We start from the raw sequence: 140849 nt of genomic DNA on the forward strand, positions 1-140849 counted from the left end.
CCCCCGCCCTGCAACTCATCCCATGGAAAGGAGGGGATTTCAACCCACCTAAGGGCTCGTTCACAAATGGCCGATGGGAGCTGGGAGCAGTTTTGGAAGATATTTGGGTTGGGTTCACAGATTTTAAACATTTAGGGGGAGTTCTCCTACTCGCCTGGGAGCAGGAAGTTGCACTGTGGAAACCCAGATGACCAGAGTGACTGTTCCTTATTCAGACTCTCTCTTCCCCAGCACTAGATCACCCCGAAATGGCACAATTTACATAGTCAATAAGGGCACCATCGACATCTCGCCCCTCGGGCCAAGTTCTGCTCTCACACTAAAGGACGGGGATCTAATGCTAAAGTCAATGGTGGAACTCTGACAGATTTGAACGGGAGCAGCACAGGGCGCCAAGTCTGGAGTAACCCCACTGGCCGCCGTGACATCGCTCCGCATTTCCACAGGTCAAACCAAGTAGAAACAGGCCCGAGCCAGATGCTGCGCCAGGTCTGCCTCATTTGCTGCTGTCCAGCCCCACTGAAGACAATAGGGTGGGAGCCGTGTAACAGGGCCTGGTGCCTGTCCCGCCAGCTGCTTTTCTAGAGCAGGGTTCTCACAACCCTCAGAGTGCAGCCACCAACCCTCGCTGGCGGCCGCTCTCACAATTTTCCCTAAAATACTTAATTAACTTTTGGAAAAACAAATCAATATGCACAGACACGCATCCAGATCATTGTCGTTTATTTATGTAGGGTTTTTTCAGACTCAATATTAAAAATGCTTTGAGCAGGGGATTGGACTAGATACCTCCTGAGGTCCCTTCCAACCCTGATATTCTATGAGTCTATGATTCTAATAATGCACAGCTGTCTCTATTCTTTACTGGGCCTAAACAGAACAGAAACACAAGGAGCTCTGCATGTTCTTGTCTTTTTTCTTGTTGTTTCTTTTGCTTTTTTGGTTGTTTTTTAGACTTGCTACAGAGTGAGTCTGTTGTGAGAAGTGCTAACAAACAACATACAAACATCACTTTTCCCAGCAGACTTACTCAGTCCCGGCAAGCCTGGGGACAAATTAAGCCCTGGATGGGGGAGTGGGCATGGAGACAGCGGGGGCCGGTGATGATGGGACACGGGAGGAAGCAGCGGGGGCCAGGGTGATGGGGGGTGAGCTCGGGACCAGCGCCGGCCACCCCATGGCCAGGGAACGAAGCCTGAAGCGCCATGGCTGGAGCCCGCCACTTAAGGGCTGATGCCAGACCCCACTCCCCGCAGGAAGGTGAGGAACTCACGGGCTGCCGGCTCCTCCAGCTTGTGTGTCTCCACATGGGGGCAAGGCCCAACCACTGCGCCCGCCCCCACATCCTATCATAGAATCATAGAATCTCAGGGTTGGAATCTCCAGGGCCTGGGCCACAAGAACGTACAGGGGAGTCGCATCTTACGTGGGGGTTAGGTTCTGAAGTCAGCGCGTGAGGCGAAAATCGCGTCTAGTCAAACGCTCATTGAGTGGAATGGCGGGCGGAATCACCCGCACTACAGGTACAGTATTTAAATTGCTATTTCTCTCTTTTGTTTTGTTTTGCCGAGTGCGTATAGTTAAAATCGCGTTAGTTAAATGTGCCTGTGATGCGACTCCACTGTAACTTACGCTTGCTTGAGATGTCGGGGGCGGGGATCAGACCCTGGTGTAAGTGCTGTTGAAACCAATGGGATCTCAGTCCTGGAGATGCTGCCAGACAACACGTCGGCTGGGATGGCTTGAACTAGCACCCTCTGCTAGCCCCTTGCCCTGCTCTCCCCTCACTTAGCACATCCGCTGACACTGGCTCCTGATTCGCACTGGCAGGAAGGGGAGCAGAACGTGGGTCACGGCCCAAGTGACGTGGTTCCATCACCCACCCCGATTTCCGGACCGGCTCACAGCAGCACCCCCATGATGGTTCATTCCTGGCCGGGCTGGGCCCGGCTGGCCGCTGGGAGCCGCTGCCCCAGGTGGGTCCGTTGGTGGGCAAGGAGGTTGGACACGTTGCTGAAGCTCTTGCCGCACTGGGCACAGGGGTAGGGGCGCTCGCCCGTGTGCACCCGCTGGTGCTTGGTGAGGTCCTGCTTCTGGCTGAAGCTCTTGTCGCAGTCCGTGCAGGGGTAGGGGCGCTCGCCCGTGTGCACCCGCTGGTGCTTGGTGAGGTCGTGCTTCAGGCTGAAGCTCTTGCCGCAGTAGGTGCAGGGGTAGGGGCGCTCGCCCGTGTGGGTGCGCCAGTGCGTGTACAGATTGGAGACCTGGCTGAAGGCCCGGCCGCAGTCGCTGCAGAGGTAGGGCTTCTCCCCCGTGTGGATGCGCCGGTGCGTCTTGAGCCGCTGGCTCTGCCCGAAGCTCTTGCCGGTCGGCACAGACGTAGGGCCGCTCGCCCGTGTGGATGCGCTGGTGGATGGTCAGCTTCTGCTTGTCCTTGAAGCTCTTGTCGCAGTCGGTGCAGGCGAAGGGCCGCTCGCCCGTGTGGATGCGCTGGTGCCGGACCAGCACCTGCTTCAGGGTGAAGCTGCGCCCGCAGAGGTTGCAGGCGAAGGGCCGCTCCCCGGTGTGGATGCGCTGGTGCTTGATGAGGTTGGAGACGTGGCTGAAGCTCTTGCTGCAGTCCGGGCAGGGGTAGGGGCGCTCCCCCGAGTGGGTTCTCTGGTGCTTGGTCAGGTCCCACTTCCTCCGGAAGCCTTTCCCGCACTCCGGGCACTTGTGGGGTTTCTCCTTCTTGGGAACGCTGCTCTCCTGCGCACCGGGAGGGGCCGTGCCATTGGCTCTCGGGGCACACACCGGGCACGGGCTCGGCCCCGCTCCCGTCTCAGGCCCTGAGCGCATATTTGGGGAGTTGCTAGAGCACCGGTCACACCCCCGCGTGGCCCCCAGCTCACTCTCCGGTCTCTGAGACCCACACGAGCTCCGGGAGGTCCCTTGCAGCTCAGGGCTCAGGACAGCGCCCTCTTCTGATCCCCAGAGTAACACCCTGTAGGGCTGCAGGGTCTCAGCCCCGTCGTCCGGATGCTGCTCCTCAGAACTGCTCCTGGCCCTGCCATCTGCTGGGTGGAAAAGAGAGTCCAGAGATTATCCCTCAGGGAGGAGGGAGCACTAATATCTGGGACCAAGCACCCCCCTTCTCCCAGGAGGCACTGCAGCTCCTGCAGGAAGTGGAGATGGGCCTGCGGATTTCAGCACGGAATAGACAATGGGCCAAAGTCATGCTGGGGTAACTCCATTAACTCCAATGCAGTTACCCCAGCGAGGCGCTGGCTCAGTGTGTTCTCGGGAAAGCGAATTGTCTCTTGTGATTGCCCCAGAGCTCCCAGTGCTGAACTGCCAGCCCCAGGCAATGGGCGTCTCCAGGGCGCAGGCCTCACCCGACAGGCGATTTGTGCCGCGTCTCCCAGCATCCGGTCAGCGCAGCAGCCACCGGGAGAAAGTCACCAACACTGCAAAGCACTGAGGGTCAGAGAGCAGGGAAGAGCCCAGCATGGGCAGACTCAGTGTGGGGGTGACCAGAGGGAGTTTCCCGGGGGCTCTCCGAACAGGCCCACCGGCTCCCAGTCAGGGGATTCAGGGAGAGCGAATCCAGCAAGTTTCCCCTAATCTTAACCACCTGAATATTAAAAACAGCCTCCCCTGAGACCCGGCGCGGGGGTGTCTGACCCTGGACAGCAGCGCTGTGACGTTCCGTAAGGGACTGAAGGCGTCAGGGCTGTAGGGAGGAAACTGGGTGTGTAAGGGGAGGAGATGCAAACACCCACTGACTGGAGGGGCCGGGTTCTGCCCTGGGCGTGCGCCGAGTGGGAACGCCCAGTAGCTGCAGTGAGTGCAATGGAGAGAGTCTGGGTGAACAGCGTGGCAGCAGGGCACTATCCGCTCAGCAGCTGCATGCCCAGATCTCACCGCAATATCCCAGAGAGAGCAGAAACCGGGTGGGCAAAGGGCTTGGCCTGGGGGGGGACAGAAGGCCGACGGGCACCTCCTGAGACACAACAAATCCTTCGGAGGAAGCTCGGGCGGCAGCTGGGACAGAGTCACTGCTCCCCGCTGTGGAGTCAGCGCGGCTCCCAGGATCACTGCTGCTCACCTCGGCCGATGCTCTCGGGTCTCTCCCCTGCCACGGCGCACTGGAGGATGCTGGCCCATAACCGGCGCTGCTGCTCCCCGGGCCCACTCAGGACATCGCCGCCTGACAGGTGGAAAAGAGAATCCAGAAACTGTCTCACAAGCTGCAGCCAAGAGGAAACGGCTCCTGACCACCAGCAGCGGGATGGGGCTAGGACATCCCCCCAGCTGGCACGCACAGAACCCCCAGCTCCTCGGAGCACAGAGGGGTGGTGGCGTCATTTGGGGAGGGTTGGATTGCAGCAGGGAGGAAGCAGAAACAAGGGGCCAAATCTCCTCTGCTGCACGCAGGTCCCACTGCATTCAAGGCTCCCCCGGGGCTGATGGTACCCCAGGAAGTCTGGTTCCTTGGCCAACCCCTTGCGAGTCCCTAATGGGGACCAGATATGCCGGGAAGGTGGCATCGCCCAGTCACACCCACCTGGGAGGACCCAGCCTACATCTTCCCCCCACAGCAGCCTGCGGCAGCATTCCCATGGAGGGGCCGAGAACAGGACACCGTCGCTGCCCATACAGAGACTCTGCTGAGGATGAAGGCCCAGGAGCACCTACCCTCTCCCCAGCAGGAGGCGGGGCCCAGCGAGCAGGCAGGGGAGAGTCCATGCTGGATGACTGGGATGTAAGATAACCAGACACAGGTCTGCACGGGTCCCCCACCCAGTCAGTGATCTTAAGGTAACGGAGCCCAGGGTCCTTCCCTAACCTCAGCCCCACGTGAACGAGGAACAGAGCCCTCAGCAGCCTGGGACGGGGTCTCTGCCCAGCTCTTCTCTCCAGAGTCCAGGCAGCACCGAGGGAGCTGGGCTGGGTGCTACTCACCTCGGCAGGGACTCTCCGGAGGCTCCCACACCAGGGACTCCTGCTGGGGGCTGACCCACGGCTCACAGCACTGCTCCTCCTCCTCTGCTGGAGGGAACATAACCCAGATGCTACTTCCTAGGCCTGGGAAACACTCAGACCCCCCTGCAGTGGGGCTGACAGAGGCAGCCCCACATCCTTCCCCCAGCATCTGCGTCTGTACGTCGCCCTGTCAGCACAGCGCTGCCTGGCTGCGGCCGTGCGGGAGGATGATCCCGCTTGGGAGGAGCAAACACTGGAAGTGTCCAGTAGGGCGGAAGGGGTGCGGGGGTGAAAGAGCCAGCACCCCACTAACAGCCCCCTCCCCAGGAGCTACCGAAACAGGAGAGCGTGCCAGGTCAGCGGACAATTCTCACTGAAATAACCATGGTCCACAGGGAGCCTGAAAACTGAGGAGCAAGGGGCTTGTGCTGGGGAGGGGAGGCAGGTGGGACAGGCCCAGACATGACACCTGGGCCGGAGGAAGCCGGGGAGAAAGGGAAGCCGGGGCAGCAGCCTGCGACGAGGTCACTGGACTCTGACCCTTACAGCCCCGTCTAACCATATGGTTCTACGATTCCGTGACTCCAGCGCCTCACTGCAGAGCAGGAGCCGCGCTGAGGGAGCTGGGATTGCTGAGACTCACCCGGAGAGGGGCTCTCCCACGCCACGGGGCCCTGCGGGGTGTGGACCCACGGCTCTTCCCCACGCTCCAGCCGATACAAGAGGTCAGGCTTGGGGCCCGGGTAACCTGCGAGTGGGAAGAGACCGGGGCGGTCAGGGCTTGGAATATATGAACAGTTTTGCCTTGATTTCAGTGCACAGTTTGCCATCACCTGAACAATTGGTGTAAAACCCCTCAGGAGCGTCCCAGTTCTGAAATGGACAAGGACTAAGAGGGTGGATAGGAACAGACTGAAAGCTGTGGAAACGCCACAGAAGACCAATACGTTTATCACCTTGAAGTGTTCCTTTTAACTGACACCCCGCCAGTGAGAAGAAAGGGCTGCGTCACACCTCTCTGTGCCCCTACGTGCGGCAGGAGGGTGCGCAGATCCTGCATCTATCGACACCAAACGCCATTTGCTGCAGCGCTGCCCATTCACCTGGCTTGTTTAGAGCTCTCTGAGCAAGCGTCCGCCCAGGGACACTTGGGGAAGTGACAAAGGGCTTGTCTACACTTGAAATGCACCATTGCTGTGCATCAGCGTAGATGCCACCTGCGCCAGCAGGTAACCCACTTAGCCGTAATCCATTGGCACAGGTAATCCACCTAGCCGAGACGCAGGCAGCTAGGTCAACGGAAGGATTGTTCCATCAACCTAGTGCTGTCTACACGGGGTTAGATTGGCTTAAGTACATCACTCAAGGGTGTGAATTTTTCACACCCCTGAACAACGTAGCTGGGGTCAACCTAACTTTTCAGTGTAGACCAAGCCTTAGTTTGCTGGAATTTACTCCTCCTCCGGATTAAATTACAATGAACTAAAGCCCCTGTACTCCTGAGTGAGACCATCCATATGGGAGTTTAACGTGATTTCATTTATGCCCATTGACTTCACACCTTTGGTGGATCTGTGACGCTGGCAGACTGGGTGCCAGCTCTTCCGAGGCCCCTGTGCCTCAGTGAACACTGACTAATGCATCCCTGGAAACCAGTCTGACTCACCAGTGTGTTGGTCTTGTTAAAACAGATATTAGAGTGATAAGAATGTGTTTAGACTTTATGAAATGCGCCTAGGATACTGCATGTATAAATCTCACTTAAAACATTTGTATCCTATGTTATAAGGTAATATTTAAATATTTGCTCTAATGTAGCTATAAAAGTGTTTGCTATGAAGTTGGAAACCCTCCCAGTCAGGAGGGAAGCATTGCCGAGTACGAAATGCTAGTTTACCACAAGAGGTGTCTCTCCAGCCCAACAAAAGAAGCTCTGTGGACATCAGGCAAACCCATGTGTAACATCAGTGGACAGAAGACTGTTGATTGCTCCCCCATACCCACGGAGAGGAGACATGCACGTACGCTCGACCCATGAGTGGGAATTCTAGGGAAAGGTAACAAAAATGGCAGACCAGAAAGAACTTTATCTTTATGCTGCTTGGACTCAGAGAGGCAAAGATCCCCAGCTGCTCGGGTTGCGTTAGCCCTAAAGGAGATATCGAGCTTGCTTCTTATAGAAGCTTCTATTTCCTTTTGAACTTCAGACGGTAACTCATTTCTGTGTGTGTCTGTTTACCTGCCTTAACCTTGTAAATAACTATTTATTTCCCCTAGTTAATAAACCTTGAGGTAGTTTATTACAGGAGTGGCTTCAAGTGTTGTCTTTGGACAACTTGACCTTCAGGACTGGGAGTAACCTGAATATTGGTGTGAGTTTTGGTGCAGGGGACGCTCTATCACCAAGCAGCACAGAGTCCTGTGGCACCTTATAGACTAACAGACGTTTTGGAGCAGGAGCTTTCGTGGGTGAATACCCACTTTGTTGGATGCATGACGTGCATCTGACGAAGTGGGTGTTCAACCACGAAAGCTCCTGCTCCAAAACGTCTGTTAGTCTATAAGGTGCCACAGGACTCTGTGCTGCTTTTACAGATCCAGACTAACACGGCGACCCCTCTGATACTCTATCACAAAGGCAGGCTTGTCTGGATGGCCAGACAGACAGCGTGACCAAGGGGACTGTCGGTGACTCCAGGCCTGAGGCGTTCACACTTGTCACTTGAGGGGTGAAATCTAAGTATTGAACACAAGCAATTGGGGGTTTATGCCACCCACGTTCATGAGCCATTCCAGACAGCCTGACAGGATCCACCTTAGCTGTTCTGACTGTCCCTATGCAGACATGGCCCGCAGGTCCTCACAGCCCTCTCTGGTCTTCAGTAATGTACCTCTGTGCCATCTGCGCACCTTCCTTTCTGGAGCAGTGAACACCACAGGACCTGCTAGAGAACCTCCCGGCTCCAGCTGTTACCTTCTGTCATGATGGAAATGGACCACAGAATCCCACTCCTGGATTTCCAGCTCCTTGCCGGTTGCTGAGCCATGCCAATACTTTGTCCCCCAGGCTCTGGGAGCTGGCAAGAGCCACTGGGGGTCTGTTGTAAGTCTGGCTCAGGAAGGGCTGGCCCATAATAAGTAGCGTTATTGGTGTGTCTCACAGAACCGGAGTCACTCCTTGGTCTGCGTGCACACTGACGAGCCTTCGCTGCGTTACAGGTGGGAGAAGCCTTACAGTATGTGACAAAAGGGACAGGGAGCTGCCATGTGAGGATGGTGGAGAAATTCTTGGGGTTAGGACATAAGGAATATGAAGTGGGGGGCATTTTCTACAGGTCACCACGACGGCACGACGAGAGAAAGAGAAAAAATTCCTGCACCAAGCCCCAGTCCACACACCTCTGTAGCTGTGGGGGATCTGAATTACCCAGATATCTGCTGTATAATAAATACAGCCAAGCAATCATCCTCAAACAGGTCTTCTGAATAAGGCAGCTTATGATCCTGGCTGTAGAGTTTCCAATCAAACAGGAGAGGCCATCCTGGGTCTGCTTCCTAATTCTAAGGAGGAACTGACTGAATGTAACAGGAAGGCTTGAAACATACCACCATAAAATGCCTGAATTTATCCTAGTCGAACAGATTCACACGGGGCCTTATCCAAAGCCCACTGAAACCAACGAGCATCTTTCCGTTGACTTCAAGGAGCTCTGGGGCAAATCCAGAATGCGGCACTCTTTTGCAGGACGATTCACAGGGGTAGAGATGACTCGTGAGAAAGGACTACAGGATTAGAGGGGCAGTGGGAGGAAGTAGGGACATGAGCCAATGCGGAAGACAAGATAATTAAGGCACAACAGAGCACAGCTCCTCTGAAAAGAATAATGTAAGAAAGAAAAAGCGGGCAAAGCTTCCTTCAGGAGGGACTGTTCCCGATGCAAGGGTCTGTGCTAGAAACAGAGCGAGGAGGCGACTGAACAGAAAATGCACGGTGCAGAGAAAATAAGAGCAGTAAAGAGGCCAAATGAATTAATGCAGACGAAGGGCAATGGTGAAGAGAACGGCTTTTACAAGTGTGTCATGGAAAAAAGCACAAGGGGGAACCATCAGTAAAGAAAACCAAAATGGCCACGGTACTCACTCCTTTTGGAAATCGTTCTTCAAGAAGAAAAATCAAGACATCTGAACAACCTGTAAGGACGGGAGACCCAGTAAAAATAACCCTGGATCTAGAACCGGTGAGAAAACACTTGGAAAAGATACACCTATCCAGATCAGCCTGGATGGGTGGGAAGGCACCCTAGGGTACTACGGGAATTAGCTAGCCAATTTACTGGCCATTGCTTGTGAAGAGTCGTGAGCAGATGGACAGGTAATGAGATGGCAGAAAAGCCAGTTTGGTGCCGATTTTCAAAATGTACAGAGACGACACTGAAAATATGGAGGTTATTAATAGCGTAATAGACATCCATGCACAGGCCAGAATCCTTGACATAACTCAGGCTTCAGCTGCTTTTGTGTTTCACACACAGACGTAGGCTGGGTAACTGCAATGGCTACCTAGCTAGGCCTAACCACAAACCTCGCACAGTTGTGAAGTGACTGGCCGGTGAGCGTGCCCTGTTTGTCTTGCCCCTGACAAGCAGCCTATTATCCGGTTTTTTGAAACCTCACCTAGGGAGATGACTGTGACATCTGGAGAGAGAAAACAGCAGCAGCTGTCATAACACCTTGAGTGAGTCACCCGCACGACCTCCGCAGCTTGAGCAGCTGGTCATCCCTGCAAGCGTGAAGCAGAGCTGGGGAACCCACCCTCGTGCCAGAGTGTTCATTACACAGACTTTCAATGGTTTTAAATCAGCCGCTTGCTTTGCTGGGGGCGGCTGGGATTCTGAACGCAGATCAAACGTGCTAACGGAAGCCCCAAAACAGAGCCCCCACACGTCTCAGCAAAAGAACGAAAAGAGCTCTTTACCCAAAGAAAGCAGCATTTCATAGTTCTCCGTCATCACCTCCCGGTACAGCTCCTTCTGCCACTCCGCAAACATGTCCCACTCCTCCCGGGAGAAATAGACCGCGACGTCATCAAATACCACTGGCACCTGCAATCACAAGCATTCCACGCTAGCGCTGCCTGCAGCCCCGAGTCCCAGCAAAACGGTTTCTAGGGGGGAAATTCACCTCTGTGCAGAAGGCCAGCACAGGACCCAAGCCTCATGTCAGCCCCAGCTCTGTGAAAAATTCACAGAAATAACCCACAGAAAATCTCTCTCAAGGGGGTTATCCATCCCCGTGTAACTCAGCCAGACTGGGGGATCACAGTGGGCCCTTCTGGACTTGGAGTCTATGAAAAAAACATGCAACATCAGCACCAAATGCAGCCTGGAGCAAGTAGGTTCAACCCACAGTGGTGATGTACATGGTAGCATGGGAGGCTAATAGAATGGGTGTCCTGGTCTAGCCCGGGCTAGCTGCCAGTCAGGTGTGCAGGATGAGGGTAATGCACCTGCCAAACTGGCCGAAGAGGAATTATTCTTGTTCAGCCTTTGTCCATAGCTATCCGTGTGCACGGCAGCACCCACCCCTATGGAAACCTGGGCTGGGGCACGGCAGCTGCAGTAAATTCGAGCAGCCCGACTCTGTGCTTTACCGGCTCCTATATCACTTTTGTACAGGTGTAAATACTGAGAAACTGCACTGAAGCCAATGACGTTACACAGGTGTAACCTATATCACAAGCTGGCCGATGAGCAGTTCCTGGTCCCACTGAAATCGGTGGCAAAATCGCCAAGTGGTTGCAGGAATTGGCCGGAAGTCCCCAGAGCGTTTACCAGAGCCAGGGTGCAAAAGGAAAACGTCACTAACGTGAGTGATAAATGAAGTACACACAGGGCGGGGGGAGGGAGGATGCTGAATGGATGCTCTGCACCACTACAGCCCAGGGTCCCTGCAGTCAGCCCGAAACAATGGGTGAAATTCGGATTCTACTGAAGAAAAGGGAGGTTTTGCACTGACTTCAGTGGGGCCAGGCTTTCACAAGGCAGCTCTAAGATAGGCGTGAGTGTGGTCATCAGGAAGCCGGTCTGGGGACTATTTAAATATCCACATTGTTCACATGAAACCGGCTCAACAGCCCACCCTTATCAGGTAACTGCCTGGCTTACGCTGTTCACCCAGACAGAGAAACATGGGCTTGTGCTTGTCTCTGCTTTTATAATGAAGCATAACACAGACCTGTTCACACTGAGGTTGTATTTGGGGCTTGTCTGCCCTGGGTCTCCTGGAATGCTCTGTGGCTGACTGGAGAGCTAGGGGGCTACTTATTGAAAGTGCTAAAGAACGTGCCCATTGCATGCTCTGGGCACATGAACAAAAGCAATAAAAACAGCATCACAATTTACAAGTAGGACCCAATGGCCCAATAGCAAAGACCCTGCTAAGCCCCACAACCTCTCACAGCGCCCCTCATCCACCATGCAACATTCCCTCCTCCCTGGAGACCTGGCACATGGCCCCGGCTACTGAGTGCACGGAGCGCCACGCACCGCAGAGCCATGTTCCCAGGCCATACTGTCTGCACATGGCCCCGGCTGCGGAGTGCACAGAGCACCACACACCGCAGAGCCCTGTTCCCAGGCCATACTGTCTGCACATGGCCCCGGCTGCTGAGTGCACGGAGCGCCACACACCGCAGAGCCCTGTTCCCAGGCCATACTGTCTGCACATGGCCCCGGCTGCTGAGTGCACGGAGCGCCACACACCGCAGAGCCATGTTCCCAGGCCATACTGTCTGCACATGGTCCCGGCTGCTGAGTGCACGGAGCGCCACACACCGCAGAGCCATGTTCCCAGGCCATACTGTCTGCACATGGCCCCGGCTGCGGAGTGCACGGAGCACCACACACCGCAGAGTCCTGTTCCCAGGCCATACTGTCTGCACATGGCCCCAGCTGCTGAGTGCACAGAGCGCCACACACCGCAGAGTCCTGTTCCCAGGCCACGCTGTCTGCACATGGCCCTGGCTGCGGAGTGTGTGGGGCAGCCCACACATCCCCGAGCCATTGTCTCGGGCTGTATTGCCTGTACATGGCCCTGGGCTGGGGTCCACAAGGGCTGTAGCTTCCTTTACTTTTGCCACGAAGCTTGAACTCTGCAGAAGCAGCTGGGAAGGCGGCTGGCCTTGCTTAGCTCCTGCGGAGGGGACTAAGGCCCGGTCTACACTAGAAATGTACATGGGTAGCGCTAGGGAGCCTCAGGACAGGTCTACGCTTAAAATGCTGCGACACTGCAGCTGCGCGGCTGTAGCGAAGCCGCGCTGTGCCAGTGGGAGAGCGCTCCCGGTGTCGTTAATCCACCGCCGAGAGAGGCGGCAGCTGTGTAGGAGAGAGAAGCTCTCCCGCCGACATAGCGCTGTCTACACCAGGGTTACAGTCGGTACAATTACATCATGCAGGGGTATGGATTTTTCACACCTCTGAGCTGGGAGGGCAGTGACTGGGGGTCACGGGGAGGACCCACTGGGTGGGGGAAGGCAGTAGCTGGGGAGGGTTACCGGGGTCCTGCTGGATAGGGGGCAGTGGCTGGGAGGTCACACGGGGAGTGCTGCTGGGGGCAGCAGTGGCTGGGGGTTCCACTGGGTTGGGGACCAGTGGCTGGGGAGTCACACGGGGTCCCACTGGGTGGGAGCAGTGGCTGAGGGGGTCACATGGGGGTCCCGCTGGGTGGGGAGCAGTGGCTGGGGGTCACACGGGGGTCCTGCTGGGTGGGGAGCAGTGGCTGGGGGTCACATGGGGGTCCTGCTGGGTGGGGAGCAGTGGCTGGGGGGTCACACGGGGTCCCGCTGGGTGGGGAGCAGTGGCTGGGGGTCACACATGGGGTCCTGCTGGGTGGGGAGCAGTGGCTGGGGGTCCCACTGGGTGGGGGCAGTGGCTGTGGGGTCACACAGGGGTCCTGCTGGGTGGGGAGCAGTGGCTGGGGGTCACACAGGAGGGTCCCGCTGGGTGGGGAGCAGTGGCTGGGGGTCACACGGGGTCCTGCTGGGTAGGGGGAGCAGTGGCTGGGGGGTCCTGCTGGGTGGGGAGTCACACGGGGTCCTGCTGGGGGGCAGGGCTGGGGGTCACACGGGGTCCTGCTGGGTGGGGAGCAGTGGCTGGGGAGTCACACTGGGTAGGGGCAGTGCTGGGGGTCCTGCTGGGTGGGGAGCAGTGGCTGGGGTCACACGGGGGGTCCTGCTGGGTGGGGAGCAGTGGCTGGGGGTCACACGGGGTCCTGCTGGGGAGCAGTGGCTGGGGGTCACACGGGGGTCCTGCTGGGTGGGGAGCAGTGGCTGGGGGTCACACTGGGTAGGGTGTGTGGGGGTCCTGCTGGGTGGGAGCAGTGACTGGGGGTCACACGGGGGTCCTGCTGGGTGGGGAGCAGTGGCTGGGGGTCACACGGGGTCCTGCTGGGTGGGGAGCAGTGGCTGGGGGTCATGACGGGGGTCCTGCTGGGGAGCAGTTCCTGGGGGTCACACGGGAGGTCCTGCTGGGAAGGGGGCAGTGGCTGGGGGTCAGACGGGGGTCCTGCTGGGTGGGGAGCAGTGGCTGGGGGGTCACACGGGGGTCCCGCTGGGTGGGAGCAGTGGCTGGGGGTCACACGGGGTCCTGCTGGGTGGGGAGCAGTGGCTGGGGGTCACACGGGGGTCCCGCTGGGTGGGGAGCAGTGGCTGGGGGTCCCGCTGGGGGAGCAGCGGCTGGGGTCACACGGGGTCCCGCTGGGGAGCAGTGGCTGGGGTCACACGACGGGGTCCTGCTGGGGGAGCAGTGGCTGGGGGTCCCGCTGGGGGTCACACGGGGCCCGGGGCGGGCTCCTACCTGGGCAGGCGGGGCGGGCCCGTGTCTCCCGGCCATGCCCGGCGGGCGGCTCCCCGCGCAGCAGGAGGCTCCGGGCCGCGGCCCTGGGCTCGGCCGCCCCGGCCCGGCTGCTGCCCGGCGGCCCCGGGGCCCGGAGACCGCCCCGGCGGAGAGACCGGCCCGGCCCGGCCCCGCTCGGCTCGGCTCGGCGGCCACCCGGGCAGGGCATGCTGGGAGCTGGGGGCTGGGCCGGGAGCAGCGCCCACCCACACACCGACACACACCCACAGTGACACGCACTGACAGTGACCACGGAGCGCTGACTGCACCCACACACACACACACACTGACAGTGACACTGACACACACACTGACAGTGACACACGGAGCGCTGACTGCACACACACACACACACACACACACACACACACACACACACACACTGACAGTGACACACGGAGCGCTGACTGCACCTCCCCCACACACACACACTGACAGTGACACTGACACACACACTGACAGTGACACACGGAGCGCTGACTGCACCCCCCCCACACACACACACTGACACCCACACACACACACACTGACAGTGACACTGACACACACACTGACAGTGACACACGGAGCGCTGACTGCACCCACACACACACACACACACTGACACACACACACTGACACACACACTGACAGTGACACACGGAGCGCTGACTGCACCCACACACACACACACTGACACCCCCACACACACACACACTGACACCCCCCACACCCACACACACACACACTGACAGTGACACACAGAGCGCTGACTGCACCCCCCACACACCGCCTGACACACACCCCCACACACAAACTGACAGTGACACACGGAGCGCTGACTGCACACACTCACACTGACACTGACCTGACACTGACACACATAGAGCACTGACTCTGCACCCATCCACACACACACTCACACACACAGAGCACTGACTCTGCACCCATCCACACACAGTTCACAGCCACACTGACACAGCCACACTGACACACACAGAGCACTGACTCTGCACCCATCCACACACACACTGACAGTGACACACGGAGCACTGACTGCACCCATACACACACACACTGACACCCCCCCCACACACACACACACTGACACACACAGAACACTGACTCTGCACCCATCCCCACACACACACACTGACACACACACTGACACTGACACACATGGAACACTGACTCTGCACCCATCCACACACACACAGAGCTCACAGTCACACCGGCACAGCCACACTGACACACACAGAGCACTGACTCTGCACCCATCCACACACAGAGCTCTCACACACACCCACACACTGACGCTCTCACACACACACTGACACAGCAACACTGACACACACAGAACACAGACTCTGCACCCATCCACACACAGCACTGACACACACACAGAGCACTGAGTCAGCACACACACACACACACACACACACACACACACACACAGAGCACTGCCTCAGACTGAGCTCACACACAGAGCTCACACACACACTGACACATCCACACTGACATACCCATCCACACACAGCACTGACTCAGCACACACACACACAGCACTGCCAAAGACTGAGCTCACACACACAGTACTGAGCTGACACGACACCCGCTGACACAGACTCACACACACAACTGAGTAGGCACTCACACTGACACAAACACCGCACTGAGCTGACACAACACATACTGACAGAGCTCAGCTGACAGCACACACAGCACTAACACACAGCGCTGACTAGGCACACACACACAGCACACACTGATACAGACTCATACACACAGCATTGACACACACAGAGCACTGATTCTGCCTGCATGTGCACACAAATAAGCACATAAGAACGGCCAGACTGAGTCAGACCAAAGGTCCATCTAGCCCAGTATCCTGTCTCCCAACAGTGGCCAGTGCCAGGTGCCCCAGAGGGAATGAACAGAACAGGGAATCATCAAGTGATCCATCCCCTGTCGCCCATTCCCAGCTTCTGGCAAACAGAGGCCAGGGACACCTTCCCTGCCCAGCCTGGCTAATAGCCATTGATGGACCTGTCCTCCATGAATTTGCCTAGTTCTTTTTTTGAACCCTGTGATAGTCTTGGCCACAACAGCCTCTGGCAAGGAGTTCCACAGGTTGACTGTGTGTTGTGTGAACAAATATTTCCTTTTGTTTGTTTTAAACCTGCTGCCTATTAATTTTATTGGTGACCCCTAATTCTTGTGTTATGAGAAGTGGTAAATAACACTTCCTTATTCACTTTCTCCATACCGGTCAAGTTTTTATGTCTATCATATCACCTCTTAGTCATCTCTTTTCCAAGCTGAAAAGTCCCAGTCTTTTTAATCTCCCCTCATATGGGAGCTGTTCCATAATGTTAATCATTTTCATTGCCCTTCTCTGTACTTTTCCCTTTCTAATATATCTTTTTTGAGATGAAGTGACCAGGACTGCACACAGTATTCATGGTATGGGTGTATCATGGATTTATATAGAGGCAATATGATATTTTCTGTCTTATTATCTATCCCTTTCCCAATGATTCCCAACATTCTCTTCACTTTTTTGACTGCCGCTGCACATTGAGCAATATTGTCAGAGAGCTAGCCACAATGATGCCAAGGTCTCTTTCTTGAGTGGTAACAACTAATTTAGACCCCATCATTTGATATGTATAGTTGGGAGTCTGTTTTCCAGTGTGATTACTTTGCATTAGGGCTGTCAAGCAATTAAAAAAATTAATCATGATTAATTGCACTGTTAATAATTAGAATACCATTTATTTAAATATTTTTGGATGTTTTCTACATTTTTCAAATATATTGATTTCAATTACAACACAGAATACAGTGTACAGTGCTCACTTTATATTTATTTTTATTACAAGTATTTGCACTGTAAAAAAACAAAATAAATAGTATTTTTCAATTCACCTAATACATGTATTGTAGTGCAATCTCTTTATTATGAAAGTTAAACTTGCAAATGTAGAATTAAGTACCAAAAAAACTGTATTCAAAAATAAAACAATGTAAAATTTTAGATCCTGCAAGTCCACTCAGTCCTACTTCTTGTTCAGCCAGTCACTCGGACAAACAAGTTTGTTTACATTTGCAGGAGATAATGGTGCCCGCATCCAGTTTTGTGAGGTCCTTCCACAGTCTGCTTTGGACTGAACTATCTTGAGTAATTTTGTATGGTCTGCAAATTTTGCCACCTCTCTGTTATCCCCTTGTTCCAGATCATTTATGAATATGTTGAACAGCCCTGGTCCCAGTACCAACCCCTGGCGGACATCACTATTGACCGCTCTCCATTCTGAAATATGACCTTTTGTTTCCTGTGTTTTAACCAGTTACTCATCCAGGAGAAGACCTTCCCTCTTATCCCATGACAGCTTACTTTGCTTGAGAGCTTTTGGTATGGGACCTTGTCAACGGCTTTCTGAAAGTCCAAGTGAACTATATTCACCCGATTACCCTTTTCCACATATGTTGACCCCCTCAAAAATTCTAATAGATTAATAAATCATGATTTCCATTTACAAAAGCCATGTTGATTCTTCCCCAACAAGTCATGTTCATCTGTGTGTCTGATAATTCTGTTCCTTCCTGTAGTTTCAACTAATTTGCCTGGCACTGAAATTAGGCTTACCAGCCTGTAATTGCCAGGATTGCCTATGGAGCCTTTTTTTTAAATTGATGTTGTGACGTTGCACTCCATAATGTTTGATGGAAATGCAGTATAAGCTTTATACAGAGTAAAACGGATTTATTTGGGGTTTGGGTCCCATTGGGAACTGGGTGTCTGGGTGCTGGAGATAGGTGACCTGCTGAGCAGTTTTTGGTTAAAGTCTGCAGCTTTGAGGGCATGGACCAGACCTAGGTCTGTGTTTGCAGCTGGCTAGCATGTCTGGCTCAACAGGGCAGGGTTCTGAATTCCCAGCTAGAAGGGAAAATGAGCTCAGAGGCAAATTCAGCACATTAGTTGACAGTCCCAGTGCTTCCCTCCTCCCCCACCCCTCCTGGGCTACCTTAGCGGTTATCCCCCCATTTGCTGTGATGAAGTACTAAAGAATGCAGGAATCTGAAACAACACCAACTTTATTGCCTCTGCAAGCGGAGATCAAAGGAGGGAGAGGAGGGAGGTTTTTAAGGCCCGGCTTGACAAAGCCCTGGCTGGGATGATTTAGTTGGGGATTGGTCCTGCTTTGAGCAGGGGTGGGACTAGATACCTCCTGAGGTCCCTTCCAACCCTGAGATTCTATGATTCTATGGCTTACAGGGAAGCCCTTCTGCACTTGCTCAGCCTATAGCTGAACTGCTCCTTACTACTGTCCAGGCTCCATGAGCCATGGGAGCAAGGGGCAGGCTGGGGTGGGTGCGCCCGCGCGGTGCTGCCAGCTGGGAGAGCAGCCTGAGGCAGAAGCCTGTGCTGATGAGCTCTTCATGGTCACCTTGCTGATCAGCTCGCCACGCTGGCCAAACAGGAAATGAAATTCAAACATTCGTGGGGCTTTATCTGTCTACCTGGCCAGTGTATCTGAGTTCAGATTGCGGTCCAGAGCGATCACAATGGTGCACTGTGGGATAGCGCCCGGAGGCCAATACCATCGAATTGCATCCACACTAACCCTAATTCGAACCGGCAATGTTGATTTCAGCGCTAATCCCCTCGTCGGGGAGGAGTACAGAAATCGATTTTAAGAGCCCTTTATGTTGACAAAAATGGCTTCATTGTGTGGACGAGTGCAGGGTTAATTCGATTTTACGCTGCTAAATTCGACCTAAACTCGTAGTGTAGACCAGGCCTGAGAGTCTATGGTCTGGTGTGTTCACAGCAGTTTGGGTGACCTTGGTGATACCGATGCCTTGGTGACCCATGTGTAATGATTGTGTGGGGTGTGATTATCCCTTCCTGGGGGTATATGGTCATGCACAATATTTTATCACCCTTTTTATGTCTTAGGTGTGATTTTATGGGCTAAAAGTGTTTTTCACGCTCTGCCTCCTTCCTTCTGGCTCACCCTGTGGTGCCCACAGAGGTGTCCACGCTGGGCTAAGCTATCCCCTGGGGAGGATGTGCACACTGACACCCCTCAGCTGCTGCAGCCCGTGGGTCTTTCTGGACCGACTGCTGCTGCTTGATTCCTTATAATGTGTATTGACAGGCCCAGCAGAGCCACTCGCATCAGTGCCTGGGGAAAGGAAGGAATCAATACGTCTGCGTGAGGGGTGGCATGTCCCTGCCAGGCTGGAGGCGTGTGAGACAGCTCCCAGATGGAGGTTTTTCGCCTTCCTCTGCAGCATGGGGCACGGGTCACTTGCTGGAGGATTCTCTGCACTTGAGGTCTTTAAACCACGATTTGAGGACTTCAATAACTCAGACATAGGTTAGGGGTTTGTTCCAGGAGTGGGTGGGTGAGATTCTGTGGCCTGCGTTGTGCAGGAGGTCAGACTAGATGATCATAATGGTCCCTTCTGACCTTAAAGTCTATGAGTCTATGAGTCAAGGGGCAGAAAATGTACTGATCCCAAAACCAGAAGGGACCAGCCTGATCATCTAGACCAGGGATTCTCAAACTGGGGGTTGGGAGCCCTCAGGGGGTCACGAGGTTATTACATGGGGGGTTGCGAGCTGTCAGCCTCCACCCCAAACCCTGCTTTGCTTCCAGCATTTATAATGGCGTTAAATATATACACAAGTGTTTTTAGTTTATAAGGGGGGAGTCACCCTCAGAGGCTTGCTGTGTGAAAGGGTCACCAGTACAGAAGTTTGAGACCTGCTGATCTAATCCAACCTCCTGCATAACAGGCTGGAGAGCTGCCCCCCAATCATCCCTGGGGCAGATCCTAGCCCCCCACACACACCCTCTTGGCCCAGAGAGTGGCAGCAAGTGGCCACCGGCTGCCGCACAGGAGACCCGGATCCCTGCGCCCCACGCCGCGGGAGCTGGAGCCAGGCACCCCCGGGGGATCCGAGCCCAGGGCAGCGCGTTGATCTGTTTCCTTTCCAAGGCGGCCCCGCTCCGGGCGCGCTGCCTGGCCCGGCGCTGCTGGCTCGGCTGCAGGGCGCGCACGGGGCCGCCGCGGGGTCCAGCCCCCGGGACTCCCCCGGCCCAGGGCTGCGCGCTCCGCCCCGCGCGGGGAGGCTGCTGGGAGCTGTAGTCCCCCCGGGAAGGGGGCAGGCCCGTTCCCAGCGATGCTTTGCTCCCGCGCAGGGAGGGCGGCGATGACAAGCGGCTGCTCTGCCCACGGAGCGTCCCCCGTTCCTGCGTGGGCGCCCCACGCCCCTGCGCCGCCGGGCTGCGCCCAGCCCCCGGGAGCGGCCGAGACCGCCCCGCGCGAGCGGAGAGCGGCTGCAGCCCCGGCCCGGGCTCCGGGAGAAGCGGGGGGCGAGATGTCTGCGGGGGTCGCCGCTGCCCAGGTGAGGAGCGAGGCGCGGGTGGGGGAGGCGCTGCTCGGCCCCCTTGGCCGGGGGAGCTCGGCTGGCCGGGGCTGGGCTGGGCCGGGCGGGCAGGAATCAGGCACCCGCCTGGCCCTGGGGCTCCTGGGTCAGAACTTGGGGCGCGGATCCGTGGAGTAATTGTCCGGTGAGCTGCCTTGTTCCCGATCAGGCTGGGCACCCAGATGCAGAGTGGGGGACAGAGGGGGGTTGAAGGGGCAGGAAACCCGGACACTTCCCGGTGCAATGGGGGGGGGGGGGGGTAAAAAGAGGAGATTGTGCGTCCCAGGGCTGGGAACGGTGCTGGGTGGCACCGGGACACCTTACAGGGGTTTCCAAAGAACAGACCCTGCAGATTCCCTGCCCCGCTCGGCTGGGTTCCAGAACATGCCCAGCTGGTGACACCAATCAGTCACTTAGCACTTGCCAGCGGTGGGGTCTCACTGGAAACCCCCCTGGGACGGGTATGGGGCTGCCTGACACCGCCCAGAGTTAGCTTCTCCTTGGGCTGCCCTCGCTGAGCCATGTGCATGCTGGAAAGTGCTGGGTGAAATAACCCAGGGTCACTCCATGCTTGGGACACAGATATCCCGGGAGCTTGTCTGGCACTGAAATGTTGCTATTTTCACCAGCCTGCAATCAGCAGGCACAGATTTGTGCAGGGAAATTCTGCCTGTTAGGCACATGGCTGGTTAGCCTGACTTGTCACCGGGCAGAACGCCTGCCCCTTCTCCCAGCGAAACCCCCTCTCACGGTGCAGCCTGCCCCACGGCTGCCATTTGGGGAGTGCTTTGCCTGCCACAAAGATCCCCAAAGTTCCTGCTTTTCCATGAGCCCTCAAACCAGCCAGCGCCGCTTTGTTCTGTTCGGGCAGGAGTGTGACTCTCTGTATGGAGCTTTGTGCTGTGCCTGGTGCTTGGCTAGAGACCGTCCACAGCTCCTGGGAACGGGCAGTAGAAAGGGAGGAAACATGCCGAGGTTCCTTGCTCTTTCTTTCAGTAGCCAAAGCAAAACCCTGCTGTGCCATGGGGCTCGTTACGGGCGGCCGTCTAGTGCGTAGGGCACTGGCTGCTGTTCAAAAGACCTGGGTTCTGTTCTACTCTATTGCTGACCTGCTGCTTGATTGACCTTGGGCAAATCTCTTCATCCCTGTTTCTCCTCCCACCCTTTGACTGTCTTGTCTGTTTAGATCAGGGGTCGGCAACCTTTCAGAAGTGCTGTGCCGAGTCTTTCACTCTGATTTAAGGTTTTGCGTGCCAGTAATACATTGTAACCTTTTTAGAAGGTCTCTTTCTGTAAGTCTGTAAGATAGAACTAAACTATTGTTGTATGTAAAGTAAATAAGGTTTTTTAAATGTTTCAGAAGCTTCATTTAAAATTAAATTAAAATTCAGAGCCCCCAGACTGGTGGCCAGGCAGGGTGAGTGCCACTGAAAATCAGCTCGCGTGCCGCCTTCGGTTGCCTGCCCCTGGTTTAGATCATAAGATCTTCAGGGCAGGGTGGGGCCTGGCTTTCACTATGTGTTTGTACGGCACCTACTGCAATGGGGCTCTGATCTCAGTTGGAGTCTCTCGCCAACACCGTAATACAAACAAGTATTATAATAATCCTGACTGTCATTGCTGGTAAGGTTTGAAGTTGGGACCTTTGGCGCCAAAGCAGTTTTGCCTCTTGAACTAAAGGCGCAGTAGCTTCAATAGTTGGTAGCAGTAGTAAGCTGTTATCCGCAATATAGTCTAGCCACTAGAGGGAGAAATGAAACACATTTTACAACCATGTTACACAATATTAATTTCCTGGGGACAACTTTGTCTTAGTTCTCTTTCAAGCCTTGTATTGCTGGATGACTAAATACAACACAGCTAAAAACAGCAGCAAACAGCAGGTCAGGAGCCAAATGACGTGGGACCATTTTTTTTTTAAATGGGGTTCTGGGAATGATCCTATTCAGGGGCAACAGTGAATGCAACTGCAAACAAAGCTAGTGTGTTCAGAGGCTTTTTAGACTGGAGGAGGGGCTCAGTCATGGGGGATTGTCTGGGGGGGACGGGGCACACGTCCAGCACCTGATGAAATGCCACAGCCACCGTTCCATCCCCTGCCCAGCTGAGGTGCAGTGAGGGACGTGCTAGACCGCAGGTGGTGTCGGTCAGGGCACGGAACCCATCGGGGAGAGGCCCTGGAGCAGATCTCACCAGAGCAGATATTACAGGAGGAGCCCATATTTATTCATGAGCGGGCTGGTTGGCGTCACCCGGGTGTGTGAATTGAGTGCTGGTGGAGGTGACAGCCCATGGAGAGAGAAGCCCTCAGTTTATCCCTGTGGGGGATACAATATGGGCAGGTTTCAGAGTAGCAGCCGTGTTAGTCTGTATCCGCAAAAAAAACAGGAGTACTTGTGGCACCTTAAAGACTAACAAATTTATTTTAGCATGAGCTTTCGTGAGCTGCAGCTCACTTCTTCGGATGCATAGAATGGAACACACAGACAGGGGATATTTATACATACAGAGAACATGAAAAGGTGGAAGTATGCATACCAACAGGCAGAGTCTAATCAATTGAGATGAGCTATCGTTAGCAGGAGGAAAAAAACTTTTTGAAGTGATAATTAAGATGGCCCATAGAAGGTGTGAGGAGAACTTAACATAGGGAAATAGATTCAATTGGTGTAATGACCCAACCATTCCCAGTCTTTGTTTAGGCCACAGTTAATAGTATCTAGTTTGCATATTAATTCAAGTTCAGCAGTTTCTCTTTGGAGTCTGTTTTTGAAGTTTTTTTGTTGCAAAATTGCCACCTTCAAGTCTGTCACTGAGTGGTTAGAGAGGTTGAAGTGTCTCCCACTGGTTTTTGAATGTTATGATTCCTGATGTCAGATTTGTGTCCATTTATTCTTTTGCATAGAGACTGTCCGGTTTGGCCAATGTACATGGCAGAGGGGCATTGCTGGCACATGATGGCATATATCACGTTGGTAGACAGTGGCAGGACAGTCGTCCCTACACACGCCCAGCCCAGAGCGGAGCGGAGCGGTGACTTCGGCCTCCGTGACCAGGCACCCCTGGCCTCTCTCAGCACAGAGCTCAGCTGGCAGCTGCTGCACTGGTGCTGTGGGACTCAGGAGGGAGCGTGAGCTCCACCTGACCCTGGTGAAATCAGGCACCGTTCGACCTGGCGAGGGTCTCCGAATCTGGTCCTCGCTGACCAGCGGCACAACGGGCACTCAGCCCAGCAGAGGGCACCCTGAGGCGGGTCAGTGCAGTTGCCCTGGTCGGTGCTGTGAAGTCAAATGGTCTTTGGGAAGAGCAGCCCTGCTGTCAAACCCGAGCCTTCTGCCCGGCAGCTTGTTGTCTGTGTCACGCCAGCAAGGCTGTGGCATCAAAGCACCATAATAGGGCCCAGCTGCTTGTGTTTCACCAGACGCTGCGGGGTGAAGTGTTCCGTCGGAGGCTCCCTCGGGGCAGATCCTGAGGGGTTACTGCAGTGGGCACAAGGGGAAGGTCAGAGGGGAATCCAGCATTGCATTAAAACTTGTCACGGCTCACCTGTGACTCTCCCTGAAGCAGAGTGTGACACCCCCCACAGCCCAGACACGCACACGCAGGGAAGTGTGTGCCGAGCAGGGACTTTGCACGTTGATGTAAACACACGTGGACCTGATTATTCCCTCCCCCCACCCCTGCTGCCTTGTGTATTCATTTGCCCCTGTGCAAAATAGCTACAGGCCCCAGCATAGGGAGGTGTGGGGGGTGGGCAGGGCACTCCCAGGCAGTGCTCTCCGCTGTGGGATTGGGGGCTGAGGTGCAGCCCATGGGGGTAGCACCAGGGAGGCTGCTGTAAGTTAGGGGCTCATCTTCACGAGAGTTTTTTGCCTGGAGCTAGCTGACGGCCTGTTAACGCGAGGTGATTAAACACCCTCCGTACAGGAGCTGGGACACTCCCGTCATATTTGTTCCAGGACACAAGTGTTTGTTCTTCCCCCAAGACTCTGCACTAAGAGTTTATCTTGGCCAGCTAACACCTATTAAAATGATCCCTTGCCTTGCCTACACTAGGATTTTAATGTGTGCTAGTTAACACATGTTCAAAAGGCACCTCTCTGCCTAGTGTGGACATGGCCTGAAGTCCTGCTTGGGTCGTGTTTGGAGAGTCTAAGGGGTGCACAGGCCTTTGTGTGGGCCCCAGCACTGGGTGTCTTTCACCCTGTGGTGATGGTTTATAATGAGACTTGCCTCTTTCCTGGGGGTGGAGGGTTGTGAAGTGTAATTGATCCATCCTAGTACCCAGGGCCGGCTCCTGGCGTCAGCCCAGCAAGCAGGTGCTTGGGGCAGCCAACGGAGAGGGGCGGCACATCCGGCTCTTCTGCGGCAATTCGGCGGCGGGTCCCTCACTTCCTCTCGGAGCGATGGACCAGCCGCCGAATTGCCGCCGAAGACTGAAGCGGCGGTGGTGGAGCCAAAGTCCTGCAGATCGTGATCGTAGCTTTTTTTTTTTTTTTGCTTTTTGCTGCTTGGGGCGGCAAAAACCCTGGAGCCGGCCCTGCTTGTACCATGCTTTGAGGTCCTTAGATGAAAGGGCCAGGTGGTTTTCTCTTCCTGTGCCCTAAAATGCAAATGTCCTTGGCTAATCTTTGCATGATTGATGTAACCCAACCAGCCAGGGTGTTAAAGAGCCATGAACGATTATCACACATTCGACAGGAAGCCGAGCCAAGGAGCACATAGAATTAAAGGTTTGACAAAGTTACTTCTTTGAAAATATCACGGTGTCGGACTTAATTATGTCACGTCAGCGTCATGTCATCCCTGAAGGAGTCTTAACCAAACACTGAAATGTCAACAGGCAGCGGGGGGAGAACAGCACTAGGGATACCTTACATCCTGCATCTGACGGTGCACGTACACACAAGCACACCTGGATCAGAAACCATTCGCAACAGAGGCGACGGATCATTATTACTGCTGCACCTGGGCTAGGAAGGGACGACACAGCTGCTGAGGAGAATGTGGAGTCGCTCCCTGCCGCTCTAGGTGGACGCTCATAACCCTGTTGGTAACCGTAGGGACCGTGGCCTTTTAGAAGGTATCAGTTAGGTCGGATGCCCAAGTTTCTCAGTGCCCAGGCTGAGAAATCTTAAAGGGCCCTAATTTTCCAAGGGCAGGTGCTCAGCACTTTGTGAAAATCAGGCTCCTTTTAAGACCTCTCAGGTTGGGCACCCAAAATCACTAGTCGCTTCTGGGAACATTGGCCTTGTCAGGGTCTGCTGGGGGGAAACTTACATTGGTCCATGCATAGCAATGGGAGTGCCCATCACCTGACACGGGAGACACATGCCTTACACGCTGCATGTCTTTCTGTCTGCAAAACCAAATCGCCCTGTTGGCCGAATGCTGGGAGACTCCAGCTCTGGATCAGAACTTGGTGGGTTGGACCCATCTCGAGCAGTAAAACATTTTGTTTGAAATGTGCTGCGGAGTTTGACTGTGGTGGCAGATTCCTTGTGGAAGGGATTGTTCCTCTACCTGACCGTACCCTGGGTAGTGGGGCTTGGGACCAGTTTGGATCAGTACCCAAAAGTCTGGATGGTTTTCCTACACGTCACCTCTCCCAAGTAGCATGAGAAGAAGCTTTCTCACGAGACTGGCCGTGTTTCCTCCTTTGCGTCGGGATGGAAATATCAGCAGAACAGCCTGTGTACCCCAGCATGTACGTCCAGGTCCCCAGTGGTGCCTGAAAGAGCAGCTGCACCAGTGGGAAGAGCTGGCAGCAAACCCTTCTGGGATATTTGCTCAAACCGTTCGGTTCCAGCACCGGGCAGATGCTTCAGGGCTGAGCCTGGGGTAGAAGCATCTAATCTGGGGGGGGTTGAGAACCCCCAGTTATTTAAAACACTCACATTCCCTGACCCCCTCTCATCCTCTCCCCACACACCCCCTCTCCCCACACCTACCTTCACCCCTCACACCTCTCTCCCCACATCTTGTTCTGTTTACAGGGCATGGACACCTGTCACGTTCGCTTGTACCATTTTGTCCTCATCTTGACATGGGGTTTCCAGAGGTCAAACCCTGCTGCCCTGTAGAGGGGCTCCTACCCAGGGATGTCTGAGTAGCCTGAGCATCGTCTGCAAGCTTTATAAGTGCACTCTCTATGCCATTATCTAAATCACTGATGAAGATATTGAACAGAACCGGACGCAGTACTGGTCCCTGTGGGACCCCACTCGTTATGCCCTTCCGGCTTGACTGTGAGCTACTGATAACTGTTCTCTGGGAACGTTTTCCAACCAGTTTTGCACCCACCTTATCGTAGCTCCATCTAGGTTGTATTTCCCTAATTTGCGTATGAGAAGGTCATGTGAGACAGTATCAAAACATAAGAACGGCCATCTAGCCCAGTGTCCTGTCTGCCGACAGTGGCCAGTGCCGGGTGCCCCAGAGGGAATGAACAGAACAGGGAATCATCAAGTGATCCATCCCCTGTTGCCCATTCCCAGCTTCTGGCAAACAGAGGCCAGGGACACCTTCCCTGCCCATCCTGGCTAATAGCCATTGATGGACCCATCCTCCATGAATTTGTCGAGTTCTTTTTTGAAACCTGTTATAGTCTTGGCCTTCACAACATCCCCTGGCAAGGAGTTCCACAGGTTGACTGTGCGTTGTGTGAAAAAATATTTCCTTTTGTTTGTTTTAAACCTGCTGCCTATTAATTTCATTTGGTGACCCTTAGTTCTTGTGTTATTAGAAGGAGTAAATAACACTTCCTTATTTACTTTCTTCACACCAGTCAGGATTTTATAGACGTCTGTCATATCTCCCCTTAGTTTGTCAATTTTCCAAGCTGAAAAGTCCCAGTCTTATTAATCTCTCCTCATACAGAAGCCGTTCCATGCCCTTAATCATTTTTGTTGCCCTTTTCTGAACATTTTCCAATTTCAATATATCTTTTTTGAGATGTGGCAACCACATCTGCACGCAGTATTCAAGATGTGGGTGTGCCATGGATTTATATAGAGGCAATATGATATTTTCTGTCTTATTATCTATCCCTTTCTTAATGGTGCCCAACATTTTGTTTGCTTTTTTGACTGTCGCTGCACATTGAGTGGATGTTTTCAGAGAACTATCACAATGACTCCAAAATCTCTTGAGTGGTAGCAGCTAATTTAGACCCCATCATTGTATATGTATAGTTGGGATTATGTTTTCCAATGTGCATTACTTGGCAGATGAAATTCAATGTTGATAAATGCATTTTGTTGCCCAGTCACCCAGTTTTGTGAGATCCTTTTGTAGCTCTTCACGGTCTGCCTGGGACTTAACTAACTTGAGTAGTTTTGAATCATCTGCAAATTTTGCCACCTCACTGTTTACCCCTTTTTCCAGATCATTTATGAATATGTTGAATAGGACTGGGCCCAGTACAGACCCCTGGGGGACACCTCTATTTACCTCTCTCCACTTTGAAAACTGACCATTTATTCATAAGAACATAAGAACGGCCGTACCGGGTCAGACCAAAGGTCCATCTAGCCCAGTATCTGTCTACCGACAATGGCCAATGCCAGGTGCCCCAGAGGGAGTGAACCTAACAGGCAATGATCAAGTGATCTCTCTCCTGCCATCCATCTCCACCCTCTGACAAACAGAGGCCAGGGACACCATTCCTTACCCAGCCTGGCTAATAACCATTTATGGACTTAACCACCATGAATTTATCCAGTTCTCTTTGTTTCCTATCTTTTAACCAGTTAGCAGGACCTTGCCTCTTATCCCATGACAGCTTACTTTGCTTAAGAGCCTTTGGTGAGGGACCTTGTCAAAGCTTTCTGAAAATCTAAATACACCATATCCACTGGATCCCCCTTGTCCACATGCTTGTTGACCCCCTCAAAGAATTCTAGTAGATTGGTGAGGCATGATTTCCCTTTACAAAAACCATGTTGACTCTTCCCCAACAAATTATGTTCATCTATTTGTCTGACAATTTTGTTCTTTACTATAGTTTCAACCAGTTTGCCTGGTCCTGAAGTCAGGCTTACCGGCCTGTAATTGCCAGGATCACCTCTGGAGCCCTTTTTAAAAATTGGTGTCACACATTAGCTATCCTCCAGTCATTTGGTACAGAAGCTGATTTTAAAATGATAGGTTACAGACTGCAGTTAGTAGTTTCGCAATTTCACATTTGAGTTCCTTCAGTACTCTTGGGTGATACCATCTGGTCCCGGTGACTTATTACTGCTTAGTTTATCAGTTTGTTCCAAAAGCTCCTCTAAGGACACCTCAATCTGGGACACTTCCTCAGATTTGTCACTTAAAAAGAATGGCTCTGGTTTGGGAATCTCCCTCACATCCTCAACTGTGAAGACTAATGCAAAGAATTCATTTAGTTTCTCTGCAATGGCCTTATCGTCCTTGAGTGCTTCCTTTAGCATCTCGATCGTCCAGTGGCCCCACTGGTTGTTTAGCAGGCTTTCTGCTTCTGATGTACTTTAAAAAAAATTGCCATTACTTTCTGAGTCTTTGGATAACAGTTCTTCAAATTCTTTTTTGGCTTTCCTAATTATATTGTTATAATTTGCCAGAGTTTATGCTCCTTTCTATTTTCCTCACTAGGATTTAACTTTCAGTTTTTAAAGGAGGCCTTTTTGTATCTCACTGCTTCTCTTACTTTGTTCTTTAGCCATGGCGACTCTTTTTTAGTTCTCTGACTGTTTTTTAATTTGGGGGATACATTTAAATTGAGCCTCTATTATGGTGTCTTTAAAAAGTTTCCACGCAGTTTGCAGGGATTTCACTTTTGGCGCTGTACCTATTAATTTCTGTTTAACTAACCTCATTTTTGTGTAGTTCCCCTTTCTGAAATTAAATGCTGCAGTGTTGTGCCGCTGTGGAATTTTCCCTGCCACCGGGATGGTAAATTTAATTATATTATGGTCACTATTACCAAGCAGTCCAGCTATATTCACCTCTTGGACCTGATCCTGTGCTCCACTTAGGACTAAATCAAGAATTGCCTCTCCTCTGGGGGGTTCCAGGACCAGCTGCTCCAAGAAGCAGTCATTTAAGGTGTCAAGAAACTTTATCTCTGCATCCCGCCCTGAGGTGACATGGACCCAGTCACTATGGGGATAGTTGAAATCCCCCCATTATTATTGATTTTTTTATTTTAATAGCCTCTCTAATCTCCCTGAGCATTTCACAGTCACTATCACCATCCTGGTCAGGTGGTTGGTAATATATCCCTACCGCTGTATTCTTATTCGAGCATGGAATTACTATCCATAGAGATTCTATGGTACAGTTTGGTTCATTTACGATTTTTACTTCATTTGATCCTACGCTTTCTTTCACATATAGTGCCACCCCCATATCAGCACGACCTGTTCTTTCCTTCTGATATATTTTGTACCCTGGTATTACTGTCCCATTGATTATCCTCATTCTACCAAGTTTCTGTGATGCCTATTATATCAATATCCTCATTTAATACGAGGCACTCTAGTTCACCCATTTTATTATTTAGACTTCTAGCCTTTGTATATAAGCACTTTAAAAACTTAGAAACATAGAATCATAGAATCTCAGGGTTGGAAGCTACCTCAGGAGGTCATCTAGTCCAACCCCCTAGTCCAACTTCTCACTATTTAGCTGTCTGCCATTACATGATGTAATTGAATGACACTCTTTTCCATTTGACTGTTTCTCATCCGATCCAACTTGTATTTTATCATCTTCCATCCTCTCCTCCTTACTGGGACATAGAGAATCTCCATTAGTAGATCCTCCCTAGGGGATGTCTCTGTCCGAACCACGTGCTCCTCCGCACCTGTCGGCTTTCCCCCAGCTCTTAGTTTAAAAACTGTTCAATGACCTTTTTAATTGTAAGTGCCATTTAAAAGCCTTACTAAAGTCAAAATATACCACATCTACTGCTTCCCCTCATCCGAAGGCTTATCTGTCAAAGAAAGCTATTAGGTTGTTTGACATGATTTGTCATTTTGTCCTGTTGGTTTAACTGGGTGTTTATCCTTTTAAAAAATGTGTTCCTCCCCGACACCCGCCCCATCTTTTCATTGCTGTCTCTGTCTGAGCAGACACGGGAAATGTTAATCTACTGACGAATGTCGTTTCAGGGGGTGTGACGCTGAATGGAATCTGGGGGACACTAGGTTGTTATGAATATCAGCATTGTAAAACTGCAATGAGTTATGCCATGTAAAATATCTGCAAAAATATTATGATTTGCCAGATATGATAATCTTGTTTATATGTTTGTATCACCTTTTGTAGTATGTGTTATAGATATGTCTGTGTTTCAAACTTGTGCTATGCTTCTGGGTGTCACCCCCAGACAATTTGGCATCAGCACTCCCTAGCCTGCTGGATGGCTTGTTAAGGACCATCCGCTAAACAATTGACCCATTGAGAGAAGACAGATACATCTTATGACTCAGCAAGGCAAGGACATGCCTATGGACAGAACTCTAAGGTTTTCAAGTAGGGTGACCAGAGAGCAAATGTGAAAAATCGGGATGGGGTGGGGAGTAATAGGAGCCAATATAAGAAAAAGACCCCAAAATCGGGACTGTCTCTGTAAAATCAGGACATCTGGTCACCCTACTTTCAAGCCATGTGCTGGGCAGCTTGTGTTAGAAACAAAGGAAGCAGATGCTGCATGGCAAAAGACTATAAAAGGCAGCTGCATCCTCTCCATTTTGTCTTCATTCCTGCCTCTTACCTCTGGAGGAACTTTGCTACAAACTGAAGCTCTGAACAAAGGACTGAATGGCCCATCCCAGCGGGGGATGTTCCAGGGGGACTTTCAAGCCAGCAAACTCACCAGTACTGCTAAGAACCTGATCTATGGACTCTGAAGTCTTTGTATGTATGTGACTGTTTTACCTTTAACAACTCTCTTCTTGTTCTTTCTTTTTTCTTTATAATAAACCTTTAGCTTTAGACACTAGAGAATTGGCTGCAGCGTGGTATTTTGGGTAAGAGCCAACCTCATACTGACCTGGCAACATGGCCGGCCCTTTGGGGCCAGAAGAACATTTTGTAAATGTGAGCAGAGTTTAAAATAACTTCTCGCTGTACTGGCCCTAGGGGCAGATTGGGAGCCAGACTGGAATGCAATAAAGGGGCTGGGTGATTTATTTTTTTTTGCTTCTTGTAACCAGTGTGGGAATCAGAAGCGCAATTTGTGACTGGTTGGGAGGTTTAACTTCAGTGTTACTCCCAAGCCAGGTGGGTATCTGCTCTCCCCCTTGCAGCCTGCCCTGCCCTTGGCATGTCCAGTGAGGGCTGCCCTGGGCACCCCCGGTCCCAGGGGGTTCCCCTGTACTGAAGTGAATTGGCGAATGTCCGTGACGGGTTCTGAACACGAGCAGGACTGTATAAGAAGAGCTAAGAATTGTTGATGCTCGGACGCGTTCTTCAGCGTGTTTCAGCTCCCTGGATCCCATTGGCCATTCTGGCTCGTCACTGCTCTCCCTTCCTTGCTGCTCAGCCGGATATTCAGGCTGGGTGCCTGGCAGCGGGTAGTTCTTTCAAGTGCCTTCCCCTTTAAATGGGTCTCTCCCTGTTCCATCCTGCCCCGCTCCTGGGGCTGTGTCCGCATGCTGCAGCAGGCAGGACGTGGCACTGCCTGCCGGGAGCACGTCTCCTTGGGGCGTCTCCTGCTCTCGGGGCAGAGGGGCTGGTGGCTCAGAGTGGGCCTGCTACTGAAGTGGCTTGGGGAGCGTTGGGAGGGGGTGTTATCGCAGGTGCTGGAACTAGGGGTGCTGGGGGAGCTGCCGCACCCCCTGCCTGGAAGTGGTTTCCAGCATATCCAGGGTTTGCACCTTGGTTCAATGGCTCTCAGCACCCCCACTATGCAAATTGTTCCAGCACCCTAGGGTGTTATGACAGGGAGAGTTTGTTTCCATCCTGCCTCAGTCTCATCCATACTCTCCTCCTAGGCTTTAGGCAAACACTTGGTGTGAGGCTGGGAGGGGTGAGGCCGGAAGAGGAGGGGTAGAGATGAGCGACCATATGAAACCACTTGCGCCTGCTTGCCGTAGTTAGTGTTCTAGGTGTAATGGGCGTGTTAATGACGGTCTGAGAGAGCTGTAGCAGGGAGTGCCTTTCCCCATTAAAATCACAGAGGAGCAAAGTTAATAAGGCTCAGAGGCATGGGCCAGAAATGGTGAGCTTATGTATAGGACTCCCGTACTCTGCCCCAGGCCCGGAATCGACTCAGCCGTTTGTTTGTCTTCAGGTGCCAGTGACATTTGAAGATGTTGCTGTCCGGTTCTCCGCAGAGGAGTGGCAGATCCTGGAGGGATGGCAGAAGGAGCTTCATAAGGAAGTGATGGAGGAGAATTACCAGTTGCTGATCTCGCTAGGTAAGGAGCAGCACGTGTCATGTCTGCACGGAGGGCTGTGGGCCATTCCCTGGCGTTGCAGTTACAAACATGTGTCTTTCCGGCTCTGCCTACGTTAAAGTGCAGGAACTTTATTGAAACCTCTCTCCAGCCTCGCTGGGTTCAGTGCCTGTGTAGGGAGGGCCAAACTGCCCCTGTCTACACTCAGAGATTCCAAGCCCAGAAGGGAGCATTGGTATGTCTTGTATAACACAGGACTTCCCCCAAAATAAGCCCTGCAGCAGATCTCTTAGAAAAACATCCCATCTTGATTTAAAAATTGCCAGCGATGGAGAATCCACCCCTTCTCTTGGTAAATTGTGCCAGTGGTTAATTACTCTCACTGTCAAAAATTTACGCCTTATTTCCGGTCTGAATTTGCCCAGTCTTCAGCTTCCAGCCATTGCATTGCATTAGACCGTTCTCTGCTAGACTGAAGAGCCCATTATTGAATGTTGGTTCCCCATGTTGGTACCTATAGGTTGTAATCAAGTCACCCCTTAACCTTCTCTTTGGTAAGTGAAATAGATTCAGCTCATTGAGTCTGTCACTCCAAGACTGTTTTCTCATCCTTTAGTCATTCTCATGGCTCTTCTCTGACCCCTCTCCAATTTATCGACATTCTTCTTGAACGGTGGACACCAGAACTGGACACAGGATTCCAGCAGCGTTGCACCAGTGCCAGATAGAGATGGTAAAATAACCTCTCAGCTCCTACCTGAGATTCCTTTCTTTCTGCATCACAGATCTCATTACCTCTTTTAGCCACAGCGTCACATTAGAAGCTCATGTTCAGCTGATTATCCACCACGACCCCCAAATCTTTTCCAGACTCACTGCTTCCCAGGACTTAAGTATGGCCTACATTCTCTACGTGCTCTGATGCTAGAGGAATGCATTTACAGCTAGCCATATTAAACAGCACATTGTTGGCATGTGCCCAGTTTACCAGGCAATTCAGTTTTCTCTGAATCAATGACCTGTCCTCTTCATTATTTACCACTCCCCCACTGTGTGTGCCATCTGCAAACCTTATCAGTGATGATTTTACGTTTTCTTCCAGGTCTTTGATAAAAATGTTAAATAGTGTAGGGCCTACAACTGATCCCTTCGGGACGCCACTGGAAACAGACCTGCTCAATGATGATTCCCCATTTACAGTTACATTTTGATGCCTTTCAGTTAGCCAGTTTTTAATTCATTTACTGTGTGCCATGTTCATTTTATATCATTCTAGGTTTTTAATAAAAATGTTGTGCGCTACCATGTCAAACACCTTACAGAAATCTAAGTATATTACATTAATACTATTACCTTCATCAGCCAAACAGACTTGCTTTAATTACATTACCCTCTTTTAGTTTGTTTTTAATCAAGTCCCGTATCAGCTGCTCCGTTATCTTGCCAGGGATCGATGACAGGCTGACAGGCCTATAATTACCCAGGTCATTCTGTTTACCATTTTTAAAAACTGGCACAATATTAGCTTTCTTCTGGAACTTCCCCAGTGCTCCACCTCTTGTTGAAAATCACCGTTAGCAGTCCATTGAGTGCCTCAGCCAGCTCTTTTAAAACTCTTGGATGCAAGTTCTCTGGACCTGCTGATTTTAAAATATCTAACTTTGGTAGCTTCTGATTAACATTCTCCACAGATTCTAGTGGAATGGAAAGAGTGTTATCATCACCATATGATGAGACAGCATCATCTGTTTTTCCCCAAATACAGAACAGAAATATTTACTGAACACTTCTGCCTTTTTGGCATTATTGTTGATAATTCTACCATTTCCATCTAGTAATGGATTCTTTTAATTTCTAATATATTTAATAAACTTCTTATGTCCTTAATTATACTTTCAATAGATTTCTCCTTGTGTTCTTTTGCTTCCCTTATCAATTTTCTAAAGTGCTTAATTTCTGTTTTATATTCATGACTATCAACTTCCCATTTCTTCTATTTGTTACATGTTATTTTTTTATTTTTATAGCTGCCTTCGCTTCCCCTCTAAATTAGGTTTGGTTTTTAACCAGTACAACTTTCTTCCTCAGTTTTGGGATTGAGGCTTTTGGGGCAGGAAGGTGGTCTTAAATGATTCCCAAGTATCATGCAGTGCAACACTAGCCGTGTTTAACCACCTTAGTTACAGCAGTGTTTGTTCTTGCTTGTGTGGAACATACAGGTTCTATCTATGATACAAGAATGCCCCCCATCACTGCAGTATATGAGCACCTCATTATTTAACGCGTTAACTTTCACAGCACCCCTGTATTATTATTCCCATTGTACAGATGAGGCTCAAGGCTACACAGCAGCTCAGGGCTTGCGTCCCAGCTCGAAGGGACAGACGCCGCTGGCTCCGCTTGAACTAGCAGAGTGGCCATGGCAGCAGCTCCGACGAGCCACACGAGTATGTGCCCAGGGTGGCTAGCCAAAGCCACCACCCATGCCACTGCAGCCATGGTGCTATTTTTAGCATCCTAACTCAAGCACAGCTGGTGTGTGTACGTCAACCTGAGTGGGGCATTACGCCTGCCAGCTGCTGTGTAGACGTGCCCAGAGCAACTAAGTTGGGGAGGGATAGCTCAGTGGTTTGAGCATTGGCCTGCTAAACCCAGGGTTGTGAGTTCAATCCTTGAGGAGGCCATTTGGGGATTGGTCCTGCTTTGAGCAGGGGGTTGGACTAGATGACCTCCTGAGGTCCCTTCCAACCCTAATAATCTATGATTCTATGACTGTCTGGGTCACACGTTAACCCTTGTGGCTGCCCCTGGTTCTTAGCGCATTCCTCCCCCGTTTCTTTTCTGCCCGTTCCCAGGCAGGAGTGAACTCTGTTATAACATTCTTTGGCCATAGCTGGGCTGGGTTTGGGGTTTGTAGTGTAGATCAGTGGCTCTCAACCTTTCCAGACGATGGGGCCCCTTTCAGGAGTCTGATCTGTCTTGCGTACCCCAAATTTCACCTCACTTAAAAACCACTTGCTCACAAAATCAGACATACAAATACAAAATTGTCACAGCGCATTATCACTGAAACATTGTTGACTGTCTCATTTTTACCATATAACTCTAAAATAAATCAATTAGAGTATAAATATTGTACTTGCATTTCAGTGTATAGCATATAGAGCAGTACAAACAAGTCATTGTCTGTATGAAATTTTAGTTTGTACTGACTTTGCTGGTGCTTTTTCTGTAGCCTGTTGTAAAACTAGGCAAATCTCTGGATGAGCTGATGTACCCCGGGAAGATCTCTGTGTCCCCCCAGGGGTACATGCACCCCTGGCTGAGAACCACTGATACAGATGGAACATTGAACACTTCTCTTTAGAAGTCTGATTCCAACACGGTTTTGCCTCGTTCACACTGGCTGAGTGAAGTGCGCAGAGCTGGAACTATATTTTAACTGCGGTTGGTCTGAGACCTGATCGGTGTCTCGCGCTCTCTCTCATACATGCACACACACCACTAGCATTCGTCTCCAAACCCTCCCCTTGCACTAGCATCCCTTGGTTTCCCCGGCTGTAGCAGCAAGGGGGTACTACTGCTGCTTTGGCCGCTGTGTTATCTGACCCTGCTCTGAGCCCGTCTAGGCAGCACTGTGATGAATACTCTGGCAGCTGGTCTGGTGGAGCTGCACAGGTGGTACCAGTGGTGGGGAATGGGAAGAAAAATGCCAGTGTCCACAAGGCCTCTGAGCAGCATTTGTTAGCCACGCAAACTACAGGCAGCGTCCATTGGCAGTGGCTCATGGGAAGGTTGGGGACCCTCGGAAGCCGGAATGAGAGGAGAATCCGGTTCCTTCATTTCCTCTCTGATCCATGTGGAGGTTCCTCCTCAGTCCTGAGCTGGGCTGGCGTTTCAAAGCAAAGCAGAGCTCAGCCCAAACCTATTGCGATACAAACCCACAAGTTGCCCCGGGTTTGCTGAGGATACTAACGAACATGGCACCAAACCAAGCCTGTACTGTGACCCCGAACCAGGTGGCTGTGGTGCACTCACGGGTTTCACGGGGAGCCCCTCTGGCTCTGACTTCCATTGGGAGGGTTTAATTTCAGCTAAGGCAAATGAGCAATTGAGCAAATCCAAAGTCTCTGACTGCGGCAAAGAGCCATCTCCCACCCCCTCTCCCTGCCACCCACTGCACAGAACCATCTCCAGCTCCGGGAGGGCTGTCTCTTCCCTGGCCAGGGGGATTCTGACATTTACAGCTGCAGGATGTCGACCATAGATAAGTCAGAGTGAAACTGGAAAGGATCCAGAGGCAAGCAACAAAGATGATCAAAGGGATGGAACACAAGCCAGATGAGCAAAGGCTGAGAGAACTGGGGATGTTTAGTTTGGAAAAGAGGAGATTAAGGGGGTGGGGGATGGTCTGATCGTGGACTTCAGGTACTTGAAAGGCAGCCATAAAAAAGATGGAGAGAAGCTGTTCTGTCTTGCCACAGAGGGCAGGACAAGAGGCAGTGGGTTCAAACTACAGCAGAGCAGATTTAGATGAAATTTTGGGAAAACTTCCTAACTGTAAGAAGAGTAGGGAAGGAACAGACACCTGGGAAGGCTGTGGAAGCTCCTTCACTGGAGGTTTTCAATAGGAGGCTGGGTAGTCATCTGTCTTGGGTGGTTTAGATACAACAAATCCTGCATCTTGGCAGGGGTTAGACTGGATGAGCCTCACGGTCCCTTTGAAGACTGTGGTTCTGTGAGTCTAGGAAACGTCCCCACCCCAGGCAGCAACACACACCGAGGTTTGCACCATCTCCTGCCCCTGCTTTGCACCGTCCTGCCTGAAGTGCAGGGTCGCCCTGTTTGTCAGCTCCCACCCAGACTGGGCCTCGAACCAGGACCCGGTCGTGTGTTAAGGGCCCTGTCTGGGGCGCAGCTGAGCTGTAGCCAGGTTCCCGGACATGCGCACAGACAGGGCTGGATTCTGGCCCGAGCTGAATGACTCTGCTGGCCGTGGTGGACAGAAGAGAACTGGGCAGACCAGGTGGGAGTTGCTCTGAGCTCCATGGATGGCCGGCGAGGTGCAAAGAAGCTTTGGCTCCGTCCTGCTCAGCAGCTTCATCTTTTCTCTGCCCCCAGGACAGCCCCGGTCCCCAGCTGGGGTGGCTTTGAGCTTCTGGGTGGTTGCTGGCCCTGCTCGGACAGGCTGCTGGTCACCCAGCCTCTGAATGGCCTGGGGTAGCTCGCCAGAGCGGGACTCATTGTTCTGGGTCTTGTTTTCGCTGACCAGGTCAGCCGGTTCCCACGCTGGCTCTTCTGGCCCTGGTTGCGGAGCGGGAGGCTGCTGGCGGCCAGATCTGCGGCATCTCCGGAGAGCGAGAGCGAGAACTCGCCAGCGACAGCGGCAGCTCGGAGGGTGAGTGAGCCCTTCAGTAACCAACGCCAAGCCACTGCCCCCGATGCCAGCCTGGCTGGCGGGTGTGTAAGGGATCTGCTGCACACCCGTCGCTGGGCTGGCTGAGACCTGGCAGCGGGTCCAGCCCCCAGAAGGTATAAGCTAGACCCAGAGTGTCTCTCTTCTCCCCTCCCCCACCATCCTGGGGCCCCTTTCCGCTGTCCGCAGAGGGAGCCCCATTGGGGCCAAGCAAGCTCCTAGGTTATTAGGAACTGACTCTGCCCCCACCCCCCCCCCCCGGCCCCACACACCTCTGGCGGTGCCGAGGGGCTGGTGATGCAGCCCCAGGGGTCAGGGGAGAATTTCCCCCGTGCAGGCACCCTGGCCCCTTGCAAGCCCCAGCATAGATGGCAGATTGGAGGAGGGAGGAGCTCATGGTGTTAGGGGGAATCTGATCCATGCCACAGCCCAGGACAGCTGCTCTGACTTGCACTGGGAGCTGTCAGCCCAGGATCTGCAAGCACAGCCCCTCCTCCGGGGGGTACCACACAGAATGGGACCCCTATGGTCAGCTTTCACCTACCACCACTGAGTAAAGTTGGTCTCCTGGTGCGAATCCCACACCGGCAGCCAACACACCTCCCAGCGGTGAAGTGATAGGAGGCCGCTGGTTCTGCAGCCTGAGGCATTTCATAAGGGTAATAGGAACCATGTGGACGGAGACCCTCCCCCCCAATGATAAAATGGTGCCCATGGTGACATCCACTATTCCATGCACCCACGTCTTTCTAGGTGTAGAACTGGCCTTTCCAGAGGATGACCCAGATGTGGGTGGATTCTGGGACTCAGGGCAAACAGAAGAGGACGGGTGCCCCACAGGGGATGAGGAAGGTAAGAGATTCTCTGCCCGAGGTGGAAAAAAGGAAAGAAAGAACTGCTCTTTCCTCAGGTCAGGTGCCGATCGCACTGAGCTCCTGGTAAGTTTTTCTCCGTGTCTCAAGCAGGAGCGCGTCAGGGCAGCCTGCACCTTAGCGCGCTGATGAAGCTGGTGAAGGAAATCCCAGAATTTCTTTTGGGGAATTCAAAGGCCACTGTGGAGCCAGCTGAGGCTGCTGATAGTGACGCTGAGATGGGCTCTGAGAGGGCGTTTGCTGATGGTAAGCGGGTACCATACACAACCGCAGGGAGAAAGTCCGTGGTTCTATTTTGTTTATGAACCCTGAGCTTGGCTTTAAGGTGCAGTTTGAAAGCAGAGAACATAGTGGCTTTGTGGATACCTACCTGAGATCCTTTTGGGCACCAGGGATGGCGGGGGGGAAGCAGGAAATTGCAGGGGGAAAACTGGACTAAAGGATGGTAAATCTGGCCTCTCTGGCAGAGCAGAGGAGGGGTCAGTGGGTCAGTAACGTAGAGGAGTTGATAGGTACAGATCTCCTGAGGCCAAGGCCAGAGCCTTTTGCCCACAAGACCATCCATCCTCGCCAGTAGTGGTTCACGGATGCCCACCCAATAACGGTGGAGAGGTGTCTCTTTAACACTAGGTCTAAATATCCACTCTCAAAGATCCAGGTGGTTTTATAGGGTTAAAATGAACCCACTCCTCAGCAACAGGCCCTGAGCTGATGCTGGCGTTGTCTGTCTAGTTAAACCAGAAGTAACTCCAGAGACTCCACCTCCCCTTGGCCTGGAGAACTGTTTAGGGGAAGTATCTGTCAATAGACCCAGTCATCCCGACACACCGAGCAGCTGCGTGTCCACCAGCAGCACAGAAGGGGCTTCGCTTAGGAGACTGTATGCAGGTGAGTCACAGAGGAGTCAGACTATGCTAGGTACCAAAACTGCCTTGGCAGGCCGACACGTCCCCGAATAGTGCTGTAGGGGTGTGACACACCGCTGTCCCGTGTGGGTGAGGTGCATCGGGGCGGGGCGGGCTTAGAATGATAGGAATTGGGCTGGACACAATCTGTTGGGTCCCATCTGGCTCATCCTGGGGCTCCAGATCTGAATGCCTCCTTCCACAGGCAGTTTTGTATAGACGACCTGCTCCGGGACGTGCTGGGTCTGTATGTGCAGCCCAGTCTTGCTGGCAGGAGCGTGAAGAGAGAAAAGAGAAGGGTTGGGGGGTTAGTGTAAATTCCTGTAGATTTGACGGGGCTCAGAGACTGGCTGCCATGGCTACACGTCTCCTGCTGATCTGTTTCTTTTCTTACTATTAACACAGAAGTGGCTCCAGAGAACAGCCCCCTCCAAGGTCTGCTGAACTGCCTGAAGGAAATTCCCATCCACAGACCCCGTTACCCCAACATGCAGAGCCCCGGCGCACCAGGAGACGTGGAACACAAGAGAGTGAGGGGGGAGGTGAAAAGCTTATGTGCTGCAGGTGAGTTAAAATGTGTTTATACCTCAATGGACGAAGAGACAGTATCTCGCTAGGCAGAGCAGAGAGATCGAACACTCTGCTGCTGCCTGCGTGTGGTATAATCAGAATGAGCTGGGGCTGGCTGACTGACACTGGTTTTACACTGATGTAATTTCAGTGGAGCGACTCCTGATTTACACAGAATAAGTTAATAGCATCAGGCCCCCAGGGTACAAAACTACACAGCCCGAATTTGGGGCCCAGTTAAGCCCAGATTATTTGGGTGCCAGCTGGATAGGAGCCATTCGTTATTCGAGTGTCTGGGTCCACCCGACAGGGATGTCACTGCATTGATCAGTATTCTTGCCATGCAGAGGAGGTACATGCATGTACCCAAATCCGTGTTGCCATGTTAACCTCGATATGGCCATGCTCCGTCCTTCCTACACTGCATCCCCTTCTGCACACTGGTCACTGGAGAGACGGGGGAGAAGCGCTGAGCCCATGTGATTTCTGGGATTGTGGATCTCCCTTGGTTTCAGGCATTCTAAAATCAAAATGAACCTGGTTTCTGGTTGGACGCTTGGCAGTTGAAAGAAGTGTGTGTCCTGTCTATGGTCTAGCCCAGGGGTCGGCACCTTTCAGAAGTGCTGTGCCGAGGCTTCATTTATTCACTCGGATTTAAGGTTTCGCGTGCCAGTCATACATTTTAACGTTTTTAGAAGGTCTCTTTCTGTAAGTCTATAATATATAACTAAACTATTGTTGTATGTAAAGTAAATAAGGTTTTTAAAATGTTTAAGAAGGTTCATTTAAAATTAACTTAAAATGTAGAGCCCCCCAGACCACTGACCAGGACCTGGGCAGTATGAGCGCCATTGAAAATCAGCTCATGTGCCGCCTTCGGCACGCGTGCCATAGGTTGCCTACCCCTGGTCTAGCCGCTGATCCAGTCGGCTGTGCTGACCGTGTTCAGGAGAGAAGGAACCGAGCCATCCGGCTGCAGGACTGGGACTGAAATTGAGTTTGTTTCTGTAGTTAAAACAGAAGTCACGACAGAGAGTTCCCCCATCCAGGGGCTGACGCCTCTCGCTGTAAAGAGGCCCAGTTATCCAAGCACCCCAACCAGCAGCTCGTCTACCAGCAGCGCACAAGGGGATGTGGAAGACAGGAGGCTGGAGCTGGGGCTTTGGAGATGTTCTCATGAAGGTACGGTTCAGTAAGGCAGAGGATAGGGCCTGACGCGTCTCTCCGTAGAGTCCATGGAAAGACGCCTGTTGACCTCAGTGTCAGTGGATTGGCCCCTTCTCCTCAGAAGGAGGATGTGGTTTGCAAATGTATAGGATTATAGGATTCGTGTGGGGTGGAGTTTTGGCAGCAGAGTGATGTGCTGTTAGCCAAACACTTTAGGTCTCAGTGATGGATTTGACCTAAAACCTCAGTGTGTTCTCAGGACCTGGTCGCTCCGTTGCCGGGGCTTGCGAGCCGACAGACGAGTCTGAAATTCTCAGAGATTTGGAGAGAAACCGGAGGGGCGCTGGGGGATCAGAGGACAGGACTGCATAACCCCATATGAACACAACTGATTCATACACTAAATCAAATAGGTCCAGAGAAGCCCTTATTTCCTCCCCGATCAGGACCAACTCAGCCAGTGCACACGGGCACAGGAGAGGGTCACCAGTCAGGCTGGCTGGGGAGAATCTCCGTAAAGGCCCCTAGAAATATAAACTGTTGGGTTTTCAGGGTTAAATTCCATAAACCACTGATCAGCCCAGAGTCCTGTTTCCTACAACCCTTGGGGTACCCTACTAACCCCTCCCACCGGTATGTTGTCTACACATGCGCACCGGCTCCTGACTGCTGGCTCTGAGCCCCCACCTCTGCCCTGCTGCTCTGCCTGATCCGGGCTTCCCTGACGATCCACTGGTTGTTCCCAGCATTGACCCTCTGCATCCTAGTTCAGTGGTTCTCAGCCGGGGGTCCGCAGCCCCCCGGGGGTCCGTGAGCCGTTTCAGGGGGCCGCACGGCCCTGCGGCTGAAACCCGAGCCCTGGCGCTGAAGCTGGGAGCAACGCGGGGCTGAAGCCGGCGCCTCCACATCACATGAAGCCGGGAGCAGCGCAGGGCTGAACCTGCCTCCCCCAAGCTGGGAGTGGTGTGGGGCTGAAGGGAGGAGCCCCAGCGCCCCCTGCCCCCACCCACTGAATCTGGGATCCCCCCACCTTCCCGTACACAGCCCCTAGCTCCCCCTTCCCTGCACCCTGAGCTTTCCCCTCCATTGCACACAGCCCCTAGCTCCCCCTTCCCTGCACCCTGAGCTCTCCCCTCCATTGCACACAGCCCCTAGCTCCCCCTTCCCTGCACCCTGAGCTCTCCCTTCCATTGCACACAGCCCCTAGCTCCCCCTTCCCTGCACCCTGAGCTCTCCCCTCCATTGCACGCAGCCCCTAGCTCCCCTTCCTGCACCCTGAGCTCTCCCCTCCATTGCACGCAGCCCCTAGCTCCCCCTTCCCTGCACCATGAGCTCTCCCCTCCATTGCACGCAGCCCCTAGCTCCCCTTCCCTGCACCCTGAGCTCTCCCCTCCATTGCACACAGCCCCTAGCTCCCCCTTCCCTGCACCATGAGCTCTCCCCTCCATTGCACGCAGCCCCTAGCTCCCCCTTCCCTGCACCCTGAGCGGTTTTCAAACTTTTGAACTGAGTCCCCCCTTTGAGTTATATTTTTTGGTTGCATCCCCCCACCGCCCAGACAGGCTGGGTGGCCTCCTGAGTGAGTCGGGGGTGGAGGTGGCGCTACCTCCCTGGACCCTGCTAACCATGCCAGCCTTTGCCCCCCCCCCCCACAATAGAAGTAAAACTGTGCCTTTGCCCAAGGGTCCCCCTGGCCTGGAGCCCTGAGTTCCCCCCTCGCTGGGCCCTGGCGTTTTTGAGCACGTTGAGGGGGCCTGTCCTAGATCTGTGCAGGAGGCCGTCCCGGCGACGGGGACCCGCCCCACCCACTCTCCTGGGGGTGGCACTCAGAGGCTGGTGTTTAAAGGGCTCAGGCCATTGACACTTTATTTTTCCTGCATCGTTCGAATGAAAACCTTTCCCCGAGCTTTTCAACCCAATTTCCCGGTTAATGTACCTCCCTGTTAAAAATGTGAACCTCATTCTCATCGGAATTCAGGAACCTCCGAGCTACTCGGCTGTGCAGGGAAATGGAGACCTGCCCTGACTTCGCTGCTTCTTCCTTTACTCACTGAACACAAACGAGCTAGCGACCAAAATGCAACATCCCACCCAACTCAGCGTGCGAGACCCCACCAGAGAGGATCCCAGGCGCGCTCTGGTGCTGGGATCTGGTTATAGACCCAGGCATTTTCGTATGATTCAGAGTCAGGGGGAATCTTCTTCACGCAGGGCGAGGGGTTGTGTTAATAATGTGTTTATTTTAATATTCACCCAGCGGGGACAGCAGAGAATAGCCCCCTCCAAGGCCTGCTAAACTGTCTGAAGGAAATAATTGTTCATAAGCCCCGTCATCCCCACCCATCGCCCTGCAAATCGGCCAAGGGCAGCACGCGAGGAGACCCAGGGCAGAGGAGGCTGGAGGGCGAGGATGGGAGCTCGTCTGTAGGAGGTGAGTGTGTGTAAAATTATAGCATCCCCTTTGGAGTCGGGAACAGCTCCCTGCAGCCGGTGCTCGGCTGCCCCTCGCCTGACGCTCGCTGTAAGGGAGGGGCAGTTGGCGAGAGACGCAGGAGCAGGGTGACTGGCCCTCGCAGTGTGTCTAGCTGTGGTGCCTGGTGCATGTTTCCCACGTTGTCTTGCACGTATTTGCACAACCTTGGAGAGGCGCCTTGTGACGGTGCGGTTCTGGCGGGACCCAACTGAGAGTGCCAAATCAGGACCAATTGCTTAAACAGGGCAGTTACAGCCCTAGGCTGGGGTTTTTCCACCTCTAAGGCAACCCAAACCAGCCAGACAAAAGGACTTTGGTCTCACCCCACTGGCTAACCACAAGTCACACAAGCAATTTCCTTAGACACTCCAGTCTCCCAGCATCACCACCAGTGCCACTCGTCCTGGGGATAAATGGTTATGAAAACCAACACCCCAATAAAAGAAAAAGGTTCTCTCAATCCCAAAGGACCAAGCCCCAGACCCAGGTCAATATACACATCAGATCTTACCCACAAATCACGCTGTTGCCAATCCTTTAGAATCTAAAATCTAAAGGTTTATTTACAAAGGGAAAAAGGTAGAGAAGAGAGGTAGAATTGGTTAAATGGAATCAATTACATACAGTAATGGCAAAGTTCTTAGTTCAGGCTTGCAGCAGTGCTGGAGTAAACCGCAGGTTCAGATTAAGTCTCTGAAATACATCCCCCGCTGGGATGGGTCCTCAGTCCCTGGTGTAGAGCTTCAGTTTGTAGCAAAGTTCCTCCAGAGGTCAGAAGCAGGATTGAAGACCAGATGGAGAGGAGGCATTAGCCTTATATAGACTTTTCCAGGTGTAAGAATCCCTTTGTCTTCACTGTGGAAATTTACAGCAAAATGGAGCCTGGAGTCACATGGGCCAGTCCCTGCATACTTTGCTGAGTCACAAGGCGTGTCTGCCTTCTCTCCAGGGGTCAATTGTGTAGCCGATGGCCTTTAATGGGCCATCAAGCCAGCTATGCAGGGCTGACATCAGCTTGTCTGGGACACTTCCTAGAGGCAGAGCATAATACAAAATATAGACATTACAGAGCCAATACTTATAACTTCAACTACAAAATAATACACAGACATACAGACAGCATAATCATAACCAGCAACCCAGAACCTGGTCTTAGACACCTTATATGACCCCCTTTACTTAGGATTTGGTGCCACTACAGGACCTTGGTTGCAACCCATGTTCTATATGGTCCCCCTTTATATCAATAACGTCACACCCCCAACGCAAAATTGATGCAGGAAGGGATGACAAAACATCGCTGACTGCATCCCAAGAGCCCCCTTTCCTTGGGTCTGTCTCACTACAGCTAGTGTTGGGCTAGAGGCCGCACCAGTGTATAACCGAAATGGTTTATCAAAGTCATGTTCAATAACATGAATGGATCTCTTTACAAACTAAAGGTATAACTTGGTTAGCTTTTGCAGCATGGTTCCTGTATGTTTCATGTGATCTTGCCAAGAGCTAAAGAAAACAGCTACTTTATCCATACCAGCTTTGGCCAATGTTTTGAACCCAATTAACATTAAACCAATGTAGATATTGATATTGTTCATAGTACAGGACTCTTGGCATTTAGCCATGAAAGCAATATGGTAGTGTGCCTCAGTTTCCCCTTTCATACAGCACATCAGGTCTGGAATGTATTTTCCCCTGTGAAACGTTCCAACACTGTTTACATGCATTAACTGTGAAACATCAGTATAGCAAGGCCCTTTAACATAAAGTGTGTTTTCATGTATTCCTTTCAACATGTTTAAGGGACTTCCCAAAAGATTGGGCACATTGTACATTGTTACAGTTCTTGGCAATAGCAACACATTAGTTACAAAATTTAGCATTAGTAATAACAACAAATTCATTGCAAGTGTCCATTTACAATCATGTTTGTCATGCCACACCCTTGGCTCAATACCATTGGAGTTTGGGCATTTTAGGGTTAACCTGTGGCTTCCCTTTGCAAAATTCAGTCTTCTCTTTCCTTCTTGTCCTGCAGGATTAAACCCTGACTTCTCTTGCTTAACAGAATTCACTGGCTGATGGGGCGGGCCCTCTGTGCTAACAGCTATTAGCAATTCTGTCTTCTCCCTGCCAGCCAAGTAATTCGCATCAACACAGACACTAGCTTTTAACTCTTCAGCTGCTATGGATTCCAAGGCTGGACTTTGTCTCACAGAGATACCACACAAATCCAAAGAGTCTGAGGGTGAGAGCTGGCTTGCTCTCCCCTGCCTCCTGAAGCATTCAGCCATAAAACTGTTCTGCTCTGAAACACCAGTAACTGAATCTGTCCTCAGATCCTGAAGCACAGACTGCTCACTTACAGATTCAGCATGGAGACATTCCTGTCCCAACACCATTGTCTCCCCCACAAGCTGGCCACACACAGCCAGGTGGTTATAGGGCTGCTCAACTTCCTTAACAGCTTCTACTCCACCTGAGACCTTTTCAAAGCTGCCCACACTGGATCTCTCAAAAGGAAAGTCAGTGGATCCATTCACAACAGAAAATTTCTGGCTGTTAGGAACTGAAACTTCCTTGATTAAATCACTTTTACACCCTTCAGTTGCAGTAAACTGCTTGCACAGGCTACCATGAGGATTCCTTTTCCTAGGAGCTTCTCTAAGCAGCAATTCACCCCTCACAGAAATTCTGCCCTTCCCCTCTCCACCTAGGGCTTGCTTTACAGGAATACTTCCCTGAGCAACCACAGCCGCTTTCTGGGTCTCACTCACACTTAGACTCACTTCAGGCCCCACAGGCGGATTTCTACACAATCCCCTTTTAGGCACACCTACAGACTTTCTAGATAACAGGTCCGAAGCAGTCTTCTTCCCTTGGCCATGAACAAGTTCAGGAATCTTTTCCTTCTTGCTACCAGTTGTCAAACTGTCAGTAGGTAACACACTTAAATTACCTTCACGCTCTCCTTGTGCCCTGGCTAGGGTATCACCCTGATCAGACAGAGTTGCAACACCCTTTTCCAACCACACATTAGCAACTGGCAAACTACAAGCACCAGAACTGTCTGGTCTTTGGGACCTTGCTATGACACTAACTGGATGCAACCTAGTCACAGTGCCATTCTCCCCAGCAGACACAAACTCAGGACTATTCCCTTCCTGGGCTTTAGCTGTATTTACAACCAACTCCGAGACAACTGAACCACCCTCCACCATCACAGGCTGACAGGCACCTTCTGTCTGCTCCACATACACAGAAGAGCCGGAGACACATTCTCCTTTACCAGACACACAGCTTGGGATCTCATTTCCCTTGTCCCAGCACACAGGGCTGTCCACAGACAACTGCTTGGAGACCGAGGTAGCTCCCTTCATAGGCAAGTCAATACCCCTGACAGAGACAGGCACATTCCCTTCACTGTCACATTTCTCCACACAGGAAACAGGTAAGGGATATGGACACTCATCTTCCACTATCCCTCCCTTCCCAAACTGCTGATCAGACAAAGCCATCAGCTCACAAGGCTGCCTAGGCTCCTCCAAACTTTCCCTACCAGGCACATTGCCACTCCCAACAGATAAGCTGCTGCTCTTTTCACTACACTGAGCTACTTTTAGCAAATCACAGTTACCCATTTCAGGTTCACTTTTACAAGCTGCACTAGCCACCAATCCATTACCCATTACAAATTTACCCTCTCCTTCCTCAGTTAGGGATTTAACCTGAGAAACATTTTCCTCCCCAATGAGATCTTTCTGCTCTTGATCTAACTCCAGATTTCCTTCTGAGACATCAGACAGACATTCAGAAACTTCATTCCCAGACACACTGCTTTTTTGCACAGACAAACCTTTGGAGCAACCCTCCTCAGGCAAATCATTGCTCACAATAGACACAGGTTTAAGATTATTCCTCTCCTGTGACTGGCTACCTGGACTGAACAAAGCTTTCACATTTTCCCCAATTAAAAGATCTTTAGGCAATAACTTCCTGACGCCAGCTATCACTTCATGCTGAGCCCCATTCCACTCAAGGTGGATTCTGGCTAAAGGCACACGGACAGTAAACTCACAGAGGATCACAACATTCACACTCTGATTTGGTAAATAATCTTCCTCTTTGACCAGATCTGCTTTAACAAGAGTGATGTTAGAAGCCATAATTTGCCCTAAACAGCTTTTACCATTGACTTTTACACACTCTATGAATTTTCCATTACCATTCCCATCCATAGCACTGGCACAATTTATGGGGCCACCCTCTACTGAACCCACAGTAACAGCATTGACATAAAAGGTGGCATTGTTGGGGTACATTTGGTTACCCCCAGACAACTGCTCAGAGTTATACAACATACCAACATTGTTACAAACTGGACTTTCAAGAGGATACAGTCTCTGCTGTTCTTCCATTGCTTTTTTGACTTGGAGTTGGAGTCTAGCTGTCTCCTGTTGCATCTGTCGAGTTTTCTCCTCAGCAGCCAGCAGCTCCAGACGCCTCTTACGAGCTTTTTCTTCTCTTAGCAACTTCTTTCTTTCTCTCATCAGCCTCTTTCTCCATTCGAATTTCTGCCAGTTCTTGCTCATAATCAAACTGCAGGCTGTCTCTCAAGGCTTGCAGTTTCCTTGCTTTTCCTGATGCTTTCTGTCTCATGGTCACTGATCTTTAACCAACAAAACTCTCAATCCTAAAGTTAAAATTTGGATAGCGTGGGGTTCTGACCCAAAGCTTAATTGACCTGGTTCTGTGGATCCTGCCGACTACGCCACTGTGACGGTGCGGTTCTGGCGGGACCCAACTGAGAGTGCCAAATCAGGACCAATTGCTTAAACAGGGCAGTTACAGCCCTAGGCTGGGGTTTTTCCACCTCTAAGGCAACCCAAACCAGCCAGACAAAAGGACTTTGGTCTCACCCCACTGGCTAACCACAAGTCACACAAGCAATTTCCTTAGACACTCCAGTCTCCCAGCATCACCACCAGTGCACTCGTCCTGGGGATAAATGGTTATGAAAACCAACACCCCAATAAAAGAAAAAGGTTCCCTCAATCCCAAAGGACCAAGCCCCAGACCCAGGTCAATATACACATCAGATCTTACCCACAAATCACGCTGTTGCCAATCCTTTAGAATCTAAAATCTAAAGGTTTATTTACAAAGGGAAAAAGGTAGAGAAGAGAGGTAGAATTGGTTAAATGGAATCAATTACATACAGTAATGGCAAAGTTCTTAGTTCAGGCTTGCAGCAGTGCTGGAGTAAACGACAGGTTCAGATTAAGTCTCTGGAATACATCCCCCGCTGGGATGGGTCCTCAGTCCCTGGTGTAGAGCTTCAGTTTGTAGCAAAGTTCCTCCAGAGGTCAGAAGCAGGATTGAAGACCAGATGGAGAGGAGGCATTAGCCTTATATAGACTTTTCCAGGTATAAGAATCCCTTTGTCTTCACTGTGGAAATTTACAGCAAAATGGAGCCTGGAGTCACATGGGCCAGTCCCTGCATACTTTGCTGAGTCACAAGGCGTGTCTGCCTTCTCTCCAGGGGTCAATTGTGTAGCCGATGGCCTTTAATGGGCCATCAAGCCAGCTATGCCGGGCTAACATCAGCTTGTCTGGGACACTTCCCAGAGGCAGAGCATAATACAAAATATAGACATTACAGAGCCAATACTTATAACTTCAACTACAAAATAATACACAGACATACAGACAGCATAATCATAACCAGCAACCCAGAACCTGGTCTTAGACACCTTATATGACCCCCTTTACTTAGGATTTGGTGCCACTACAGGACCTTGGTTGCAACCCATGTTCTATATGGTCCCCCTTTATATCAATAACGTCACACGCCTCTCGTAGGGAGCTGGCTCAGAAAATCTGCTGTCCACATCCGAGGAACAATCATGCTGAGCGCTTGCACCGAGAAGCAGTCGCATGGGCAGGTCTTGGCAGGCTTTGTGGGGGGGGAAGGGTCGGTATCTCTGCCCTGGGTGAGTCTTGCTCACGTGAATCATTGACAGAGGTGGGGATAAAAGCCAGGCTTCCCCCACCCAGCCTGTGCTCGTCTGCCAGACCCTCAGCTGGCTGTAGGAGGTCTGGGGATGGACGGAGCCAGCCCACAGGCGCTGACCCTGACTTTGCTGTTCTGCATACAGTGAAAACAGAAGTAACCGCGGAGGATCCACAGGACCCCGGCTGGGAGAGCTGCCCCCCAGCCAGGCCTGTGAGGAAAGCCAGCCCTCCTGCCACGCCGTCCAGCCGCGCCCCCCGTAGCAGGGCGGAAGGAGAGGCCGGGGGTAGGAGCCTATTTGGTGAAGGTGAGCCATCGAAGTCACACCCCGTCCCCTGAACGTGCCTTGCGTGAGACGGCACCAGAGGCAGCGCAGGCCACGTGTCGCTCTGTGGTTCAGACAGACGGCCGTGCCCTGGCCTGCCTTCCCTCCCCGGCCTTGCCCAGGTGGTGGATGGCTCTGTGCTCCTGGGGTCTGTCTCTCCTGTCAGCCACCATCACTTCCAGCGGCCTGCTCCCGTCCAGGCCTCCTGGTCGCCATGTTTATACCCGGAAAGTTGAGCCAATCCGTCCCTCAGGCCACACCGCTGATGGCTGATGTAAGGACTCCCTGGCCCCATAGACAAATATGGGGTCAGCCCATCCTCCAGGGACCTGTCGGAGGGGAAATGCTGTACCAAGGTATCGGCCCCAAAGGGGGAAGAGGCAGAGAGTCACATGGCTGCTGCCTGCGGAGGTCGGAGGAGGGGGGCAGCGAGTCTCTGTCGTGCCCCATAGCAAAGGGACCCACCCAGAAGCCGAAGTTCTGACTTGTTCATAGGAGCTGTTAAAAGGGAAGGAGCTGCGGAGAGCTCCCCCGCCCAGGGCCTGCTGAGCTGCTGGGGAGACGTGACCAGCCCCTGTCCTCCCGCCTGGCCAGCCTGCAGCTCCTCCACCAGCAGCGCCCACCGGGGGGCGGAGCAGAGGGGGCTGGAGCCGGGGCCCTGGCGCAGTCCTGGGGAAGGTGAGATGGGGGCGGGGGGGTTCTCCCAGACTGGGAAGGAGACGTGCGCAGCAGACCTGAGGCCCCGCGGGTTTAAGAGTCAACAACCGGCCACTTACCCCCAGGCTAGTCGTTGCTGAAATCACTTTCAGAGCGTCAGGCGCTGAATGCTCCTCGAGCGGGTCTCCAGGGCCGGGGAACGGGCTCAGGCTGTGGTAGTGATGAGAGGCGCAGCGAGGGAGCAGAGAAACGAGTCACCCGCTGCGAGCGGGATGGCCGGTTCCCTGCTGAGAACCCAGCCAGACGTTAGCAGACCAGGCAGCCGCCAGGGCACATGCTGGGGAGCGGTCGCCATGCCACTTTCACACTCTGGCACAGACCTAGGCGTTCCCTGTGCAAGGGGGTTTGCACTGATATAATCGCACCGGTGTCGCTGGGTGGTGCTGGTGTAAAACAGGGCTTGCACCAGTGCATTTGAAATGGGGGCAAGCCACAGTGGTGCACACCCCAGTACACACTGCTGCAAAGCATCTATCGCACGTTAGCTCTGCCAGTGGAAATATACCCCGTCTAGACAGTGTCCTGCCAGTGCTGTAAAACCTCTGCGTGTATTCCCAGCAAGCGCTCAGCACTGCCCTGTGTTACCAGAGCCGTGGCTAGTAACTCCGGCTGGCTGCTAGCCTCAGAAGCCAAATTCTCTCCCCAGCACAGGCTCATAAAGCAAAGGCCTCTCAAAGTGCATCTCAGGTCAAGACCTGCACAGCCCCCTGTGACTCTGCCCATGTGGGGATGGGGGATCTCGCTGAGGGAGTCCGGGGGGCTGGCTAGTGAGTGGTACAGCGTGTTGGGGGCAGACACCACCTGTCCTGCACCTGCAGGCCGTGCCCTCTCCATTGTCCGTTAAAGCAGAGGCGGCGCTGGAGGACTCCCCGCTGCGCGGCCTGGAGAACTGCCTGAAGGACATCGCTATGACCAGCCCCCGTTGCTCCCACCCGCCCGCCAGCCGCGGCGCGCAGAGAGCCCTGGGGGAGAGGCCAGGGCGCGGAGCTGGGAGCCGGTCCGCCGAAGGTGAGAGCCGCAGTGCGTGGTGGGGGCATCCCCGCTGGACACACCTTGGAGACAAACTCTCTGTTGCTGGGTAGGAAGGGTCGGCTCCTCTGCTCGGGAACAGGACAGTGGGGGGGGTTTCAGGTCCCTAAAATCTCAATTATTTGGGCACCAGTGGTGTCAGACTCATTCCGTACACAGGGCGTCGCCCCAGGCATTGGTCCGCCCGCTCTGCAGAGGAGGGACTGTACTAGGGAACGTGCAGAAATCAGCGTGTCCTTACCAGGACCTCCCGGGTTCCCTCCCCAGCCCTTTCCGTGCTGCCGTCCCACAGGGATGCAAGGGGCGGGGAGGAGGGGCCTCGGAGTGCAGCTGATTCCTGGTCATGTCCATTTCGAGTTGAATTCGCCGCTGGCCCAATCCCCGGGCTCTGATCGGAGGGCGTCTAGTTCTGGGAGCTGGGGAATGGGCTGGTGGGTTTATCATGCGCAGAAGGGCCGGGACGCCTCTTCCAGCCACAGTCACCAGGCTGTTATTCTGGGCATCGTTCCTGTCCTTAAAACAGAAGCAGCGACAGAGGATTCCCCCCTGCGTGGCCTGCTGAGCTGTGTGACCGGCATGGCCGTACCCTCCCCCCAGCATCCCAGCCTGCCGACCTGCAGCGCCTCGGCCAGCGGCACCGAGCGGGAGACGGAGACGGGGGGAGTGGAGGCCGGGCTCTGGAACTCGTCCGCTGCAGGTAGGACAGTGCTCCAACCAGCGGGCCCAATTGAAGTCCATGGGGCTCTGCCACGGACTATATGGGACCAGGACCGGGCCCTAGAAAGGGGTGGGATGGGCCAGAATCCACTGTTCCTATCTGCAGCTCAGGAGTGGGTCGGTCCTTTGGCTGCCGACCCTGAGCTGGAGCATGTCTCTCCACGTTTCTCAAGCAGAGATGACGCCAAGGACCAGCCTCCTCCATGACCTGGCGAACTGCCTGCAGGAAACACCTGTCAGTACATCCTGGGCTTCCCGAGTGCTGGCCCACAATGCAGGAGCAGATGTGTCCCCGAGGAGACCTGCGATGGGCATGGTGCGGAGCTGGTGTGGAGAGGGTGAGCCCAAGAACACACGTGCTATCACACCGTGGGTCTTGTCGACGGCTGCCCGGCTTGCTGGAGGGTCCCGGCTGCCCCTGTCACTGAGCGGGTCTCTGCCGTACCCATCTCCGACCCTAGCACGGCACTTAAACATCCTTTTCGGTCACTCTTACGTTACGATTCCATTTCTAAATGGCTTCACAGGGTCACTGAATGATGAATGGATGTGACGAGCAGGATGTCACAGGTGCTTATTGGCACCTCACTGGGAGATGCTGTAGATGGCTATAAGCAGGCGTGGTAGAATTCAGGGTTTTTTTATAGTTTTGACAGATAATATTGATATTGATTTTTAAGCATTTTTTCCTATTTTTAGCCATTTAAATGTATCAGTTGCGCAGAACTGTGAGGCGAGGGGAGGGGTCAGACACTGGGGGGGTCAGACAATAAATATTTAGGGACAGTAAACTGTGAGCTTCAAAAATGTAAAGCTTTATAGCCATTAAAACACAATCTGTCAACATCACGTGTCAAAATATACCCAGTAACTATCCTTACATTAAACCCTAAGTTCCCAATCAGGATTCTTCCTACTTTGCCCATAAATCACAGGACTGGCAGGGACCTCGAGAGGTGCATCTAGTCCAGTCCCCTGCGCTCATGTCCAGACTACATAGATGTACATTTTGATGGCTATTGATGGAAATATTTGTTGTCGGTTTGTGTGTGTGCGGTGAAATGCACGTGTGCTGACACAAATCTAACCCTGCCAAGCTTAGTTATAAGCCATAGTCAGAAGCAATTTGTTGGGCTCGGTAACAATTGATTAACGTGTGTCAATTGTTTATTAACCCTTTATAAGCTATTTATACAGGGAACCTTACTGCAGAGCAGTGGGTCTCAAGCTTTTGCACTGGTGACCCTTTCACGTCACAAGCCTCTGAGTGCGACCCCCCCCCCTAAGAAATTAAACACCCTCTTTAATACATTTAACCCCATTATAAATGCTGGAGGCAAAGCGGGGTTTGGGGTGGAGGCTGACAGCTCGCGACCCCCCATGTAAGAACTTGTGACCCCCTGAGGGGTCCCGATCCCCAGTCTGAGAACCCTGCTGTAGACTTTGACCTCCTTTCCTCTCCCTGGTCTTGCTGCGATCAGCACCCTGTTCCTTCCATGCAGCTGTGAGGTTGGTTTTTCCTCCTCGTCTCTCCTGGCTTTTCCTCAGTGTCTTGCACAGCTGTCTGTGCTCTCTGGTGTCTGTGCTCAGGTCACTCCTCCTTTCCCTCCTCCATTCCTCTGTTACAGCTCCAGAGGGGTCTGGGTCCTCTTCTTTCCGCCACCTGGTTCCCCCGGCTCTGCGTGCACTCGCTGATTCGCTTGGCTATGCCAGCGTTGTTGCGTTCCTTGGCTCTGGTTTCTCTCAGGGTTTGAGTCGGTTTGGGGGCCTGGAGAGGAAGGATGGCGTGGTGGGTAAGGCACTGGGGTGGAACCCAGGAGAGCTGGGTTCTGGCCCTGGCACAGGCTGTCTGTGTCCTGGGTCAAGTCACTTTGGGTCTCGTTTACACTGGTAAAACCAGCGAGGAGTCTGTGGCACCTTAGAGACCAACACATTTACTTGGGCATAAGCTTTCGTGAGCTAAAACCCACTTCATCAGATGTGTGAGGTAAAAAATACAGGAGCAGGTATAAATACATGAAAGGATGGGGGTGTTTTACCCAGTGCGAGGTCAGTCTAACGAGATAAATCAATTAACAGCAGGATACCAAGGGAGGAAAAGTAACTTTGGAAGTGGTAAGAGAGTTAACAAGAAGGTGTGCACTGGCGTACACCACGAGTAGGTGGGCCGGGTCCTTGGCACTGCCGAGGTCCCTTTGTCGCCCAGAGACTAGGTAACAAGTGTCATGTGTTGAGGATAGCAGGAAAGGGGGGAGTGAGACACTGTGGGGACCATGAGATCGTCTCGCCCGACCTCCTGTATAACACAGACTGTTACGTTACCCCTGCGCTCAGCCCGCCCTGCGCTGCCCCTACAGCCAGTCCCTGCGTTCGGAGGGGAGTACGTGTCTGCCCAGGTCGAGAGCCCGTCTAAGGCTCAGTGGGTTTTACAGGGCTCAGCGATATGTAGCTCCGGCTGATATCGGCTTTGGATCTTTTCTTTAAACAGACATCAGCACGGAGACCTCGCCCCTCCGCGGGCTGGAGAACTGCCTGAGGGACATCCCAGTAAATAGCCCCCACATGCCAGCCAGCAGCGCCTTGGCCAGCCCCACGCAGAGAGACATGGGACAGAGGAGGCCGGGGGCCGGGGCAAGGAGATCACTTGGAGAAGGTCAGTTGAAGTGTTTACACCATAATCCAGTGTCACCACCATAAAGATCAGGTGGCAAGGGGGTCAGCCGGGGTCAGAACAACACCCCATGGCGATCCTATTCCAGTGCTGTCTGTATGCCTGTGCAGCCTGGCTCACTTCCATCTCCATTCCACGCATGTGCAGAGTTCACCCCTTGGCAGGGTCCCAGCACGCGGCCTGGGGGCCACTTAACCCTGTGGGCTCCAGGGGTGAATTCCGCCAGCCCTGCGGCCCCTGCGCTGCTGCTGACTTTCACTGCGCATCACACAAGTGGAAATAACTGGGGAAAGAGCTGGCGCTCCCAGCGTGCAGATTCTGATCTCGCGCACGTCTGTTTTGGCTTCTGGCTTCGCCCTGTGCGGATGAATCAGACCTTGGTTCTGAGTGGCACGTGGTTCTGGTACACGCTTTGCCTTATGTAGGCGTGGGGATGGCTTGTAACCTCTTATAAACACAACAGGGTGTGGGGGTGGTTTTTTTTAACCCAATAAAAACAAACACAACGTGGGGTGGAAGTCAGGGGTGTCCACAGCGGATTCTCCCCTAAGCTTTTCCGAGAACCAGCTGGAGGTAAACCCGCTTCTTCCAGCCTGCTGCTCTTTCTGCAGCAATAGACGTGAATCCAGACAGATTTGGTCTCTTCACTGCAAAGGCTCCTATTTACCCCTGGTGTAACGCTGACCTGAGTGGAGTTCCTCCAGGGATGAACCCAGCTTAGTACCTCGAAGTCCCTGCAAGACACCTAGAATTCATAGCCAGTCGCAGTAGGAGAGCGCAGGTGAATTGCACTGGACGCAGGCTCATTCAGCGATGGAGGGAACCCATCCCAGAGCTGCAGGCCGTGCACTGACGCGGGCTTGGTGTTGTTTAAACAGACGTCAGTGCAGAGAATTCACCGCTGCGAGGCCTGGAGAACTGCCTGAAGGACATCCCTGTACCGTGCCGTAGTCAGTCCAATACCCCAGGCAGCCGCTCCTCTCTGAGCAGCTCACCGGCTCCGCGGGGCAGACTGGAGACAGCGGGGTGGCCAGTGAAAACAGAAGGTAAATAGAGAGTTCAGTGTCCCTGGTTCAGCTTTGCAGAACCGAGCACAGCATGGACCTGAAAGGCGACATCTGACTGGGTCGCTTTTCAGTCTGTTTTACTAGCCCTGGAATCACATGGGGGGGGGGGGGGGGAGGCGAGTTTTAATGGAAGCCTTTCCCTTTTTAAGGCAGGATTTTCAGACGGGGAAGCAGCCCCTTGTGGGATAGTCCGAGACCCACTGGAATTGGAGCTCAGCCCGACTTTGGGGGGAAATGATACGTTATGGGCATATCGGCAGCACTGTATGTCAGCCACCAGTGAAAACCTAATACCCTCGAGTGAGTCGGGTCCTAAGTTCCCTGGAAGCCGCGCAGCCGCTCAGGGAAAGTTTGGCCCTGCCGAGCTCTCCGTCGCTGGAATGCCGTTTGCTTTTCTCCCAGACTTTAGATCTGCTCCTCTTGCCTCTCGCTGCCTTTGGCTTCGTTCTTAGGACCCCTCGGGCCCGATCCTCGGCTGCCGTACCTCGACGGAGCCCCAGTGGCTCCTGTGGCTTTGTGCTGGGCATCTGGCCCTCGGCGCGCATGCACCACGCGGTCTCACTCACCCCTTTTCTGGCGGCTTCTCCACGGATTTCCACTCCTCAAAGCCCCCAGGCCCTGAGGTGCAGGGAGCCGTGGCTTGCTGGGAAGCCCATCGCTGCGGCTCCTTGCCATGGCCCCGGCTGTGCTGGGGGCCCCTTTCGGGGCTCTGTATGGTAACACACCGCACTCCCGCTGGAGGGCCGGAGAGTCTGGGGGTTTCAGCGGGCCTGGCGGGGGCTGGGAGCTGCTAGCAGAGCCGGCTGGCTTCACGAGTGGCCAAGGCGGATGGAAGCAGGGCTGTGACTCCCAGCCTCCCGCTGACAGAGATGTGGTGCCTCTCGTTAAAGCAGGGGCCGTCTCAGAGGTCACGCCACCCCTCCAAGGCCTGGAGAACTGTCTGAAGGACATTGCCATGGCCAGGCCCAGGGGCTCCAGTGCAACTAGTTCCTTCTGCACCAGCAAAGCCCCGGGAGAGGGGGAGCAGAGACCGGTGCCGAGGCCCTGGGGAGCATGCGCGGCAGGTGAGACGAGGAGCCGAGAAAGGGCTAAAATGGGTGGGAGCTCGGCAGGGCAGTGTCCCGGGTGGGGCTGGGCACGCAGCGGGGGTGCACGGGGGACGTGGGAACTGCCTGTGGCTCCTCAATGCGCCTTGGGAGAGAACAGGACCAAGAAGGGCGAGAAGGCGGGATTAAGATTTGACCCTTTTTTAAATTCGCCTTAACCCCACTCTTCTCAAATCTAAAAATGTCCTGAAATCCCCGGGGTGCCCAGGACACGTCCCAGCCGGCCCTGATGCTGGGGGGTTTGTGTGGTTAATCCAGCAGCTAGTGCGGAGAGCTCCCCCCTCTACGGATGGCTGAACGGCTTGAAGGAAATACCCGCCGGCCGGCCACGCTATGCCAGCGTCCCGTCTGGCTACTCCTCCAGCAGCAGTGCCGACGGGGAGAGGGCCCCGTGGGGCGCCGGGCCGGGGGCGTGGAGGTGGGGCAGTGAAGGTGAGCCGGGGGCGTCGGGGCGTCTCGTGGACTGTCAGGCCGTGCCGATCGCTCCGTGACCTCTCCCCAGCCTCACACAAAGCAGCGGGAGTTACCGTGCCAGCCACTTCTTACAGCCGCTGTGCTGGGGACGGGTTGTGTGTCCTGGCAGGTTCTCTGGGGGCATTGGGGGGTGATGGTGGGCAGTGACCATGGGCTGAGCAATGCTGAGAGGGGGGAACTGTGGGGTGAGGGGACCAGTGGGCTGAGGAGTGATGGTGGTTGTGGGGACCGTGAGCTGAGGAGCCCTGGTGAGCGTGGGGGACCGCTGACAGCAGCTGCTCTGTGGCCCAAGCTCTGTGCTGGTCCTATTTTGTCTAAACAGAACTGAGCCCCGAGAACTCCCCTCTCCGAGGCCTGGAGAAGTGCCTGCAGGAGATCTCGGCGCCCCGGCCCCGGACCCCCAGCGCCCCAGCCCCAGCCGCTGTGGTGGGCAGCCGGCAAGGAGAGATGGGGCATTGGGACTGGCACGGTGCAGGTAAGAGGAGGATCAGGTTCACGATGTGAAAGGAGGGGCTGTGCCCTTTCCTGCTGCCCCGCTCTCTGCCAAGGCCCCTGGCTTGTCTGGTGTGAGAGACCCCAGTGCCGACAATCTGAACGTCGCGGGTGGGGCTCGGAGGCGAACGGGGGAGATTGTTTGGGTACGAGTCCTGCTGGGCCAGAGCAACGGTCCCTCCACGAACCACCTGGCTCGAACGGGACGATCTTACTGCAGGCATCTGGCAGACCCAGGACAGCCCTGGGCTGTGGCTCGGTGTCCAGGGTTTCCATGCAACGGCCACGTGGCTGGGATTGCTCGGGGGAACCAAAAGCAGCACAGCAGCAAATGACCTGTTAGAAATACGCGCTTAGCCGTGCTTCCGAGACCCCGCGAATCCACAGGGCCCCGCCACGGAGAGGCCATTCCCCAAGGCCTGTCTCAGAACCGGCTCGTGCTAGCGACCCCAGGGCACGCTCTGTAACGCCGCGGTGCCTGGACCGAACGGCACCTGGCAGGAGTCTGACGCTGGCTCTGTCTGTGTGTGTTGTAGCTACAGTCAGCGCCCGTGTCCTCGGCCCAGAGAGCTGTCTGAAGGCTCTGCCTGGAACCAGACCCAGTCACGCCGGCCGTTCGTCTCCCCACAGCACAGCGGGATGCAGCAGCCCAGAGGCTGGGATTTCGAGATTTCGGGCTGAAGGTGAACAGTGGGATTTTCGACTGCATTCACTTGAACCGGGCTGGTTCCTGGCTCCCTCCTCGGGCAGGGGAACTGCAAACCCCTAGGCCCGGTTGGTTTTCCAGGGCTCGAGGGAAGGCCTGACCTGGCCTCATGCCTACACCCATCTCTGGTTTCTCTGCTGCAGACAAAAGGCAAGTGGAAAACCTCCCAGGCCTGGAGGAAGTAGCAGCACCCAGCCCCTGTCCTGCCCAGGCCCCTCCCCGCAGCGCTCGGGGAGATGCGGAGCGGCGGGAATGGGACGTACACGTGAGGAGCTCTGGGAGCAGAGGTGAGCGGGGAGCTTGGATGTTACGGCTCTGTCTAGATCAGGTACTTATCTGGCCCCCAGCACCATAGTGCCTGGCTGCCTCCCGGTCTGCGGAGGCATTTACCCCCCTGCACCGCTGTGGGCAGGGCAGGGATCTGGTCCCCACGGTAGGGATAGGAACTGGCCACACAGAGTCTATGGCTGAGCCGGGGCATGAGCCCTGGTCTTTGGAGTCCTAGTCTAATGCCCTAGGCACGGGACCACCCGGCCTCTGCTTGTCCGGCCTCTGGCTCTCCCACACGGTGCAGGGTCTGTGCTGGTGAACTCCAGCCCAGCTGGGGGAGCAACACGGACAGCCGTAGTGTAGACGAGGCTCAGTGCAGACTGGCAGTGCAGACTCAGCACGGCTCCATGCTGCCCTGCCCCTAACACGGAGGGCCCAGTTCCCATCGGCTGCAGTCGGAGCTGCCCCCACGGAATGGGAAACATTCAGTGATCAGCCCTGGCGCTTGGGAAGTCGCTCTCAGCCCCTGGGAGCCTCCTCCCCGGCGGCCCTCTGCCTGCCAGCCCGTCGTGCCAGGCGCTGCTCCTCGCCCAGCTGGGGGCCTCCAGGGCAGGGGCGTCTCTTCCCGCATTCGCCCTGCAGGGGCCTGGCTGACTGGTCTCCCGTCTCCAGTGGGCATAGGAAGGGGTCTGCCAAAGCTGAACCAGGCAGGAGAATCCAACCTGCCTCCATGGGTCTGAGAGCCAGGAATGGTCACAGAGTGTGAGCGGCTGACCCGGTTTTCCAGCAAAGGGCCTTGAGTGGCTTTTCAGTTTGCTTAGAGCAGAGGGACCGGCCGTCGGTGACCCACAGAGCTGTCGGAAGGAGAGTCCTGTGACCAGCCTGTCACCCCAGCAGGACGGGAGTTAGGGGGCTGAGGAGATGGGGGACGGGTGCTAGGAGAACCCCGAAGGTGTCAGAGGGTAACCCAAGGTCCCGTTTAGGTACCAGCTCGAGGTACAGAAGTCTGGTGCAGACCAGCCTCGGGAGGGGCTGGCGTCTGCCTCTTGCATGGGAGGCAGCGGGAGAGGCAGGTCCTCAGCCCTGAGACTGGGGCATCATCTGCACGCTGGTGCCGCTCGGTCTGGGGTAACCGGGGACTCTAAACCCCGAAGCACAGGGCGAGAAAGGTACCGGCATGTAGCCCCTAGAGCTGCTCCTGTGGAACCGCGCGCCGCACTCGGCGGAAAGCACCACTCGCCGATTAGATTATAACGAGCTTCTGCGTGGCAACGCTCACGCTTCCTGCCTCTCCCCGGACGGTGGAACAGAACATCAGATCGGCCAGACTGGGTCAGCCCAAAGGTCCATCCAGCCCAGTGTCCTGTCTGCCAACAGTGGCCAGTGCCAGGTGCCCCAGAGGGAGTGAACAGAACAGGGAATCATCAAGTGATCCACCCCCTGTCGCCCATTCCCAGCTTCTGGCAGACAGAGGCCAGGGACACCTTCCCTGCCCAGCCTGGCTAATAGCCATTGATGGACCTGTCCTCCATGAACGTATCTAGTGCAGAACAGCTCGGGCAGAGCGTAAGCAATGGACGTGGGACCTGGGCCACAACCCGGCTCGGGCTTGATATTGTTGAGGGGCAGAGGGAGCTGGCCCTTGGCTACGGGCCAGGAGCGGGCAGCAGACGTGGATATTTCTGTGTTGGCAGAAGTGACGGCAGGGAGCTCGCCCCTGCCCAGGCTGAACGGTGTGAAAGAGCTCGCTGCCGACAGAGCAACGCCTTCCTCACCGCCTGCCCGCGCTGCGCAGGGAGACGTGGCGCTGCAGGGAGCAGAGAGCAGGGGGAGGACGCTGTCCGAGGAAGGTGAGCAATGGAGTTCGTGGCTTTAACACCTCGTAGGCAGCAGCACTGCAAGGCCTGGCTGGTCCACGGGGTCTGAGAAGCCTGAGAATAAGCCTGGGGCACGTGGCTTGCCGGGGGCCGGTTTCCTCCCCTGAAATCGAGGTTCTGCAGGTGCTCGAATGCACACGCGGCATGGTCTGCATTAGGGCTCGGTCTGCAGGCCGGGCCCAAGGCTTGTCTGCTCAGTGGTGATGCTCCTAGACTCGTAGGACCAGACGGGACAGCGAGAGGTCACCTGTCCAGCCCCCTGCACTGTTGTCACATGTATCACTCGCCTGAGGTGGAGAGGGGGAGAAAACCACAGCTGCCACCACAGCAGATTCAAGACACGGGGGCCCCTCGACCATTCCCCCAGGGCTTTGGTTGTACCTCTCAGCTGGGGACATACGGGAGAGGAGAGTGTTCCCATGAGACAGGGGGGTAGTGAGGGGGGAGGCCAGGGGATGTGCAGCCTCACATGGAGGAGGCTGGGGAGGATGCGGTCACACGGTGGGGGGCTGGGGGACACGTGGCCTCGGGGGGAGGCTGGGGTGCAGCCCCATTGACTCCGCTCTGGCCCTCGGGGTGCGTGGGCTCTGAATATCCCCGCCCCTGTAAAATCGACGTGTGTACAAGCGAGTGTCCGAGTGGGCTGAGGAGTCCATCCCGCGTGGGGATCGGGGAAGCCCCGGTCAGTGTCCATGGCTGTAGCAGAGGGGCCCGGCCTATCGCTGACGTGGATTTCTTGGTTTAAAACAGACAGTGCGGCCGAGAGTGCCCATCTCCCAGGCCTGGAGCCTTGCTGGGGCGCAGTGCCTGTGAGCCGACGCAGCTGGGCCAGCACCCCCCTCGGCACGTCCTCCAGCCGCAGCCCACGCGGGGCCGGGGGGGAGAGGGGTCCACGGCCAGGGCTTTGCAGGCGGCACAGAGAAGGTGAGCCGGGACGCGGGGCATGTGATCTGCACTGCAGGGGCAATCAGCCAGTCAGCGGAGCTGTGCCTTGTGTTGTGGAAAGCAGCAGAGAAACTGTCCGCAGCTCCGTAGTCCACGGGCACGAGGGGAGCTGGGGGGGTGAGGACAATTCCTGCCAGTGCCCCGTCCTCCTGGAGCACGTGGGGTACCTGCAATTCTGGGCTGGGAGCCCAGCTTCCGGTGGGACTGATGGCCCCTAGAGAGGGTCACCGCTCCTCCGTCCTGCTGTCCTGAGCTTGCCACGCTCCTATGTTCAGAGACTCTGAGACACTGGAGCTGGAGAAGACCCACTAGATCTCCGCGTCCCAAGCGGTGCAGGGCTGTTCCCGGGGTCTGTTCCCGCTCCAGACGCTCCGGTGACGAGAGCCCTAGACGTGCCAATAGATGAATGGTTTCCCTTAGGAACAAGGCTCCAGCAGGTCTGTAGCACTCGGCGGAGGGTGGGACCTGGCTTAAGCTGATGCAGGTTTTGTTTGTGTTGGTAAAATCAGAAGTGCTGCCAGCTGACGCCCCTCGCTATGGCCCCGCGACCTGCCCACAGGAAACCCATGGAACTGGGCCCGGTCGTTCCAGCACGCCGAGCGGTACCTCGCCTGCCCGCGATGCCCCGGGCCACAGGCATCCTAGGAGACCAGGGACATGGGTTAAGAGACCACACACTGAAGGTACCTCGATCGCCATGCGCCTTCCCACTAGGTTCCTCGTTAGGCCCCCCAGTCTATTTTCAAAGGTGCTGAGCACCCGCAGCAGAGTTAGTGGGTGCTGGAACCAGGCCTGCCTTTAGTCTGATCCGGCTCTTCCCTCCTGGGGCTGGGTCTCATTGCTCTTGTAAGCCAAGCCGAGTTTGGATGGGAGACCTCCAAGGAATTGTGAATGAACAGGTGGCGATCTGCCCACTGAGTCCATCCTGAGCCAACGCCCCAGCCCCACCCTTCACATCAGCTGTAAGACCGAGGAGCCACGTATCGGTGGGCGTTAAAAATCCCATGGCACTTTGTGCACGAGTAGAGGGGTTAGCCTGGGACCTGGTCCAGTGCCAATTGGGTAATTGCGCTCGGTTTTACTTAACTCCCTCCCACAGCATAATGGGATCTGCTGCAGGCTAAGGCTCCCTGTCCGAAGCTGTTGGGTAGCGTGGCTGGAAGACAATCAGCTGCCACCTTTCACTCCAGAGGAGGCTGCAGTGCAGTGGTGGGTGTGGGGTTTCCTGCCTAATACAGTGCTAGGGAATTGGCTCTAGAAATGGTGCTGACTGTTGCTTTGTGTTGCCGGGTCTGATATGTTTGTCCCCTGGACCGTAGCCAGGACAGATGCTGCCCGACCCCCGAGCACCGGCTCCTGCACTTCTAGTGAAGATGGTGGACAAAAGGCAGATGCCGAGTGGGAGGAATTTCCCAAGAGACATTGCTCCAGCGCAGCGCCATCTCCCTGGGCGTGCTGCGGCTGGGAGAGCGGGATGCCCCTGGACCTCAGGGTGGAGAGGAGCGCGATCGAGGTCGTCCTCTCGGAGAAGCTGGACCGGGTCTCCCAGGATTTCGCGGCCATGTGCAGGGATGTGTCAAGCATGCAGAGCCGCGTGGCCCAGCTGGAGCGGGACTCGAGGGGCTGGACTCTCGAGCTGGCTGCCCTCCAGAAAGGCAACAAGTGCCTGAGTGAGACCATCCGGCGGCTGGAGAGCCGCTGCCACGTGCTGGAGAACCGCGCCCGCCGCAACAGCCTGCGGCTGGTGGGCCTGCCGGAGGGGGCGGAAGGGGGAGACCCCGTCGCTTTCCTGCAGAGGACCCTGCCCACGATGCTCAACCTGCCGGCGGACTGGCCACCCCTGGAGATCGAGAGTGCGCGCCGCGTGCACGGGGGGGCGCGCTGGGACCCTGCCACCCGGCCCCAGGCGCTGCTCTTCCGCCTGCTGCGCTTCTCCGACAAGCTGGCCATCATGCGCGCGGTCCGGAAACGCGCAGAGCCCCTGACCTGCGGCGGCGCCAGGGTCGCCCTCTTCCCGGACGTCTGCCCCAAGCTGTGCCGGAGGAGGGCGGCGCGGCACGCGGCCGTCAGGAGGCCGTGGCGGGCGGCGGAGCTCCGCTTGGGCACTCAGCCCTCCGGCTGCTGCCACGGCCGGGCACGAGGACACGGGGAGCCGCTGCCCAGCCCCCCAGGGCGCGCGCCCGCTGCAGACGAACAGGGGAGCAGAGTCACCAAAGGGCAGTGACAGAGAGGGGGGGACTTGGAGCTGCTGGCTCCGCTCACCCCCCTTTGAGTCACAGGGTCCGTCTCCATTCTGCCCCGGAGACCACAGCACCCCCTGGGTCCGGCCTGGAGCTCTCCGGTTCCCTGACTGCACTCGGCTGTGTGATTCAAGCATGTCCGTGTGTCCCCTCCGTGCTGTGCACCTGCTCTGCTCTGCTCACAGGCTGGGGGGCCCCGGGAACTGCAGAGCGATAGCGACTCGGCCGTTCTCGGGGCCGGCACTGCGGGGAGCCCTGGTATTGTAACAGGTGAGATGGCATCAGAGCCGCGTGTTAGCGAGTGCGCAGGGAGCCGACCGGGTGCTAGGCAGTCTGGGGGGCAGGGGTCTGGGCTAGGGTCAGGCACTCGGATTTGCTTTGCTCCCCCTGACAATTGCTCCTGGCCAGCGGGGGAGAAATTTGACATTTCCCCGTTTTCCCCCTGTCTGTCGCCACTGTTCAAGCCGGTGTCTTTTCTGTCCAGCGTCTAACCTGCTCCTGACCCTGGACGAGTCGCACACGCTGCTACATCTTGGCAGCAGGTCCCAGGGAAGAGCCTTCAGATGCCCGGCCTGTGCGTGCAGGGGCAGAAACCTTCCTGGTGCATCTCACTCACGGGGCTGTTGTCAGAGTACAGGCTGCCCAGCTCCCTACTCTCCTCTCCCACTCCCCAGGCATCTCCCGGCACTCCGGAGAGTTTCTGGTTTTTCGGCACAGGGAGAAGCTGCCAGATTTGGCGCCCTCTGCACCCAGACAGGTCCCACCCCCCACCTGCATGAGCCTTGCCTTGGCGGGACCATCTCTGAGCGCAGGGGGAAGTTCATTCTCAGTGGCCTCCTTCCTCCCCACTCTGGCCAAGACTACAAACCAAGGGACCGAAGGCTCGATCCTGCCAGGTGCTGAGCACTCCAGCCCCGCTGCAGCTAGGCATGTGAGCTTGTGCTTAGCTTTAAGCACCTGGGTAACCCCTCTGAAGTCGGTGCTTTCCTGGATCGAGGTCTGAGTGCTCAGTGCTGCAGGATTGAGCCCACCCACTCCATACCCAGCTGCACCCGCCAACTCTCCCAACAGCCATCTGTGTGCGATCGGAGCTGGATTTGAAGTGGAGACCTGCAGCGAAAGGCTCCTGCACCCGTAACTAGGTCTCCTGTGCCCTAATCTCACGCTGAGCTCATCTCAATAGGCCCCGATCACTTCAGTGTCCAAGTGCCGATCTCCCAACAGAGAGTTTCTTTATTAAATGTATTTCCAAGCTGTCCTGTCTGTGCAGCCCCGTCCTGCGTGTAAAGCACAGGGCTGAGCAGTGAGGCTGAATGCAGACTGGAGCTAGGCAGGACTACGGTAGAGGATGTGCCGTGTATCGGGCCAGGCAGCCCTGTGAGTGGTTGCCTGGACGATCCCAGCATTTTAAGAGTTAATCGGTACAATGAATCCTGCTGAACAGAAGTGACAGGTGCCTCCCTGGAGCCGTATTTATTAAATTCCCTAAGCTGGCCCCAGGTCCCAGCCAAAATTTACTGGTGCTGGAATTTCTTTGTCTTCAAGACGCCGTCTGCCTATTCCCACTGGGCAGCTCAAAGACGTCTGGTTACAGGTGGGTCACCTTCCGGTACCCACACCTGCCACTTGAGTTCGCCCCCACGCCCAGCTCTGCCAGGTATTGCACCGGGGCCTGCTTTTCCGTGCTGGGCGGTGGCTGCTCTGCAGCAGAAGAGCGCTAACCCTGCTGGCTGCCCCGTCAGGCTAAGCTTTGCTCTACCTTGGTGGCCCTACTCAGTAGCCACGGGGCACTGGGAGCCTGATTCTGAGCTCTTAGCAGTGCAATCAGGAGTGACTCCGCCATCAGGAGCGGAGCCGGGCTGGAAGCGGGAGTGACGCTGCCGGCGCTCCAGGCTGGAATCAGGAGTGACGCCAGCGGGAGCGGAGCTGGGCTGGAAGCAGGAGCGACTCTGCCGGCGGGAGCGGAGCTGGGCTGGAATTGGGCACTTCATGGCCTGGGCTCCCTTCTGTTGCCAGCGTGGTGTTTGTGAGATCCTTTCCTGCTGCCGGGGTGAGTGGCACGTGGCTGTGCTGATTGCCCTGTGTTCTGTGCTCATGGCGCAGCTGAACTGCATTAAAACACTGATTCGTAAAGCTGCTTGGCCCCCTGGCCTGGTGTCTTGAGTTCCCTGCACCTGCGTTACGGGCGTATGTCAGGCAGGCCACGGGCCAGAACCTGCCGTCTGGGTAAATCCGAGACATGGCACAGCCTGCAGACTGGGGAGTTCCCCTTGTAGCCTAGAAGTTCAGGCATCCCCTGTATGAACCCCCCCCCCCCCCCTTCGGCCCCCGGAGAGAACACGGGGCATTGGCTGGGGATTTGTGAGCGGGCATGAGGGATTATGGCCTGGGCTGGGGTCCTGAGTGTTATAAACCTGGAGCAAACCCCACCAGTCTATGGATTTCCCTCTGGGTGAGGCAGTGCGAAGTGCTAGGGAATCAACCCCCTGTGCACTAGCCAATCAGATTTGCTCGAATCACTACCCAGAATTCCATTCATTTGAATAAATGTACATGGTAGGTGGCTTCTTAAGCACGGGGCGTGAATGTTCCCTTCCCCCATGTTCAGTCTGCAGCAGCAGCAACTTTCATTCACTCTCCTCTCAAGGCACCAGTGTGTGAGGCTGGTCGTACCCGGCAGATGGCAGCTGTATAACGAAGCCCTGGCCTCAGAGATACAGCGGGGATAGAACCCAGGACCTTCCCCTCCCAACACACTTGAGCTAAAGGAGGTTCTCTGTTTGGTATGAGCCAGCTCCTATCTTCCCTGGAGCAGCCACTAGAGGGAGACATCATCTCACACGCTCAAGTGCACACCTACGTGCACATGGAGCAGCCACTAGAGGGAGACATCATCTCACACACGCACAGTTAAGGGGCAGTAGAGACCCAGTGACGGACAGTGAGGGGAGGGGGGAGTTGGTGGCTTGCTGGGTGTGGCTGTGGGTGACACACAGGGCCAGACCATGTGCAATATAAATTAAGACCCAAAACCCAGCGTGAAGGAGCATGACTGGAAAGGGCCCAGGCCAGTGCCCTCTGCGGGCGGGGCACCGAGGCCAGTGTTGCCATGGGGACAGTTCTGCCCAGGGTGCCGTCCCTGGGGGTCTCTCTCCCCTCAGCCCTGCCCCTGTTTAAGACTAAGGACACTGGCCAGGAACTGCTGTTAAAGCGCCATGTGCTGGGAGTTTCCAGGGCTGGGGAACGTGGAGGGGGCACGGTGGCTGGGTCTGGAGCTGGGAGAAGGTATTGGGGGTGGGGAGCTCCGGGTCTAAGCCAGTTCCACGTCACCTGCCTCTCCTCACCCATGAACCCCACTCCTCCGTGGGGTGCTTGGCCCTGCCACTCCTAATGCCCCCCAGGGGGGTAACGGGAGGAGGCAGCAGGCATAGGGATGGGCCCAGGCACAGAGGCTTCTGGGGATGGGGCCTGGGAGGCTCTAGAGAGCCGGGGCAGAGGGTGCTGTGGGGCTGCTGCAGGAAACTCTGCTCCCGTCCACCCCTGGGAGCCCAGACAGCAAGTGGCCTCCACCCTCGGGGCTGGGGGCTGCCCCACCTGCTCCTCTGCTCTGTGCAGGCAGCCCCTGGCAGCAGGGCATCTGCAGCTGAGGCCTGGTGGTGGTTTGCTGCCCACGGCCCCTTGGTGAAACACGGGAGCAACACGGGAGCACCGCGGGGCCGCGCCAGCCCCGATCGCACCCAGCAGCAGCCGCGGGCGCCCCAGCCCCTGTCAAGCGGAAGTAACCCCATTTCACGCTCCTCTCCCCCTCGGGGGCACATGAAGGTAATAAGAGCTGATGGCGCCACTGACATTTCCCGCTGTCCCCTGAGCCAGGCAGCCTCTTGGCTCCCACACCTCATCGCAGAAGTGCCGCGCACGCCCACCCGTGGGCCGAGCCCTCGCCCCATCGCTCCCCAGCCCTCACACGCTCCGCGTCCGTGGCGCTCAGCGGCTGGCGCAGCTCTGAGAGCCTGGCTCCGAGGGCGGAGAACGAGGCCTGGGCTGCTCCAGTGGCTGAGTTCTTGGACCAGCTCCCTCACCGACAAGGCCTGAACGAGTGCCCTGGGTCCTGGCAGAGCCCCGGCTCTGAGCGCTGCCACATGAGTGGTACAGCTGGGGGGCCGCTGCTTGGACACGCTGGCCGGAGGACGGGAAATGCAGCCGCCCCTCGCGCGGTGAACTGCCCATGAATGTAGCAGTGGGGCCGTTCGCCCCATCCCGGCTGCTGTGGGTTTGCAAGGTAATTATGTTGCTTCAAAAGCAAGTGAATTGGGAATAAAATGAGCCTGCGTGACAGGTGTGGGGTCCCTCTTGTGGCCATTTCAAGCCAAGGCCCCCTTGAGCGGGGTTTTCTGCAGACTGCACCGGTCAGATTCGGGGTGCACAGCCCCAGGTGTGTCTCTCCTGTGACTGGCAGGGCTGGCAATGGGCAGCCTCCCTGCTCTCTACTGCAGGGTTTCCTCCAACTCAAAGGCCTTCACAAAACATGCTCTGTTTTCGTCCCCCTCCTCTGCGTGGTGGTGCAGCTAAGCACTAGTGCACCAGGAACACACAAATCTGAGGCCCTGACCTGCGCCGCTCATTAAAGATCCCACAAGCCTGGGGGTTAACCCCCAGGGGCCTGACTCTGGTAAATCGCTCTGCTTCCCTGAACTCCCCTGCACTTTCAGTTGGCTGTGCCATTCTTCCCTTCCTAGCCTACAGACATACCCCTGTGCCATGCTACACAGCTGCTGTGTCCCACCCAGAAGTGGCTGCATTTACTTGGTGTGTGACTGATCCTGTTTATAGTCTGTGGCGGCCTACAGGCTCTTCCTGGCTAAAAGGCCCTAGCCAGGCCCATGAGTCCTGATCTGCCCTCTATTCTAGGCTACGTCTAGCCACTTTCTTCACTGTGGTATCTGCACCTTCCAGCAGTGCGTTAAACGCAATGAGACTAACATCCATCCTGTATTTGGTCTTTTAACTATCCCAGAGGGAACTGCATGTGCAGAGCCGTGTTTGGTTTTGCAGGGGGTTTGGTGTTTATAGATGCGTGGGTGTTGGTAGAAAGGTAATAATTGGAGATATACCAATCTCCTAGAACTGGAAGGGACCTTGAAAGGTCATTGAGTCCAGCCCCCTGCCTTCGCTAGCAGGACCAATTTTTTTGCCTGAGATCCCTAAGCGGTCCCCTCAAGGATTGAACTCACAACCCTGGGTTTAGAAGGCCAACGCTCAAACCACTGAGCTATCCCTCCCCCGAGAAAGTTCTGTCTTCCACATCGTGGAGCTCTGTCCTTATCACCGCACGTTCCACTGTGCCAGAGGCCCCTGGCCGGCGCCTGCCGTTTTTGTCCCAGCGCGCTCGGCTCTTTCACAAACCCTGGGCCCAGGCCCTGTGAACGGAAGGCCTGAGAGCCAGACCTTGGTTTGCAATCCCATGGGCAGAGAGCTGAGGGCAGGTGAGGGGCGCGCCAGCACCGTGTGGCTGGAGACCTGCTGCTGCATCTGTCCCAGCCGGAGTTTCCTAAGAGCTGAAGCCTCTGGTGCCCAGACGTTGCTGGTGTTTGAACAGCACTTAACTCCCCTGCTCACAGCTTCAGCACACTGGAAATAGGCCAGATCCTGTCCAAAATCCAGCCCAGGCCATCCCCAGGCGGTGTGCAGCCTCATCGGCCGGGTCCGCACCAACTCTCCGCACCCGAGGCCTTCCCGGCCTGTCGCGGCTGTTACTGCACCGGAGAATGACGGCGTTAACCTTTCCCAAGCCCCCCCTTGGGCCCCTTCAAAAGCCCACACGCGGCGAGCGCTTTGCCTGGCGCTTCGCTCGCCTTGTTTTCCGTGAGGCTGCGGGGCAGGACGCTACAGATGGTCAGGGGAGGCTGCCTGCCCCTCGGGGAGGAGGCGCTCGGAGCAATTCTAGCCTCAGTATTATATTACTGGGGGGCTCCTTGGTGCTGGTTTCATAGCTGTGAAGCCGGAATGGCCCACGCTGGCCAGGTGGTGGGCTGAGAGCTGCAGCACACAGGGGTTTAGGGCAGGTCGTGACCTCGCCCAAAGACTGGGGGCTACAAGTGCAAAAACCAGAAGGCAAATTCCATGGAGCCCCAATGTGTTACTGTGTAAAACCTCCGGAGGGTCTGGGTCCAGTTCAGGCTTTCCCAGCGCTTGGGGCTGGAGCAGGAGACTCCCTGTGGAACAGACACTGAGCAGATCCCCCGTTAGGCGGAGTGGGAAGCAGATGCTGAGATGCACCGTCCTGGGGGAGGGGAAATTTAAAACAGTCCCTATGCCCCCCCCCCCCAAGCCTATGTTTGCTACCGCAGCAGCCGGCTCAGCCCCTCCGTGGGGTTTCCCCTCCGCCCCGCCGCTCCCGGCCCCGCAGCCAGGCCGCGACTCCCTCCCCCCTCCCGGCTGCACTCGCTCTGCTCCGCCCGGCAGCGGGGCCGGCCCGTGGCGAGGCGGCGCCGGGACCCTGCCCAGCCCGGAGCGGGAGCGGAGCTCGGCCGGGCCGGGCCCGCTGGAGAAGCCCCGCCTGCCTCCCCGGGGGGGCCATGGCCGAGCGGGCCGCTGCCCAGGTGAGGGCCCAGCGGGCGGGGGAGCCTCGGGCCCCGGGAGCTTCTCCCCGCCCCACCCGGCCTGGGCCCCGGGCCGCGGGGGCTGCCCGGGGAGGGGGGGCGATCCCGGCCCGTTTCTCCTCCCCGGGGTGTGATAACCGGGAGGGGAGTTAAACTCATCCTGGCTTCGGAGCCGCCTTGTGCTCGGAGGCGCGTAGCTCTGAATTCCCTGGGGCTGGACCCTGCTTTCAGGGGCAGGGGTTGGAAACTCTCTCCAGCCCCTCCGGCCTGGGGTTTGGGGTCTGATTGGCAGCTGGAGCTGGAGAGACGCGCCCTGTTCCCTAGCCCAGCGGTGCCAGGGGCCTTTGCTGACCTCCTGTGCCTCAGTGTTTGGGGCCCAGTGTCAGGCACCCCTGGAAAGGGGGTCAGGTCTCTCCCCTCAGGCCCCCCCACACTGAGGCCTGGGGAGTCAGTCCAGGCTGCTGAGAAGTCTGCTCCGTGGGTGTCAGTCCAGGCTTCCGGAGCCTGGCGGCAATGGGGGGTGTTTAATGGCAGCAGGGCAGAGAGCAATGGATGGGGGGTAAAACTGCTCATCCCTGAGCAAGGGAGCAAGGGCTGCTACTGTGCTTGTTAGGGCCCAGTCACACAGAGAAAGGTAAATGGCCAAACCATAGCACAGTGTTCTGTGTTTGCAGGGAGCCTGGCACAGGGGGGTCCTGGGCCCTGGCGGGGGCTCTTAGCCATCACCACAATACAGGTCTGTCTCATCTCACGCTGCAGTTACGTTCCACAGTCGGCGCATAAAGCGAAAATCGCGTAGAGTCAAAATGACATTGAGTGTAAAGGCGGCGGAATCGCCCGACCTACAGAAACAGGATTTAAATTGTTATTTTTCTCTTTTTTGTTTTTTCTCTTGTTTTTGCCAACCGCGTAAAGCTGAAATCGCGCATGTTAAATGCGCCTAAGATGCGACCGACCTGTACACACAAAAGACGGTTACTCACCGTAGTAACTGTTGTTCTTCGAGATGTGTTGCTCCTATCCATTCCAGTTAGGTGTGCGCACCGCGCGTGCACGGCTCTTCAGAACATTTTTACCCTAGCAACTCCGGCGGGCCGGCTGGGTGCCCCCTGGAGTGGCGCCGCTATGGCGCCGGTTATATACCCCAGCCGGCCCGTCCACTCCTCAGTTCCTTCTTGCCGGCTACTCCGACAGTGGGGAAGGAGGGCGGGTCTGGAATGGATAGGAGCAACACATCTCGAAGAACAACAGTTACTACGGTGAGTAACCGTCTTTTCTTCTTCGAGTGATTGCTCCTATGCATTCCAGTCAGGTGATTCCCAAGCCTTACCTAGGCGGTGGGGTCGGAGTGAGACGTGGCAGAGTGTAAGACTGCTGAGCCGAAGGCTGCATCGTCTCTGGATTGCTGCACCAACGCGTAGTGGGAAGCAAAGGTGTGTACAGAAGACCAGGTGGCCGCTCTACAGATGTCCTGGATAGGAATATGGGCCAGGAAGGCGGCAGACGAGGCTTGCGCTCTCGTGGAGTGAGCGGTGAGGCGGCATGGTGGCACGCGAGTAAGCTCGTAGCATGACCGGATACATGCCGTGACACAGGAGGAAATCCGCTGGGAGGAGACCGGCTCGCCTTTCATGCGATCGGCAACTGCTACGAACAGCTGGGTCGAACACCGGAAGGGCTTTGTCCGCTCACTATAAAAAGCGAGGGCCCTGCGAACGTCCAGGGTGTGAAGCTGTTGCTCACGAGGTGAGGCGTGCGGCTTCGGGAAGAAGACCGGGAGGAAGATCTCCTGATTGACATGGAAGGCTGAGACGACTTTCGGGAGGAAGGCCGGGTGCGGGCGAAGCTGTACCTTGTCTGCATGGAAGACGGTATAAGGTGGACCAACCGTTAGGGCACAAAGCTCGGACACTCGTCTCGCTGAAGTTATAGCGACGAGGAAGGCCGTCTTCCATGACAGGTAGAGGAGGGAGCACGTGACCAAAGGCTCGAAGGGGGCTTCATAAGCTTGGCCAGAACCAGGTTTAAATCCCAGGCCGGGGTAGGACGCCTTATGGGCGGGTACAACCGGTCCAGGCCCTTCAGGAAGCGGGAAACCATCTGGCTCGAGAAGATGGATCGGCCGTCTATGGATGGGCGAAAGGCGGACACGGCTGCCAGGTGTACCTTCAAGGAGGAGACCGCGAGACCTTGTTCCTTAAGGTACCAGAGGTAGTCCAGGATTGTAGAAAGAGGGACTAGGAAGGGATTAAGGCCGCGCTGGTCACACCAGAGGGCAAAGCGCTTCCACTTCACGAGGTAAGTGGAGCGGGTGGAAGGCTTTCTGCTTTCAAGCAGGACTCGCTGTACTGCCGCGGAACAGTCTCTCTCCGCGTGGGTCAGCCACGCAGGTACCAAGCTGTGAGATGGAGGGACTGCAGGTCCGGGTGGCGGAGTCTGCCGAAGTCCTGCGTGATGAGGTCCGGCCATAATGGGAGGGGAATGGGCTCCCAAACAGAGAGCTCGAGCAGCAGGGTGTGCCAGTGCTGCCTCGGCCAGGCCGGAGCGACGAGTATTAGGCAGGATCGGTCCCTCCGAAGTTTGAGCAGCACCCGGTGGACGAGCGGGAACGGAGGGAAGGGGTAAAGGAGGTGATCCGTCCAGGAGTACAGGAAGGCGTCCGACAGGGAGCCCGGAGAGCGACCCTGGTAGGAACAGAACTGGTGGCACTTCCTGTTCTCCTTGGAGGCAAACAGGTCTACCTGGGGAAAGCCCCACTGTTGGAAAATCATGTGCACCACGTCCGGTCGAAGGGACCACTCGTGGGCGAGGAAAGACCTGCTGAGGTGGTCCGCTAGCGTGTTCTGCACTCCTGGAAGAAAGGACGCTTCTAGGTGAATCGAGTGGGTCACGCAGAAGTCCCACAGGAGCATCGCTTCCTTGCAGAGGAGAGAGGAGCGGGCTCCGCCCTGCTTGTTCACGTAGAACATTGCCGTCGTGTTGTCCGTGAACACTGCGACGCAGCGGCCTTGCAGGCGGGCGCAGAAGGTGTGACGCCAAACGGATCGCTCACAGCTCCCGGATGTTGATGTGAAGAGCGAGCTCTTGGGGCGACCAAAGACCTTGGGTGTGAAGGTCGCCCAGGTGAGCCCCCCACCCCAGCGCTGAGGCATCCGTGATCAGAGTGACGGATGGGCGAGTAGGGTGGAACGGGACTCCTGCACACACTACCTCTGGGTCCAGCCACCATCTGAGTGACTCGAGGGTGGGCTTCGTGACCATGACCACCATGTCGATGGGGTCGCGATGTGGGTGGTACACTGACGCTAGCCAGGACTGGAACAGGTGAAGGTGGAGCCTCGCGTACGCGGTGACAAACGTACAGGACGCCATATGGCCCAGGAGGCGGAGGCAGGACCGAACCGTTGTCGTGGGAAAGGTGAGGAGGTCTCGGATGATGGAGACCATTGTCTGGTGCCGAGATCGCGGGAGGCAGGCCGAATGGCAGCACTGCGAACTGGTAGTGCGCGTTGTGGACTACGAAACGCAGGTAGCGTCGATGGGGAGGGTAAATCGCAACATGGAAGTACGCGTCCTTCATGTCGAGGGCGGCAAACCAGTCTCCCGGATCCAGGGAGGGAATGATGGTCCCCAGGGTGACCATGCGAAACTTGAGCTTGAGCAGGTACCTGTTGAGCTCCCGGAGGTCCAGTATTGGACGTAGACCTCCTTTCGCCTTGGGGATGAGAAAGTATCGGGAATAGAATCCCCTGCCCCGCATGTCGTGCGGCACCTCCTCTATGGCACCCAAGCTCAACAGAGTCCCGACCTCTTGTAGGAGGAATTGCTCGTGAGAGGGGTCCCTGAAGAGGGACGGGGTAGGTGGGTACGAAGGGGGGGGCGAAACAAATTGAAGGCGGTAACCAGACTGTTTGGAGCACCCAGTTGTCCGTTGTTATTTGGGACCACGCCGAAAAGAAGTGGGAAAGGCGGTTGTAAAATAGACGGGTAGGATCCGGTACAGAGACTGATGGGCCATCCTCGGGCGTCCCATCAAAACGCCTGTTTGGGGCCCTGGAGGGCCTTGGAAGGCAGATGGGTTTGGTTGTGCTGGTTGCCCGATGGTCTACGGCGATTCAGGCCGGGCCGTCGGCTGTTATAGGGATGGGACCTGGGCTGATTGAAAGGCCGGTAGGGTTGTTGCCTGAATGACCTTCGCTGGGTTGCAGGTGTATGCATCCCCAGAGTGCGGATGGCTATGCGACCGTCCTTAAGGGTCTGGATTCTGGAGTCAGTCTTTTCAGAAAATAGACCCTGAGTATCGAAGGGCAGGTCCTGCAGGGTGTACTGCACCTCGGGCAGCAGTGTGGAAGACTGTAACCAGGAGATGCGCCTCATGGTCACTCCTGAGGCCAGGGTTCTCGCACCTGAGTCCGCGGAGTCGAGAGCGGCCTGGATGGAGGACCTGGAAGATTTTTTTCCCCTCTTCCAACAACGCCGAGAACTCTTGGTGGGAGGCTGTTGGGATCAGCTCTGCGAATTTCGCCAGGGACACCATGATGTCAAAGGTGTACCTGGCGAGGAGGGCCATCTGGTTGGCGATCCGAAGCTGTAGACCGCCTGCAGAATAGACCTTGCGGCCCAACAGATCCATACGCCTCGCCTCTCTGGACTTCAGTGCCGGGGCGGGCTGGCCATGCCTCTCCCTGTCGTTGACCGACTGGACGACCAATGAGTCTGGGGCAGGATGAGTGTACAAGTACTCATACCCTGTGGGGGGGACGGAGTACTTCCTTTCGACCCCGTGGGCGGTGGGAGGGACGGACGCCGGTGACTGCCAGATGGTAGTGGCGTTTTCTGAATGGTGCGGATGAATGGCAAGGCCACCCGCACTGGAGCCTCCGCTCCAATCACATTCGTCACCGGGTCTTCGTCCTCCGTGACCTCTGCCACAGGGAGGTCGATAGCCTTCGCCACCCGGCGAAGAAGGTCCTGGTGGGCCCGCAAGTCAATCGGTGGAGGGTCAGTCATAGAAGCCCCGGCCACCGCCTCGTCTGGTGAAGATGACGAGGATAGGCCTTGAACCACAACCTCCGCGGGTGGTTCCTCCAAGGGGTGGGTGGCTGACTTGGGCCGAGGATGCCTCTGGGGATCAGGTGGTAACTGAGCCAAACCTGGTGGTGAAGGGGGCGGTCTGCTTATTGTGGCCTCCGGTGCCCTGCGTTCAGAGGCAGGGGCCCTCGGAGGGAAAGACATCCCTTGAGTCTCGTACTGGGCCCAGGGGACCCAGAAGCCCCACTGCTGCGCACCCTGGGCTTGACCTTGCGGGGCAGCCGGAAGACGACCGTCGCTGCCTGCCCCCGAAGCGACCGACAAGTGCCGAGATGGCCACGGGGGTGCGGAGGCGCTGATGGACTGCGCCGTCGAGGGTGGCAATCTGTCCCCGGACGGTGCCGAGGATCGGTGCCGGTCGTCGCGGTACCGAGATGGCGAACGAGACCATCGACCGCCGTGGTGCCGGGAGCTCGACCGGGATCTCGACCGGCGGTGCCGGGAGCGGCTCCGGGAGTCACGGTGCCGGGAATCGGACCTTCATCGGTGCTGACGGGAAGGCGATCGGGACCGGGAGCGTCTCCGGGAGTGCGACCGGTACCGCGATGTTGAGCGGTACCGGGACTGCGACCGGCGTCGAGAAGGCGACCGGTACCGCGATGGTGAGCAGTGCCGGGACCTCGAGCGGCGCAACGGTGACCGTCTTCGGGACCAGGAGCGAGACCGGGACCTGGAGCGCTGTCTATTCCGTCCGTCCGGGGCAGGGGGCCGCATCATAGCCGGCTTACCCGCTGACACGACAGCCCGCACCGGTGGTGCCGGGGGCCGGAGGCTCGGTGCCTCTGTGAGCTCTATGAGCTCCCTTGCCGTCGAGAACGTCTTGGGCGTGGATGGCAGCTGCAGCTCGACCGCGGTCGGCATCGGGGAGCAGGGTGGTACCGGACTCGACGGCCCTTGCGGCGCCGGAGTCAACGGCACGGTGCACGGCCACAGCCAGTACCGGAGGTGGTGGTGGTGGCTGGGCTACGTGACCCTGAGCATGGGTCTTTGCAGCTGCCTTCGCCGGCTTACGCTTCCTCGATGGTGAGAGGAAACGGTGCCGGGTCGCCGGTGCCGCTTGCGGAGGTCGAGGAGCCTCGGTGCCGGAGCGGCTCGGGGCCGCCGGTGCGCTGCGCACCGATAAAGACTTCGGCGCCGGCGCGGTCGGTGCCGGGGGCTGGAGCGTTGCCTCCATGAGGAGCTGTTTTAAGCGACTGTCCCGCTCCTTTCATGTTCGGGGCTTAAAGGCTGTGCAGATAGGGCACTTATCTGCACGGTGAGTCTCCCCGAGGCAGCGCAGGCAGGAGTCGTGCGGATCCCCGACCGGCATGTGCCGCTGGCAAGACGCGCAGGGCTTAAAGCCCGGTGCCTTGGGCATGAGCCCGCACCGGTTGCGGAAAAGAAGGGGTAAACTCCCCTTATTCCCTTATCCTAAACTATACTAACTTATTCAACTATCTAACACTAAATACTCAAACAACTATATACAGACAAAAGTAGCAAACGCTAGGGTTGTGGAGGACAGAGAGCACTCCACTGTTCCAACTGGCGGTCACGGGCGGTAAGAAGGAACTGAGGAGCGGATGGGCCGGCTGGGGTATATATCCTGCGCTATAGCGGCGCCACTCCAGGGGGCGCCCAGCCGGCCCGCTGGAGTTGCTAGGGTAAAAATGTTCCGAAGAGCCGTGCACGCGCGGCGCGCACACCTACATGGAATGCATAGGAGCAATCACTCGAAGAAGAACCTCACACGCTTCCTGGGTCTGACCTTGGAGCATTCAGCATCCTCTGCCCCTCCGTGCGCTTCCCACAGCGAGTCCGCCCAGGCAGGGTCCTGGGGAAGCCACAGAGTCCTGCAACCCCACTTTGCAGTCAGACGTGACTCTCAGCCAGCCGGTAACACAGAGGTTTATTCGATGACAGGAACACGGTCTAAAACAGAGCTTGTAGGTACAGAGAATGGGACACCTCAGCAGTGTCCATCCTGGGGGGCAGCGAGCCAGACCCCCCCCCCCCATCTGCACTTCACTCCTCATCCCCAGCCAGCCCCAAACTGAAACCCCCTCCAGCCCCTCCTCCTCTGCTGGGTTCCTTTCCCGGGCCAGGAGGTCACCTGATCTCTTTGTTCTCCCCCACCTTTAGCATCCCCTTGCAGGGGGGAAGGGCCCCGGCCGTTAGTTGCCAGGAGACAGAGGGTCGGCCAGAAACTGAGGCCCCCACACAGTATTCAGAGGAAACATTACAAACAGTCCCACTTCGACACAATGCAAACCCACATTATATCGGGGTAGAGGTGTAATAACTAGACCATCCCTGACAGGTGTTTGTCTAACCTGTTCTTAAAAACCTCCAGTGACAGAGACTCCACAACCTCCCTAGGCAATTTGTTCAGGTGCTTAACCACCCTGACAGTTGGGAAGTTTTTCTTAATGTCCAACCTAAACCTCCCTTGCTGCAATTTAAGCCCATTGCTTCTTGTCCTATCCGCAGAGGTTAAGGAGAACCATTTTTCTCCCTCCTTGTAACAACCTTTTGTGTACTTGAAAACTGTTGTCAGGTCCGCCCCTTCAGTCTTCTCTTCTCAAGACTGAACAAACCCAATTTTTTCAATCTTCCCTCATGGGTCATGGTTTCTAGACCTTCAATCATTTTTGTTACTCTTCTCTGGACTTTCTCCAATTTGTCCACATCTTTCCTGAAATATGGCACCCAGAACTGGACACAATATTCCAGCTGTGACCTAAGCAGCACGGAGGAAAGCGGAAGAATTACTTCTCGTGTCTTGCTTACAATGCTCTTGGCTAGTACAGCCCAGAATGATGTTCGCAACAGTGTGGCACTGGTGACTGCTGATTAGCTTGGCCTGTGTTAGCCCACAAGGTAAACACCCAGCAACAGGCAGCTACCAGTGTCTCCCCTTGCCTGGAGATCCAGGCTAGCACACGACTACGGCGCAATAGCCAAGTTAGTGCACTGTTTACTATGCAGCATAGATAGGGAACCCCCTAGTGATGCCCGGGATTTGGTTTGGGCTCTTCTCTCAAACCTGCTCATTGCAGAAGGACATGCCGGAGTTCACTAGCCCCTGTGAACAGAACAGCTACACTGAGTCAGACCTAGAGTCCATCTAGCCCAGTGTCCTGTCTTCTGACAGTGCCCAGTGCCAGGTGCCCCGGAGGGAATGAACAGAACAGGGCATTTTGGAGTGATCCACCCTGTTGTCCACTCCCAACTTCTGACAGACAGAGGCTACAGACAGAGCATAGGGTTGTGTCCCTGCCCATCCTGGCTAATAGCCATTGATGGACCTGTCCTCTATGAACTGATTTGGTTCTTGTCTGAACCCTGATATAGTCTTGGCCTTCACAACATCCTCTGGCAAGGAGTTCCACAGATTGACTGTGCATTGGGTGAAAAAAATACTTTTTTTTTTTTAAACTGCTGCCTGTTAATTTTATTGGTGACCCCTAATTCCTGTGTTATGGGAAAGAGTAAATAACATTTCCCTATTTACTTTCCCCACCCCAGTCATAATTTTATAGACCTGTCATATCCCTCCTTAGCCGTCTCTTTTCCAAGCTGAAAAGTCCCAGTCTTTTTAATCTCTCCTCTTATGGAAGCCGTTCCATACCCCTAATCATTTTGGTTACCCTTCTCTGTATCTTCTCCAATTCTAATGTGTCTTTTGTGAGAGGCAGTGGCCAGGACTGCACTCACTATTCACGGTGTGGCTGCACCATGGATTTGTAGCGCGTCATTTTGAGAGTTTCTGCCTTAACTATCCCTTTCCGAACGGTTCCCAACATCCTGTGCTTTGGGTGCTCTAGCTCCACTGAAGCACTACAGAACAGCAGCCCAGAATGCACTGATCAAACCCCAGCTAGGCCCATGGCAGACCTGCAAACACAGGTATGATCACAGCTGCTCTGCAGGGAACTGTTACCTGTCATCTCCTCAGGGAGCCAAGGCCCCCAAAAACAAACAAACCCAGCTGTGTAGACAGGCCTGAAAGCTTCCAGAGCTTGTAGCTGCAGGTCTCATTTGAGGGAGGCCTGCAGGCGGCTATTGGGAAGGTAAATAGCTCGTAGCCAGAGCAGATCTGCTGCGTGATTAGCGGGGGAGGGCTGAACCCCCTACCGGACGCTCCGTTGCAGTTAGCGCTGCTGTGGCAGATGCAATGCCTGCTCTGGAGCGTTCTCACGAGCACCCACACTACTCCTAGGTCAGGCGATGGTCATCGGAATTGAGCTTGGCTCCAATTCCTCCCTAGCCCTTTTAACTTCTGAATTACGTGTTTTGACCTTTAAAGTGAAATACGCCTAGAGTCGGCCTTCCTGCGGCAGATCATCACACCTCACTGACACTCACGCTTTGACCACCCTGCACCCAGCTTAACTTTATCTTTTGCTGCTGCTCCAAGGTATTGGAGGGTACCACCCCCCCACCAGCTGCAGTGGGAAGCCGGAGTGTCACAAACAGAACCAGTCACCAATAGACCAGAAATCACTGCTTCGAGTTTGCCAATCGCTTCCACAGACAGGCGAGCCGGACGCTGCATTCCTGCTCTCATCCGCCAGGGTGGAGCTCGGCTTCCATTTCAGGAGGGCTGAAGGTGGTGAGGCCGAGTGGTAAGAGCATAGGCGGCCTGTAGTGTAGACCTGGCTCTGCCCCTGGCTTGCAGTGCAAATGCAGGCACTTCTCAGCCTCACCGCACCTCCGAGCCCCCAGCCGTACTGACTGCGGGAAGCCGTGCAGCACAGGCAAGCAGAGTGCATTTGTCTGTAGCACCCTGGAGGACAAAGTACTGTTAACCCAGCACGCCTGCCGACGCTCACTCCCAACAGCCTCTGCTCCACTTCTTCAGTCGCGGCAGGAAGTCGTTCACGTGACAGCAGCTCGTAGGCCTGCACTGCCCATCCCTGCAGAGCAGAGCCTGCTGGCGACGTTCCCGCCGGCGGTGCCAGCGCTCAGGAGACTGTTCGTACAAACAAAACAGCTGCGGCCACTTAGACGCTTCCAACGCATTGTTCAGTCCGTCGTGGGGTCTCTTCCCCAGGCGCGGCACGTAACGGCTGCTTGCAGCTCACATTCAATACGGTCTTGCGTCACCATCCCTCGCGTCGAGCGCTCCCCTCCCATCTGGCATGCAGAGAGGGCGTGGGATTCACTGCAGTGTTTCACATGGGGCGGATCTGGCTAGTCTCGGGGGGAGGCTCTCCCCGTGCAGCTCCCAACGCAGGGCTCGACCCCCTACTACCCAGTATTTTCCATTTTCATGTACAGCTGCTGGTTCTTGAACTCGGCCCCCACCGCGGCCGGTGTGCCGCCCTGCTGGCCGGCGTGCGCGCACTGGTGCAGCCTCAGGGACTGCTGGCAGCGGAAGCTCTTGGCACAGGCGGAGCACTGGAAGGGCCGCTCGCCCGTGTGGACGCGCTGGTGCTTCAAGAGGTGCTCCTTCTGCACAAAGCTCTTCCCGCAGTCGCCGCACTGGTAGGGCCGCTCGCCCGTGTGGATCATCTGGTGGCGCACCAGCCAGGAGTGGCAGACGAAGCTCTTGCCGCACTCCAGGCACTTGTAGAGCTTCTCCTTGGTGTGGTTGCGCAGGTGCTTGAGGAAGTAGGGCTTCTGGGCGAAGCTCTTGCCGCACTGGGTGCACTTGTAGGCGCGCTCGCCGGCGTGGGTGTTCTGGTGCACGGTCAGGTTGGTGAGGCGGGTGAAACTCTTCTCGCACTGGGCGCACTTGTACGGCTTCTCGCCAGTGTGCGTGCGCCGGTGCTCCACCAGTGTGGAGAGGCGGCTGAAGCGTTTCTCGCACTCCAGGCACTTGTAGGGCTTCTCGCCGGTGTGGGTGCGCTGGTGCTCCAGCAGGGTGGAGAGGCGGCTGAAGCACTTGGCGCAGACGCTGCACTTGTAGGGCTTCTCGCCGGTGTGGGTGCGGAGGTGGGTGGTGAGCGTGGACTGGTGGATGAAGCCCTTGCCGCACTCGGGGCACACGTGGGCGCGCTCGCCGGTGTGGGTGCGGTAGTGGTTGGTGAGGTTGGACTGCTGCGTGAAGCCCTTGCCACACTCGGGGCACACGTAGGAGCGCTCGCCCGTGTGGGTGCGCTGGTGTTGCACGAAGTGCTCCCTGCGGCTGAAGCACTTCCCGCACTCGGGGCAGAGATAGGGCCGCTCCGTCACGGGGGCCCCCGGGCACACGGTGCTGGCTTTCAAGGGGCTGAAGTCTCTCTCGTGCTGGGTGGGTTTCTCTGGCATATGTACTGCCAGGGTTGTGTTTGGACCATTGGAGGGAAGGCCGTGCTCGGCACTATGGTAAATATTCTCTTCCGGTCTCTGAGCCGCAGTCCAGTGCAGCTCCAGCTCCTGTGAATCTTGCTCCTTGTTCTTCTCATGGCTGGCGAGCCAGGTGTCATCTGGAACAGGCAGGGAAGGCAAATGTAATTCACAGGACAGACTGGGAGAAATGAAACGATGCTGCATAAAGGGCTGGGGGAACCAACTCTCTGGCCATGCATCAGAGACCAAACGAGGGGGAGGCTGGGCCTCTGATTACAGAACTAGAGTCCTTCTCTGCCGCAGACCTAGGGCAGAACACAGCCTCTCCCCGCCTCACTTCCCATCTGCTAGTGGGGGACAGCAATCCTGCCGTACCGCCCAGGGCCGTGGGGAGGATAAAGACACAGCTTGGGAGGTGCTCTCCATAAACCGCCCCAAAACTTCCTCGTCATCCATCTTCACATTCCTCCGCAAAACTCTCCTTCGCCACGACACCATGCAGCCTCTGACACACAGGCTGCACGGCCTGTCATACGGACCAATATTGCCCCTTGTTCTCCTGTCCTCCCACATCTGTTTGTACCCACATGTTGTCTCATCTTATGCTTAGATTGTAAGTCCCTCAGAGCAGGGACCATCTTTTTGTTCTGTGTCTGTACAGCACCTAGCACAGTGGGGTCCCGATCCAAGACTAGGGCTCTTAGCAGCCACAGTAATACAAATAATTACTAACAATAATAATGAAGATCCTGCAGGACTGACACTACAGGGATGGGGCTACCGAAGAGACAGACCGATAGCTCGAGATGCAAAGGACGTTGGCATGTCTTTGGGTACAAATGCTCCCTGCCACACAGGCAAGTAAGGTAACGACTGATACTATCTGGAATCATTACTGAGAGATTTCTCCCTAAATCCCTACACGGGGAGATACGAAACGGGAACTTCACAATGGGCCAGGTTCTGCACTCGAATGCGCCCATGCAGCTCCCATTGATCACACGGGCATGCACTTGAGAGAAGAATTTGCTCCAGCACCTCAGTGCCACTTGGAGCTGAGAGTCACCAGGCAAGAGAGCCTAAGGGAGAACATTTCTTGTCCCTGATCCCTTCCAGTCAATCTATCCATGCATTTCTACCATGCTCCCCTTCGGGACAGCATCTGGGCGCCCCAGGGGGTTATCAGCACAGCCAAGTCCCACAGGTGGTGTCACTCCCGCCCCCAAAGCAGCCCTGCTAACGTGTCCCGGCTGAATGTTCAAAGGGGTAAACGGTCCTGTGGGGTATGCAGCATTCGGCTTCCTGCTGCGACTGAGGCCTCTCACAGAGATCCTGCTGCTCACGCTGGGCTACAGGAGAGCTTTACAAGTCGAACGCTTTTGTTTGCGCTCCTGCTTATAAACTAGACTGCCAGGATTCCGAGACGCCTGGGCCTATCACACACCTGCCATGGGCTCTGTAGGGGCTTCTCTTTCTTCTGCATCCTGCTGCTCCTCGGCAACTGGCTCTTGCTCTTGTTTAATCTGAGCGGAGAGTTCGAGGGTAGGAATCGCAGCCGCTGTTCATTGAAAAGAGAACTCAGTGAGGGGTTTCTACCAATCCCTGCCCGACAGGAAATAAACAGCTTGTGCCTCCCGGGTGTAGCTGGGCAGCAAAGACTTGCCACACACGCAGCCGAGCCAAGTCCTAGTGCTAACGCAGCCCTCGCTCCTTTGGAAAATCGTTCCATAAACCTTTCCAAATGAGCCCAAGCCCCAAAACCTGCGTCTCTGGGGCCGGCAGTCACTGAGCAGAAACCTGCCTTGCTAAAGACCATCTAGAGGAAACAAACCAAGTGGTTAAGTGCACTGACTGGTCCGCACACTCAGCGAGGAGGGACTAGAGCCAGAAATAGTTTTGATTGGTAGAGACAAAATCTGACATTTAAAAAAAAAAATCAGTAGTTTTCTTAAGCAAGCAGCTCCAATGGCAGATGGAGGCTTGTTGAAGTTACAGCTGCTCGCTTCACCTGCTGTTTGAGTCAATTTCAGCCAATCCTCACCTGTGCTGGGATCTGCAGTGGTTTCTCTTTCCTCCGACTCCCGCTGACCCCTCACACACGGCTCTTCTCCTCGCTCAGTTCGGGACAGGATGTCAGGTTTGGAAATTGCATAGTCTGTTTATGGAAGAGGACATAGTGGCTATTAATGAACAGATAACTTATAGCAAAGAACTGTGACTTGTTTTAAATCAATCCCCTTCTATCCCTGGAGGCAATCTGTAACAACCCCCGCGTAGCACCTCCTATGCGGGATGTCGAAGCACTTCACAAAGAGCGGATGAATCTCAGGCACCCGGAAGCCAGAGGAGTATTGCCACTGCATTGCACGAAGGAGGGAAGAGAGCAAGTGACATGCCCAAGGTCACACAGGGTCAGTGGCACAGCTGGGACCAGAACCAAAGTCTCAAGTTCCAGCTCTGAGTTTAGCCCCACCATCATCATTCCCTTATGCAGGGACATCAGTTACTTGCACTGCTTCTCTATGACACACCTTTTATACAGCTGAATTTACCACACCACACACAGCATCCGATTCGCATCTCTCATGCACACATGTAAGTTACAGGTGAGTGAGTGCATCGATGCCAACAGGAGTTATACGTGTGTTCAAGTCAGCACAAGATCAAAATCAGGCCCACAGAATACAAAGGGTTTTCCACATACAAGGGCTGAGCCTATGAGTAAAGACAACTGCTATTCATGTCTTCAGAGCACCAAACACTGACCACCGCCACCACGCTATGCATCGGCTTTCTGCCATGACAAAACTGCAGGCAGGCAGGCGTGCACAGCCCCAGAACTCACAGGAGTTCGAGAACACCCCTCAGCTGGTGGAGTCCAGCCAACACTCCAGAAGTCATGCATTTTCTAATCAATACGTGAAAAACGTTCCTTACCCAGTGAGATCATATATTCATAATTCCCCTTCATCACATTCTTGTACAGCTCCTTCTGCCAGTCTTCTAAGTTCTCCCACTCCTCCTGAGAGAAGACAGCGCTGTCCTCAAACATCACCGGCACCTGACATCAAACGTTCACTTAGCACTTTGCTTTAACTCACATCTCTTACACTTGTGTCACTAATATATAAAATAGATAGGGAGTGCCTAAAAAAGACAACTAGATTTAATGCAGAAATGGGCATTTTTTAAATACACTTTATGTTACAATTTAATGTTCATTATATTTGAAAGAACAATAGTAAAACGATGCAACAAATGAAAACAAAGGGGGATAGAATTCACTGATGGGGAGAAGCAGGGCCCGCTCCAGACCCCAGCCTACCAAGCATGTGCTTGGGGCGGCACCTTGGGACAGGGCGGCGCTTGGGGTTTATTTTTGGTTTTTTTGCTTTGGCCGGGCAGCGCTGGGGGGGAGGGGGCGGGACTTGGGCGGCGCGACGCGACACTCGGGGGGGCAGGGACTTGGGCAACATGGCGCTCGGGGTGGGGACTTGGGTGGCGTGGTGCAGTGCTCGGGAGGGGCGGGGGCTTAGGCGGCGTGATGCGACGCTGGGGGCGGGACTTGGGCAGCACAGTGCGGTGCTCGGGAGGGTGGGGGCTTAGGTGGCATGGCGCTTGGGGGCGGGACTTGGGCAGTGCGACGCTCGGGGAGGGGTTCGGCGGCGCTCGCGGGGGGGCGCGCTTTTTGTTTGCTTGGGGTGGCATAAATGTTAGAGCCGGCCCTGGTGAGAAGCAAAGGAATATGGTTTGTATCGCGATGCCACAGAATGAAAGCTGAGTTACAGTGAGACTAACAAAAGCCAGAAGGGTCCCATTTAATACCATCTCTCTATAAGATTCCAGCTGCACCAAACATGAAGCAATATTTCTTCCCCTTTAACAAGCATTTTTATTAGATATTTTAAAGTTTATGGTCGGAAAGATACAGGGCCAGATTCAGATCTTTTGCACTGGTGTGAATCTAGAGTAACACCATTGAGTTACTCCAAGGCAGTGGAAAAGTATGCCTTGTTTTGTGGAAAGTAACCAATTCATCTCCAATTGCACTCCAGACTGTTAAAGCTGCTTTACAGCACAATAAGGTGCTGAGTTTTGAGTTATGAAAAGCATGTTGGAAACGCTTTTTCTACGACATCTGCACACTGCACTCGGACATTACACAATGGGCGCTAATACGAGAATCTGGACACCCTGCTGTAAATCACAACAATCCAAATCGTAACACTGGGAGTGGAAGAGGGATTATTTAGCTTGGGAATGAATTATGAAAGGAGGAGAAGCCAGAGACAACATCATCAGTGTCAGGATGGTAAGGAAAAGGGACTCACTGTTAGTGTTCATTAAAAAATAATTCCCCTAGCTTTGGCTGAGGAAGGACTCCCGCAGGTCTGAGCAGCGGAACACCGGGCACCTTTTGACGTATCTTTATTTGAGAAGTTAGTCTCTGTATGTCATAGAATGAGATCATAGAGAGACACCATAGAATATCTGGGTTGGAAGGGACCTCAGGAGGTATCTAGTCCAACCCCCTGCTCAAAGCAGGACCAATCCCCAGACAGATTTTTGCCCCAGATCCCTAAATGGCCCCCTCAAGGATTGAACTCATAACCCTGGGTTTAGCAGGCTAATGCTCAAACCACTGAGCTATCCCGAAGTCTTCTAGAGACCCTTTAGGGGATCACAGTTCAGAGATAAACTACAAAAAACAAAGCATCTGCCTCTGGCTGTACAGACAGGCCTCAGTACAGGGAACGAGGGAAAATAAGTCCGGACATACCCGGTTCAACGTCTTTCAAAGCTACGAGAGCTAGACGCTCAGGCAGGGTCACTGGGGGGGACTGGATCCTAGGTTGGGGAGGGAGTGTGGGCAGAGCAGACAGTCTCCTGGAGGAACAACTATGGCCTGAGGCACTGCTACCAGCACACTACCAACAGCTGATCTTAGTAACTTACCCTTCCCTCGGAGCAGCATAGCTCCTGGCACAGGAGGGGGCGTGAGGGATTCTTTGGCTGGCCTGGAGGTTGGGGTGCTACCTGCATGCTCAAGAACAAAGGACCCTCTGCTCCCAAGAGAGGATAAACTCACCCCAACAGCCAGCACAAGAGGGCTGCAGAGGGAGTGGGGATTCTCCCGATATGAGCCCCAGATGGACAGTACAGGGACGATTTCTAGGCAACCATCCAATGAGCCCTTCAGACTAATGTGACTAGCTAACGCTAGTGGCTAATCAAGGCACTGCCTCTATTCAAACCATTTTGCAATGGGGAATTAAAGAGCCTCTGGATTAGAGATATGAAAAATCTAAGACTATCAATTAATCACAGTTAACTCAAGTGATTAACTCAAAAATTAACTTGATTAAAAAAAATTAATCTCAAGTAATCACAGTTTTAATCATACTGTTAAACAAGAATAGAACAACAATTGAAATTTATTATATATTTGTGGATGTTTTTCTACATTTTCAAATACATTGATTTGAATTACAACACAGAATACAAAGTGTAGAGTGCTCACTTTATATTTTATTACAAATATTTGCACTGTAAAAAAGAAAGAAAAGATAGTATTTTTCAATTCACCTCGTATAGGTACTGTAGTGCAATCACTTTATCGTGAAAGTGCAACTTACAGAAGTAGAATTATTTTTTTACATAACTGCACTCAAAAACAAAACAATGTAAAACTTTAGCGCCCACAAGTCCACTCGGTCCTACTTCTTGTTCAGCCAATCACTAAGACTAACAAATGTGTTTACGTTTACGGGAGATAATGCTGCTCACTTATTTACAATGTCACCTGAAAGTGAGAACAGGCATTTGCGTGGCACTTTTGTAGCCGGCATTTGCATGGAATTTACGTGCCAGATATGCTAAACATTCGTATGCCCCTTCATGCTTCAGCCACCATTCCAGAGGACATGCTTCCATACTGATGACAGGTTCTGCTCGATAATAATCCCAAGCAGTGTGGACTGATGCACGTTCATTTTCATCATCTGAGTCAGATGCCACCAGCAGAAGGTAGTTCAGGTTCTGTAGTTTCTGAATTGGAGGGTTGCTCTTTTAAGACTTCTGACAGCATGTTCCACATCTCGTCCCGCTCAGATTTTGGAAGGCACTTCAGATTTTTAAACCTCGGGCCTAGTGCTGTAGCTATCTTTAGAAATCTCACATTGGTACTTTCTTTGCATTTTGCCAAATCTGCAGTGAAAGTGTTCTTAAATCAAACAACATGTGCTGGGTCGTCATCTGAGACTGCCACAAAATATATGGTAGAATGTGGGTAAAACCACACAGCAGGAGACATACAATTCTCCCCCAAGGAGTTCAGTCACAAATTTAATTAACACATGTTCTTAACAAGCTTCATCAGCATGGAAGCATGTCCTCTGGAATGGTGGCTGAAGCACGAAGGGGCATACAAAGATTTAGCGCATCTGGCACATAAATTCCATGCAAATGCCAGCTACAAAAGTGCCATGCGAATGCCTGTTCTCACTTTCAGATGACACTGTAAATAATAAGCAGGCAGCATTATCTCCCATAAATGTAAATAAACCAGGTTAGCTACTGGTTGAACAAGAAGTAGGACTGAGTAGACTTGTAGGCTCAAAAGTTTTACATTGTTTTGTTTTTGAGGGCAGTTATGTAAAACAAAGAAATTCTACATTTGTAAGTTGCACTTTCACGATAGACTGCTCTACAGTACTTGTATGAGGTGAATTGAAATACTATTTTTCTTGATCTTTTTATAGTGCAAATATATGTAATTCAAAATATCAAGTGAGCACTGTACATTCTGTATTGTTTTGCAACTGAAATCAATATATTTGAAAATGTAGAAAACATCCAAAAATATTGAAATAAGTGGTATTCTATTATTGTTTAACAGTGCGATTAAAACTGCAATTAATCACAATTATTATTATTTTTTAAACTGTTTGACAGCCCTAGAAAAATCCCTTTGTTACCCAATACAGGCTCAGCCTTTACTTCCTGTATTAACCGCGGTACGATTACCTTGGGGACTTCTCCATTAATACCAGGAGGAAGCCTCAGGATCCAGAAGTTCCTGTTCTTCAGCATGTTCTCCATGTTCTCCAGCCTCCTCTGCAGCAGCCCGTACTCCTGGATCAGAGTTCCCAGCACAGTCCACTTACTCTCCAGCTGGTTTCCAAACTCCAACTCTGTTTTCTCACACTCGAATATTTTCTTCTCAGCCATCCCAGTTCTCCCCTCCAGACTCAGCAACCGTGTAGCAAACGAATCCACCTTCCTCTCCACAGCTTGGATGGCAGCCACTAGGGTCCACATCGAAATCTCTGCTGTTTGCACAGATGTTCGTTCAGGCTGGGAAGACATCAGGCGCTGTGACTCTGCATCCCATTCCAGAGCCTGTTTGCAAGGAGAGAGAAGGGAAATGGAGCTAGAGTCAGATACAGAGAATCAGCACAAGAGCCGTTCACATGTCGCAGACTCCTCGGCACTGTGCGACCTTTATTCCGACAGTGTCACTGTCCTGATGCGACAAATGAGCTCTTTTGACATCTTCATCAGAATTATAAACTCCTTGAAATGAGGCTCATAAAAAGTTCAGCTGCCCTGGGACATGAATATTAGCTACCCAGCTATTTTCTTCTTAAATTAGTGTTGTGACGGTCTGAAGCGGAGTTTGTCAGTCAGCAGAGCGTCAGGGCCCCTAGACAGAACTTTATACCCACACAGGGGAGGTTTAAGGGCTGCCTCCAGCTTGCAATTGAGTCAGTTTCTAAAGTGAGAGTTAAGGCTAGCGTCAGCTCTTACAACTGCCCATTAGTTAACCTGCTAGTTTCCATGATCACACACTCCTAATTTCTGTTAAATGTTTCTGTCCCTGTTGCCGTGTGAAAGACCCAGAGTGAAAACGCCTACACGAAGGGATGTCAAACGCCCAGTGTAAATAAATAAAGAAAAGATCCTATAATCTTCCTCTAATTTCCTTCTGTTGTAGTCTTTTTCACTGTTACTTGTAACAGTATTAATGATTTTAAGTTGATGTCCCCTTGAAGTTTGCAGATGCCATGTTGTGTAAGTTCATGTTGCTATAGCTGCTGCATGAGAGAGGCTACGAACAATTTTAGTGAAATACAAGCGTGTGTACGCACTGTACAAATAAAAAGTGGTTTTAAAAGCAGTTTTGGAGGTGGCCAAACTCTCTGCCTGCTGGTGGCTTGATCATTTTCCATTCAAAATGCCAAGTTTGTTTATTTGGAAGAAGCTAGTGTAATGTAGCTCTGCTACTGGGAGTCACAACCCGGTGGATTCTGGTTATATAGGAATCTACAGTGCTTTCCTGCCAACCAGCAGATCCTGATTGCTGTACTAGGAACCACAGAGCTAGCAGTTCTGCGTTTTTCATGGAATATCTTTATCCACGCTTTTCACACTTATACACTGAGGGGGTCCCTCGAATTCCCAGGAAAAGACGGTTACTCACCTGTAGTAACTGGTGTTCTTCGAGATGTGTTGCTCCTATCCATTCCATGTAGGTGTGTGCGCGCCGCGCGTGCACGGCTCTCCGGAACATTTTTACCCTAGCAACTCCGGCGGGCCGGCTGGCGCCCCCTGGAGTGGCGCCGCCATGGCGCCCCTTATATACCTCAGCCGGCCCGTCCGCTCCTCAGTTCCTTCTTGCCGGCTATTCCGACAGTGGGGAAGGAGGGCGGGTCTGGAATGGATAGGAGCAACACATCTCGAAGAACACCAGTTACTACAGGTGAGTAACCGCCTTTTCTTCTTCGAGTGATTGCTCCTATGCATTCCATGTAGGTGATTCCCAAGCCTTACCTAGGCGGTGGGGTCGGAATGAGACGTGGCGGAGTGTAGCACCGCAGAGCCGAAGGCTGCGTCGTCTCGGGACTGCTGTACCAACGCATAATGGGAAGCGAAGGTGTGGACGGAAGACCAGGTGGCCGCTCTACAGATGTCCTGGATGGGAACGTGGGCCAGGAAGGCGGCTGACGAGGCGTGCGCCCTCGTCGAGTGTGCGGTGAGTCGGCACGGGGGGACGCGAGCAAGCTCGTAGCACGCCCTTATGCAGGATGTCACCCAGGACGAAATCCGTTGAGAGGAAACAGGCTCGCCTTTCATGCGCTCCGCAATTGCGACAAAGAGCTGGGAGGAACGCCGGAAGGACTTAGTCCGGTCGATGTAAAAGGCGAGGGCCCTACGGACGTCCAGGGTGTGGAGCTGCTGTTCACGAGGTGAGGCGTGCGGCTTTGGAAAGAAGACCGGAAGATCTCCTGATTAAGGTGAAAGGCCGACACCACCTTTGGGAGGAAGGCCAGATGTGGCCGAAGCTGCACTTTGTCCCCGTGGAAGACGGTATATGGGGGACCTGCTGTCAGGGCGCGGAGTTCGGAGACTCGTCTGGCGGATGTGATTGCCACGAGGAAGGCCGTCTTCCAGGTGAGATGGAGCAGAGAGCACGTGGCCAAGGGCTCGAAGGGTGGGCGCATCAGCTGTGTGAGAACCAGGTTCAGATCCCACGTTGGAGCAGGCGGACGCACTTGAAGGTAGAGGCGGTCTAACCCCTTGAGGAAGCGGGCAACCATGGGGTTGGAAAACACGGAGCGACCATTTACAGCGGGCCGAAAGGCCGACAGTGCCGCCAGGTGTACCCTCAGGGACGAGATCGCGAGACCTTGGCCTTTCAGGTACCAGAGGTAGTCGAGGACCGTCTGGATAGGGGTCGAGAATGGGTTAAGACCTCGCTGATCGCACCAAAGGGCAAAGCGCTTCCACTTCGCGAGGTAGGTAGAGCGTGTGGAGGGTTTTCTGCTTTCAAGCAGAACTTGCCGCACCGCCGCGGAACAACTCCTCTCTGCGTCGGTCAACCACTCAGGAACCAGGCTGTAAGATGCAGCGACTGCAGGTTCGGGTGACAAAGCCTGCCGAGGTCCTGAGAGATGAGGTCCGGCCATAACGGTAGGGGAATGGGATCCCGAATCGAGAGCTCGAGGAGCAGGGTATACCAGTGCTGCCTCGGCCAGGCCGGAGCGACGAGTATGACGCGGGCCTTGTCCCTCCGCAGCTTGAGTAGTACTCGTGGACCAGCGGAACGGAGGGAACGCCAGATAGAAGGGACCCGTCCAGGGCATGAGGAACGCATCGGAGATGGAGTCCGGAGCCCGACCCTGGTACGAACAGAACCTGTGGCACTTCCTGTTGGTCCTGGAGGCAAACAGGTCTATTTGGGGAAATCCCCACCTTTGGAAGATGGTGTGAGCCACATCGGGGCGAAGGGACCACTCGTGGGAGGCGAAGGACCTGCTCAGCCGGTCTGCCAGCGTGTTCTGCACTCCTGGTAGAAAGAACGCTTCGAGGCGAATCGAGTGGGTCACGCACAGGTCCCATAGGAGCATCGCCTCCTTGCACAGCGGGGAGGATCGGGCCCCGCCCTGTTTGTTCAGATAGAACATGGCCGCCGTGTTGTCTGTGTATACCGCGACGCAGCGGTCCCGGAGGTGTGCAAGAAAGGCGAGACAAGCCAAGCGGATCGCTCTCAACTCCCGTACGTTGATGTGTAGGGAGAGCTCCTGGGCCGACCAGAGACCCTGAGTGTGCAGGTCTCCCATGTGAGCCCCCCATCCAAGCGCCGAAGCGTCTGTGGTCAGGGTGACCGACGGGCGAGGGGGGCGGAACGGAACCCCGGCGCAGACCACCTCCGGATGCAGCCACCAGGTGAGCGTCTGGAGAGTGGGGTCTGAGACCGTGACCACCATATCTATAGGGTCGCGGTGGGGGCGGTACACCGACGTCAGCCACATCTGGAACGGACGGGCCTCAGCCTCGCTCGCGTCACAAAGGTGCACGCGGCCATGTGCCCCAGCAGGCGGAGGCAGGACCGGACCGTCGTGGAAGGGAAGGCTTGTAGGGCCTGGATGAGTGAGACCATCGTCTCGTGCCGAGAACGAGGGAGGCAGGCCCTGGCGAGGTTGGAGTCGAGGACCGCTCCTATGAACTCCAAGCGCTGTGCCGGAAGTAATTGGGACTTCTCGGTGTTGACGAGGAGGCCGAGAGACCGGAACAGGTGCAGTATCTCTGACACCTGAGCTGTCACCAGCTCTTGAGAGCGTCCACGGATCAGCCAGTCGTCGAGATATGGGTATACGTGGATTCTGCGACGACGGAGAGCTGCGGCTACGACCGCCATGCACTTGGTGAACACCCTTGGGGCAGTGGAGAGGCCGAAGGGTAACACCGCAAACTGGCAGTGGGTCTCGTTGACCGTGAAGCGCAGGAAGCGTCTGTGGGGGGGGTAAATCGCCACATGAAAGTAAGCATCCTTCATGTCGAGGGCGGCAAACCAGTCTCCCGGATCCAAGGAAGGGATAATGGTCCCCAAGGTTACCATCCGAAACTTGAGCTTGCAGAGGTATCTGTTCAGCTCCCGGAGGTCTAAGATGGGACGAAGACCTCCTTTCGCCTTGGGGATGAGGAAATATCTGAGTAGAATCCCTGCCCCGCCTGCAGGGAGGCACCTCTCGATGGCACCCACGCTCAACAGAGACTGCACCTCCTGTGTGAGGACTTGCTCGTGAGAGGGGTCCCTGAAGAGGGACGGGGAAGGTGGGTGGGAGAGGGGGGGCGAAATAAACTGTAGGCGGTAGCCATGCTGGATGGTGCTGAGGACCCAGCTGTCCGATGTTATAGCAGACCACGCCGGAAGGAAGCGGGCAAGGCGACTGGAAAACAAAAGGGATGGATCCTGGGGGGGGAGTGATGGGCCGTCCTCGGGCGTCCCGTCAAAAGGCCGGCTTTTGAGCTTGCGGGGCCTTGGACGAGCTCTGCGCCTGGTTGCGCCGTCCCCCCGACGGTCTACGGCGGAAGGGGGCCGTTCGGCGATTGTTAAACGGCCGAGCCCTGGCCTGGTTGAAGGGTCGGTAGGGCTGCTGACGGAACGAACGCCTCTGCGTGGCCGGCGTGTGCATGCCCAGCGTCCGTATCGCAACCCTCCCATCCTTTAGGGACTGGATTCTGGCATCCGTTTTCTCAGAAAACAGTCCCTGCGTGTCAAACGGGAGGTCCTGGAGGGTGTACTGGACTTCAGGCGGGAGGGTGGAAGACTGTAGCCACGCAATGCGGCGCATCGTCACCCCGGATGCTACCGTTCGAGCCCCTGAGTCCGCTGCGTCCACGGCCGCTTTAATCAGGGTTCTGGAGGTCAACTTGCCCTCTTCCAGCAGCGCCGAGAATTCGGGGCGGGAGTCCTGAGGGGTCAGCTCCGTGAATTTTGCGAGGCACCCCAAGATATTAAATGCATATCTAGATAACAGGGCCATCTGGTTGGCGATGCGGAGTTGGAGGCCTCCCGCCGAATAGATTTTACGCCCTAATAAGTCCATGCGCCGGGCGTCCTTGGACTTCGGCGCAGCGGCAGGTTGTCCGTGACGCTCGCGGTCATTGACTGACTGGACCACCAGCGAGTCTGGGGTGGGGTGTACATAACGCCGCGCGCCGTGGGGGCAACGGAGGAAGGCGACTGCCAGATAGTGGCATTGTTCTTTTGGATGGTGCGGATAAACGGGAGCGCCACTCTGACGGGGGCCTCATCTCCCACAACATCCGTAATAGGGTCCTCGACCTCTTGGACCTCCTCGATGGGCAAATTAATGGCTTTTGCCACCCTTCTGAGAAGGTCCTGGTGTGCCCTGAGGTCAATAGGCGGGGGCCCTGATGGCGAGGCCCCTGCTACCGCCTCATCGGGAGAGGACGACGAGGAGTGGCCCGGCAGCACCTCCTCCTGTTGGTGCTCCACCGCCTGGCGATCTGGTGGCAGTGAGTCCTGCCCTAAAGATGGGCCGTGGGCGGCGGCTTGCGTCGGTGGAGACGGGGGGGCTCTACTGACGGTGGCCACCGGTACCGACGGTGCCGAGCCCGGCTGCCTGGGTGGCAGGGGAGGCCCCTGCTCATATTGCGCCCAGGGTACCCAATGTCCCCAATACTGGGGTCCATGATCCGGCGGAATGGAACCGGCTCTGAAGTCCACCGCACTGCCCTGAGGTGAGGCCACGGAGGGTTCCCTTGAAGGCCAGGGTGGAGCCGTGGCGGTGCCTGGGCGGGCGTCCAGCGCCGGCGTGAGACGAGCCTCCGGTGCCGGAGGTCGGTGCCGGGCGTCTCGGGGGCCCAGTGGCGAGCGGGACCTTCGCTGCGCATGGTGCCGGGAGCCAGATCTCCGTGCCGGAGCTGGATCTCCGTGCCGGGAAGGGGAGCGACGGCGCTGAGCTCGACCTGCGGCGCGGCGCGCGGAGCTCGACCGCGACGCTGAGCTCGACCGGGCGGTGCCGGAACCGACCTTGATCAAGATCTGCGGCGCTTGAACGGCTGCGCGAGTCCCGGCGTCCGCAGTGCCTGGACGCGACCTGCTGCGGTGCCGTGACTTCGCGACCGGGACCTGGAGCGCCGCTGGAGTACGACCGCCCCACGATGGAGAGCGGTGCCGGACTGCGATCGTGCCGACGCTGAGTGGCGTCGCGATGTTGATCTCCGGCGAGATGGGGAGCGGTGCGGCGGTGACCGTCTCTGCGAGAGGGACCGGGATCGAGTCCGGATTCTGGAGCAGCGGTCGCCTCGGTCGCCCGGGGATGAAGGGCGCATCATCGCTGGCTTGCCGAGGGACTTAAATGTCCGCACCGGTGGTGCCGGCGGCTGATATGACGGGGCCGTCGCCTCGATTAGTTCTCTCGCCGTCGCGAACGCCTCCGGCGTCGACGGGATCCTCAGCTCCTCCTCGGTGGGCACCGGGGAGCTGGGCGGAGCCGGACTCGACGGGCCTTGCGGCGCCGGAGTCAACGGCCCGGTGCACTTTGCGTGCACTGCCTCAGCCTGCACCGTTTTCGTCGGAGGCGGCTGGGCTAACGGCTTCCGCTGCTGTTTCGCGGTGGCCGTCTTCGGCGCCTTGTGCTTCCTCCCCGGGGAGAGGGAGCGGTGCCGGGTCTTTGGTGCCGGCTCGGTGCCGGAGCGGCTCGGTGCTGCCGGAGCGCTGCTCGTCGAGGTAGTTTTCGGTGCCGCTGGAGCTGGCGCCGGGGGTTGGAGCGCCGACTCCATCAGCAAGTGCTTCAGCCGAGAGTCCCGCTCTTTCCTCGTACGAGGCTTAAAGGCTATGCAAATAGGGCACTTATCTGGCCGATGCGACTCCCCGAGGCAGCGGAGACAAGAGTCGTGCGGGTCGCTAACCGGCATGGGCCGCTGGCAAGCCGCGCAGGGCTTGAAACCCGGTGCTCCGGGCATAAGCCCGCACCGGGGCGGAAGAAGAGGGGTAAACCCTCTAATTCCTTAACTACTAACTCTATACTATATATATTACAACTATAACAAGAACTCAACTAACTACTAACACTATCTACACTAGAACTATGGAGAAACACTAGGGTTGTGGAGGTAAGGGAGCACTCCACTGTTCCAACTGGCCGTCACGGGCGGGAAGAAGGAACTGAGGAGCGGACGGGCCGGCTGAGGTATATAAGGGGCGCCATGGTGGCGCCACTCCAGGGGGCGCCAGCCGGCCCGCCGGAGTTGCTAGGGTAAAAATGTTCCGGAGAGCCGTGCACGCACGGCGCGCACACCTACATGGAATGGATAGGAGCAATCACTCGAAGAAGAACTATTCAGACATGTAAAGTTACTCTTTAAGTGCCACTTTCATTCCTGCAGACTATTATCCTTTGCTGCAAGTAAGGCATGCAATTCTAGTTCATTTCATTCACAGCCTAAGCCACTGAATGGCAATGATGCCTGACAAAGTTTTGTCACTGACATGACCTCTCATGAGAGCGCCACCGGAACAACGTACAAGCAACGGAGGTGGTCTCATCTTTAAAACAGTGTCAGACACTAGAAGAATGATACAAAACTGTACAGCAGAAAGGATCTATTTTAAAATGAAGAATCACAGTGACAGTCAGAATCTAGGCTGTCTTTTCAAAACTGATAACCTTTACACACAACACTCAAATGCGAGACAAAGATTATCTTTGCACGCAGCTCAGAGGTCAGTAGCAAAAAAAGGCATGAGTCCTTGTCCACACGGGAAAGTTTGACCAGTTATACTGGTATAGGCGCACCAGTATAACACCCCACCCCACATGGACACACTCATTTGGGTATAACAGCACCTTTTCCCAGTTTAGAGTCAGAGCATTTAAGGCCAGAAGCGCCCACAAAACCATTTAGCCTGTCACAGCCCACCAACCCCAGTCAGCTCCCTCACACTGAACCTAACATGTGAAATTTGCCCAGAGTAATACAGCCCACAAGAAGCTAGTAACTCCTTCCCAAGCAACATAACTAGGCTGGTGTAAATTCCTACCTTAGCTTATACAAAAAAACCAAAACAAAACCCAAAATCTCTCCCGTGTAGACCAGACCCGAGTCCTTAACACCCAAATCCTACACAGTGAAGGAGAATTTAGCTCATCAGAAGCTTGATGCTTGTTTTCTACCGGCCCAACCCAATGCATCATCCCCCACATATTTTTTACTCAGGATATTCCACACACTGCTGGGATCAGTGTTCCAAGAATGCCTAGAGGTCCCAACCACAATCAAGGCCCCATTGTTAGTGATATTCCTGTAGCGTCAGAGAGCCCCAGTTACAGACCAGGATCCCGTTGTGCTATGCCCCAAAGAGTTCACAGTCTGAAGTGCAAGACAAGAGACAACAGATGGAGACAGAGACATGGGGGAGTTTAAGGAGACAATGAGACAGTACTGGTCAGCACGGTAGGCAGTGGGCTCTACACACCAGCCGCCTAACCGTGGTGAAGTTTTTTGCAGGCCTGGTAGCTTAGTGGCTGTTTTGGGTGGGGGGATCTCCCAAGCATGAGGGGCAGCAAGGGAGAAAGCACATAGGTGACACGTTTGAAAATCTAACCAGTGGGTGACAGTGGTTGGCACTGACCTTGAAGGTGGATGGGGAGGGTGGGGCTAGGCTGTCAAAACCCTTGAAAGTGAAGGTAAGTAGCTTTTGTTTGTTGAACTGGAGAACAGGGAATGAACAGGCAGCAGGTTTAAAACAAACAAAAAGAAGTATTTCTTCACACAATGCACAGCCAACCTGTGGAACTCCTTGCCAGAGGATGTTGTGAAGGCCAAGATTATAACAGGGTTCCAAAATGGAACTAGACAAGTTAATGGAGAACAGGATCATCAATGGCTATTAGCCAGGCTGGGCAGGGATGCTGTCCCTGGCCTCTGTTTGCCAGAAGCTGGGAATGGGTGACAGGGGATGGGTCACTTGAGGATTCCCTGTTCTGTTCATTCCCTCTGGGGCACTTAGTTTTGGCCACTGTTGGAAGACAGGATACTGGGCTAGATGGACCTCTGGCCTGACCCAGTGTGGCTGTTCTTATGAGCCTGTGGAAGGATTCAAAGCAGGGAATGACATGTTCTGAGCAACAAGCTATGAAAGTGACCTTGGCAGCAGCACGCTGAATGGACACAAGCTGGGCAAGGCTGCATTTGCCAAGGCTGGGGGAAGAAGGAGGCAGAACTGAGAGGTGAGCAGATGAGAACCTGGGGGTGAGCGTTTCAGCTGTGTGGCTGGACAGGAAAGGCTGTCTCTTAAAGATGTCGTGCAAAAAGAATCAGCAAGATTTAGACATAGCCTGAATGAGAGGACCTAGAAATTGATCTGAGTCAAAGAGGAGGCCCAGGTTACAGGCCTGAGTGACAGGCAGAATGGTGGTGCTGTCCACAATGATCAAGGAAAGAGGTAGCAGGTAAGACTAAGTAAGGCAAAGGAAGAAAGGATAAGAGCTCTGATTTAGCCACGCTGAGCTTAAGCTGACAGCTAGAAACCCACAAGGAGAAGTCAGAGAGGCAGGCTGAGAGTTCAGCTTGGCCAGGAGGAGACAGGTCTGAAGCAGAGCGACAGGTCTGTGCGCCGTCAGCACAGAGAGGAGAGCTGGATTTGTGTCTGCAGAGGAGGCTACCCACAGATAAGGTGGGGAGGGAGAAGAGAAGGGCATTGTGCTGCGCCCTGCACTAATCCGGAGTGAGAGCGGGTCGGTGCGGTGAGGAGCTTACGTGGTAGGGAATCAATGCGGCAGACACCTGCCCAAGCAGTGCCCCAGGTGGGAGCAGGCTGCCCGAAGCCAGGGGGACTCCTCCCAGGGCAGAAGTGGTGCAAGTCTGGAAGCGTTTCCAGGAGCCGGACCTAGACAGACCAGACGGGCAAAGGGTGAGAGGAGAGCGAGCGGCTCAGGCCAGGACAGCGAACAAGGGGACCCCGGGCGAGCCGGACCCCGCGCTCGCAACCCCCAAGTGCCTCTGGGCGGGGAGGCTGCGCGCTCCGCTACGGCAGGGGCAGGGGCAGGAGCGGGGGGCGAGGAGCGAGGCCGGGCTGGAGCTGGCGCAGGGGCAGCCCCGTTCACCCCGCCCCCGGCCCCCGACACAAACACAGCCCCGGCCGAGACCGAGCAGCGCCCAGGCCCAGGCCCAGGCCCGGTCCCGCCGCACAGGCTGCGGGGCGGGGCGAGTCAGAGCCTGGGGCCGGGCCGGGGAACTCCCGCAGCTCCCGCCCCGAGGGAAACGCGCCGCGACCCGGGGCCGGTCGGTGCCGAACGGAAACACCGGCCCGGGCCCGGCAGCGCGTCCCCGGCAACCGGAGCCCGCCGGGCCCTCACCTGGGCAGCGGCCCGCTCGGCCATGGCCCCGGGAGGCGGGCGGGGCTTCTCCAGCGGGCCCGGCCCGGCCGAGCTCCGCTCCCGCTCCGGGCTGGGCAGGGTCCCGGCGCCGCCTCGCCACGGGCCGGCCCCGCTGCCGGGCGGAGCGCAGTGCATGCCGGGAGCGGGGGGGGCGGGCCCCGGGCTTCAAGCGCCCCCTGGCGGCCGTGGGGGGAGCCGCCCCGTTCGCTCGGCAATGCCGGGGCCAGGGGGCGGGTTTCCCCCCCCCGGGACCCGCTCCCACATACCCCACTCCTATCTCCTCCCCTTCCTACTCCCCACCCCACCTCTACCCCCATTCCCCCACCTCCTCCTGCCCAGCCCCTCCCCACATTCCCATCCTACTCCCCACCCCACCTCTATCCCCATTCCACCCCACCCCACATTCCCCACCCCAACTTCTATCCCCTCCTTCCCTGCCCCATTCCACCCCACCCCGCCTTCCCAGCCCCTCCCCACATTCCCCATCCTACTCCCCACCCCACCTCTATCCCCACCCCCATTCCCTGCCCCCACCCCTCCCCTGCCCACATTCCCTGACCCATTCCACCCCCACCCCACATTCCCTGCCCCCACCCCTCCTCCTGCCCAGCCCTCCCCACATTCCCCTGCCCCCGGGAGATGCTCCTTCAGCAGGGCCTGGGCACATTAGATCAGTGTGTGTGTATTGGGGGGGGGGGAGAAACACCTGCGCCCACCTGACTCAACTGCTGCGGGTAGGAACCCGCCCGGGATCACCCATTTTCACCCTCTCCTCCCCACTTTTCAATCAGTAGTTGTTCCTCCTGCCCCATTGTCCTCTGTGGATGTTTGGCGGAGGGGCCAGGGCGGGAGCTGGGTTGAGGCCACATGCAGCCTGTCTGAATTTAGGAGAGGGGGCAGTGAGCACGCCTGGCTCAGAGGCTCTTTGGTGCACGTGCAGAGTTCCCCAATGATTTCACCAGACCTCCAAGAGCAATCAAGCTGTGCCCCTGGGCAGCCCTTGGGAACACCGGCCCCCAGGGTCCATGGCAGTATTGAGTGAGATTAACACACTGTTGAAATCCCACGGAGGCTCTGAGTTGCCCAATTTCATGGGCCCAGGTTTGGAAAATTCTGGCCTTCGTGCACCGTAGAATGAGACACCAGCTCTATGGGACTGCGCCTGTGAGCCCCACAGGCGGGCCCAGGCCTGGACTTATCCTGAGTCTCCTTTCCATAAACATGTGCACATGCCCGAGCTAACCCAGCTCTTGGGTTTCAATAAGAAATTCCAGGTGGTCTCCAGATACGAGATAAGATTCCCAAGCCCGCTGCCCTTACCCTGGGGAGCCCTCCCAATGAGAAGGAGGCAGCTAATCAGGATTACACTGAATAGGCTTTGGCCCAAGAATGATTAGGAGGCAGACGGGTGTCAGAGCAGGTTTAATGAAGTGGGATTGGAGTAAGGTTGGTAATCAGAGAGAGCTCCACTCACACTGCTGTATTCTGATTAATTATCTTGAATGCACCTATGTTGTCGATAGCTTAAAGGACAATTTCTGCCCTCAATTGCAGCAGCATATCAGGACCGAGTTCACTGAAATCAGTGGGGTTTCTCTGGATTTACCCTGGCGTAACGGCAGAACTTGGTCTCCAGTTAGAACGTATTAGAACACACAGCTCCATTTCCCACAGTGTGTGCTTCCGTGGCGAGATGGTGGCTTGGCATGGGAGCGTCTGGGACCCAGCATTCTGCCCCGGCTGCTCCTTGTGGTCTCAGCGTCCGTCAGTACTGGAGGGCCACATGTGTCAGAGTCGAGAAGTATTTACATCAACGCTCACGTTGTAGAACAACTCCTAAGGGGCATCTCAGTGCCAACACTTAGTCTTAGGTGGTCTATGAGAAGCTGTTCACAAGGAGTAACTGCACCTCTGGTACTTGGATGCACTATACAAAGTAGGTTAGATTTAAACCCAGCGAGCGCTGTTTCTTGTATATTTCACACATTTCCTACATCTTACAATGACCCAGCACAAGGGGCCAACTTGCAACCCTGTAACTGAAATAACTGCCTTGCCTCCCCCCCCCCCCCCAAATGTTGCCAACTGCCCCCTGCCCCTCTTAGGTCCTGCATGGAAGGAACCCGCGCAGGTCTGCAATCATAGAATATCAGGGTTGGAAGGGACCTCAGGGGGTATCTAGTCCAACCTCCTGCTCAAAGCAGGACCAATCCCCAACTAAATCATCCCAGCCAGGGCTTTGTCAAGCCTGACCTTAAAAACCTCTAAGGAAGGCGATTCCACCCCCTCCCTAGGGAACCCATTCCAGTGCTTCACCACCCTCCTGGTGAAATAGTGTGTCCTAATATCCAACCTAAACCTCCCCCACTGCAACTTGAGACCATTACTCCTTGTTCTGTCATCTGCAACTACTGAGAACAGCTGAGCTCCATCCTCACTGGAACCCCCCTTCAGGTAGTTGAAGGCTGCTATCAAATCCCCCCTCATTCTTCTCTTCTGCAGACTAAACAATCCCAGTTCCCTCAGCCTCTCCTCATAGGTCATAAGCAATTCCTTGCTGAGCCATGACGGCAGCTGCTGTGGAGCTTTACAGGAATCCCTGGGAAGGATTCCAGGGCACACCTGAGCGCTGGAGATAGACACCTTTGTTTGTTTGTTTGTTTGTTTAAAAGGAAGACAGTGATATTGCATTGGCAAATTCCCCATAGAAAGAAAGAGTGGAACAAAAGAATAATAAAGGCACCTCAACTTTTCCTCATTTATGGAGGACAGTCTTATAATATGCATCCAGATATCCTCCAGTCACACAAGCTGAAAATTGTTCCACTTTACTGCAGCTCTGTAACCATATGGGAACCAATCCTGTCTGTGCTCTGTGCACATCTAAAATCCCTGCTGAATGACCCGCTCTGGGAGCAAGTCACCAGTGACCCAGGGCTGCAGTGGAAGGAGGGTGCAGGTGGGGGTGGAGGGGGAGAGAGCCCAGGGCTCGGGCGGCAGGAGGTGTGTGTGGGGGGCAATGGTGGAGGGAAGACGGGAGCCCAGGGCTGGGACAGCAGAGGGGTGCGGCGAGGAGCCCAGGGCAGGGACAGGGGCAGCCAAAAAATTTTTGGCTTGGGGCGGCAAAAAACCTAGAGCCGGCCCTGGTATTGATTCATCTCTTAGATCGCTGTGGTCAACAAAGGTTTGGTCGCCTGAGGACTACAGCATCAGGAATATCATCATCAATATCACTGGAATAAGAGACTCTAGGAGCACATGAGAAACAACTGCAATTCATCACGAGTCCCTTTATTAACAAATCCACCCAGCAGATAAACAATCTCCCAGATACTGAAACACAACAGCAGACAGGGCAAGAGTGCAAAGAGTTTGGCCCTATGACCAGCCTCACTCATGTGTCACATCTGCTACTGGGGGATCCCAGAATGTAAGTCATTCCCCTTCATCATCAGCAGGTGTCATCCTAGCATCACCTGGTGCATTCCCCCCAGCACACAGACTGGGCAACACCTCTTACCCTGAAGGCTCAGATATACACCGACAGGTTGCAACCCCTTCTTCCTTATCCACACTTCCACCCCCCACATTCCTCACTGGCTGTCCCCTCAATCTCACTAACATCAGTGTCAATGAGTTACCATAGCAACGTGAGGTTATTACAGAACCCCCCAAAATGTCACTGTCGGGCACCTTGCGGTATTAACTGGTGCATTATGCAAGGAACAGACTGGAACCTAGGCTGCAGTTTCCTGAACATCAGCACTTAACACACCTTTTACAGTAATCTTACACGTTACGGGGACAGGGTTCTCTTACAGCCAACTAGTCACACCCACCTGTTCCAGCTCGGAGACCTTCGCTGGCCATGCTGTGCATCTTACAGCCCTAACGCCCGCAGGCCTAGTGCTACAGCCTTACGTACTCAGCAGAGAGCCACACTCATTAGTCCCATACCCCTGTGCTGGGAGCGTACTCATATTCTCCCACAGGGACAGCTCAGCTCTAATCTATTACCCACACACTGATTACACACTTACATGACTATTTATATGTTAAAAAATTCAGCTCCAAGGTCCGGAGATTGAATCAGGCAGAGTCAAGCCTTGAACCTGGTTCTCCCAACCTCTGGGCTATTGGCTATTCTGCTAGCAGGGCAGGAGATATCTCAGGAGATTTTTGAAAGGTCTAAGTTTTGGCCCGATGAAGAACAGGAAAAATCTTTGCAGTGCCGGCAGTTTCTGCGGCTGGGAAAACTTTCCTTGCCCAGCTCTCCTCGCTACAACTACGGGATTGTCTGGGGCAGTGGAAAGGGAGCCAGGCCTGACTGGCTTTTCATCTGGTCAGCCCCGTGTGTCTGTCCCATCGTTTGTTAGTATTTCCCAAAGCCAGTGATGGGCTTCAGCGCCACATGACGGGTCAGAGCAGTCATGATTTCCACCCGTGGAGTGCTGGAGAGAGAGCTCCTCTGCTGGAATTGTTACTGAGGCAGGGCATCACCATGACACTCAAATTGTCAAATCCAAAGGCCAAATGGTATTTATACAATTGCTCTAAATGTGCCTAAAAAGCCTAAGTAATAAGCAAGTTACTAACCCGAATTCTTTAATTTCATATGTATCCTAAACCCACTCCCCCAAGTAGCTTCTATGGATGCCCCCACTCTGTGCTGCTGAGGGGCTCTGTCACTCAGGCACAAAAGGACACGCTTGGGGGACACTGCCTGTCTCCACATCAGTTTGCATAATGTGATGACGGTGGAGCTGGGAGGGATCCAAACCCCCACCAAGTTACTCCCCACTCCTACCCTTCCCCCGCAGCATGTGCTTGGGGCTCCCAACAACCTGCACATGACCGGTGCTGAATGAAACAAAAGTCTAACTGACAAGCAGAGTCTCCAATGCCCGGGAAAGCGACGTGGGAATCAGTTACTGCCTTAGCGAGCAGGGCAGAAGCAGAGAACTAGAAAGCCCTGCTGAGAACATAAGGAACTGCAAAGTATATTGATCTGCGTGGGCCTCCACAGGACCCCCTGCCCCCACGGCATCCAAGCACTCCCTCCTGCTCCGTTCCCCAGCAGGGGAAAGCCCCAGTTATCTGACCTGCGGACTCTCTACAGTTCAGACGGGCCCCCTCAGCTCCAAGCTCCGCCTAGACACTAACATGGTTTCTCTGAGACTCCAGCCACCCTAACATTTCAGAGGCAGCTGGACAATGCTCAGCTGGGCATCACTCCCTAGATAAGGCCAGAAGGGACCATTATGATAATCTGCTTTGATCTCCTGCACGACCCAGGCCAAAGAACATCACCCAGCACTTCCTGCATCCTTTCCCAGGTGGTAATTTATCAGTCTCCGCCGGCCACTGCCTTATTTCCAGTTCTTACACCCAGTTGGGCTGGGCTGTCCCTGGTGCGCTGGGAGCTGGGAATCCCCTGCCTTCGCCAGTGTGAAATCTGTACTGGTAATTGAGAGACTGGTCACAGTGGAAGCTTTTGTTGCAGTGGGTGCAGCGATCACGTCTCTCCTGGGTGTGTTGTCTGGTGAGTAGTGAAGGCTTCTGTGGACTGGCAGCTGGCAGCTTCTCCCTGCAGGAGCTGCCCCGGTGCTTCAGAGGGCGGCGGATGCTGGGCGATCTGTTGGTGCATTCGCCGCATCCTCAGGATCATTTCCCTGGCATGGACCCTCTGGTGCCGCAAGAGGTTCATTTTGCGGGCGAAGCGTCTCTCGCAGTCAGGGCAGTGATACGGCCTCTCTCCAGAATGGACCATCTGGTGCCTGCGGAGGCTGTAGGAGCAGGTGAACGTCTTCCAGCACACGGTGCACGTTGGGAAGATCTTGCTGTGAGTCTTCTGGTGCCTCATTAGATCTATCTCCTGAGAGAAGTGTTTCTTACACTGGCGGCACGTGTACAGCCTCTCATCGGTGTGGCTCGGCTGGTGCTCCCCGGTGCTGGATTTGCTTCTTGTGCTTCTGCGGGCGGTTCCCTTGGCCTCCATTCCTGGGCAGAGTCTCGGCACCAGATCGCTGCTTTCCCCAAGTCCAGGTGCCGGGGCTCTCTCTCCTGTGTGGATCCTCTGGTGCAGAGCAAGATGCTGCTTGGAAGCGAAGCTGATGTCACACTCAGGACACTCGTACGGCCCCTCGTTTGCATGGCTCCTCTGGTGAATGATAAGGTTTATCTTCAGCCGAAAGCTCTTCCCACACTCTGTACAAGGGTGCAGTCTGTCCCTCGGGCGGTTCCGCGGGCAGACACTCAGCGTCTTTAAGCCACTCTCATCTTCAGTGGAGTCACACAACCTTTTCTTCTCAGGGTTTGTCTGCTGCACCTTAGAGCACAGCTGGCTCTCAGCCTCAGCCAAGGTCTGGAGGGCCTTCTCTCTGGGTCTTCCTGGTAATTCCCCCTCTGCCTCCAGATTTTCAGGTTCACAATCTCCATCAAACCTGGTTTCTTTTGTCATTAACTGGCCATCTCCTGTAATGAACCAGCAACACAAAGGTTATTCGTTTCATTCTCCTGGGACACAAGAGTCCTTTGAAGACTCATGACAATCCCGAGACACACTCGGGTCCCAACAGGGCGCGTTTCTTTGCAGAAAGGGAGTGTCAAGGAGTCTGGGAACGTGCACTTCAGAGAAGGGGAGGGGCAGCATATTTTAGCCTATTTCAGCATGTAGAAAAGGAAAGACTTTAGCAGACACACTGAAAAAACTTGCAGGAGCAAGGTAAACGCAGGGCTTGCAAACTACACTCTCTTCCGCAGCCTCTTATTTTGTTTTCTGATTCTACAGAAAGTATATGTATTGAGATATAAAATACACATGCACACAGAGTACGTACATCTTATGTTTTCAGCTCCTACTGAAAGTAGAGAGAGTAAGAAAGTGGAGTTTGCAGATTCTGCAATTACCTTGCACCTGCCATTCTGACACCAACATGAGCATTAAGTGCTGAATATTGCAGGCAAACCAGTTTCCCATTAAAAATGTGTAACTCTAGCAAACCCAGCAAGCGCCATACAAACCCTTTGAGAGCAGCCATGTGATCTCACCCAGGTAACCCTCGTCCTCCCTCCCTCCCACCCCAGTGTTTTCTTTTCTATGCAACACCTGCAAGGAGATTGTAAAGTGCTCTCTGGAGCAGGGACTGTGTCTTTGTATCAGCTGTGCAAAACAGAGGGTGACAGTCCCAGAGGATGTGCACACGGGCAGCGCAGGTTAAGCTGTGCACAGGTCTTGTGCTGGTCCTCTGCACAGGGGATGAATTTCGCCCTGTAGAAATGAAGTTCCATACAAAAAAACCCAATGTGAAGGCTGCAAAGTCAACCACTTGTAAGTTAGAAATGCCAGAAGTAACGTTGCCCGTGCAATCTTTCATTCAGCCTTCTTGTGCACACGCATTATGCCCCCCTGCCTGGCTCCTCCGCCTGCCCCCTCTGCTCCAGCAACTGAAAACAGCATCTTCTAACAGAAAGTATTAGTCAACCTTCCTGAACCATAACAGCACTGCCAGCTCCACCTGCACCACGACAGGGTTGGGAGGGAACCCAGCACACTTGCCAACTAACTTCCTTTGCCCTCTATCTTTACTCCAGAGTTCTCACTGCACATTGAGGGGATGTTTTCAGAGAACTCTCCAGAATGACTCCCAGGTCTTTCCTGAGTGGTAACAGCTAATTTAGACCCATCATTTTGTATGCATAGTTTAGATTATTTTTTCTGAAGGAACTCAAACATGAAATTGCAGAACTACTAACTGGGGTAGTTAATGTATCGCTTAAATCAGCCTCTATATACCAGACAACTAGAGGGTAGCTAATATACTGTTAATTTTTTTTAAAGGCTCCAGAGGTGATCCTGGCAATTACAGAATTATGATTCTCTCTCTCAGTTAGCACAGGAGGAAAGGTGGCACATCACGAGCTGGTGACACCAAACATTTACACAGTGCTTTTCAGTGGTGGGTCTCAAAGCGCTTTACAAGGGAAGGAATACATCATTCTCCCCATTTTACAGAACAGAAAGGTACAGAAGCTGCCCAAGGCCCCAGAAAAGCCAGTAGAAGAGCGAAGAATAGAATGCACGGGACCATGTGACATCCCATATGCAGAAAAGAGGTAGAACCATAGAAATCATAGGGTTCTGTTGGGTTAATCTGTTTCTCACCAGTGCTGCGATCTGTAGGGCTCGGTCTCCCCTCCAGACCCGGCTGATTGTTCTCACAGGGCTCCTCCTCTTGTATAACCCACGATAAAATATCCATGATAGAAACAGGAGATTCTGTCCACAGGAAAAAGAGCAACTTTCGTTACACGCTGGACACACACACGGCTGGACACACACACGGCTTCTGGCCCCCTTTCTCTGCCCTCTGCTGCTTCTCGGATGGATGAGACTCGCTCTGAATGGATTCAAACATGTTCCTGAAGCTCCAGGGGAAGCTGAAAGTTAAGCAGCCATGAAATGCTCTGAAAGGGAACGGGTCAGAGTAAGAACTAGCTGGGACTGGAGCAAAGACGTGGAGGAAAACGACCAGCAAACACCCCGATGTCCGTAAGGGAGGGCCACCAAAGTCCCTCTGGATTCTGGAACTCCAAATTCCACCTTCTCAGTTTCAGTTGCTGCCCTTTCCTGCATCCTCAGCTCTTACTGACCTTCTTCACCACGCTACTGTCAGCCCCCACCACGCCCCACCCACCACGCCCCTCACCTTCCTGCATTTGAAATCCCTCCACTTCCTCCATGCAAAAAACCCAACCTTCACATCATCAAGACTTGGTACTTGAGCCCCATCCTCCTTCCTCAGGGACGCACCCCAGCTAACAACGTTCTGAAATACCCTCTGCCTGCAAAGCTCCGGCTGGTACTGCCCAGCAAGTTCCTTGGGACTCTCCTTTCCCCTCTTCCACCACTTGCCGGCATGAAACGGGGGCATCTCACCCCATCAGCGTCTTCTCCTCTTGCCATGGGATCAGCATCCAAGTTCATGACCCTTCAGACCATCTTCCATCTCCTTCCCAGTCGTCCCTCTCTAGCAATCCTATCTACTCTGCCACCTTCTTAGGGTCACACCTTTGGCCTATTCACACTGCTCTCTCCAACCCTGAAGCCACCCCAGTCTCATGTTCCCATTACCCCTGTAACTGCTAAGGTCCTCATTTCCCCGTTCTCTCCGCCCATCTCCCCACAACAACCTCCTTTCCTCATCTTTTAATCAAACTCCAGTTGAGTCCTTGTGCTCCCATAGGCATCACCTGCTCGCCTCAGTGCTTCCCATCTGCAGGAACTCACCCACCCCTACTGGAGCAAACGAACAACTTGGACACAGACAAGCAGCTCCGCTTATTCTCTGCCAAGCCTCTTGTTGGAGGAGGGGACCTCACTTGTGTTGTCAGTCAACAAGGTGAGTGAGTCCTGGACTATTGTGTCCTTATTCCATTCTACGCCCCACTTCTCTCTCCATCCCTTTTCCAGGAGGAGTTTTCTGCATTCTTCCTTGTAACAATCACACATAACCCCATTGTATTCCAATCACCAGATCTACCCCATAGACCAGGGGTAGGCAACCTATGGCACATGTGCCAAAGGCGGCATGCAAGCTAATTTTCAGTGGCACTCACACTGCCCAGGTCCTGGTCAGTGGTCTGGGGGGCTCTGCATTTTAATTTAATTTTAAATGAAGCTTCTTAAACATTTTAAAAACCTTATTTATTTTACATACAACAATAGTTTAGTTATATATTATCGACTTAGAGAAAGAAACCTTCTAAAAACGTTAAAATGTATTACTGGCACGCGAAACCTTAAATCACAGTGAATAAATAAAGACTCGGCACAGCACTTCTGAAAGGTTGCCAACCTGTCATAGACTCTAAGACCAGAAAGGACCAGCGTGATCACATCATCATCACAGGCCACAGAACCTCGCCCACCCACTCCTGCAATAGACCCGTAACCTCTTAACCCTTAAACTCCTGAAGTCCTCAAATCACAGTTTAAAGATTTCAAGTTACAGAGAATCCACCATTTACTCTAGTTCAAACCTGCAAGTGACCCGTGTCCCAAGCTGCGGAGGAAGGTTGAAACCCCATCAGGGTCTCTGCCAATATGACCCGAGGGGAAATTCCTTCCTGCCCCCAAATATGGCAATCAGTTAGACCCTGAGCATGTGGGCAAGACCCACCGGCCAGACACCTGGGAAAGAATTCTCTGTAATAACTCAGAGCTCTCCCCATCTAGTGTCCCATCTCCGGCTGCTGGGGATTTTTGCAACTAGCAGTCACAGATTGGCTATACGTCATTCTAGGCAGTCCTATCATACCATCCCCTCCATAAACTTATCAAGCTCAGTCTTGATACAACTTAGGTTTTTTGCCCCAGTGCTCCCCTTGGGAGGCCATTCCAGAACTTCGCTCCTCTGATGGTTAGAAACCTTCATCTAATTTCAAGCCTAAACTTGTTGATGGCCAGTTTGTATCCATTTATTCTTGTGCCAACATTGGCATTTAAGCTAAATAACTCCTCTCTCTCCCTGGTATTTATCCCTCTTGTTGTATTTATAGAGAGCAATCATATCTCCCCTCAGCCTTCGTTTGGTTAGGCTAAACAAGCCAAGCTCCTTGAGTCTCCTCCCGTAAAGTAGATTTTCCATTCCTTGGATCATCCTAGTAGCCCTTCTCTGCACCTGTTCCAGTTTGAATTCATCTCTCAAACATGGGAGACCAGAACTGCACACAGTAATCCAGATGAGGTCTCACTAGTGCCTTGTATAATGGCAATAACACTTCCCTATCTCTACTGGAAATACCTCGCCTGATGCATCCTAGGACCGCATTAGCTTTTTTCACGGCTGCATCATATTGCCGGCTAATAGTCATCTGTGATCAACCAATACATCCAGGTCTTTCTCCTCTGTTACTTCCAACTGATACATCCCCAGATTATAGCAAAAATTGTTGTTAATCCGTAAGTGTATGAGCTTGCACTTGGCACTACTAAATTTCATCCTGTTTCTATTAGCCCAGTTTTCAAGGTCCTCCAGATCTTCTTGTATGATATTCCGGTCCTCCTCTGTGCTGGCAATAACCCCCAACTTTGTGTCATCCGCAAATTTTATTAGCACACTCCCATTTATTGTGCCAGGGACATGAATGAAAATGTTAAATAGGATTGGTGCCAAGACCAATACCTGAGGAAGTCCACTAGTAACCTCTCTCCAGCCTGACAGTTCATCTTTCAGTACGACCCGTTGTAGTCTCCCCTTTAACCAGTTCCTTATCCACCTTTCAATTCTCATATTAATCCCCATCTTCTCCAATTTAACTAGTAATCTCCCATGTGAACTATATCAAATGCCTTCCTGAAACCCAGGTTGATTAGATCTACTGCATTTCCTTTATCTAAAAAACAAATCAGAGCAGGCCTAAATGACACAGTGGTCTAAACACCCAAGCCTTGTCCACCATAGTGCTCCCAGCATTGCTACCAGCGGTGGCACTGCACAGCTAGATTTCCTGCAAAAGGATGGGGTAAGGACAGCCATAGTGAAGCATGCTGTGACGCTCTGTATAACTCACCTGGGCAGCTGTCTATAGGGGCTTCATTGTCCTCTGATCCCTCTTCACTCTGATCTTTTTCTCCCGATCTATCCTGAGATCCTGGCTGATCCCTTAGGTAGGGCTCTTCCCCTCGCTCAATCTGAGACAGGATGTCAGGTTTGGAAACAGCATAATCTGTTCACGGGAGAGGACATTAAGAGACCACATGTTTCATTCATAACTGGTTGACCTCTTTTTACACAGACCTGTAAATGATTTTAAGGCAGCTCCTGAAATCACTGGACGTGGTGGGCGAACTGGACAGAGGTAAACATTTTATTAGGATTCCTACACAAAAGCGACACAGGTGAGATGGATTCTGTTCCTCGAAGAGGGGAATTCAATTGTTCACATATGCAAGGGGCCTTGATGCCTCATGAGCAGTACAAGTCAAACCTCTTGCTTATTTTCAAGCCTGCAGCCAGCCCACGTAACCAGATCATGACATGAGATCTTACAAAAGGGGACTGACTTTATTAATAGGAAACATTTTGTTTCAATAATCATTTAAAGAGCAGGTCTTCTGACCCAGGTATTATCAGCTGCATGTGCCTGTCTGGGGAAGAGACACAGAAACTACGGCGACATGGAGCTGTCTGAGGAATCAGCAGCAGAATATGCTCTTTTAAGTGGGGATCATCCCCTCTGAACAGACTGCAAAGCTACGGTTGCTACCTGAGAGACAGACTTTGACAAAGGTGATTTTACATTGCAAACCACAGGTTTCCCTATGGGGACTGGACATGAATAAATAAATGTTTTACCAAGTGATGTAGGAGATTCTCCATCGTTAGCACCTTTTATATCAGGACTGGATGTTGTTCTAAAAGACAGGATCTGGTTCATACACAAATTATCAGGCTTAAGCCATGGAACTTCACCCAGCAATTCCTGAATTGTGTTACAGGAGGTCAGGCCAGATGATCACAACGATCCCTTCTGCCCTGAAAGTCTGTGTATGTAACACTGGAAAGCACTTGAGATATAGAGATCAGAACCATCATTGTATATCTCATGCTCTCCTTATAAATGGGAATGTGTGTGGATCTGATTACTGAGAACGGTTCCGTTGGCTGCCAGTGCTGACCACCAGAAATGAAAGGAACATGGGGGCAGCCAAGCTGGTACCTAGCAGAGCTGGAAATATACAAGTAAAACCTGAGCCCTACCCAGGGAGATCAGGGTCTCATAATTCTCTTTCATCACGTTCTTGTAAAGCTCTTTCTGCCATTCCTCTAAGTTCGCCCACTCCTGCTCGTTGAAATAGACGGAGACGTCATCAAACGTCACCGGCACCTGAAATCACATGCATTGAACATTCAGCACTTTTTGCTGCAATTACAAATAACCGTCTTGAATTAAAGATGAAGGTACGCAAGAGAGCATTTGGCTTTTACTATATGTCTTTGCTGTGCCTTGTACAATGGAGCCCTACCCTGGATGGGGCCAGTGAACGCGAACACAATACATACAACAGAGGTCTGCTCCACACCTGTTTACACAGTGCCTAGACTAGCGTGTACAAATGTGCTCTCTGACTTGAGTTAACTGGCAATCATAGAATCTCAGGGTTGGAAGGGACCTCAGGAGGTATCTAGTCCAACCCCCTGCTCAAAGCAGGACCAATCCCCAGACAGATTTTTACCCCTAGTTTCCTAAATGGCCCCCTCAAGGATTGAGCTCACAACCCTAGGTTTAGCAGGCCAGTGCCCAAACCACTGAGCTACCCCTCAATCAACTCCAGTGTACTTATCCTAGGTGAGCTGCCAAAGGCTACACAAATCATAACCAGCTGTGCTACGTGGCCCCGAGACTGATGTGCTAAACTACAGCTACCACTCTAAGGCCATGTCTACACTAGCACTTCTGTCAATTAGGGGTGTGAAAAAACCACACACACACAACCAACATAAGTTTCACCGACTAACGCCGGTGTGAACAGTGTTGTCAGTGGGAGACGCTCTCCTGCTGACATAGCTCCTGCCGCTCGCTGGGGTGGTTTAATTCGGCTGGCAGGAGAGCTCTCTCCCATCAGCACAGAGTGATCACACGGAGTCCTTACAGCGGTACAGCTGTGCCACTCTAAGGTCTCTAGTGCAGACAAAGCCTGAGCCTCAAAGGAATGAGGAAACAGCATTGACAGCTGGTCAGGCACAAATCAGACAGTTCACTCATTATTAACCATCGTATGATGCTGAATTTCAGAACCTACCTGCCATATATGCAAGGCCCTTTCAATACAGCTGACACAAGGTTGGGCTTTATTTTTGCTGCTGGAGTCTCTGTTGTTGGAGGTTTTTAAGAACAGGTTAGTCAAACACCTGTCTGGGATGGTCTAGATAACACTTAGTCCTGCCTCAGAGAAAGGGAGTGGACTAAATTACCTCATAGACTCATAGACTTTGAGGTCAGAAGGGACCATTATGATCATCTAGTCTGACCTCCTGCACAATGCAGGCCACAGAATCTTACCCATCCACTTGTATAACAAACCCCTAACCTATGTCTGAGTTACTGAAGTCTTCAAATTGTGGTTTGAAGACCTCAAGCTGCAGAGAATCCTCCAGCAACTAACCCATGCCCCATGCTGCAGAGGAAGGCGAAAAACTTCCAGGGCCTCTGCCAATCTGCCCTGGAGGGAAATTCCTTCCCGACCCCAAATATGGCGATGAGTTAAACCCTGAGCATGTGGGCAAGACTCACCTGCCAGCACCCAGGAAAGAATTCTCTGCAGTAACTCAGATCCCACCCAACTAACATCCCATCCCAGACCACTGGGCATACTTACCTGCTGATAATCAAAGATCAGTTGCCAAAATTAATTGCCAAAATTAGGCTATCCCCTCATACCATCCCCTCCATAAACTTATCAAGCTTAGTCTTAAAGCCAGATATGTCTTTTGCCCCCACTACTCCCCTTGGAAGTCTGTTCCAGAACTTCACTCCTCTAATGGTTAGAAACCTTCGAGGTCCCTTCCAGTGCTACCCTTCTATGGTATTGTTACCTTGGGCACCTCCCCCTTAGTGCCTGGGGGGAGTCGCAGGATCCAGAAGTTCCTGTTCTTCAGCAGGTTCTCCAAGTTCTCCAGCCTCTTCTGCAACAGATTATTCTCCTGGATCACAGTTCCCAACATGGCCCACTTACTCTCCAGCTTGATATCAAACTCCACTGCTGTTTTCTCGCAACCTATTAGTTTCTTCTCAGCACTCCCCAGTCTCCTCTCCAGATTCAGCAATCGCATGGTGTATGACTTAACTTTCCTCTCCACTGCTTGAACTGCTGCCATCACCGTCCCCAGAGAACACTCTGTAGTCTGATCACGAGCTTCTCTCACTGACCTTTGTTTGAGGACAACAGAGGGTTTTAGAGGCAGCAAATGCCATGAATCTGCATCCCATTCTGAACCCTGTGTAAACAGACAGAAATTGATAGTGGAGTTGTGGTCACGTCCCCGTAGGCAAAGCCAGCTGCAGACAGAAATGGCCAGAGAGGATATGTCTACACTGCACGCTAAGCCCGGATCTGTGGGACCCAGACTAGAGCACTCCGTGTTTCCAAACCCGTCCACGCTGCAATGGGAACCTGGGCTTCACAATTATCCTGGTGCATCCCCCCTACAATACACAGACCTAAGTGTGTGACGTCATGGGATGCATAAACAAGGCACTCTCAAGTAGGAACAGAGAGGTTATTTTGCCTCTGTATTTGGCAACTGCTGCTGGAATACTGTGTGAAGTTCTGGTGACCACCATTCAAGAAGGATGTTGATATCATGGAGAAGGTTCGGAGCCATGAGAATGATTAAAGGATTAGAAAACCTGTCTTAGCGTGAGAGACTCAAAGAGCTCAATCTATTTAGCTTAACAGGGAGGTTAAGGGGAGACTTGATTACAGTCTAAATGTACTTACACAGGGAACAAATATTTAACAATGAGCTCTTCAATCTGGCAGAGAAAGGTAGAATACGACCCAATGGCTGGAAGTTGAAGATAGATAAATTCAGACTGGAAATTAGGTGGAATATATATATATATATTAACAGTGAGAGTAATTAACTATTGCAGCAGTTTAGCAAGGGTCCTGGTGGATTCTCCATCACTAACAATTTTTAAATCAAGGTTGGATCTAAAAGATCTGCTCTAGGAATCATTTTGGGGCAGTTCTCTGGGTTGTGTCACAAGGGAGGTCAGACTAGGTGATCACAATGGTACCTCCTGGCCTTGGAATCCATGAGTCAGAACTTCAGCTTCTGTGGGAATATATTATTGTATCCCAGGATTCCTAGCTCCCTTGCCAGCTGAGGCTCTGGGGCTTGTTTCACTGTGGGAGAACTTGTCAGCCTCTCTCAAGGGAGTTGGCCAGAAGCATTCTGGGTGTTTTGAGCCCATGAACACATCCAGCCAAGCCATTTTGTGTCCACATGCTCCCTGCAGCCAGAACTGATGTGGATCCCAAGCCGGTGAAAGAACTTCTCCACCTCACACTGTCAGCCTTGTTTCCCGTCACAGGCAGAGCATCTGTGAGATGCTGGTGGACATTTCCATGGCAGTTTTCTACCTGCCCAAGGCACCTCTCAGAGGGGGGTGCTGACATGCCAGCTGCTCAGGTCTTTTGCGTTAGATGCAGACTCCCCCTATGCAGACAGGCACTTCTGGAGCAGAGCCACAAGCACAGACTGGTGGGATCCCATCATCATGCAGACCTGGGATGAAGAAGCAGACATCCCTGAAGGTCTGTGATCAGCTAGCCCCCCCCTCAGAACACATGCATGAGGGGGGCCACGCCTGGGCTGAAACAGGTCGCAATAGACTTCAGGACGCTGGCTACCCCTGACTGCTACAGGTCTGTGGCTAACCAGTTTGAGGCTGGCAGATCAACTCTGGGGATGGCTGTGGCAGAGGTCTGTGAGGTGACCAGGACTGGGATGCACCCAAAGTTGGTGGGCATTGCAAACGTTCCTGTCATAATTACCGGCTTTCAGAGAACGGGCTTTCCAAATTGTGCCAGGGCCACTGATGGAACTAATGCACCTATTGTTTGCCTGCTGCAGGGGACACATGAGTACATACACTCCATCATTACGCAGGCCCTGGTCCACCACAGATTCATGGACCCGACTGTGGGATGCACTGGCAGGATGCATGACGCTAGGGTGTTCCAGAGATCCGGACTTTACTCTCATGGACAAGCTGGGACATTAGTCCCACTGCATGACATTGTTATACACTGTCCTCACAGTGATTCTATGGGACCCTGCTTTACCCCATTGCCAGGGCTTATGAAACCTTAGCCCGATTTCATAGGACCTGACAAAGGAGAGTTCAACCACACGCTCCGTAGCTGTAGGATACTAGTGGAATGTGCTTTTGGCAGATTGAAATCCCATTGGCACTGCCTTCAAAACCATATTCATTAATGTGGTCTACATTACTGTGGCCTGCTGTGTTCTGCACAATGTTTGCAAGGAGAAGGGGGAGTAACCTCAAGATACTGCAGGATATCTGAACTGGCACTCACCACCCAAGAGTGCAGCTGTCATGACTGGTGCTGGAGCCACACGCCCCGTCCCATGCAGAAGGGGGAAATAAATGTTAGTTGAGGTTGTGCTGTTTATGGGTGTGGGGCAGCTGGGTGAAGATTTCTGTAAATCTTTTGGTATTGCGTATTATGAATTTTATAAACACTTTCATGGAATCTATGGAGCTGCGTTATGCATTTCATCAGTACAGGCCTGGCACTGCAACTGATGATATATGGATTACTGTGATGGCAGTTTGTAACATTTTATTATGAAAGTTAGAGAATGGGCCAGGTATTCAAGAATGGGGTGTCTCCTATTAATAGGGATCACTGACATAGTCTTGAAATATCCCCACCCTCAGGTTTTATGGGTCTAGTTGTCTTCTGTCAGTCGTCTCACTTGTCTCTCCACATCTACTAATTGTCAAGTATCAGAGGGGTAGCCGTGTTAGTCTGGATCTGTAAAAGCAACAAAGAATCCTGTGGCACCTTATAGACTAACAGACGTTCTGCAGCATGAGCTTTCGTGGGTGAATACCCACTTCTTCAGATGCAAGACTTGCATCTGAAGAAGTGGGTATTCACCCACGAAAGCTCATGCTGCAGAACGTCTGTTAGTCTATAAGGTGCCACAGGATTCTTTGTTGCATCTACTAAATGGTTTCAGTTGTTGATTTACATAGACTAGAATCCCAGAATATCAGGGTTGGAAGGGACCTCAGGAAGTATCTAGTCCAACCCCCTGCTCAAAGCAGGACCAACCCCAACTAAATCATCCCAGCCAGGGCTTTGTCAAGCCTGACCTTAAAAACCTCTAAGGAAGGAGATTCCACTCCCTCCCTAGGGAACCCATTCCAGTGCTTCACCACCCTCCTAGTGAAATTTTTTTTCCTAATATCCAACCTGAACCTCCCCCACTGCAACTTGAGACCATTGCTCCTTGTTCTGTCACCTGGTACCACTGAGAACAGTCTAGGTCAGTGGTCCCCAACCTTTTTGTGGCCAGTAGCACATTCGCATTTTCAGAAGTGTGTGGCGGGCACCAACAATTTTTCAAGGCTTATTTTGTATTTGTACATTAAATAATATGAAAAACATATTTAATATAAATAATATATGAATTCATAAGATAAAAAGGGTAATTTTACATATAAAAGGTATTAATTAAATTATTCGGGAATTACTCTTTCACCTTACCATGTGAATTTGCTCTTTTTTATCAACCTGTAAGAAAAATTAAGGAGTTTTTACAAAATAAATATCACAAACAGTTTTCATCTTATTTATTTTAAAGAAGTTAAACATTGTTGAACTGCTGGTCCAAATATATTTATTATTCTTACTTTAACATAGAATGAAGCCTGCAGCCCCAGAGTTCTCTGTCCCTGGCAGGGGCGGGCCGTGGCTTCTCTCCGGCTTCGAAGCCGCAGCCCCACGCCTGCCAGGGACAGAGAACACCGGCGCCCGCAGCCCCAGAGTTCTCTGTCCCCGGCAGAGGTCAGGCCACAGCTTCGAAGCCGGAGAAAAGCCGCGGCCCGGCGCCTGCCGGGGACAGAAAACACTGGTGCCTGCAGCTCCAGAGAAGCTGGAGAGAAGCCGCAGCCCCGTGTCTGCCAGGGACAGAGAACACCAGCACCCGCAGCCTACAGTTCTCTGTCCCTGGCAGGCGCGGGGCTGTGGCTTCTCTCCCCTGCTGGGCATTAGGCGGGTGCCCATAAATGCCCCGGTGGGCACCATGGCACCCACGGGCACCACGTTGGGGTCTACTGGTCTAGATCCATTCTCTTTGGAACCCCCTTTCAGGTAGCTGAAAGCAGCTATCAAATCCCCCCTCATTCTTCTCTTCTGCAGGCTAAACAATCCCAGTTCCCTCAGCCTCTCCTCGTAAATCATGTGCTCCAGCCCCCTAATAATTTTTGTTGCCCTCTGCCGGACTCTTTCCAATGTTTCCACATCCTTCTTGTACTGTGGGCCCCAAAACTGGACACAGTTCTCCAGATGGGGTATCTGGGGTATCCAGATCAATATTATGCACAGTTGTGAGGCCTTTTGACCTCGTTAGAAAGCCTGGCTCAGCAGCATCACACTACAGAAGAGCTTTAGTTCAATGTTATTGTAAAGCTGGGCAACCCCTGACCGTTCAATAGCACCTCCCACGCACGTGGGCCAAGACGCGGGGGCCTTTCATGAGTAGCCGTGCCCTGACAAGCCGTTCTCCTCCCCAGAGCCAGCTGCATGTCCGCGCACCGCAGCAGCAGCCTTGCCCGAGCACCAGGGAACAGCTGGAGCGCCCGAGGAACCCTGGCTCCGGCGGGGAAGCACAGGCGGCTGCCGGGCGGGGTTCGGACCCGCTGGGAGCTGCCCGGACACCGCCCCCCGCAGGCTGCCCGCGGGCCGGGCCACGTGGGGACCCCGGGCGGGCGCCAGGGGCTCCGGCTCCAGGCCCGGGCCGAGCTGCCGCCCGAGGGACCCGGTGGGGTCCCGGCCCCGGCTCCGGCGCGGCCACTCCCCGCCCACCGCGCGGGGCTCGGTCCGGGGGGCGCAGCGCAGGGACCCCGCCCGCCCGCCGGGCCCTCACCTGGGCAGCGGCCCGCTCGGCCATGGCCCCCCCGGGGAGGCGGGCGGGGCTTCTCCAGCGGGCCCGGCCCGGCCGAGCTCCGCTCCCGCTCCGGGCTGGGCAGGGTCCCGGCGCCGCCTCGCCACGGGCCGGGGCAGCACACGGCTCCCCACGGGGATGGGCGGCTTGGGGTGTGCACTGAGCATGCGCAAGAACCGAGCATGCTCAGTAACATCTGATGAAGCCACTGCCCTTCCCCCTGCCCTTACTAGCCCTGGGCTTCTGCCGGCTGCTTTGTACAGGGGGGTGAGCAGGGGCCGGAAGTTGACTGGGGGCGGCGGGGGGCCACGCAGCGGGAGGCAGGGTTAGGTCAGGGGCTGGGGGGAGGAGGGAGAGGGAGTTAAGCCCAGGGGTCAGGGGCTGCCAGAGGGTAAAGCCCCAGCACAGGCAGGGGCAGGGGGGTGACAATTACCCCAGGGCCGAGCCCCCGGGGTTTGCAATGGGGGGGGAGCAGAGGGGCTTTTTTATCTCCCCTCCCACAGACAGCACCTCTCAGCAGGGGCTGCCCAGGGCTGGGCTCTTAGAGGCACAGGCACCCCAATGCCCAGTCACTGCTGCGCCTCCTTCATGTAACCTGCTGAGGTGCTGCAGCAGGAGGCTTAATTCAGTGTAACTGGGCCTTCCCTCACCCCCCCTCACTCCCTGCATTTCCCCAACACCCCCCAGTGGTCAACTAGTTACATGCAGTGCTGCCAATTTTGTCATTGGTTGGAAACTGAAATTGAAACCTCAATGCACAGTTTAAAAGCAGGTACAGTGTATGAGAAAATACTTGTACCTGAAAAAGTATAATAGGGTTGAAAAGTCTAAACAAAGCCTAGCCTCCTCAGACAGCTGTTCTTGCTGACACAGTCAGCGCACTGGTTTCAGCGATGTTGGCCAACCTTATCATTTAAAAATATGATTTGTAAGCAAGGTCTGACTGAGCTCGGCCCTGACAGCTCGCGCTGAGCCAGGGAAGGGGGAAAGGCTTTAGGACCAGAAGGTATTTACATGAACTCACCTACTCTGCCAAGGCATCCAGCAGACAGAGCTGCGTCGCCAAAGTGATCAATTTTGACTGATGTTGGGAATTTCTATACTAAACATTTTTATTAGAATTAATTTTTACATAAAAATGGCCATATTAGGCCAGACCAATGGTCCATCTAGCCCAGTGTCCAGTCTTCCGCCAGTGGCCAATCCCAGGTGCTTCAAAGGAAATTAACAGAACAAGGTAATTATTGAGTGATCCATCCCCTGTCATCCACTCCCAGCTTCGGCCAAACAGAGGCTCTCAGAGCATGGTGTTGCATCCCTGCCCATCCTGGCTAATAGCCATTGATGGACCTGTCCTACATGAACTTATCTAGCTCTTTTTTGAATCCTGTTCTAGTTTTGGCCTTTACAACAGCCCCTGCCAAAAAGTTCCATAGGTTGACTGCGCGTTGTGTGAAAAGACGGTTACTCACCGTTGTAACTGTTGTTCTTCGAGATGTGCATTCCAGTTAGGTGTGTGCGCGCCGCGTGCACGTTCGTCGGAAGATTTTTACCCTAGCAACACTCGGTGGGTCGGCTGGGCGCCCCCTGGAGTGGCGCCGCTATGGCGCAGGATATATACCCCTGCCGACCCATCCGCCCCTCAGTTCCTTCTTGCCGGCTACTCCGACAGTGGGGAAGGAGGGCGGGTCTGGAATGGATAAGAGCAACACATCTCGAAGAACAACAGTTACAACGGTGAGTAACCGTCTTTTCTTCTTCGAGTGATTGCTCCTATGCATTCCAGTTAGGTGATTCCCAAGCCTTACGTAGGCGGTGGGGTCGGAGTTAGATGTTGCAGAATGCAAAACTGCTGAGCCAAAGGCTGCATCAGCTCTGGACTCTTGGACCAATGAGGCAAAGGTGTGGACCGAGGACCAGGTAGTTGCACGACACAACCCCTGAAAGGGTATGTGAGCCAGGAAGGCAGCAGAGAAGCCTGAGCCCTGGTGGAATGTGCAGTAAGGTGGTTCTATGGAACATGGGCCAAAACACAGGAGGTGCGGATGCACAACGACATTGAAGATGAAATCCTCTAGGAGGAGACAGGTATGCCCTTCGTCCGGTATGCCAGTACGACGAAGGTTTGGGGGCGTTACGAAAGGGCTTTGTCCGCTCGATATAGATTGCGGACGCCCTATGGACGTCTAGGGAGGGCAATTGTTGCTCTCCTTGCGATGAGTGTGGCTTCGGAAAGAAGACCGGAAGGAAGATATCCTGGTTGATATGAGAGGCCGACACCACCTTAGGGGGGAAGGTCAGACGTGGTAACAACTGCCCTTGTCCTTGAGGAACACAGTATACCGTGGGTCCATCATGAGAGCCTGAAGCTCGGAGACTCGTCTGGCTGATAGAAAGGCTACAAGGAAAACTGTCTTCCAGGACAGGTGTCAGCAAGCATGTTGTCAGTGGCCCGAATGGGGCAATCATAAAACTGGTTAGAACCAGGTTGAAGACCCAGGTTTTGGCGGGGGCCAACTGGGGGGGTATAACCAGTGATGAGCTGCCAAATTTTTAACAACCGGTTCCCTCCTCCCTCCAAAATTTTAACAACGGGTTCCCTCCTTCCCTCCGGGGGTCGTGCCCCATCCAACCCCTCATGTTCCTTGACACACACACTCCGAGACCCCTGACCCTGCCCTGTCCCCTGACTGCCCCTTGCCGCCCCACCCAACCCCTCCTCTCATTCTCAATGGCCCCCCAGAACCTCTACCCCATACAACTACCCCTTCTCTCTGTCCCTGAGTGCCCCCACCACCTCATCCAACCCTGCTCTTTCCTGACTGCTCCCCGGGACCCTTGCCCCCATTCAATCCCCCTGTTCCCTGCCCTCTAACCCCCCCACCCCCAAACTCCCCTACCCTCTCTCCAACACCCCCTCCCTGCCCCCTTACCACGCTGCCTGGACGTGGCTGGGCCGGGACAGGAGTCGCGCGGCCGGAGCCGGAGGATGCGGAGGGAGCCCGGCGGCTGGAGCCAGGGAGGGCTGCGGCCAGAGCTGGAGCCGGGCAGCCGGGGCCGCCGCCACACCCAGACCCGCGCTGCCGGAGCCCGGCCCCCTGGCAAAACAGCAGGGGCGGCTGGAGCCACGGGCCAGGCCGGGCTGGAGGTGGGGGCCGTGTCCAGAGCCGAGCATCCCGGTAGGTGGGGGCACAGCAGGGCCGGTGGGGTGCGGCCGAGCCGGGCGGCCGGGAGGGGTTCGGGACGCGGGCCGTGCCGCAGCCGGTGAGGGTCGGGCGGGACCCGGGATGGGGGCCGGGCAGGGTCGGGCCGGAACGCGGGCCGGGAATGCGGGGGACCGGGACGGGGGCCGGGCAGGGTCGCGGCTGGGAACACGGGGACCGGGGTCGCGGCCGGGACGGGGGACGGGGCGTGCCGCAGCCGGTGAGGGTCGGGCGGGACCCGGGGCCGGCAGGGTCGCGGCCGGGAATGCGCCAGGAGGGTCGGACGGGACCCGGGACGGGGGCCGGGCGGCCGGGCAGGGTCGCGCCGGGAGGCGGGACGGGCGCGGCCAGGGACCAGCCGGGGCACACGCCCCCCGCCCCCAGTTTCCTACCTCAGCGTTGTCTTCCTGGGCCGGGGAAGCCTGCTTGCTTCTCAGCCCTCCCAGGCTTCCCGCGCGAACAGCTGATTCGCGGGAAGCCGTGGGGGAGGAGAAGCAAGGAGGAGCTTCATGGCAGGAGGTGGAGGCAGAATTTGCAACGGTTCACGCGAACCGTTTGCTAAAATTAGACGCTGGACAGAGAACTTTAGCATCCGGTTCTCTGGCCGGCGTCTAATTTTAGCAAACGGTTCGCGCGAACCGTCTGCAGCTCACCCCTGGGTATAACGCTCCAAACCCTGGAGGAACCTATAAACCACAAGGTGTAAGAACACGGAGTGGCCACTCTCCGCTGGGTGGAAGGGAGAGATGGCTGCCAAGTGTACCCTTAAGGAGGACCGCGCCCAGTGCTGCTGTTTGAGAGACCAGAGGTAGACCAAGACGGAATGGATCGGGACCTCGGCGGGAGAAACATTGTGCGTTACATAGCAGCAGGAGAAATGCTTCCACTCTGCCAGATACGTTAACCGAGTGGAAGATTTCCTACCACCCAGGAGAATCCTGTAGAACCAAGGCAGAACAATGTAACTCGGATCGGTTCCGCCACACAGCAGCCATGCTGTGAGGTGCAGGGATTACAAGTCTGGGTGGTAAAGCTTACCGTGATCCCGCGCTATGGGGTCTGGGCAAAGAGGCAGGGAAATAGGGTTGGCTACTGACAGGGGTAACAACCTGGTGTACCAGTGCTGCCTGGGCCACGCTGGAGCAATCATGATCAGGTGCGCTCTGTCCCTGCGGAGTTACAGCAGGACCCTGTGAACCAGCCGGAACGGTGGAAAAACGTACAGCTGATGACTCATCCACGGCATCAGAAAACACCTCCAAGATCGAGCCCGGGGAGAGGCCTTGGAATGAAGAGAACTTCTCTCTCTTTTCGTTCTCGCGAGAGCAAAGAGGGCTATGCGGGGAAAGTCCCACTTCCGAAAAACGGAATGGATAATGTCCGGAGGAAACGACCACTTGTGAGACAGGAAGGATCTGCTGAGGTGATCCGCCAGCTGAAATGCCTGGCATACAAGGCAGACTGCTCTCAGCTCTCGGACATCGATGTGCAAGGCCAGCTCTTGAGCCGACCGAAGGCCGTGAGTGCGAAACTGACCCAGGTGAGCACCCAGCCGAGAGATGGGGTATCTGTCACGAGGGACCCCGAGGGGTGAATGAAACAGCATCCCCGGATACACCAGGGAGGGCGCTGACTTCCGGTCGAGGGAGCCTAGGATGCTCAGGGGGAACGAGACGAACATGAGTATGCTATCTCTGCCCGGGTGGTACACCACGGTGAGCCACGATTGAAGTGGACGGAAGCGAAGCCTGGCATGTTTGGTTACAAACGTGCAGATAGCCATGTGACTCAGGAAACGTAGGCAAGTGCGAGCCAAAGTTGTCGGGAAGGTCCGTAGACCTTGTACAATTATTACCATCACCTGAAACCGAGGCTGAGGTAAGCAGGCTCTGGCGAAACTGGAGTCCAGGACGGCCCCAATGAATTCCCTTCCCTGTGTGGGAATCAGAGTGGATTTTACTATTGATCATCAGGCCTAGACACAGGAATAGGTCCGTGTCGATGCCCACATGACTGGTAACTTGGGCCCGGTGGTCCCTCGAATGAGCCAATCGTCTAGATACGGAGAACGTGTATCCGACGGTGGCGAAGAGAGGCGGCGACTACAGCCCTGCACTTTGAATACACTTGGGCTGTATAGAGGCCAACCGGGAGGGCCGTATACTGGAAACGACGGTAGGCCCCAAACCGGGGGTACCTTCTGTGTGGAAGAGAAATGGCGACGTGAAAATACGCGCCCTTCATATCGAGGGCGGCACTCCAGTCTTCGGGACATCGTGAACTTGTTGGGGTCCCGCAGGTCTAGGATAGGTCTGAGACCTCCCTTCGCCTAGGGGATTAGGTTTCGTCCTTAGATACCTCCTGTATAGCTCCAATGAAGAGGAGCGTCCGCACCTCTTGCAAGAGGAATCGCTCGTGAGAGGGGTCCCTAAGAGGGACGAGGATGGGTAGGCTTTTTTTCCCATTGTGGTTAGAAGGACCGCAATTTTGGCTCCTTTGGGGTCCTGATTGACGCCTACGACCGCGTAAGTGACGCCTGCTGGCAAAGTCCTGTCTTTGTCTAGTCGAAGGGTAAGAGCGATGAGGCTGGGGACGGAAAGGTCGGCGCTGAAGCACCGGCGTGTGCATGCCGAGAGAGAGCGCAAAGTGACCCTGCTGCCCTTTAGGCTTTGCAGCCTAGGGCCAGTTTTTTTCAGAGAACAGGCCTTTGCCATTGAAGGGCAAGTCCTGTATAGTGTGCAGCAGCTGCGAGGGAAGGCTCGATAACTGGAGTCATGAAATGCGCCTCGTGGCAACACCCGAGGCCAGAGTCGTGGCAGCGGAGTCAGCTGCATCCAACGAGGCCTGGAGGGAAGCCCTCGCCAGCTTCTTCCTTTGTTCCAGGGCATCGAACTCTTGACGGGAGTTCTGAAGAACCGACTCTGTAAATTTGCCCACCGCCACCCATAGTAGCGGCTAAGCAGGGCTTGCTAGTTTGCTACACAAAGTTGCAGGGCTCCCGCCGAGTACATCTTACGGCCCAGTAAGACCATTCGCCTAGCCTCCTTGGATGTAGGGGCTGGTGCCTGCTGGCCATGGCGTTCCGTCCCATTGAGGGACTGGACGACAAGGGAGCGGGGGGGGGATGTACATATAGGTACTCGCACCCCCTGAAGGATATAATGTACTTGCATTTCGATCAGAGGAGGGCCCAAGGAGTATGTTCCTGCCCCCGCCTCATCTGGGGAGGAGGAAGAAGAAAGACCAGGTACAAGCGGGTCCTGTGGGGCTCGCGCTCCTGGACGACCTCCTGATCCGGTGGGATCTGGGAGCCCGGTGGCTGAACCGGGGCTTGCTCTGTACCGGTCGGAGGGGGACGGCTAATTGTCGCCTCTGGCACCCAGAGCTCCGATGGAACAGAGCGAGATGGGACCACCGGTATGCCTCTGGCGTGGTAGTACGCCCAAGGTGACTAGAATGACCACTGATAGGTCTCCTGGAAGACTCTGGAGAGCACATCGGAAAACCGAGTACTGCGCATATGAAGTGTCCGCACGGGGCAACACTGATGCGTGGCTGGATGGCCCTGGAGGAGCTGAAAGCCCTTGGTAGAGTCTCCCTCTCTAACTGACGTCGCTCGACGCGGCACCGGGGATTGGTACCGGGAGACATACCGGTACCGAGAACGGGACCTGCCACCGGAGCTGTGCCGGGCGGTCGACCGAGAGCGCGAGGCTCGATGATCAGGAGTGGCTACGGGAGTCCTGGTGCCTGGGGCGGTGCTGGGAGCTGGATCGGTGCTGAGTGTACCAGGCCGGCGAACGGGACGCTGACCGGTGCCGCGAGTACTACTGCTACCGAAATGGAGAACGGTGTCGAGACTGTGAGCAGCGTCGGGACCTTGATCGGTGACGGGACCGAGAACGTCTGCGGGACCGTGATCGTGAACGGTGCCGCTCTGTGGTGCTGACGCCGGGTGGCGTGAGCAAGACAGGCTCGCCGATAGACAATATAACCCGCACCGGCGGTGCCAGGGGTTAAAGCCGCGCAGGCTCTGCCCTTGCCATCAACTCCCTCGCTGTGGAAATGTTTCCGGCGTGGAGGGAATAGTGAGCTCGACCATAGCTCGCACCGGGGAGCGTTCAGGTTCTGGACTCGACGGCTCTTGCGTGGCCGGAGTCTACGGTGCTGATACTGTCGGTGCCGCAGCAGGTACCGGTGCCGGGCAGTGCGACGTAGTAGAGCGCTCGGGCTGCGGAGCAGGCATCTCGGACGCAGCTTAATAGCGAGCTCAACCACGGTCCGTACCGGGGAGCTTTCCAGCACCGGACTCGATGGCTCTTGCCTGGCCGGAGTTAACGGTGCGGATATTGTCGGTGCCGCGGCAGACATCGGTGCCGGGCGATCCGACTGAGCATAGCGCTCGGCCGCGGAGCAGATGGCTCGGACGCAGCTTCATAGCGAGCTCGACCACGGTCCGTACAGGGGAGCTTTCCAGCACCGGACTCGACGGCTCTTGCCTGGCCGGAGTTAATGGTGCGGATATTGTCGGTGCCACGGCGGACATCGGTGCCGGGCGATCCGACTGAGCATAGCGCTCGGCTGCGGAGCAGGCGGCTCGGACGCAGCAAGGATATTGTGCCTCGTCATCCTCCAGGAGAGGGATCCATGCTGAGTGGAAGCCAGCGACGGCCTGTGCCGAGAGGCCTTGGCAGTACCGGCGATCCGGTACCGAGGGAGCGCTCCTTGAAGACTAACCAGCGCTCGGCGCCGAGAGCAGAGGAGCAAGAGCTGCCTCCCTCAGGAGCTGTTTGAGACGAAAGTCCCGCTCCCCTTTGTTCTCGGATTAAAGGCCTCACAAATGCGTCACTTATCTGTGAGGTGAGATCCCTCGAGGCACTTAGGAGAGGATCTCTTATCGGCATCGGCTTGTGGCCGGCCGAGCATTATAAAACCCTGTGGACCGGGCATTGGACCCGGCACCGGGTGAGGGGAAGGGGATAAACCCCGAACCCCTGTGAAATAAATACACTATACTATACTACAAACAAATAAAGTTAACTACAACTATAAACATCTGAACTATATACTTAACGAGAGAACTACGAGTAGCTAGGGAAGTGGAGGTCAGCTAAGCCGCGCTCCACTGCTCCAACGACCGACACGGGCGGTAAGAAGGAACTGAGGGGCGGATGGGTCGGCAGGGGTATATATCCTTCGCCATAGCAGCGCCACTCCAGGGGGCGCCCAGCTGACCCACCGAGTGTTGCTAGGGTAAAAATCTTCCGACGAACATGCATGCGGCGCGCACACACCTAACTGGAATGCATAGGAGCAATCACTTGAAGAAGAAGAAACACTTCCTTTTGTTTGTTTTAAACCTGCTGCCTATTCATGTCATTGGGTGACCCCTAGTTCTTGTGTTATGTCAGAGAGCTTTCCATTTTCTCCACACCAATCAAGATTTCATAGGCCTCCATCATGTCCCCGCTTAGCAGTCTCTTGTCCAAGCTGGAAAGTCCCCCCGTCTTTTTAATCTCTCCTCCTAGGGAAGCTGTTCCATGATAATCATTGTAGTTGCCCTTTTCTGTACCTTTTCCAACTCCAATATAACTTTTCTGAGCTGGGGCGAGCAGGGCTGCACCCAGTATTCAAGATGTGGGCGTATCATGGCTTTATATAGTAAAAGGGGAGGGGCTTGGTTTGCCAGACTGATCAGCAAAGCCAATGCTGACAAACTATGTGAAAAGGCTAATTAGGGCGCTTATATTGACTCCTTAAGTGAGGAAGACAAGAAGTGTTTGTTAAGCCAGCTGAAAAAGTAAAGTACACGGATTTGATTCTTACATCTCTACAACAACAACTTTTGGAGTCCATCAACCTCCACAGAGCTTTTACCGATGCCTGGCTTATAAAACCCCGACAGCTGAGTGGAGTGAGGCACTACCAGCAATGGGGCTGCCATGTGACCAGGGCAGAATAGAGAATTTGAACAGACTGGAATAACATACGATGAACCAATACAGATTTGATTTCAACTTCTTCAGCATCATCACTAATGGTTCAACCCAATTTTTGTGCTATGTTTCCTGGGATGAAAGAAGTAGGAATTCATCTTGATATCTAGTCCCAGTAGCTATTGAGCCCCCAGAGAATAAAATATGGCTGCATGGAGACAAACCCATCTGGCTCATCTTCACTCTACAGATTTCGGAATCTCTCTCTGAACAAGCCCTTTCATCTCCAATGAGATATTACCCCAGGAGCTGGCTGAAATCTACCCTCCCTTTGATCAGAAACCTCTCTCAGTCAAGGCAACAGGACAAGTGCATTGCTGCCTGTGCCTGCCTGCTGAGCTCATGAACTGTAATGGTCAGAGATCGCACTAGCACAGAAGTATACTGAAGGTGAACCCTGGCTCCCAGGGCCCGGGAGCAGAACACTAGCAGCCCCTCCTGGCAGGAGGTCGCTGGGACCCAGCAGCGCAGGTGGTGCCTGATGGGGACGGGGCCAGGGCCAAGGCAGGGCGGGTGGCTGCGCAGCAGGGCCGGAGCCTGTTCCTGGCACCTTCAGGGGCGGGGGAATCCAGTCAGTACCAGGGCAGCAAGGGGAACCGGGGGCTGCAGGGCTGTATCCGGGGCCAGGGCAGCTCCCTCATTCTGTCTCCCCAAATCTACCCCTGCCCTCACCAGCCAACGCCGCCTCCCCGGAACTCACACCTGGGCCAGGAAACCAGAAATGAGAGACAGGCTGCCTGCTGCGCTGCATCCTAATGCCTCCTCCCCGCCAGAGCGCTCTTGTGGCGCGGGGTCCCGCGGGCTAATTGCTTTGTAAAGGAACGTTTCCCTTGCCCAGAGGCTGCCTCTGCCTTTCCCTTAGCAGCTCCCTGTTCTTCCATCAGGGTGACCAGGTACACCCAAGGCACCTGCTCCTGCCCCTTCCTTGTTTTATGAACCTCCAGCCTGGCCCCTTTTGTCGCATCTCTACACAGCCCTGCTCTTTGCTATCGTCAGTCATCTTCCCTCCTCTACGTCTCTCCTTTCCTCTTGCCCCACCCCCACCCTGGCGGCTTTTACCACACACAGCCCTGGCAGCACACATGGGCTAGGACCCTGCACCGGCAAACTAGCACCTGGCTTCACAGCGCGTGAGTAACACAGTGATAGCAGAGCCCTCCCCTCTCAGCCCAGCCCTGCCGCCGAAGGTGGAGCCCCAGGTTCCCAGGTGATTAACAATTTTAAATCAAGATGGGGCTATTTTGTAAAAAAAAAAAAAAGAAGTGTTGCTCTATTTCAGCCGAAGTCACGTGGTGTGTGTTATACAGGCAGTCAGACCAGGTGACCCCAATGTGCCCACCCGGCTTTGGAATCTGTTTAAATACTGACACATATTAACTGCTAAACACAGGAGTCACTTATCCGCTGCTGCAAGCCACCCGCCACGCTCCATCCATTTGTATTGTCCCATTAAAACCGGAGCTTTTCACTTCAATATTCATTTGCTGCCAGTTCATGCTCCTGCGATCGTGACGTCCTGCTGCAGTGCAGTCACTTTATTGTAACCTCTTATCCAGGAACAAATCTGCCTGGATTGTCACGCCTGGGTTTACCATCGGCACTGACGCACCAGGGCTTGGCCTTTATTGCCTTCGCAGGATAAGGTGAAATCAACAGACACCCTAGTCTCCCAGGTGAATTGGCCGTAGCTCATTAAAAATCAAAGACCAATCCTCCCCTTGGCTACACCTGCGCAGCCCCCCAGCTTGGCTGGCTTTGAGCGTGGGCAGGCCAGAGGCAGCTATTCACACTGGAAGCCGTTGAGCCATTCAGCGTCTCCCTCCTGCAGATTGCCCCGCTGACCCCTCAGTGTTTCTGCAGACCGGCTCTCTCGCCTGTTATGATTTCTTCTTCCTGTGGCTGCGTTTGTGCTTGAGGAGGTGCTGCCTGCGGATGTAGGTGTTCCCGCACTCGCTGCATTGATAGGGCCTCTCTCTCTTCGTGTGGACTTTCTGGTGGTCCGTAAGGTGGTGGTGCCGGTTGAAGGTTTTGTGACACTGGGCACACTGGTAGGGCCGCTCCCCGGTGTGGATCCTCTGGTGCCGGATGAGGTCAGAGGGACAGGTGAAGGTCTTGCTGCAGTATGGACACAGTATGAGTGACCCCTTGCTGCGGTCGGCATGCATCCTTTTGTGCACGACGAGGCAACTACTCTTAGAGAAGTGCTCCATGCACTCCCTGCACGTGTACGTCCTTTGCACAGGAGGCGGCTGGAATTTGCTCAGACTCGATTTGTGACCCAGCCTCGTGAGCCGTTTGGTGATACCGCTGGAACTGTCTTCTGTCTGGCTTCGGGGCTGGGACTCAGGGGGAGCCGCTTGGCCTGAACGTTCCTGAGGAGCAGAGAGCGTGCAGGCCCCCGCAGCTGTCTGGTGTCGCAGATGCAGCAGAAATTTCTGCTTGGCTCTGAAACTTTCCCCACAGCGTGTGCACTCGTACAGCAGCTCGTCTGCGTGGCCCTTCTGGTGGATGATGAGATTTATCTTCAGCCTGAAGCTCTTCCCACACACTGTACACTCAAACAGTCTCTCTCGAGTGCTCTTTCTCTGGTGGTGGATCAGGGGCACATCCTGGTGAGCGGAGGTCACTGTCCTGCTCTCTGCGTGGCTTCTCTGCTGTGTTACTGAGCTGCATGCAACCTCCTGGGCTGTTACTTCCCCAGGATCCTGGAAATCCTCCTCTTCAAATCCTCCCAACATCGTCCCCGGCACCTGCAGGTTTTCAGAAAGTTCCTCCCCAGGGTCCTGGACACGCTCCCAGGATCCCAGGACAGCTTCCTCTTTTGCTCTCTCCAGCGACATCCCTGGCACATCCTCCACTTGCTGCACCTCGGTTTTGATCACAATCCCCTCATCATCAGCTGGAAATTAAACAGAATCCAGAGATTACTCACTCCATCGGTTTGGCATGAAGGAAACCTAAAGGGCTGGACTTTCCTGATTCCTAAGCTCAGGGGCTGGGTCCCGTCTGAGGCCAGCACGCTGGCATGATGCTAGGCCGTGGCTGTTCAGAAAGAGGCAGACATCTCCCACCTCAGTGTTTACAGAGCTTAGGAAATGACCAACTATGGGCAGAGTAAAATTGACCTCTGGGCTTTAAGTGATGCACAGGCCTCACGCTGGGTCACTGCCCCGGGTGAGTCGCTCCAACAGGCTCTCCTGTTGGGTAACCCCCTTCCAAAGTGGCCTCAGGTGACTCTCGTAGAAGACAGGCTTTGGCGTCACCCTTGAGTTATCCCGTTATGCTTCTCTGAGGTGTCGTCATGGAGAGCCTGACGTTAACAGTGTGGGACATGGAGGCTGGTTTGACTGGTCAGTGATTTAACAAAGTCACTTGACAGTTCCTCTCTGGCTGAGACCTGAAGTGATGAGTTTCAACCCCACATGAACTGTAAGAGCCACGTTCCAAAGCTCTCTCATTGCAGACAGGGAACGACGCTGCTGGCAGACTCTGCCCCGGCTGCCCCAGAGAACTAAAACAGGAAACAATGGGCACGTTTGAGTGCAGCGCTGGAATAGCAGCTGGCTGGTTTTATTTAGCTGATTTCAGTCGTTTCTAGTTCTGAACAACCTCAAAGCTAGGCTGAAAGAGTAGCCAGCCCCCTACCATCAGACACGATCACTGGAGTTACACAAGGGAGGAATGGGACCAAATGCACTCCATTCAGCCCTGTGTGATTAGAGCACCTGGTGGGGGAGGGGGATATAATGAACATACCAGTATCAGGGGGTAACCGTGTTAGTCTGTATCCACAGAAACGAGGAGTCCAGTGGCACCTTAAAGACTAACAGATTTATTTGGGCATAAAAAACCCACTTCTTCAGATGCACTTAAGGTATCACCGAACATACCAGCTGTTCCTTCTCTGAAGCAGAAACAGCCAGTGATCGCACACGCCATGGCATTTCTTACTCTTCACAACCCTTTCTGGTGGGCAAAGGGATTTACAGTCATTTCTCTACCCCTTGGGACCATCTGCGTCACATAAAGGCCCGTCCTGAAATCTTCAGGCAGAGAGACAGGCCTGGGAACATCACGCTGTCACCTAAGCAGCTTAGTGCTGCCGGGGGCCAAGGCACCTAATGAGGTGGCTTAAGAGTTACAACAAAACACAAACGCTGGTTGCTCCAAATACCTTCGTCAGAGGGAAGAGGAGGAGACCGGCTCTGCTTCACTGACTCCTCCGAACACTCGGAGGAAGGACGGGTGATGGGAGGGATTAACTGCCTGCAGTTGGTTAGGACTGATAGGAAGCCATGAGGAACATCTGCCATGAAGAGATGACAAGTGCTGGTTACCACTGGCTTACATACAGCAAGCAGGCACCTGTAAAGACAGGATTTACTGCTCTTGCCGTTTCTGGCTGGGTTAGTCTGTTACTCACCTGGGCTGCAGTGTGGTGGGTCTGTTGGGATTTTACTTTCTTCCAAGGCACCTTGATCCTGCACATGTGGCTCCTCCTCCTGTTTGATCTTTGACAGAGCGTCACTTGTCAACCTGGGGGATTCCGGGCCTGAGAAAGAGAATTACGTCGTTTTACAGATAGCCACCGATTTAAAAGCAGCACCTTGGGTTTGTGCTGGCCATCCACGCAGGGCGCGGGGATTTCATCCTCACTAATGTTTGCAAAGCACTTTGAGCTCCATGGGAAGACGGGTTTGGAAAGCAAGTCACTAGTTACTCATGGGGGGGATATACTTCATCAGTTACGGGTGGTGTCACAGCCTAGTGAAAAGCACCAGTGCCATTTTCACTAGGTCATCACACCACAGCGAAAATCCAATCCCATCAACACAACGTCACTGTGTGACAGCCCTCAATCCCTGAGACTAAGAATCCCTGGGTTCTCAGCCTGAGGCTCACGAATTGGTCGCAGTCACTTCGCCTCTAATCAGAGAACCTAGGTAGCAGCGTTTGTTCGGCCTGCACATGCGCTCTCCCTCCCTCGTGGCCTGCCTGGAGGCCATCTAGTGCTGCGTGGGCAAACCACCCTCTGTTCCTTCTCTACTGCAGAGCCCCTTGTCGAGAACTCCGAAGTCAGGGGGAGGAGGGTGGGTGGAGGAACACCCATAGGGTCATACATCTCAAAAAACCATCGTTACTGCACAAGGTGAGTAACGTCCTCTTCTTCTTTGAGTAGCATCCCTATGGGTGCTCCACCGCAGTGACTTTCCAGCGGTATCCCCCATGGCGGGTGGGGCTTCGGGGTGGAGTCTGTTACTGGTGATGGTGCTGAGGAACTGAAGAGTCCCGAGTAATCGCGTAGTGTTCCGTGAAAGCATGGGCAGAGGTTGCTGTCCTGCAGATTTCTGAGATGAGGATGTCTTTAAGAAACGCGACCAAGGTAGAAACGGCTCTTGCGGCTTCCTGACGGGGCAGCAGGTTACGCACATGGTAGCAGCGGTTAGTGCAACCGGAGACCCATCTCGAGAGTCTTTGAGCTGATCTTTCTGCGAATGAAAGGAAGAGTTTAGGAGACTTCCTAAAGTCCTTAGTCCTGACCAAATAAAATGCTAGGGCTCTCCTAACAGCCAGCACATGCAGTCTTGCCTCTCTCTAGTCACAGTGTGGTTTTGGAAAACAGGCGGGGAAGTGAATTAGTTGGTTCATATGAAAGGACGAGGTTACCTTGGGTAGGAGCGTGGGACGTGGCCTCAGGGTGACTTTGTCCTTAACAAAGACCGTGAACAGCGGCTGTGCCAACAACACTGCTATTTCCACATCTGCCGTGCTGAGGTAATGGCCACAAGGAATGCTGTCTTCACGGACCGGTGTAGGAGGGAGCAAGTGGCCATGGGTTCAAAGGGTGTTCTAGTTAGTTTTCAGAACCAAGCTGAGGTCCCATGTTGGAGTGGGTGATCCGACCTGTGGGAAGAGGTTTCTCACACTCCTGAGGAATCTGCCTGTTGCTGGATGGGCGAATACTGAGTGTCCGTCCACCTGATGGTGAAAAGTTGCTATACCCACTAGATGTACGTTAACTGCGAGCTGAGAGAGAGACCAGACCTTCTGAGACCTAGAACAGAATCTAGGATCAAAGGGAGGGAGGAAGATGTGGGAGCCACGTTTGGAATTGCACCAACTTTGGAAGCTGTGCCCGGGTGCCCAGATAGGCCACTCTAAGAATGCCACACTCAGGGCAGACTGCAAGGAACAGGGCCCGCACTCCTCCAGAACTGGTGGTTTATTCTATAATAGAGTCACCAAACCAATATCAAACGAGCTTTTGTAGCACCACATTAGTTAACAAGAAGCCAAACACGGTCCCCTTTAAGCATTCCAGTCCTTGGCTGCTATGTAGGCAAACAGGTTTAATCTAATCTGCCTAATCGGCCTCCTTTGGGGGGGCACGAAACATTTTTTGTCTGCCCTATTGCAGGTTGATGCAATAGAGGCGCGTCTGCCAGATGGCCTAAAAGCACCTCACTGACTGGGAGGGCAATTCTGGAAGAGGAAGAGGTTTGCAGTACGTTCAGCAACTTGTGGTGTGAGTCTTTCACTTCCTTGAAGGGAGTTTGCAGAGCCTCGGCCACCCTCTTGGAAAAGCTTAAAATCATCAGCTAATGATGGAGGAGGGGACATCACCACCTCATCAGGTGAGGAGGAGATGTTCATCGGTGGAGTGGTTTTCACCTCTAGTCTGGCCTCCTGTTGCTTGAAAGTTTCTTCCCAAGCCTCTGGGGCTCTGGATACAGAGTCCAGAGGGGATCATCTGGTGCACTCTCAGTGGGAGATTCTAGATCCCCAAGAGGTGTGGGGTCTGTAGGCTGCCCGTGGATCCCGGCAAGGCCACTGAAGGGGAAGGGCATGTGTGGCACTACCTCCGGGTGACCATCCCAGGAAGATTGGGGATCTCAGCGTGGATGCAGCTGTGTAGGTCTCAGATGTTAAAACAGAGGGTTGTGACGTAAGACCAGAGACAAGCGATCCTCCTGGTCACTGTCTGACTCCCCCCGGAGTAGGGTGGGGCTGATAAGGGCGCTGGAGGTGAACGCCCCGGTGCCGATGGTGGTTCTGGGGACCGAGATGGGCTCGGTGCTGGAGCTGGGTACCAAGTAGTGGGGACTCTCGGGACCTTATGGTTGTGGAGGAACCAGAGAAGCAGAACTCTGGTGATATGACTGTGGTCGATGCTGTCAGGGACTGTTGTTGATGCTGACTCGGTACCGGCAGCCTTTTATGTGCGGCTCATTCCGACAGGAGCTGCTTTGAAGTGCTCCATGCCAAGGATCTTTTTGTTGGCACCAATTTTGTAGAGACGGTACCGACAGTGGTGCCCGTTCCCCAGCCTGGGCCCCATGGGTCCCCAGGCATTACGTGGGTCCCTAGGCATATGGAGCTCTTGGTGCCACTCCTTGCAGTCACTGGTGCCAAAGTGACCGAACACACCAGGGATCCCCTTTGGCTGATCAACAGCTTGGTTTGAGGGCTTGCAGCCCTTTTCTCTAGAGACTTTAGAGGCAGCCAGCCGACTTTCTCTGCAATTCTCCCTCTCTGGAGATTGAAGGCTCTGGAGACGACCTTCATCCTGGAGTGGATTCGGGACCAGGGTCAGCACCCTCCACGGGGAGAAGTTTCAAGTTTTGCTGCCGGTTCTTTTGGGATCTAGCCTTCAGCTGCTGGCAGAAGCTGCACTTCTGCGGAATACGTGCCTCTCCGAGAGACGCGGGACACAACAAGAGTGTCCATCCATCCCTGGCATTGCCTCCCTGCAGGAGAGGCGCCTTTTAAAACAGGGCGGGAAACGGTCATGCCCCTACTTAGGCGCCAACTTTATGGGTGCTCTGGGGCTGGAGCACCCACGGAAAAAAATAGTGGGTGCTCAGCACCCCCTGGCAGTCACCACCATCAGCTCCTTCCCTTCCCCCCAGCACCTCCTGTCTGCCGAGGATCAGCTGTTCAGCGGTGACAAGGGGGAGGAGCGGGGGCAGGAAGAGGCAGAGGAAGGCAGGGGGTGGAATGGAAAAGGCCTAGGGGCAGGGGTGGAGTGGGGACAGGGCCTGGGGCGGAGCGGGGATCGAGCACCCTCGGGAAAGGGGCTCTCTAGGCACTACAAATGCTAACGGAAATGCTAAGAACTGAAAACGACTTGTTCCGTTCCCGGGCCAAGGGCGACTGAGAAGGAGCAGCGGGCGGTTCGCCTGCGCAGCGCTGGATGACCTCGAGGCAGCCCACGAGGGGGAGAGGCCGCATGTGCAGGCCGAACAGACACTGCTACTGAGAGTCTCCAATCAGAGGCCCAGACACAGCTACAGTGCAGCACCCAGAGGGACGCTAACTGAAGAAGCAGCAGCACTCACCTGTGCAAGGCTCCACAGGGATTTCTACTCTCTCTGAGTCCTGCTGATCCCGGATACATGGCTCTTCCCCTTGTTCAATCCGGGCTAAGATGTCAGGCTTGGAAATGGCATAATCTATTTCAAAGAAAAGAATGAGAGCCGGGAACACGACATTACAAAGAATTGCAGGTTTTCCAAAGAGCACAGAATGGCGGGAGCACGGCTCTTTTGAAAATCTGGCCCCGGGGGTGGGGGCTGAGCATTCGAAAATGTGGCTCTTAATCGATCTGGGTCTCAATTCCCATCCATAAATAGGCGACGCTACTGCCCTGCCTTACGGGGGTCTGTGAGGATGAGGCACGTGGGTGCTACCTACAGTGACAGAGCGTGGATCAGAACCAAGAGAAGTCAGAAATGGACATCATCAGATTTCTGCAAAGACGACTCGGGCCGGAGCAGATAAATGCAATTATTATCCAGCGGGAGAAAGCAGAGGACATGGAGAGCTCAAGCCACCACTGGGTAACTTTCACTCTCTGTTCCTATGGGAAGATGCACAGAGTTGTAGCTCTCGAAGATTTTCTGAAAGTTCAAATGCTGACCTAGCAAAATGCAACGTAAGTGGAGGATAACTCCGAGCTGGATTGCAGCCCACGAACTGCACACAACTTACCGCTTCTAACGAAGGAGGGAAAACGGATCCTTACCCAGCGAGATCAAAGTCTCATAATTCCCCTTCATCACATTCTTGTAAAGCTCCTTCTGCCATTCCTCTAAGCTCCCCCACTCCTGCTCGTTGAAATACACTGAGACATCATCGAACGTCACCGGCACCTGGAATCACACGCATTGCGTGCTCAGCGCCTGCTGCTTTTGTACCATCCTGTTAACAGCTCCTTACATCTTTTATTAGTTATGAGACAAGGAGCACAAACAACCCCCAGCCCCACTCTCACCACACACAGTCACTAGCCCCTCTGGACAAGGCAAGGCAGCCTTACTTCAGTCCCTGTACCTTAAAAGGATTTCAGGACCTCCCCGCCTCCAGGGGACCCCTGCACTGGTTAAACCTTCATCCCTCTGCAGGCTGCTGACAAACCTCATTGTGTACGTGCTGGGGCCACATACATCACAATTTGCAGCTATAGTGCCGTGGCTCATGGGGCATCCCCAAGTGGTCCCAAGATTTCACAGCATGGTGGATGAACAAGACCATCTGATCATTCTATATTATATTTTGCTCGCATCCCTCGGCACGAGCTGGGACACAGTTACCTGGGGGACCAGCCCTTTAGTGCCTGGGGGGAGTCTCAGGATCCAGAAGTTCCTGTTCTTCAGCAGGTTCTCCACGTTCTCCAGCCTCCTCTGCAGCAGATTATTCTCCTGGATCAGAGTCTCCAGCACGGCCCACTTACTCTCCAGCTGGTTCCCAAACTCCACCACTGTCCTCTCACAGTCTATTAATTTCTTCTCAGTCGTCCCCGTTCTCCCCTCCAGGTTCAGCCACCGTGTGGTGTGAGCCTCCACCTTCCTCTCCAGGGCTTGGATTGAAGTCATTACAGCCAGGGAAATCGCTGCTGTGCCCAGCTGAGTTTCTCTCACACTTTGTTCCGGGACGGCAAGGGGTTGGAAAGGCATCACACCCTGTTGCTCCGAGTCTGGTTCCACAACCTGTTTGCAAGGACAGCAAGTGAAAACTGAGCCAGAGATAGAACCAGAAACTAGCTGCAGAGGGAAAATTATGGTGACCAGATGTCCCAATTTTATAGGGACAGTCCTGATATTCAGGGCTTTTTCTTACATAGGCACCTGTTACCCCACCACCACCTGTCCCGATTTTTCACACTTTCTATCTGGTCACCCTAGGCACAATACAGAGCTGCTCCCACTCTCCATGCTGCTGAGCACTTCCCAGGTTTCAAAGTTTGCTCGCACTCCCAGTGTGGCAGGCACAGATCTCCTGATATTTTCATCATAGGCTTCAGGTAGGATCGCGGACCTTAGCCCGTGAAATCTAGCACGACACAGGGCGGGGCCTGACTACAAGACTCAAGAGGGTTATTATGGCCCCATTCGTTACCTGCAGTTCTATTAAGTGGGTGGCCGCATTTTTAGATCCCGGCCTTGGCAGCAACCAGGGTCCAGGCAGAGTCAGAACCAGGGCCGGCTCCAGACCCCAGCACGCCAAGCGCATGCTTGGGATGGCATGCCGCGGGGGGCGCTCTGCCAGTCGCCGGGAGGGCGGCGGGCGGCTCCGGGGGACCTCCCGCAGGCGTGCCTGAGGAGGGTCCGCCGGTCTGCGGATGCTCCCCCGGAGCCGCGGGACCAGCGGACCATCTGCAGACACGTCTGCGGGAGGTCCCCCGGAGCCGCGGGACCGGCGACCGGCAGAGCGCCCCCCGCGGGGGGCCGCCCTGCTTGGGACAGCGACATCGCTAGCGCCGCCCCTGTTCAGAACCCACCTTCCAACTCCCGTGGGCACAACCCGCCCCGCGGTGCCACGCGGGAGCCGGGCAGTGCCGGCCCGGGAGAGACGCCTTGGTGGGCCCGTAAGAGCCCTGAGCGCCCCCGCTGGCCTGGCCGGCCCCGAGGAGCCCCCCGACAGCCGGCGGCGAGCGGGCGGGTCGGTGTTCAGCCGTCCCGGGGCAGCCCCGCGGCCCGGCTCCCGGGGCCCAGGCCGGGCGGGGCGGGGAGAAGCTGCCGGGGCCCGAGGCTCCCCGCCCGCCGGGCCTCACCTGGGCAGCGGCCCGCTCGGCCATGGCCCCGGGGAGGCGGGCGGGGCTTCTCCAGCGGGCCCGGCCCGGCCGAGCTCCGCTCCCGCTCCCGCCCGGGCTGGGCAGGGTCCCGGCGCCGCCTCGCCACGGGCCGGGGCAGCACACGGCTCCCCACGGGAATGGGCGGCCTGGGGTGTGCACTGGGCATGCGCAAGAACCGAGCATGCTCAGTAACATCTGAGGAAGCCACTCCCCGTCCCCCTGCCCGTCCTAGCCCTGGGCGTCTGCCGGCTGCTTTGTACAGGGGGGTGAGCAGGGGCCGGAAGTTGACTTGGGGGGGGGGTCAAGCAGCTGGAGGCAGGGTTAGGACAGGGGCTGGGGGGAGGAGGGAGAGGGAGTTAAGCCCAGGGGTCAGGGGCTGCCAGAGGGTAAAGCCCCAGCACAGGCAGGGGCAGGGGGGTGACAATTACCCCAGGGCCGAGCCCCCAGGGTTTGCAATGGGGGGGGGGAGCAGAGGGGCTTTTTTATCTCCCCTCCCACAGACAGCACCTCTCAGCAGGGGCTGCCCAGGG

At 54.6% G+C, this 140849-nt stretch overlaps 3 protein-coding genes and 1 pseudogene across 17 annotated transcripts; 1 reads left to right on the forward strand and 3 right to left on the reverse strand.

Moving 5' to 3' along the window:
• Positions 1-831: 831 nt before the first annotated feature.
• On the reverse strand, positions 832-13988 carry LOC120392704 (annotated as a pseudogene).
• Positions 13989-20055: 6067 nt separating this feature from the next.
• LOC120392699 (protein KRBA1-like) lies at positions 20056-67565 on the forward strand. 11 transcript variants are annotated; one of them, XM_039517435.1, is made up of 25 exons: positions 20056-20256; positions 32540-32666; positions 37918-38043; positions 38815-38913; positions 39027-39179; positions 39666-39821; positions 40244-40402; positions 41420-41590; positions 43833-44006; positions 50206-50367; positions 50881-51063; positions 51952-52110; positions 52655-52828; positions 53025-53186; positions 55337-55501; positions 56398-56565; positions 57477-57650; positions 57951-58124; positions 58489-58641; positions 59195-59341; positions 59508-59651; positions 61329-61484; positions 62262-62435; positions 62966-63139; positions 63776-67565. In XM_039517435.1, exons 1-25 carry the CDS (start codon positions 20062-20064, stop codon positions 64678-64680), a joined length of 4734 nt encoding a protein of 1577 aa, XP_039373369.1. In that variant the 5' UTR covers positions 20056-20061; the 3' UTR covers positions 64681-67565. The 11 variants fall into 11 exon arrangements, with proteins under 11 accessions (XP_039373369.1, XP_039373370.1, XP_039373372.1 ...); XM_039517436.1 differs by having other exon boundaries at positions 57954-58124; XM_039517438.1 differs by having other exon boundaries at positions 57480-57650.
• A 12350-nt stretch (positions 67566-79915) lies between these two features.
• On the reverse strand, positions 79916-120260 carry LOC120392697. Its single transcript, XM_039517433.1, has 15 exons — positions 120029-120260; positions 114935-115268; positions 113099-113225; positions 111909-112064; positions 108499-108612; positions 107443-107604; positions 105854-106808; positions 105142-105194; positions 100314-100446; positions 99715-99844; positions 89668-90042; positions 85579-85702; positions 84683-84796; positions 84086-84199; positions 79916-82778 (listed from the first exon to the last, which is right to left on the reverse strand). Exons 1-15 carry the CDS (start codon positions 120211-120213, stop codon positions 81619-81621), a joined length of 4236 nt encoding a protein of 1411 aa, XP_039373367.1. The 5' UTR covers positions 120214-120260; the 3' UTR covers positions 79916-81618.
• Positions 120261-128865: 8605 nt separating this feature from the next.
• Positions 128866-140322, reverse strand: LOC120392700 (zinc finger protein 777-like). Of its 5 annotated transcripts, none has more exons than XM_039517450.1 (8): positions 140026-140148; positions 138839-139234; positions 138271-138397; positions 137585-137698; positions 133669-133797; positions 133420-133551; positions 132643-132756; positions 128868-132144 (listed from the first exon to the last, which is right to left on the reverse strand). In XM_039517450.1, exons 2-8 carry the CDS (start codon positions 139199-139201, stop codon positions 131123-131125), a joined length of 2001 nt encoding a protein of 666 aa, XP_039373384.1. In that variant the 5' UTR covers positions 139202-139234; positions 140026-140148; the 3' UTR covers positions 128868-131122. The 5 variants fall into 5 exon arrangements, with proteins under 5 accessions (XP_039373385.1, XP_039373384.1, XP_039373381.1 ...); XM_039517447.1 differs by lacking the exon at positions 140026-140148 and adding an exon at positions 139644-139765; XM_039517448.1 differs by lacking the exon at positions 140026-140148 and adding an exon at positions 140299-140322 and having other exon boundaries at positions 128869-132144.
• Between the last annotated feature and the right edge of the window lie 527 nt (positions 140323-140849).

The sequence above is a fragment of the Mauremys reevesii genome, unplaced genomic scaffold, assembly GCF_016161935.1.
Source record: "Mauremys reevesii isolate NIE-2019 unplaced genomic scaffold, ASM1616193v1 Contig11, whole genome shotgun sequence".
In the NCBI taxonomy this organism is placed as follows: Eukaryota; Metazoa; Chordata; order Testudines; family Geoemydidae; genus Mauremys; species Mauremys reevesii.

Coding starts and splice junctions, on each gene's coding strand:
- LOC120392699 (XM_039517435.1), top strand. CDS start 20,062: ATGACAAGCGGCTGCTCTGCCCACGGAGCGTCCCCCGTTCCTGCGTGG. Junction 20,257..32,539: donor CGGGGGTCGCCGCTGCCCAG/GTGAGGAGCGAG, acceptor GTTTGTCTTCAG/GTGCCAGTGACATTTGAAGA. Junction 58,642..59,194: donor TTGGGACTGGCACGGTGCAG/GTAAGAGGAGGA, acceptor TGTGTGTTGTAG/CTACAGTCAGCGCCCGTGTC.
- LOC120392697 (XM_039517433.1), bottom strand. CDS start 120,213: ATGCTCAGTGCACACCCCAAGCCGCCCATCCCCGTGGGGAGCCGTGTG. Junction 107,605..108,498: donor CCCTACAGATCGCAGCACTG/GTGAGAAACAGA, acceptor TCATTTCTACAG/GGCGAAATTCATCCCCTGTG. Junction 84,797..85,578: donor TGAATATATGATCTCACTGG/GTAAGGAACGTT, acceptor TTCCATAAACAG/ACTATGCAATTTCCAAACCT.
- LOC120392700 (XM_039517447.1), bottom strand. CDS start 139,757: ATGCGCTTGGCGTGCTGGGGTCTGGAGCCGGCCCTGGTTCTGACTCTG. Junction 137,699..138,270: donor TGAGACTTTGATCTCGCTGG/GTAAGGATCCGT, acceptor TCTTTGAAATAG/ATTATGCCATTTCCAAGCCT. Junction 133,798..137,584: donor CCCTGTGGAGCCTTGCACAG/GTGAGTGCTGCT, acceptor TCTCTTTCTCAG/GCCCGGAATCCCCCAGGTTG.